The following is a 143,676-nucleotide window of genomic DNA, read 5'->3' as shown; positions in this document are numbered from 1 at the left end:
TTTGTAAACTGTAGAGTAAGTTAATCCTGGCTGGTCCTGCTTGTAAAGTAGGGTAAAGAGGAAGGTGGTTTTCCTGGGTCAGTCAGTGCCTGTCAGCTGCAGCCCCAGTGTCCTCAGACTTCAGAATTTTCCAAGGACAGGAGGTTAGACTGCGGTCATAGAACCAGTGCGAGTGACACGGATGATGATAACCCCACAGAACAGATTAGATAGTTCGGTAGGTTTAGTGAGTTAAAGTTGTCTGTAGTGTCTTACAGTTGGTATTCACTTTGAAGTGACCAAGTCCTACCTTTTATAGCTCTTCTCTTTTCCTCTCCCTCCCCCATAGAAAAGGAAACATCACCCTTAAAACTAATAAATGATACCAGTTTACTCAAGGGACCCAGTAAAGCCATGTTTCGCCAAAGTATGAGACATCTTCTCAGAGGGGACAGGACTTTAGGGGGCCTGAGAACCATATAGTGAGAAGGTTTTTTCCATTTTGTTCCTCTTTCTTTCTAAAAAGAGAAAGCGTTTGCCAAAGGGAGTATCTCTGAGTGCTGTTTGCAGCCCCACCGGCTGGCTAGTCCTTGCTCATGTCCCTTCTCAGCAGAGGGAAAGCAGGCTTTGTGCTAGCTTCCCAGCAGGCACTAGGACCTACCTGCTTGGTTTTGTTCTTTTTATGTTTATCAGCTGTTTTTAGGCAACGATAATGACTTAAGGGTCGTGATATAAAATTTTTGTCATAAATTTATTAACTCTAAAAAGTGAGGCAACTTAAGTAAAAATAGAAAAGAATAACCCAAGCAGTACTTAAAAACAGCAAAATCATGAAGTTGGCATGTGACTTAATGAGGTCTGGGAAACACTACCGTGATGTTAGTTAATGTCAACACCGGCAGCACTGGCACAGCCTCAGTTGGCTTCTGTTGTGTCAGGGCGTGTGCATGGAGATTTTTGTCATCCCCGTAAGCTGGCCCAGGAACGTGAAGCCCAGCCTAAAAACAATGCTCTTGCTCAGAAGGGCTGACATCACCAGGTGTTTTGTCAGCCACTCTTCAAGGCACATAAGTCCCGTGGGCTTCTACCGTGTCTTTATGCCGTTAGAACTCTGATTTGGAGAATGCCTCGAGAGTCCTTTTAAGAGGCGCCTGGGTGACTCAGTCGGTTAAGCATCTGCATTCGGCTCAGGTCATGATCCCAGAGTCCTGGGATAGAGCCCTGGGTCCAGCTCCCTGCTCAGTGGGGAGTCTTCTTCTCCCTCTCCCTCTGCCTGCCGCTCCCCCTGCCTGTGCTTGCTCGCTCGCTTGCTCTCTCTCTCTGTCAAATAAATAAAAAAAGCTTAAAGAAAAAAAAAGAGTCCTTTTAAATCGTTCACTCTCAATGACCCTCACCCCTTTTATGTCAGACCTTACCTCTCCCCTCTCACTTCCTTGAACCCAGTGCTCCAGCAAAAGTGGACAGTGAATAGACATGCAGTTTTAATCTGCCTCAAAACGAAAAAAAATTCTGACACAGGCTACAACATGGAATAACCTTATAAACATTATGCTAAGTGAAATAAGCCTGTCACAGAAAGACAAGTACTGTCTGATTCTCCTGATACAAGGTGTCACGTTTATGGAGACAGAAAGTAGGGGCGCCTGGGTGGCACAGCTGTTAAGCATCTGCCTTCGGCTCAGGGCGTGATCCCGGCGTTATGGGATCGAGCCCCACATCAGGCTCCTCCGCTATGAGCCTGCTTCTTCCTCTCCCACTCCCCCTTTGTGTTCCCTCTCTCACTGGCTGTCTCTATCTCTGTCGAATAAATAAATAAAATCTTTAAAAAAAAAAAAAAGAAAGAAAGTAGGGTGGTGGCTGCCAGGGGCTGGGAGAGGTGGAAATGGGGAGTTAGCAGGGAATAGGTACAGAGTTTCATTTCAGGAAGATGAAAAGGTTCTGGAGATGGGTTGTGATGATGGCTGCACAACAGTGTGAACGTACTTAATACCACTGAACTGTATAATTAAAAATGGTTAAAATGACAAAATGGTGTTATGTATATTATTACCACAATGAAAGAGAAAGGCAGTGAGCCCGCCCATCTGCTTCAGCCACACCGCCTTGGCTCACCTCGGTCCTACCACAGGGAACGCCAACCCTCCTCTGTTCACTTGTCACAGTTCACGTGTCATCTCTCTCCCCCTGCCTCGTCCCTTACAGGCCCTGCAGTGAGCCCCTTTGCCCCGGGAATTATGATGATTTAGGTGCCTGTTATACCTCTTCTGGAAGTAGTAGGCTTCCTGAGAGCAGCCTCTCCAGTGAACCCTCCCTTCCATATGTCCCATGCAGGCCCTTCACACAGAGGGTGTTTAGGATCAAAGCAGGTAAAGTGTCCCTGTTTGACTCAGAAGCACCTGATTCTAGCATCCTGGCATCCATCTTTGAGCCACGACTGGCCTCTCAGAAATGAGCAGCAGCTGACCTGGATGCCTGCTGTCTGGGGCCTGGTCTAGACAGGCAGTCCCCCCTCAGCCCACAGATGGCCAGGCCTTGGCATTCTCTCCAGAGGATGAAGAGTTCCCCCCCTTATTCAGCAGTGAAACAGGACATGTGCTCTCAAGTCCCTCGGATGTGCTCAGTGTGTTAGAAGATAGGCAGAAACATAGGGAAGGGGGTGCTCATGGGGCTTTATAGGGGAGAAAATGGTGCCCCTGAGGAGGCTCTTGACTTTTTAGCTGAAGGAAAACATGAGGATCGTTTGGCCTAATTCATTTTTCAGGTAGAGAATGAAAGTCCAGAGGATGGGGAACAGTCGGAGTGGGGAAGACCCTATTTGTCTGTAAAGCAAGGGGGTGAGGGCTCTTTCTGTTCCAAGCTGATGTCAGAACACACCTGGAAGATCACGTGCACATCTGGGCCCTGCCCTCGCAGACTACAGTGGACGAGCAGATGGCACGGTGAGCCTTCTGGTTCTCTCATTAGGTCCAAGAGCCTGAGATCTTTGTGAGGAAGCCTTGCCCTGGGAGAGCAGAGACGCTGCCTTCAAGGGGTGGGGAAGGACAGTTCAAGCTCAGAAACAGGGTTCTGTTCCTGTGCAGTTCTCCCCACTTTGGCCGGTAACTGAACTCCTGTGGGTGTCCCCTGGCAGATCCCCGGTGAGGAAGTACACGCTACGCATCTGTCATATCTCTGCTTCCTTCCTTTTCGCCTGCAGAATTTCAGAGGCAAGAAAGTGTCCGGTCGCAGCACAAAGGCATCCAATTGTACGACACCCCTTATGAACCTGAGGGCCAAAGCATCGACTCAGACTCCGAGAGCACGGTCAGCCCCCGACTGCGGGAGAGCAAGCTGCCCCAGGACGATGACAGGCCCGCCGACGAGTACGATCAGCCGTGGGAGTGGAACCGGGTCACCATCCCAGCGTTGGCAGGTAAGGAGCCAGTGGCCCCACTCAGAGGGGGCTGCTGACCCACCCTCAATACTGTCCTTCAGTAAAGGGCATAAGTGCACTGGTGCCCCCTGCTCAGGTAAACCACACAGCTTCATCTGATAATCCAGTTGGGCTGGACTGTCCTCTCTTCTAGTCCAGCTGGGCCCCTCAAAGATGATGAGGGTCCTGGAGGTAAGGGAAGCCAGGTCAGGCCAAGGGGAAATTCAGGGTCTGGCCCCTAGGGCCTCAGTTCCAGTCTCCATAGTCTTCACAGACAGCCTAGATGATCTCATTGTCTGACTCTGTCTTGATCCTGTTGGTAATGCTCTAATTAACTGAAGCCAAGATTTCAGAAGGAGTTTTCTGAAACTCCTGCTGGGCCTGAAGGAGCCCAGTGCTTCCATCTAGCTGTACGGCTGCAATAGGTATGCACGCACCCAGGGCCACCGTGTCTTCTGTCCCAGCTGGGGCATGAAGCTATTCGCGTGGCACAAGCATGGGCGCATTCTGACCTCAAGCTGGCTCTCGCCGTGGCCAGGGATGACTGAGGTGCCCCCCTCCGCCTCACTCTGAGACTGGTTCTGCAGAATCTGGATATCTGTCCCAGCGCTTCAGCTCCTCTCGCACAGCCTTTTGGAAACCTGCCTGCCACATGTGTCGCAGGTCTTAAGCTAATGTGCACACCCTTTGATTCTAAGCCCAGCCTTTAGGATCCATGCCAAGGTTGTGATTGAAAGCTCAGAAAAGGCATTGTTCATGATTATGAAAGGTGGGGAACAACCAGAATATCCAGCAGACAGGGATTGTTTAAATGGAATACCGTACAGCCACTAACAGGTGATGTTGACAGAGTTTATAACAACTGAGGAAAATGCTTCTGTTTAATGTGAGGAGGTGAAAAGCCAGATGCAAAAGATTTCTTATGCATCTAAGAGTTCAGGCATTTGAAAAAAGACATTGAATGACTCATTTAATTCTTGCCACATTGAAGGTCCAAAAGGGAGAGTTTTTCTTTTCTTTTTTTAAGATTTTATTTACTTACTGAGAGAGAGCGTGCACACATGCAGGGGGAGCAGCAAAGGGAGAGGGAGAGAGAGAATCCCAAGCTGAGCACACAGAGCCTGGCTCGGGGCTCGATCCCATGACCTGAGCCGAAATTGAGAGTCAGGTGCTTAACCAATGAGCCACCCAGGTCCGTAGGGAAGTTTTTATTTTTAATTTAAGATTCATTTTTGCCTGAAATCTCCCCTTTTCCTGCACAACTAGACCCTTCCTTTCTAGCCCCCAGCAGTGAGGCCTCTGCCCGACTCCATCCTGACCCCCTCACTTGGTGTTCTAGCTGTTCCAGCCACATACTACTCACAGTTCCCTGGACGTAGTGTGCAGTGTGCAAACCCCATTCCTTCTGCCTAAATGTCCTTCCCTGCCATGTGCCTTCTTCCAGACCCAGCTCAAATATTGCCATCTCTGTGAGCCCTCCCTGAGACACAGCCATGCATCCCGAGGGCTTTTTTACTGCCTCTCTGGGCCTCTTGAGCTTCTTGCACTCAAGTGTGGTAGAACGTTTCTTTCATCATATGGTTAGTTCTGTTAGGTGCTGGTCTCTGCCTGCCAAGCTGTGAGTGCCTGGCCAAGAGCCAGAGACGAGCATAGTTGTGTGGTTGAAGGTTAGGTTGCCCCTGTGCATTTCACAGCCTCCTGTCCTCCCCTGGCACAAAGGAATCCAAGGACTGCCCTGTCCCCTGGCATGGCTGATAAGGGGCTTTCCTCCTCCTGGGCATGAGAGGAACTGGAATGGGGCCAGTGCCATCCAAGAGCTTACTCTGTGCAAACACCAGTTTGATTAAAGGGCTCATGCGGTAGCTCTCCCAGACATCTAGGGCCCTTGGCATGAGGTAGCACTGCAGACAGGTGTGGGGCCTCACACTGGACTGACCACCTGCAGGTCACTCGAGGGTGGTGTTACTTTTGATGTTCTAGTCTGGTCTGGTGCCATGCTGCTCAGAACATGGTCCCTGGACCCGCAGCATTGCATCACCTCCAAGCTGGTGAGAAATGCAGGGTCTTCAGCCTCACACCAGACCTACGGAGTCAAAATCTGTTTGAACAAGGCCCCCAAGTGATTCACATGCATGTTAAAGTGAAAAGCACTTAACCTAAAGGACCTCAACTGTTCAAAAGGCTCTCGGACCAGAACCTGCCCTCTTCTGCCCAAAGAGGATTTTGGAACTCCTGTACATTCTTTACAAAGGATCACAAGGTCTCAGCTAGACCTGTATCCTTGTAAGTTGCTGGGCCACAAATACCATTCTGGACTTGGCTTTATGTCACTGCATTCCTGTCACAAGTGTCATTATAGGTCTATTTCTTAGGCTGCCGATAGAAGACAGACTCAGAATCAGGTCCCTGTCTATGTCTCATCAAGTCACTTGTCTCTGCGTGGCCTGCTCCAAAGCATATACCAGCTGTCCTCTTCCCAAGAAGCTTTTGGTTTGATTCTGATTTCTGGGGCATAGAAGGAAGCTTTTTCACTCAGGCTGGAGGGATGCTGTAGGCACCAGTCTTTAGTCATGACCAGGTGCCTCCCCATGGCTGTGGACAGAGCCTATTGGTGTCGTGTTAGTAGGTGAGGGGTACCCTTCAGTGTCCTAGCCTAGAGTGAAGACGGAGTGAGAGGTGGATGGGCCACCTTCCGGGTAAGGAGAATGAGCTGAAACAGCCCAATTGGATAGCCCGAGTGCTGCCATGATCCCATTTGTAAACCCAGAAGTGTGGCTGCCCAGAATTCAGGACAGCGTTCCCATGCTAGTCAGTAGTGTTTGTGCACACGCGTGGGTATGTCTATACACACATGCTTTAGCAAGTCATCAGTGTTGTCGCGGAGCAAGGCAATGCTTATCTAGGCCCTGTCCTCCTTGCAATACCCGTTTGAAATGTCCCACATGGTTTTCTAGACTTTCAGGAGCTCTCTACTGGGCCCTGGGAGCCCAGGGTGCAGGATCTGTAGCTGGGGGGACTCTGTATGGGATAAAGTTGGCTGGGCAAAATCGTTACTGTCTCTTTCCACCCTTGTGTTCTCTGGTTCTGCATTTTTAGCCTGGATGAGGGAACCTGGGCAGCATTTTCAAATTTCCAAAGGGTGGACTGTGAGGGGGTCCCAAAGGGCAGAGCTGAGCCCACCATGAAGGAGCCACAGGGACTTAGGGTCCAGGTGAGTTGTAAGAAGTTCGTTTATACCTGGAAGTATATAATGAGCTTCCCCTCGCTGGGAATTGTAAGCAGAAGCTCAGTTGAGGCAGGATTGCTGGTAGAGGCTTTCCCCAGCAGTGGAGGGGGGGGGGGGTTGGCCTTCACCTCCAGGATTGCTTCCATGTTTCAGCACCCCACCATGCTGATCAGAGACTGGGAGAAGGGGAGGCCTCTGAATTATCTCTGTGATTCAATCTGTGAAGCAAAAGTGCTTGCTGCCTTTCAAGATGCTGTCCTGTATTGCATTGGTGGAAAGAGCCATTTCTCAACGGCGTGCTTTGGCTTCTCCATAGAGGTAATCTGTCCCAGCCAGTGGCTCCAGACCAGCCTTTATGGAAGTCAGACCCTTCCCAGCTCAGCCATACTCTAAGGCTCTGAGGCTCTGGGGGCTGCTACTTCGGGAAGGCTCGATTATCATTCCTTGGTCATCGTGAGAACAGCTATTGCAGGGTGTGAGGTGGTCCTGGCTTCTTGGGAATGAAAGTCTTCCCACCTCCTAGAATCTGTGGCCAGGTGAGTGAGAAATACCACAAGGTCTCCAAAAAGCCTTGGGCCTTCATTACCTGCTGTTCCTCCAGAAAGCTGATGGTGGCCTTAGCCAGAACCTGTAGCCACTCAGCACTGGATTCCCATCCCACACACGTGGCCTTTGTAGATCCCAGCCCCCAGGATGGATGCCTGGTCAGGTTTCTTACACCGCCGACTCCCTGGAACAAGCAGGCTGCAGCCCCACCATGCACGGAGAGGTGGTGTGGCTTCCATCACGCTGTCAGCCCCCTCCCCCCCTGGCAGAGACACCTGCCTTCAGAACTGGTGGTTTTACTTCCTGGCTTGCTTTCACTCACCCCCTGGGAGTCTTTACAGCAACAAATTGCAAGGTGGCAGGTGGGTCTAAAAATGGCCTTCCTGCCTGGCCCTAAGCCCCCAGATGCAGCTCTGGACCTACACAATGGCTCTGTGGAACTCTGCGCAGTGTGGGGCAGGAAGAGCAGCCTAGGGTGATTCCACACGGTCTTTGGGGGGGCATGGGTTGGTCTGGAGGGTCTAATCAGCCCTGGGCATTGTGGCAGGGTCTGTGACGTGGACAAAGGGAGCCTGCACAGGAGGTGGCCACACAGGGAAGGGCAGAGGGGCTGGGAGCATTACCTAGAGAAGCAGACATGGGCTCAGGGTAGCATGGATGAGGTGTCTTCACATCTCTGAGGGGCCACTGGGAGGACAGGGATTGAACCTGTCATAGGAACCTCGGTTTTCTTACCTCAGAAATGTGCCCACTGCAGAGGGTCCCAGTGAGGCTTAAGGGAACCACATCACGAAAGTCCTGGCCACTTATTGAGCACTTTCTGCCTGCGTTTTCTCATCAAATCCTCACAGCCACCCTCTGGGAAATGAGTTTCCTCATTTTACTGATAAAAAAGACTGAAGTCCAAAGAGAAGGGGTCCATAGCTAGTCAGCCACAAAGCCAGGATTTGAACCTGCGAAGTCCACTTCCAGATCCAAGCCCTAACCCAGTGGATGTCCAGGTTCCCTGCTGCTGTCAGAGATGCTGCACAAGATATGGTTGGAGCCCACAGGAAATGTCACATGCCTTTCATTGCCTTTGTACGGATTTCTCCCTCTGGTGGGATACTTTACTAGGATGTGTGTTCCCACCTGGAATGGTTCCAGCGAAGGATCCAGTAGGAGCCCAAGTTCTGGAAGTTCATACCTGGGTGGGGGGTAACCATAGCCATCCCACGGGTTAGTCATGCTCTGCCATCATTCAGCACTGGGAGGGGATCCCACAGCATCGCATCCCACTCCCCCTTGTCCAGCTGAGGAAACTGAGGCCCAGAGAGGCTGGGAGAATTGGCAGAGACCTCATAGCAGAGCCACTCAGGCTATACACAGAGGATAGATCAACGTTTCCTTTTAATCCAATGAGTAGAGTTAACAGCCACATCCTTAATGATTTATAATTGCCTCTGCGAAGCAGATGATCAGAGTGCTTGCTCAAGGAGCCAGGTGGCAGGGAGTGTATGAAGGGCATCCTTAAAATCTTTTAAAGGAACAAAGTCATTTCGTTTTTTCATTTTCCACTCACTGACGATTCGTCTCTGTTGAAGCTACTTTTCAGGCAGTGCCCGGGGTTCAGCCGGCGGCAGGTCTGCCTCCCAGCAAAGATAGAAGACAGACCTATGACTCAGTGCTAAACATAATTATTTGGGGGGACTTGTCCATCTTCCCCATTAGCTCTCAAAAGGGCTCTGCCCTCAAAAGCGCTCTGCCCTCAAAAGCCCGGGACAGTGTTTAGTGTGCCAGGAGTCCGTGGCACAGTAGACGGAGTCAGACAATCCTAAGTCCACATGCCAGCTTCACCACTCACAGCCGTGGGGCCTCACACAGGCTGTTCAGTCTCCCTGAGTCTTAGTTTTCCCATCTATAAAAGGGGATACTCAACTTTTGTCACACTGTATCTCTGTAATCAAGGGAAAAGATCTGGATAAAAAGACTGTAAGCCCTAAAGGGTCACACATGAGAGAATGGTTATTGATGTTCAGGGAAGGCTTACTTATTGAATAAACTTTAATTTAGTATGAAAACATGAGGAGGTCCCTGGAAGGCACAGAGGCCCCACTTACAGAGCTCATTCCTCATTGCGCCTGGCACTGATGCTATGGCATGGATGCTATGGAAGGCAGTACTTATGTAGGAAATCCTAGTCTCCATTCCTGTAGTTCTAACAGTGAGCCACCCAGTTCTCCCATTCTTTGTTCAGCCCTTCCCAAGGATTGGGCCACTCGTCCCTGTGTGTGAGAGGGTCCCCACTGCCTTTCTCCCCTGTCACCCTCCCCATTCTAGCCATGACACACTCGTGGATTGGTTGGCTTACCCAGAGTGAGTAGGGGAATCACCCAAAGGAAGCATTAAACACATTGTTGGGTCCCACTCCTCAGAATTCCTGATGCAGTAGGTTCTGGAGATGAGGCATGAGAATTTGCATTTTTAACAGCGTCCCAAGAATTGCTGATGCTGCTGACCTGAGGACTTCACTTTGAGCACCTATAGTGTACCTTGTATATGTTATGTGTTAGGTACTGGGGTCAGGGTGTAGAGAGAGAGGATGTCACAGCTCAGCTCAGTGGTATCAACACCACCTCCTCCAGGAAGCCCTTTCTGGAAACGTGCAGCCTCTTCCCCACCCTCATCCCAGGTTGGGCTGGGACCCCTCTCTGTGCTCCTAGCACACCCTGTACAGGGGTGCATTGGTTTATAGGGGAACATCCAGATACACACTTGCAGGGGAGATGCTAATGCAGTGTCTGTCACCCCTTAGCCAGGCACCCTCTTGAGTTTTGACACCTTTCCAGCCTCATCAAGTAAAGCCGAAAGGGCAGAGAGAGGGCAAATAAGGCCCTGGGTATGTCTATCTCCTAAACGATTGTGAGTCATGTCCAAAGCAGCTCAATTGGCTAGTTTGAAATAATCCTGTTAAGGTAAGGGGAAAAATGGGGGAAGGACAGGAAATTAACATTTAGTGAGCAGTACTTACAAAGCCCTGCAAGGTGGGTGTGGTTTCATCGTCATCACACAGATGACAGTACTCAGGCTTTGAGAGGATCAGCCCCTTGTCCACAGTCACACAGCTAATGAACCCAGGTCACGCTGACTGCAAAATCTTTGCTCTTTCCACTGCTGCCTTGACATCTCAAGTGTGGAAAGAGCAGGTTGGAACATCGCCTTTACCTTTCGGTTGTGCCATGTGCCTTTGGCCACTGTGGAGGCAGAAGCAGTGGCCCCCACTCCATGCTGACCTCATGACTTGTCACTGTCAAACGCAAATGCTCTGGAGCTGGGAGCACTGCTGTTCTGTGTGTCTGACACTTTCTCTGGGCTTGCTGTTTCCACCGAGCCCCGTGACTCATCCTCCTGCCCTCAGAACAGGCTCAGCCTCTGCAGAAGGTTCCTCAGGGAGTCTTAGACCTCCATCACCTGGCGCACCCAGACCCACTCCCCCTCCTCCTCACCATTGGCCCCAGTGGGGCTCCCGTGATGCTTCCTGTCCCTTGCACAGCTTCCCAGAATGCCTTGGGCCTGCGAGGAAATTAACAATTTTGTTTGTATGGGGAGCTTTTTGCTATGTAATGAGTAACAGTTGTAATTAATGTTTAACACATACGAACAGCAGGTCTGCAGAGAAAAGGGGGGTTTAAATAACTACGAAGAGAACCGGGATCGCTCTCTTCCTTTGCCTAATATATGACTGAGGGACAGGTTTTTCTGGTTGGTTTTTCTACTTGACGTATGAATGAATTCACTTTGTAGCCAAAAAAAAAAAAAAAAAAAAAAGGGAAGAGAAGAGAAAGGAAAACACTAGTGTTTAATAGCTTTGGTTTGTCTACTAATTATATTGATAGATAGAAATGTTCCTTCTAGTGCCTTTGTCTCCTATGTGGAAAAAAAACACAAAGATTTGATAGAATCTTTGCTGTTCTGTTTGGCAGGGCAGAAATCTTCAGGTGGATAGAGATTGTTTAAGCTCTGTGAGGTCAGAGACTCTGCCTGCCTCGTTCACACCCAGGCCCCTACCTAGATCCGTGCCCGGCACGTAATGAACCTGCAGATATGTGTTAAATTATTGAGTAAATCCTGTCTCAGGAAAACCAACCCCATGATTTCTTCAGGACACTAGAATACCTAGGTAATGATGCAGCCTGCTCACACAGAGATAGTTTATTTTCATATCATTCTTTCATGCCATACACCTGTCTTCTCTCCAAACGAGCCTGAGGGACCTGCAGCTGGAGTGGCATTTCTGCACGGCCATTAACTGCCACAGTTGCCACCTCTGGTCTGAATTCCTAGGAAGAAGCTGGGAGTGCATCCCCGCCTGAGGATTGGCCCAGGCGTCCAAGTGCCAGGTTGTGGGTGGAGAGAGTGGTGTGCAAATGGGTGGCACGCAGCTCCCTGAGAGCCATCCACCTGGCTTGTCTCCTCCTGTCGCTCTTCCTTCCTCTCACTGCCATCTGCAGAGGGACGACAACAGAAACCTATACACAGCTTGGCTGGGGCCTTGGGGCTCCTGGATAGGGAGATGCATTTCCACAGATGCCCACCGTGCAGGTCCTCTGAGGCTTGTGGATGGAGGAAAAGTCTAGCTGTAGGATTCTAGCTGTAGGATTCTAAGTGATTGTCTGTGGGTGTCTATCAGGAAGCACGTTGCATCAGACATGAGCAGGCATTCTCCATCTGACAGGTGAGCTCGGCCCAGAACTTGCAGAGTGCCCATGAACTCAGATGCCAGAGCCCCCGGGGTCCAGATTTAAAGCTCTGTCTGCCATTTGCTAACAGAGTGACCTGGGGCAAATTGCCTATGTTTCCTTATCTTAAAATGAGGTGGCAATTGGTGCCAAGAGTAGGGACACAGTGAGTGCTCAGTGGACACTGGCTTTTGGTACCACCGTCATTGTGAACTACTGTTTTTTGAGAACGTATTACGCTATAGACAGGATTCGTGCTGAATTTATTAAAGCCGTCTGGGGTGCAGAAGACTTGGGTTGAAGTTCAAGTTCGTTGAAGTTCAAGTTCAGATCTAGCTGTCGACTTGGGGCAAATCAGTCCCATTTCCAGCCCTCTGATTCTCATCTGTAAAATGAGTTATGACAGTAAAGACGGCTTGCTTCAGCAGCTGTAAAGGTCTCTGCATTTGGATCATTTCACCATTTTCATCAGGATTTATCCTTCTGTTTCCCATAGCCAAGCAGCAGCCCTTGGGATGGCGTCTTTGCACCAGACAGTAATGCCTGTTTCCTATGACAGGTGCAGAATAAAGGGACGAGACACACAAAACCTCCCCACACCCTTGTTCCAGGGCCTCCTTCCCCAGCCCAGGCTTGGGTGTGCATGCACGGACGGTGTTCCTGGAATCCGGATGGTGTTCCTGGAACCCAAGCAGCATCTCGGCGCCTGCCTCACAGCCTGTCCAAAGCCCTGCTTCTCAGGGAGTCACCAGTGCCTCCTTTCACAATGAAGATCTCTGTTCTCAGGCGCTGCCCACAAGATGTGGCAGCGTGGTGCCCTGGGGCTGGCATGTGTCTGGGAAGTGAACACAGAGGCCTCTTGTTGGCGGTCCTGGAACACAGACCAAACATTTGCTGAGCCACCTGTTGTCTTACATTACCTGGAGGTGCAGCTCGCACGCACAGGATTGGGGGGTGGGGGTTGCCGAGAGTGAGACCTGCTCTTGAGCTGGAAGGGAGAGGGGCCTCACCCCTCTGGGCTTGTTTCTCCATCTGTAAAATGGGAATTCTAATACTAATCTTGCTGTGAGGAGCAGATGAGGTAACTCAGAATGTATGTTTAGAAAGTTGACGCAGCAAAGCCGTTGTCATGGGAACGGTTTCAGTTGCAGGTGTTTGCACATTGTGGTGAAAGTCTGTGGTGTTTTCAGAGACTCCGGGGATCACATGGTCCACCCCAGCTTCCCAGACCGCTGTGCTGTCTCCCTCCTTGCCCCCTCTTGAGGGCTCACAACTTCCAGGACAGCAGTCCCTTGTGTTCCCCTCCACCCCTGCCCTCCCCACTCCCTTCCCCTCACGCACACACAGACCCACAGAGCCGAGGCCTGGCTGTCGGCAGAATGGAGGGATCAGTGCCAAGGACTGTGTGGAAGGGGTGCCTTGGGCACCTTCATTCCATTCTCTGTTCCCTTGTGTTCTCAGAGTATAGGGCAGGCCCCTCCTGTGAGCCCCATGTGATTTGCAAAGGCACCCCATACTCATTTCTACCGCACCCATAGAAGGCACAGAAGGTCTAAAGAAGCCTCTTCAGTGGGCTGAGAGCTCCTTGCAAGCGTCCTGTTTTCAGTTGTCTAATCCTTGTTGCCTCTGCTTAAAGGACCCTGTCCCATGTGGATAACTGGTGGGTCAGAGACTCCAGACCAGCCAGAAAGCCGCAGCCACTGAGCTTGGAACACATCACAGGTCTCACCTGGGGCCCAAGGCCCCTGGGCCCCCTTTGCTCCCTTCCAGCTGGCTTTGAATGGTCCCTGTCCTCTGGGGCCACCGTCCATACACATGGCCAGCTGGGAGGACTGGAGGATGTTTGCCAGGCCACTGGCTTCTCTCCCTGCCCCTCCCCAGGGAAAGGTACTCCTAGGGTACCTGCTATCCCCAGGTGAGACGAGGACTTCCAGGGCTTAAATCCCAAAGCAGAAGGGGAGCGAGTAGGGGCTGAGGCTGGCTGCCTGATGTGGAGCCTGCTCCTATCCCCTTGGGCAGGTTACTTGCCTGCACCAGGCCTTGTCTGTAAAAACCTGGACAAACTGCCCTGATGTCTCCTAGGCTCGCTGTGGGGGGTCAGAGGAGAACGTCCCATCAGGTCTTATGTAGGCCTCATTGTGCACAGGAAGCACTCAGTAAAGGTTAAGCATCTTCAGGATGTTTTAAAATAATTTGAGGAGATAGTCCAGCTCCCAAGTTTCCTTTCTTGATTGATGCATAGAGATTTTATGGTCCTGCGGACCCAGGGGGAGATTTACTCAGTAGCTTCTGGACATCTATACATCAGGCACTGTTCTCGGCACTGGGGAGTCAGCTCTGAACGAAGAGTTATGTCATGGCTCTTGGACCTTCCAGCTCAGTCAGGAATTCCAGCAGAGGCTAGGGAAAAAGAAGGTGGTTTCTAATGCAAGGCACTTTATCCTCCTTGGTACATGAGAGAGGAGTGTTCAGAGCCTGGGTGTGACCATGGGGAGGGAGTCACACTTACAGGGGCCTGCCTGGACTTTGGTATGTCGTCTATTACTAACTACCTCCATAATCCTATATGGTGTAAATATAGACAACCCTGTTTTACAGAAGAGATAGCTAAAGTTCAAAGAGGTTTAGAAACTTGCCCAAAGTCTCACAGTAATGGCAGAGGCAGGACTCAAATATGGGTCTTTCTAAGTACAGAGTCCACACCCTTTCCATGAGGCCGTGCTGCCGTGGTTCCTCCATTTCCTGGCCTTATTGTAGCCCAGGGGCCGTTTGTTAAAGTCGGCTGCGTGTTGGCCATGTGGAGAGGTTCCGTGGAGGCTTGAGGTCCGAGGCCCCGTCTCCATCCAGTTCTGAAAAGTACCTACCTACCACACTACTAGAGACTGGGGTGGGATCAGACAATGGGATAGACCAGGGGATGCAGGGCACAGAAGAGAAGGGAATTCTACCTGGGGGTCTAAGGCAAAAACTCCCCTATGGGGTAGCATTGGAACTGAACTTTAAAGAATAGCAAAGATTTGTGCACCCAGAGATAGTGAAGGATTCCAGAGGGCAGGCAAAGGGCAGGCACCCAGAGATAGTGAAGGGGATTCCAGAGGGCAAGCAAAACAAGCAGAGCCCTAGGGGCAAATGGTGGATTTGGGGACTGGCCATTCTTTGTGACTGGAGCCTAGGTCTGGGTGTAGACCCCAGAGGGGTTTTGTAGGGGAAGATGCATTCAGAAGGTTGGGTTGGTGGCAAGTTACTGAGGATCTTGGAACACTAGAGTGAGGAGTTTGCCCTGCGTCCAGGGGCACTGGGAGTCAGCGAACGTTTGTGAGCCCAGCAAAGCTGTGCTTTAGAGGCCCATTGGCCTTTTGGAACTTGTTTTTGCTGGCCAGCCCTGAATGATAAACAAGAAGGAGCTGGACCCCGAAGGAACACGTTTATTTCATCTAAGCAAACATTTACTAAACACCCGTCTCCATAACAAGCACTGCCTTAGGTTTAGGGGCAAACTAGAGATGGGAGAGGGGCCGAGAAAGAAAATCAATCCCAGGCGCTGCCCCCACACAACACCCAGGCTGACTGGGGAAGAGTGGGAGGCAGTGCCCATGGAGCTGCAAGCGAAGTGCCAGGTGCTTCCGAGGAGGCAGGGGCTCTCAGCAGGCAGTATAAGGGAAGCTTTGTGGAGAGGTGGCTTTTTGTCAGGTCTTAGAAGCTTCTAGATGTCATATGGATGGAGCAGAAGGGTGGTCATTCCAGGCCTAGAGGTGGAAAGCACACCAAAGACTGAATGAGGGAGGCACAGCCCCTACCTGACCACAGGGAAGAAGGACCTGAAGGGGCAAAGGGGGAGCTGCCCCTCGTGACCCACCGGCCTGGGCTAGAGCCTTGTCCTCCCCCGCCTCCATCCCACCCCTTAGCTTTGAGACCCTTTGAGGCCAGTTCTTTCTCACTGCTGAGTCCCCATCCCTCACCCATCACCCACAGGGTGCCGGGGCTATTGTGAGAGTCAGAGCCAACGTGGGTACCTGGGATGCTGTCATCCATTATTGGCAGTGACTAAACCTCAGAACCGATTGGTATAAAATCTATCATACAGATAGGAAGGGGACCACCAGAGTTGGAGGCTAATGTGGATGGAGAAAAGGCCTCCTGAAAGGGCAGTAGTGGGGGCACCTGAGCTGGGTCTTTAAAGGTTGAGGCCTGTTGTTAGACCGGAATTTTTGAAATGACATTGGGGCATCGAGAAGGGGCCTCCTCACCTGCCGTGGAGACAGAGGCTGGTGGTACATCAGTGGACAGTGTCTCTCACTGCCTCCCAGGGCCTGGTCCTGCCCCCCCTGAGCCTCCCCTCCCTCCTGCACAACTCCGATTGCATTTGGAATTGCCTATAGGTGCAATTAATTAGGTTCTATCGTTCTAATGCCTCACAGGGGTGGCATATTTTTTCTCTAAATGCAGATATTCTTTTGAGGGTTTGTCTTTATCTTTTGAAGAAAATCACTTTATTAAAAGAATTGCCATTTTAAATTGCAGATTAAAGAGAAACTTAATTAGAAGGAATGAAAGCAATTGTGTTTGGAGCTTTTGTTCTTTTTTTTTTTTCCTTTTGCTGCTGAATCACAGCACTTGGAGTTTGTGTGTTTTATTTTAGGTGAAATGATTTGCCTAATTAAGCCTGTCATTCAGCACCACCTGTTCCCTCTAAAATATATGGCTATATTATTAAGCTTGCAGGCGAATGTATAAATTAATTCAGTGGGGAATTACAGTGTTGACTGGGATGTTATTAGGTTTTATCGAGTTTATCTGGTATGAAAACCGATATTTTTTTCCAATAAAGTGAAACAACAGCTCATTAGTTTTCTTCACTCAGTCATCCATTGGGTACCTGATAGGTTATAGGCATGTGCTAGGCTTGGGGCACAAAGGCACATGTGGTACAGCCCCTGCTCTTGAGGGGCTCACGGGGCACCAGACCAGGAAACTGGCCATTAGGATGCCATAGACTGAAAGCAAGGTGAGTCTGGGGAGGGGGTGAAGTCAGGGAAGGCTTCCTGGAAGAGGTGGCCCCTGAAGGGCAAGTGGAGTCAGGTGAAGAGACTGGTAGAAGGAGTGGGTTGTGGTAATTCAGGCAGAAGACATGGCCTCGAAGTGGCTGTAGTGAGACCTAAGGCTAGACAAGCAGCCAGGTCATGGGCTGTGCTAAAGAACTTGGGTTCCTTCTGTAGTTGGTGTTCCATGCTCCATGCCTGTCCTCCCCTTCTGTGCCAGGAGGTATGTGGCAGGGTTTTATAATGGCAGAAACCTCCAAATTCTAATTTTAGTCAAAGGTGAACATGTCTTACAATTCATTTGGTCTCTCCCTCTCCTTAGCCTGTGGCAAAACCAAACCTAGAACCTCATCTCTCCCCGGCCCCTTCCCACATCATGCCATTTCACTGCTCACCTCAGGACTCGTAGCCCCCAGGGGCCAGGGGTCTGCTCAGTGGCCTCCCCTCCGTTCCTGACAGAAAGTTAGCAGAGAGAGGGACCGGGGAAAAGTACACGCTGGTCCCATGGTCCCTGGCCCCCGTCTCCTGCCTCATCCTGTATCTCCTCTCGATGGAGCATCTCACAGGGGTCTCCCCTGGCTCAGGCTGTGAGTAGTGAAGTCCTGTTGGAATTACCTCCTACGTCCCTCCCATCTCGAAGGGATTCAGCCCGTTATCTTCCCTAACTGGTCTCCTTGCCTCCCTGGTTGCCCTCCACATCCCATCTCCATCAGTAGTCAGAGACCTCTCTAAAACCCCATCTGAGAATGGCATTCCCTGATTGACCCATCCCTCGGATCAAGACCCAGCTCTCTAGAGAAGGGCTGTGTGACCAGGCCCTTACCTGTCTCCCTGATCCCAGTGCTCAACCCTGCCCAAGGTCACCCATCTAGGACTCTGCAAGGCAGATGGCTCACCTCTTCCTAACCCTACTACCCAAGATCATATATGCCATTTGACTAGTTGCCGTGAGGGCTGGTGTGGTTCAGCAGGAGGAGCCCTGGTGGGAGAGCTGGGATGCTGGGAAGCCAGGCCAGGGGCACACGGTGACGTGTGACATGTGTGCCAGGGCCCCAGCTCTGAGCTTCACCCTTTCACCACCACTGTGCAAGCCCAGGTTATTGACCAGATGGAAGAGGGCTCTCTCAGACACCCAATCGCAGGCCCTGTACCTTAGAAGGGCCTTGTCATTGCTGTCTGTCCCTGTGATTGGGACACAGGAAAGAACTATAGCCCGAGAGGAAGGCAGAGCCCCCAGCGAGTCCTTGCTGTCCCTGCTCCACACTGCCAGTCCTGGCCTCATAGGCTGGGGATGTCTCTAGGTTGGAGTTTGGCCTCTATCCTGCTTCCTCACAAATTTTAATTACAGTTTTCTGTGAATCTTTGCCTCCTGGAGAATGCCAGCCCCGTGCCTCCAGTGCTCCATAGGCCTGTAGCCTCTCGGTCGTCTTTCCCCCATACTGCACTGTGAAAGCACCGACAAGGCCTGCCAGCCCACCGTGCACTTCCATCCTCACTGCTCTCCTTGTGCCTCTCTCTCTCTCTCTTTGAATGAATAAACTTTTTAAAGTGCATTTGTAGGTTTACGGCGAGGTTGAGCAGAAAGTGCCAGAATTCCCATCTACCCCCATCCTCCCATCTCTTTTCAGCGCAGCAGTCCTGTTCAGAAAGCACCGGCTCAAAACCCTCCCCATCAAAACATCAGCATGGCTTCCCATTTCTCTCAGAATAAAATCAAAGTCCTTTGCAAGATACAGCGCCCAATGATCTGGCACTGTTTCCTCCTATGACCCTCCATTCCCCCTGGGCTGTGTTGTTTCTATCACCCGAGGCATGTTCCCACCTCAGGGCCCTTGAACTTGCTCTTCCCTCTGCCTGGAATGGCCTTCCCGCAGGTGTTGTGCACAGTTACGGCAGCTGGTATGCAGCCGGACTGCCATGTCATTCACTGTGTTAGTCCCCACTCGGGCTCTGAGCTTCACAGCAGGGATTTGTTTTGCTCAGTGTTGTTTCTGCAGCCCTGAGCTTGCCTGGCACATGTGAGGGAGTGTTGAGCAGTGGGGCAGGTGTGTGGACAGGCTGCCGGTTTCTGCTACCGTCCTGAGAGTGAGCACACATGCATGGGTCCAGCATGTCTAGAGCCTTCCATTGGCAGGAACTTCCCTTCCCATTGCTTTCCGTAGTGGTTAATGGGAAAGAGTGTCTTGGAGGGATGGAAATGCTTTGCGGTCCTGATGGATGATCTTGCTCAGTGGCTGAGACATAGAACAAGTCCACCCACATTCCAGAGTCCCTGGGGACAGCGCACCACCACAGTCGGGACTGGAGTTTTCCGCCACCTTCCGTGAATGTGAGGTTGATGACCATGTGTCTGGCCAGGGTAGAGGACAGCTTGCCACATCTGTGCTTGCTCTTTGGAGAGGAGATTCCTGCCACTGTGTGTCTGTGGGCCTGCAGCTGGACCTGGCTTTGGGAGCCTCGTTCCGTAGGGCCTGGCCCATTGACTCCACACTCTGTGTGCCGGCCCTTAGGATGTGTTCTCTCATCTGATCTTCGCGGTTACAGGGTGAGGTAGGCAGTGGAGCCTCAGAGGGGTGGAGTAGCTTAGCCAAGGCACACAGTGAGGTACTGGCAAGCTTGGGTCAAGGGCCATGCTGCACGGGTTGGTTCGGAAGCCTATGTGAAGTACCTAGTACCATGTCCACCTTGAGCAGAGGCAGTAAAAGTAAATATTTATAATAACATCAGTTGAGCAATGACTACATCCCAGGCACTGTGCCAAGATCTTGGTGACATCCCCTGACTGAATCCTCGCAACAACCCCATGAAGTGGATACAGTCATCACCCCTCATAGAGGAGGAAACCGAAGCCCCGAGAGATAACGTGCAGTATGTACCACCTGGTCTCTAAGAATGCTCCTGGCAATTCCAGGTTTAGCTCAGTATCTTCTGCTCTTTGTGGGATATCTTTGTGGGATATCTCGCCCTCGAGAGGTATCCTCCCCAAGCCCGTGAAGGTGAACGATGCTCTCACGGGCACAGGGGCAGCACTGCTCCAGCCTCACCTGGTGCTGGTCCGGGACAGGGCTCGCCGCGTGGGAGGCCCAGGCAGGGGGTGAGCAGATGGGGGGGGCGCGTGCAGCGTGGCCCTTGATTGGAACTCCGTAGGGTCATCCCAGGAGAAAGGAGGCAGGTATGTCCGGTAGGCCCTGTGGGAGGAGAGGAGCCACTTGGAGGCAGAAAATGGGGAACAGCTGCCTCCCTGAGAACTGTCCAGGGGCCTGAGCCCCTGTGGGAGTGCCGTGCCCCTCCTTGCTAGAGATTGCAGGAGGCATCCTTTGGGGATAAGGCTGAGCTCAGCGGCCTACGGAGGGAGACTCAACCAGCACTTGAATGCACCACCTGGCTCTGACAGCACCTGCTGTAGGAAACTCAAGCCTTTGTAGCCATGTTCATTAATTGCCTGGAGCTCTTCCCCCTGTGAATCATAAAGCCCCAAGGGGAACAATCGACTGTTAACCCCACTCTGCACCACCCAGTAATCCCTCGGACTGAGCTCTGGTGACCATGCACTTTCTCTCTCCCCCACAGCCCAGTTTAACGGCAACGAGAAACGGCAATCATCCCCCTCGCCTTCCCGGGACCGGCGGCGCCAGCTTCGAGCTCCTGGAGGGGGCTTCAAGCCCATCAAGCATGGGAGCCCTGAGTTCTGTGGGATCTTGGGAGAAAGAGTGGATCCTGCTGTCCCACTGGAAAAGCAAATGTAAGTTCTAACAGAGCAAGGCCCAGCCTCAGCTCCAATCTATACAGTCACTGTTAAGGCTGGGAGAAGGCCAAGGCCACCATCAAGTCAGTCAGTGGTTGACAGAATTAGAATAGTCTCCTGATTCCTAACCCTGGGCTTTCTCCTTCCATGCTGTATTGCCACCCTTACTTTTGACTGTTATAAATTAGATTAATTTGTTAGCCACAGGGATAGTTTTGCCTGACATCTGCTTGGTATTTGTTGAGCAAGGCTTTGAAGCTCTTTTTTTTTTTTTTTTTTTTTAAGATTTATTTATTTGAGAGAAAGGGAGGGACAGAGGGAAAGGGAGAGAGAGTCTGAAGCAGACTCTACACTAAGCATGGAGACCAACACGAGGATCTGTCTCATGACCCTGAAATCATGCCCTGAGCCAAAACCAAGAGTCGGTCACTTAATCAACCATGCCACCCAGGCACCCCAAGGCTTTGACATTCTTTTTTTTTTTTTTTTTAAGGATTTTGTTTATTTATTTGAGAGAGAGGGAGAGAGAGCATGAACAGGGGGCGAGGCAGAAGGAGAAGCAGACCCCCTCACTGAGCAGGGAGCCCGACATGGGGCTCGATCCCAGGACCTTGAGATCATGACCTGAGCTGAAGGCAGCCACTTAACCGACTGAGCCACGTAGACACCCCCTGGCTTTGATGCTCTTGGTTTGAGTTTTCTCAGTCCCTTTCCCCTGAGATTTTCCACCTCCAGTCAGTGGCCCAGTCCCATCCCTGCTGCCCCCTTCCCTCCCTGCCCCTCCCCAGCACTGTCAGTCAGGTGCTTTACCACCCCTTCCCTTGACCATGGTGATCACCTCCCTTCTCACTGTGTTCAGATCCCTGCTCAGCTCTGAAACCTTCAGTGGCTCCCCATCACCTCCAGGATAAAGTCTCATCGGCCTAGCCTGCCACTCACTCAGTGAATTGCCCCCAGACTGCTTTTTCAGTTTCTCACCATTCCATATACCTGGACCCACGGCCAGCATCTCCAGATACTGGAGGAAGCAGGTCCTGAATCTTGTGCTGATACCTTCTGGTGTATCATCCTCTTAACAAGCAGATATGCAATAAATGGGGTTATCATCCCCATCACACAGATAAGAAGTCGGGACTCCAAGAGACACAGAGCCTTGGCTAGAATGTCACAGCTCATGGTGCAGGGGTGGGATTGGAACTCCAGCCCTGTGACTCGACCCCACACTCTCCGCTTCCTCCCCCACCTCATACACACTCTTCTCCCCCACCCTTCACACGGGCCTGCGCAGAGTAGGCACACCATAAAGACAGGAGATAGGCTGACAGCAAGCCGATCCCTCGTGAGGCTGTCCTATGTGTGTCATGCACTGTATTAATCTCCAGTGGGGGGGGCTCTGGCCTCAGCGTAGACAGCAGTGTATCCCTTAGAGGAAATGCTCACTCAGCGAGTAGGATGCAGGGTTTTCCGAGTGACGTCATGTGCCGTGTGCCCCCTTTTCAGCATGTGGTATCATCTGGCGAGAAGGGCGCAGCCTCCTCTGTGACGCCCTGCTCAACACATGGGGGAGCACTCCCAGCAGGCATCTTTGCTAACTGTCTGTCACAGCTACCCAGATCGGTGGTAGGTTTTGCTTAGTTCTGATCACTGTGTCCTTCTTAATCAACAAACAAAATGTGATCCAGAGTTGGCTGGAGTCAGCGTGCATCCTGACCATTTCCACACAATGTCCCCTTCTAGCCCCTGCCCCCGTTGGAACATAACGTCTGTGAGGACAGAAACTTTCTGGGTCACCACTGCATCCTCGGTGCTTTAGAATGGTACATAGTAGGTGCTCAGAAATCGCCTCTCCAGGAAATGGATGAAGTGCCCAAAGAGCTGTCAACACTATCTGTCTCCCTTCTGCCACCAATTCCCATTCTCTCTCACTGAGCACAGTAGACAGCTCCCTCCTTTGGAGACACTCTGCTCCTGGTTTTTCTCCTGCCTCCCTGGTCACCTCTTCTGTCTCCCCTCCTGGCTCCTCACCTCAGCTTTACCTGAAGGTTGGACTGGGGCTCGGGTTCCAGCTACATGCTCTCCCAGGGTAGTCTCCTCAGGGTCCTGGTGGTGAGTCACCAGTGCTCATCCCCTGCCCACACCGCTCCTAGAACTCCCAACTCCTACGTCCAGCTGCTGTCTTGTCATCTGTACTTGGCGTCTCACATTTAGTGTGTTTAAAACTGGGCTCCTGATCTCCGGACACTGGCTCCTCCCCCACCTTCCCCACCTCCATAAATGGCATCACACGTACCTACTTGCTCAAGCCACCAATCTGGAGTCCTCTTGATTCCTTTTTTTGCCTTACACTAGCATCTAATGGATCTAAACTAGCAACTTCTGCTAGTTTCCCACCCAGAATATAGGCTGAATCCATCTGTTCCTCTTGTCTCACAGCCACCTCCCGTCTGGACCACCTCAGAAGTCCCCTACCTCATCTCCCACTTCACTTCCCCTCTGGCCCCTTTTCAGGAGAACCTGGTTGGCCTTTTGTAAAACCATCCGGAACAAGTAACATCTCTTTTAAAAAGTCATTGCCCTCTGCTATGCTTAGAATGAAGTCGGACCTCTTCCCTTGCTCACAGGCCTCGGGGAATTGGGCTGTGCCTTCCATTCCACCCACATCCCGTAGTACTCCCCGTGCTCACAGAGCTGGACCATTCTTGCTGCCTTTCTGCTCTGTGAACACCCCCAGCACATTCTACTTCAGGACCTTTCCACGCGCTGGTTCCTCTGCAGAGAACGTGTTTTCTTTGGCTCTTTACTTAATTGGCTCCTTCTCATGATGCAGATTCTCAGGTCAAATGTCATCTGCTTGGGGGCCTCCCTGGTCTGTTCATTCTAACGTAGGCACTTTCTCTGGTCCGGTCACTGCCTATCACAAACTCAGGATTCCTACGTAGCCCTTGCTACTTTCTGAAATTGTGTCCTGAATCTATTTATTGACTCTCCCTCTTCCCTGCATCAGCCCCATGAGATCAAGGATGTAGTAAGTGGTGAGTAAATATTGGATGAGCTAATGGGTACTGCATAGGCTGGATGCAGTGTAATCCCCACGATTCTGGCCTGACGGGCCAGCTCTGCAAACTCCAGCACATCCCCAGACAGCTTCCTGCTTAGACTCTGTTTTCAGTCTAGGCAGAGCCTGCTCGGGCACAGCAGTTGGCCCTCAGTCCCCCACAGGACCACCCAGGCCCACCCTGTCTCCTGGTGGCTAACCTCATACCATTGGCCCCAGCCCCCCAATCATGTCCTCTGGCCCTTTTCTCCCAAACTAGTCTGGGTCTCCTTTGAATCTCAACCCAGGTCCCTGACTTTTCTCTCTGTGTGCAATAGCTGGGAGAGTAGGGAAAGAACCAGAAGCTTATCCTGTTTACCCACCAGACATTATCTTCAACCAGGATCCCGAGTCTCTGGAGGCCCATCTGCCACCAGCTCAGCTCCTATGGGAGGGGCAGAGGGGCGGAGGGCGGGCCGTACTTCCCTGGAGACCTCTTCTAGGCCTTTCCCTGAGGACGGCTCTGCTTCAAATGGCTGGAACTTGTTTTCCTAATAAAACAACATGTTTGTCAGCTCACTGGGGGTGTGTTATACAGGTGAAATTTCCTGGAAAACAACCTTGCCAGATCTGTTAACTGTTAGTTCTAAAGTCCATTCCATCCTTGTCTAGCTATTTCTCCAAACTCCAGTTGTGGATACCTTCTAACATGTGACTTCAGCCCTCACGTCTCTGGAAGTGCTGTCACTATGGGAGCCCATGCAATCCCCAACTCCATATTCCTCTTCATTTCTGTGTGTGTTTAGAAAGGAAAGCAGGTCTACACTACCCTTTTCCCTTGGTGAGTCTCCCCTCCAAATGTCCATCCCCAGGGCTGACCTGCTGTGAGCGATCACTTCCTGGGCGGTCAGTGACTCACTCACACGCTCAGTGGGCAGGAACACTCATATCTACTCTCCAGTCCTTGCTTTCCTGAGGCAGGTTGGGGTCTGAGGTTATAATTATGTCATCGCCACTGCTGTTGACTATTCAGAACGCTGCCTTGTACATGGCAGAAAGCGTGCAGTGTAAGGCAATGGCCTATTTCTCCCCACGCAGAATGTCTGTAACGGAACTCTCAGGAGTTCCTGTCTGCAGGACACTGCTGGGCTGGGACCAGGAGGCAGCAGCATCCCTACGTACACCTGGGAATTTGGAATGCAGCCTACGGGTGGGCACCAGCCTGAATAATGATAGTTGGGGGAGTTACCCACGGCCATCTGCAAATTCACTCTCTTTCCGTTGGTGCTCGGAGCTGCCATTTGTTGAAACCCACCCATCCCAGGCTCTGCATAAGCCCTGCTATGCATCATCCCATTTAATCCTCACACCATAAATAAAATATTTTTAAAAAATTAAAAATAAAAGGAAAGGGGTGCCTGGGTGGCTCACGATTAAGCGACTGCCTTCGGCTCAGGTCATGATCTTAGCATCCTGGGATCAAGCCCCGCATCGGGCTCCCTGCTCAGCAGGGAGCCTGCTTCTCCGTCTTCTGCTCCCCCTGATTGTGCTTTCTCTCTCTGTGTGTCAGGTAAATAAATAAAATCTTTTTTTTTAATTTAAAAAATAAAAAATAATCCTCCCACCCTAAAATGGGGGTGGAGTGCCCCTAACTTGATAGAGAACCGAGGTGCAGCCAGGTTCTGCTGCTTGCCCCTGACTGTGCTGTTGGCAAGTGGCAGGGCGGTCTGTGCCTCCGTGGCCATCCAGCTCCTATGGTTCTCTTCCTGGCCCCGTCTCGCCACCATCCCACTCCCCTGCCCCTTAGACACTGTAATGTAAACAGAAATGCTTTCGGACCAGTGTCTTGTGATCTTTTCTCTTCCTCTGAAATTCTACCTTCAACTCTCCCAGTCTCGAAAATCAGTGTTCCTCTTTTGTCCTGCAGCCAGGGGCCTTAGTCAGGTCATCTGCCACTGCACCCCCTCCCTTCTGATTCTGCTGCTCACCGCGTGGTATCTGGGAACAGTGATGCTGGGCTTTGCACATGCCCAGTTGATGCCAGATTTGCTTGACAGGAGCACTGGTGTGGCCACCCCCCCCCCAACTGCCTGCTTTCCTGAGTGATGAGCACCACCCACTTGTCCTGCAGATGCCAGAGAGGCAGCACGTGTCCCTCCTGTCAGCACCCTCTGATGGCCTCCGTGTCACTCAGATGGAGAAAGCCAGGATCCTCTTCTTGCGCACGAGGCGCCCTGACCGGGCCCTGCCCGGTGGCCTCATGGGTCACACTGCCCACCCCTCTCCTTGGGCTCACTGCAGCCATGCTGGCCTCCTTACTGTTTCCCAAACACATCAGGCACTCACTCCTGCCTCGGGCCTTTGCTGCCCCTCTCTCTGCCAGAAACGCTCTTTCCCAGCTCCTGTCCTTTGTGGCTTCCTCCCTCACCTCCTTCAGGTCCACACTGAAATGTCACTCTCTGCAGAAGGCTTCCCTGGCTACTGCTTAAAATAGCAGTCCCCACCACGAGCTCCAAACCGCACCCCCCTGCTTCGTCTCCTCCATAGAACCTACACCGGGATGTAAGCCCTGTGAGGGAGGAGGCTGCGGGTTGGTTCACCGTTCTCTCCCCAGGATCGCGCATGCAGCAGACACGTAATTCTGTATGGAATAACTGAATACAAGCACACCTGCACACACGTGCTCCTGCCTCGTGCTGACGGTGCTGGGACGTGCCAGCTGCCCTCTGAGGAGGCTGAGCCTCCCCGAGGAGGAGTTTGCCAGGGTACCGGCTGTGGGGGTCAGGTCTGTGCTGGGTTCTGACCCTCTCCCTTCTCCCCAGCTGGTATCACGGAGCCATCAGCAGAGGAGACGCCGAGAACCTTCTCCGGCTCTGCAAGGAGTGCAGCTACCTTGTCCGGAACAGCCAGACCAGCAAGCACGACTATTCCCTCTCTCTGAAGTGAGTACAGCCTCATTCACCCTCTCAGCCTTCCTCACAGCCTCAAGTGAAGTGCTGCCCAGCCCTTGAGTCTGTGGCAGCAAGACTCGCCAGTGTCCCCCCTCCAGGAAATGTGCCAGCGTGAGTTATTTCAAGCCTCGGTTTTTCAATTGGATCTTATTCTCCTGGGAGACAGAGGAGTTTTTAATGTTTTCTGCCCCAGAAGAAGAGGGGCATTTTTCCGGATTTAGTATTAAATACCCAAGGATAGCTTTCGTATCTGCGGTAAGGCAGGAAGCGAATGAAGCTGTGAGCATACCTCATCCCTCTCTCAAACCTCACAACAGTCCTTTGATGAGAAACATATTGTCCCCATTTTGCAGGTGAGGAAACTGAGGCTCATGGGGGGGATGGTGATTGACAGGGCCAGGAGTCAGGACCAGCTGTTTGACTCTCCATGGCACCTCGCTGCCCCTGTGGGAACAACCCTTTCCCTGTGTTGCAGGAGGCTGTTCAGACAGGTCTGTTTTTTATGTGTGTCACAGAGGTTGGGAGGAGCGCTGGGAAGAGCCAGGAAGAATCCTGCTGGTGTTGTCATCTGTGGCTGCTTTGTAAACTGTTGGGTCTTTCTAACCCGTGAAGCATCACTGTTGATGGGCAGCCCTGAAATAAGAAAAGGGTTTTTTGCTTGAGCGCTTCATCATTCAGTGCTGTTACTAAATGGGACCCAACAGTTTGTCTAGAACCCATTTTACAGATAGGAAAACTGAGGCCTAGAGAGAGGAGAGGTTTCCCAAGAACACAGAATTGGGATTTAAGAAACCCAGGCCCTTTCGCCAGCACAGACTACCAGGAGCAGTGAAGGCCTCTGCCTGGCTTCCTCTCTGCTCTATCACCGTTCTCAGAGGCCATGTGAGAGAGGAGGGGCCTGCTGGGATGCGGCTGCTGGCCATGCAGACGGTAGCAGCAGTGCAGCCACGGAGGAGAGACTGGCCTGCACTCTCTGCTCAGGCCTGGCCCCACCCTGTCTGCTGGGCTCTGCCCTGAGAGGGACCGTGACAAGCTGCAGTGCATGGGCAGCAAACAGAGGCACTAGAAGTCTGCCTGGAGAACAGAGGATGTGTGGAGACTTGGTGGAACCACAAATCGCTCCAGGATGTCAGGGCAGAAAGAGCAGATGTGGTTGGGGTCCCCAGATGGGAGTCATGGGCGGGCAGATTCCAGCTCAGTGAGAGCAAAAGTTTTCTAACAGTCAGAACTGATCAAGAATTAGATCCATCCAAAGCTGCCTCAAGAGGTAGTGAGTGTCTCATCGCTGGGGGTGTCCAACTGGGGCTGTGTGACCCTCGTCAGGGAGAACATGGAGGGGATTTCTAATCAGCTGGGAGGGAGCTCAGGACAAGCAGCACCTGTACTTGGCTGTTCATTGTCAGACCTGTTGGCTTGAAGAGTCAGTTCAGTTTTCTCAGCTGAGAAAAATTCAATACTGACGTGCAGCTGGGTGGGGAGGCTCGGCAGGAAGTTGGCAAAGACGCGCCTCACGGATGGAGGAGAGGGTGGCAGTGGGGGACAGGTGCACACCATTGGCCATGCTGACAGAGACCAGCGGTCCCCAGCTGCTCTCAGCTCACTGCTCTAGGCAGCCCCTCTCCCTCCCTCACCGTCCGAGGTAACCTGGCAACCCAGGTGCTCTTGAGCGATTCTTCCGGAGCTTTGCCTTCCCACCTCACGGTGCAGTGTGCTGTCCAGGGCTGGGAGAAGTAAAGGAAGCAGGTGACATCAGAGATGGGATTCCTGCATCACTGCCCTTCCATGCTGAACGAGGCAGCCTGCCCACCCCCTGGGCTTCCTCGGTGTGACCCTCATCGTGCTGGCACTCTACGAGTGCCTCTGTGACTCTCTTTCCTCCTGGAATCCTGTTGTCTGGGGCCTGGCCAGAGGAGTGTTCGCAAAATGACTAATGAGGTGCACCAGGGAAGGGGGGATGGAGCACCCCATACCAGGCCGGGGAATCCTCCATGAGGGCCCGGGCTTCATCAAGCTTCCTGTTTATTTGCTGGGCAGGCCCAAATGGACACTGGGGCCCCATGGTGACCCCGACACAGCTCTGCCTGCCAGGAGGCAGTGGCCTCCCGAGTACCCAGGATGCGTCACAATTGAAGCAGTAACATGGGGCCATATAAGGAATTCTCAAGCCAGTTGCAGAAGTGGCCATCCCATAATACCTGCAGGATCCATTTCCCAGTTTCCTGTGAAATGTGCCCTCTGTGATGCAAACAGGCCTGAGATCTACCTCTCAGAGGGGTCTCTAGAAGAGCATTTATTCCATCGCAGCCCCAAGAGTGCAATTCCTTTTCACTTGGGTGTGCACCATTCCCTGGGTAGTAGGACTGCTCTTGAAGGACGGAGAGCACCTTGGTTCTGTTTTCACAGTAACGGGCTTGGAGTCTGGGGTCGGGGATGCGTGCAGTGGAGCAAGTAAGGGACAGGCCTCCCCACTCCATGGCCTTATGGCCTTGGCAGTCACAGCACTTTTTGGAGGCATTTCTGTGCACAGGGGGTGACAATGCTCTTCTTCCAGAGGGAAAGCACCTCTAGCCCAACCAGTGCAGTGTAAACGTGATCTTATACTAGTCCCGTCCTGCTTTCCCAGGTTGCCCCCATGGTTTTGTTAAAGGCTGTTTTTAAGGGCAGCAGAGAAGATCTGTTGTCCAGAGTTCTGGACAGGAGTCCTGACCTATTCATCCTTGCTCACTGTGTGACCTTGGGCAAGTTCCTTCCTTTTGGGACTCAGCATCCACGTCTGTTCAGTGGGACTTTGCTGGCTGCTAAGGATGCCTCCACCTCGGACATCAAGGTGTCTCTGACTTCCTGGGTTTCCTATGTCCTTGGACTCGGCTTCCCTTTGTCTGTGGAGCACTCTGGTCAGATCCCCGGCACCTCCCAAGCCAGGGAGGAGGTGGAGGAGACTGAGGGCTAGGGCCAGCAGCCTGTGCCAGAACCCCAGACAAGAACATCTGCCATCAGACTTGAGTGTGGATGACTGGTCTCTGCCCACAGGTGCCGGAGGTTTGGTTTTGCATGTTTGTCTTGAGCCATGAGATCCCAAAGGCCAGATGAGTGGTCTCACATGGTCAGATTTCCCTTGAAGAAGCCCGGAATTGAGGAGGTGGGCTAGGCCTTCCGGTGGCTGGGCAGCGCAGCCTGTTAGGGGGAGGCAGAATCCCCAAGGCCTGCGTGGTGGGGGCAGGGTAGGACTGGCATTCTCCGTGCATGGTGTTGTCAGGAGCATGGTGCAAATTGACATTGGAATTTCAGCTATGTTTTCATGTGAACCTTGGGTCCTGCTATTCTAGGGTGTTCTAGGGTGGAGAAAGGATTTGGGGGAATCTGGCCTCAGAGGACGGGCCCTCCACCCCTTCGGTCCTTCTCTCAGCAGATATTTATCAGAGCCTCCCGTACCAGGCACTGGGCAGGGCAGCATAGAGCTGAAACGAGAACAGCTCAGCTCAGGCCACAGGAGCTCACAGCCTGGCCCGTTCAGCCTGGCCTTGTTACACGTAGGTCTGCATGGAGGGCCTCGGGGACCCAGAGTTGGCACAGGGGTGGGCAGTCCCTGACATGGAGGGTTAGGAGAAGCTGCATTTGAGCCTTACAGAGAGGGTAAGTGTTCTCAGGCGGGGAGAGCTGGAGGATCTCAGGTGGAGGGGACAGCTCAGGCAAAGCCCTGGAGGTAAAGAAAAGCCATTAGCAGGTCCTGTGCCTCACAAAGGGGTTGAGACTCAGTTTTTAGAACCCCACTAAAGTGCACTCTGAGAGACCTGCCTTTCTGCTTAAGCCCCGCTCCCTGACCCTGTCTCCCTGCATATCTGCAGCACCTTACATTTTAGAAGGCGGATGTGTTTGCACCAGGAGAGCCCCACCAGGTGGCTAGGACGGAGAGCATCATCGTCTTCTTCATCTCAGGGTAAAGGCAGCTGAATGAACTTCCAAGACTGGAGTAGAGGCCACGGACTCCCAGCCTGGTCTCTTCCCACCCCGCCCAAGCACTCCTTATACCAGGTCAGAGGTCATCTGGAAGCAACCTTATAGGCCCATCTAGTCCAGCCTTTGCTTCATGGGTGGGGAGACTAAGACCCAGAGGGGATTTGTGATTGACCTTAGGCCACCTGTTTGGCAGTTGACCACACTGACAAGCGATGGCGACTGCTTCCCACTGTGGGTGTAAAGGCCAAGCTGCTAGACATCTGCCACCGACGGCTCTCTACACTCATGGCGATCCAAGGTGGCACCTGTGCTCCCCACCCCCTGCCTCTAGATCCCCTCCCTGACAGACACCCCCACCTGTGGAGCAGTCTTACAGAGATCCTGCTTAGCTGCTTTGGAACACTGCCCTTATCCCCTCCTCCCTACAGAGCTCTCCCTCTTCCCCTAGTCTCCTGACTAGGCTCCCTCTCATGCTAACAGACACGTTGGCCTTCAGAACACTCACTCCAGCCTCCAGGAAGCAAGGGGTTGAGCCTTTAGATATTGGCAAGAAAACACCACACTCTAACAGCTTCCTGTCTACAAAGGCAGGCAGTGGGGGAAAGGGATGAAAAGTCTTGAAAAATCTCATTAAAAGGGTTCTTCAGGCACTTTGGACTACGAATGACTTTTTGCAAGTTCCAGTTTCAGGAGTTTTTGCAAAGGAATCTGGACAAGCTGAGGGACTAGGACTTCAAAGACGAGGGTTTGCAGCTGGTGGGGGCAGGGAGGCAGGGTGAGTGCCAGGGCTGCCCTCCCCAGATGCAGGGCAGGCTCTGCTTGCATTGGGCCCATCCCCAGGAGTGGGCAGACAGAGTGGCACTTAAAGGCCTTGCAGGGGGGTGCCTGGGTGGTTCAATCAGTTAAGCATCCAGCTCTTTGATTTTGGCTCAGGTCATGATTTCAGGATCGTGAGATGGAGCCCCACATCGGACTCCATGGTGGGCGTGGAGCCTGCTTGGGAGTCTCTCCCTCTGCTCCTCTCCCCCACTCACTCTCTCTCTCAAAAAAAAAAAAAAAAAAAAAAAAAAAAGAAATGTCCTCGCAGGTACTCCTTTAGCAAGAGCTCAGCCCCAGCTTTCTTTAGGCAGTGAGTTCCAACCCCAGTGGGAGACATAGCCACAAGGAGCCTCCACAAAGGGGACTTCAGCTTTCAAATCCCCAGAGGCAACCTGCACAGCACCCTTGCAGATGTGGCCCAGATTCTGACCTCAGGAGATGTTTCTGGGGTCTGGCCTGTTTCCCTCAGGTTACAACTCAGTCTTGATCATTCAGGAGCCTTCCGCACCACCCCCCGCCCCATAAGCTCTGCCCCATTCAGTACCCTTTCTGTACTGGATTCCAGCCCTCTTAGGAGTTCATAGCCCGTGGGGAGAGGCTGTGTATACCCGGAACTCATATATTTGCAGGACTGCTGTAGGGTTACCCAAGGCAGAAAGGTCTCAGGGTTGTGAAAGAAGGAAAGCACCCAAAGAGGGGGTATTTGGAGGGTGAGCAGGTCATCCTATAGACAGCCCAAGCAGAGGACTGCCCGGAGGCAGGGAAGTGCAGACTTGCATGAGGGTAACAACACTTGCATGGGAGCTGAGGAGAGGTGTGGCCCTAGTCTCCAGGCTGAGGACCTGGGGCCCTATCCTCTAAGGGAGCAGGCGTCCCTGAAGGTTTTGAGCCAGGTGCAGTCATGTCCTCAGAGCTGTATTCTAGAACCGTTAGTGAACCAGGGTGCACCATGAGTGTTACCAAGGAAAGACCACTGCATCTGCCTCCTTCTGCCCTCCCGGGCCCCCGTTTCCCTCCACATCCCCACAAACATGCCACTCAAGCTAGCACAGTCCAAGAGCCTGGGAAGCAGGCAGCCTGTGGGCGGGCATCCCACGGGGGGGTCCAGGGCAGTGCTGTTCGACATGTAAAGGGAAGAACCTGGGCTCTGCAGTCAGAGATGACCCAAGTTTGAATCCTGGCTCCATCTTTTACCTGCTGTATGTTGCTAGGCAAGTGTCTTGACTTCCCTGATCATTGCCTGGAAAACTATGTAGGCCACTCTCATAAAGCTGTTGTAAGAAGTAACGTGGCTCTGCAGGTTGACCCGATGCATGGCCCCCAGCAGGGACTCAGTATTAATGCTGGTCTCTGCTCCTCCCAGTTTTCCCAGAGCTTTTAGATATTGGAGGCAGCAGACTGGACAGAGGGCTGGGCCAGGTCAGAAGCGCTGGGGGTGTGTTCTGGCTGTATCTGCTCCTGGGTGCTTGGGCGGATGTCTGCCTCCTGCATCCACAGAACGAAGGTCTGGGGTTCGATTAGTAAATTTGCTTCCAGGTTAAGGGCTTCACACAGTTAGGGTGAGGTTCCCCTAGGTTCCAAGGATGGTGGGAAGATGAGGGCCCATCTCCTCCTCCAGGTAGGGGAGGAGGGGGCGGAACCATTTATCCAGAACATGCCTCCTGCTCTGATTACTTAAGGACACCCGTCTGGCTCCTGCTCCGAGGTGCAGGTTCGTGCTGCCTGCTGGGCAGTCAGTCTCCATCAACGAATGCTTCCTGGGGCTCCAGCAGCGGGTGGTGGGTGTAGCCCGGCCAGGAGGAACAGAGGGGTTGCATTCCAGACGTGCTGGGGGCGCATTGCTGTTAGAGTTGTTTTTCTTCCTTCTCTCCCTTCATTGATTTATATAGTAAAGGAGAGAGTTTTCAAACAGTAGGCATGTCTGGGTCTGGGCAGGCAGGCGAGTGAGTAATCTTAGTTTGTTGCTGCTGACAGCCAGGAGCAAGAAATAATAAAGGTTTGCAGGGTAAGAAGGGGTGAGGGGTGAGGAAAGGCTGCTCACTCCTTGGCCTTCAGCAAGGAGCACAGACTTCACTTCCCTCTACCATGGAAGCACCCCTTGTTGGGTCAACATCTGAGGCTCCAAATACTTCAGGGTAGCTGCCTGCTCCCCACGGTGAGCCCCAGAACAATCCCTCCGACCACACCAGGGCCTCCCGAGTGGTTGTTGAGCTCTCTGCCCTGCATGACCTCCAGCCCCAGAATGCCTGGACTTCCTTCATCCGTGGCCCTTTTCCCAGCCCTGCCCCTGAGGGCAAGGCCTAAAAGAAGGCAGGGTTGTGCACCCAGAGGACAGCCTGGCTCTAATGAGAGGGACCCTCTGACTCCGCACCTCTCTGAGCTGGAGGAGGAGGGGCCTACAGAAGAAAGAGAGGTGGTCAGGCAGACGGTGACAGCAGGAGGTGCTGGGGGGGGTGGTGGGAGGGAAGAGGGACTTTGACCTGGTCCAAGGAGGATTCAGGCTGTTGTGAGTGGGCAGGGTAAGGTGCTATCCATGCTGGGGAAACAGCAGCACAGGAGAAAAAGCTTCCTACTTTTCAATCCACAGTTACTAATATATCCCATCACCAGCATTCTCTCCCACCCCCAAGAGAGGCAGCAGCTATGTGCAGCAGAAGACACAGGCTTTTGAACCCCAGCTCTGCTGCTGCTGCTGCTGCTTTTTTTTTTTTAAGTAGGCTCCACACCCAGTGCAGAGCCCAACACAGGGTTGAACTCATGACCCTGAAATCAAGACATGAGCTGAGATCACGGGTTAGCCGCTTAACCAACTGAGGCACCCATGCGCCCCACCAACTCTGGCTCTTAATAGCAAGGTGGTCTTGGGCATAAGGGTCTTAACATATCTGAGCCTCAGTTTCCTCATCTGTGAAATGTGTTTTATACATATAGTAATGAAAAGGCAGTACGTGCTCAGTGAGTGAGTGAGTGGTAACTCAGAGTCTTTGTTAGAGACTTTGGGGAGCTATAGGTTGTTAGGAAAGAGCTTAGTGTGGTTCAGAGCCTTGTGGATTATACAGGTCTGGCCTAGAAGTCTCTGTCCATGCCCACATCCACTCCGCTTTATTAGGGTGGGATTTTAGAGTTTATGCAGGCTGCAACTCGAAACCCTGCATTGCTGTGACTGAGACTTCAAATGACATAGAGCTAGAGTCAGATCCTGGCTGTGCAACCTTGGGTAAGTCACTTAACCTTTCTGCTCTCCCAGCTGAAGATGATGAACACCTCAAAAGTCATTTCCTCATTTTCTCATGGGGAAGCATTTTTGTGGCAAGGCAGGGCAGCAGCTCTGGGACACTGAGTACACTAAGCAGAAATCTTGGGGTTTAGGGAACAGAAGAAAAATATTTTGTAACTTTGATTGATTGATTGATTGATTTTAGAGTGGGTGGGGGGCAAATCCCAAGCCGACCCCCCTCCCCCGCCGCCGAGCATGAAGGCCCACAGGGGCCCGATCTCACAGTCTCACAACCTCAAGACCATGAGCCGAAATCAAGAATTGGACACCCAACCAACTGAGCCACCCAGTGCCCCCAGAAGGACATCTTCTAGATCACCTGGCCCAACGCCCTGTACAGGTGGAGAAACTGGGGCTCAGAGAGGGGAAGGAGCTTTGCCCACCTCCTGACTTCCCAGCCAGGCCCTGTTTTCGCAGCACTTGAGTCAGGCTGAGACAGAGGGCAGCGGGAACGGGGCTGGAGTTGGGGGAGGTCTGTGTCTTTGCTCTCACTACGTGGAGGATTTCACTTCCTTTCCCAGCTGATGGAGGAAAAATGAACTTTCTGCTCAATTAGCACGCAGTGTGCTTTCTCCTTCTAGAAGGTTTAAGGAGTTGCTGCTGTAGACCAAACAGAGCCTCCTCAAACGCTCCTCGCAGGGCACGAACCGACAAGAATGAGCCTCAGAGTGCAGGCGCCTCACAGGATAGAAGGACGTACCATCAAGAGGCACTGGGAGGCATAATAGAGCTTTCCCTGTATTCAGCATTACTGGGAAAATATGCCCTGCCAGTAGTAACACATTTCCAAGGATGCTGCCCTTACCCTTAAAACAGGAGCCTCTCCTGCATTCCACACATGGTGCTTTGGTGATTCTGGCTCGGGCCTGGGAGACCTGGGTTCTAATTCTGCCCCGACTCCATCTAGCTATGGGGCCCCAGACTAGTCATAAGCCCCTTCCTTTCTTGAGGGGTGGCCACGAGTGGGGGGATACCCTGTTGCTGTTGACGTTTTCAGAGCTGTGGGGCCTGGGTTGGGGTTGCTTCAATGCTGTAGTGAGGTGGCATATGCCAGGGCGCCTGACATGGTTGCTGATACTCTAAATACCAAACCGTCCCACCCTGGCAGTTAGTGTGTGGTGAGAAGGACAGGAAGGATTACCTTCGTCCTACACATGCAGAAACTGACACACTCTGTCACCACAAGTGAGTGAAGAGCTGCATCCCGGTGCCCTCTTTCTGCCCTCTGGGACCCTCTGAGCAGAAATCCCCCAACCCTTCTCCTCCAGCTGGGCCCAAGAAGCCCAGCCAGGTGTCTGTAGCCCCAGGACCACAGCTAGAGTTTCTGAGCAGGACCTGGGCCACAAACCCATTGCCGGGCATTGCCTCGGGGGGATGCAGTAAAGGACTAGGGGCAGCTCGGGCAGCAGGAGGAGAAGGGAGCACATGTTGTGGGGGAACTGATGAGGGTAAGAAAAAGGGAGGAGTCAGGACCTCATCCAGATTTCTGAATGTCTGGTGAGCGGTGGTATCGCCAGCTGCAATATGGATCTGGAATGGTCAGTTTTGAAAAGACCCAGGAAAATATGCTCTCCCCTAACTCAGCTGCCCTCTTTCCACTGTTGTCCAGGACCCAGAGGCGAGAGGCACCTACATTCACACCGCCCGCCCATTCTCCAGCGCACCCGCTGGCCCGTCAGTGCCGTGTGTGCCCACCGACAGGCTGGGTGTCCCCTCGCAGCCAAGCATGCAGTTTTGCTCCCCTGAGAGCTCCCTGGTCCCCTTGAGCATCTGAGCCACCCTGATTACATTTCCAGCTGGTTTTTAATTATCTCCTATCAGCCCGCATAAATCTGCCTGTGTGGCTCGCCCGCCAGGGGAGGCATTCCAACTGCCCGTCCGTCGCCAGGAAACCTCTCGTGCCCCGGGACAGCTTCCCCTCTGAGGCACTGGGTGGTCTCTCCAAATGAGAAAAACATTTCTTTCCAATCACATTTCTAACATCTTGTTAATATGATTTGTTTAATAATATTTTTTGCAAAAGCCATCTGGGAATGGCTTGGTTGGGGACTTGGGGAGGGCATATGGGTGCTGTGGGGACTGGCCATGGTGACAGATACAGACCTCATATCTGCCATCAGCGAAGGGGCAGCGGCATGGAGAAGAATGCAGCCGGGGACCAGAGGACAGGGCCTGAACCCCATTGCTTCCCCCTGCGTGAGGGTCACCCAGCAGGTGGCTCCACGGCCCAGAGGCTCAGGAGCAGGTGGGAGGAAGGAAAGCTCTCTGTAAACTCAGAGGCTGACTCATGCAGGTGGGATTATTTGCAGAGCCTCTCTGCTTGCCCCAGGAAAGGACTGTACTCTTACTTTGCTTCTAGTTAGGTAAGTAACTCAAAGGCCCCCTGAGGAAATATGATTACCCCCATCTAGGGGCATTTGGCAAGGCTTGAAGCAAATAGCTTCATACAGTAAAATCCCAAGATGCAGGGTGGCTGTTCCCTAGACCTTCAGGCCCTTAAAATCAGAAGGGTCTTGAATCCTACGGGTCAGGACCCTGGCTTTGGGATGGGAGAAACAGGCCCAGGGAGGGAAAAAGACCTCCCCAGAGTCCTGTGGCAAGTCGCTGGCAGAGCCCAGGTGCTGTCACCCTCTGAGCCCCACAGCGCTGTATTTTCTTCTCCCATTTTCTGCATAAGCGCTGGTATTCGAGACAGATTTATAAAACCAGGTGTCAGATTTTATAGCTCTCGTCTTTGCTCTCACAATTCAATTGCTAAAACTATAAAAATGATGTTTTGCTATGTATGAGTGTGCGTGTGAGCGTGCGTGCGTGGTGTTACACACACATGCACACCCTTCCACTTTGCTGGGTTGGAGGCCTCCCTGCTTCTGGTTCTTAGTGTCTCAAACCTTTTTCCTGGGCAGCTTCCCTAGTGAGCAGCCACTGTCTTTTTTCCAGCCAGGGGTGATTTCTGCCACTTTTAATACCTTTTTTTTCTTCTTTTTAAGATTACTTCACCCAGGAGGAATATCAAAAACAATTGGTTTGGCAAAGGCAGCTTATTAGGAATGCTTTAATTAGAACTTTTTTTTTTTTTTTTCTATTTTCCTTTTGAACATCCACATGCTGCTCATGGTCCCAGCCAGTGTGGGAGTCAGCTTGCCACATTCTCAGCAGACTTTCAGGGCAGGGTCAACAAACAAGTCAGCTAGGGCTATCACTGCTGTGATCCCACTGTGCGCCGGACCTTTAACTGGGCAAGGGAATAAGCAGGTAGGTGAGTGCTGTGATATAGGGAGATGTGGCAGAGAAAAAGTGAAGGAGGAAGAAAGTTAAGTTTGACCAGGGGTATCTTGGAAGACTTCCTGGAGGAGTTGGCATTGAATCAGTGCTGTGGAAGATGATAATTTATTGAGAAGTGACAGCAAGGTAGGAGGATGGTTAATTAGGTTTGGGATTGGAGGAGAGGTCACTGCAGTAGCCCTTCTTCCTCTGGTCCCAACTAGAATTTTCAGTTATCCCTACCCTGTGAGCCCCCGGGCCCCCCCAACCCTGGCCCAGGTGAACAACACTGTTGTCACTGAACAACAACACTATAAGAGACATGCCTTATAAACTCTGAAGTCCCCGTCAGCTCTCTCCAGCTCGTCACAGCATCCCCATTTCGCCCTCAAGGAAAAGGGCTCAGCAAGACATGGGACTTACCTGTGGCCATATTCCCAGTTCCTCGTTCCTTCGATCTCCTGCTTGGCCAAAGGGCAGGCCGTGTGCCAGTCATCACCACTTGACACTGAGGGTGTATACCCCGCCCAAGCTGGACATAGCATCCCAGGGAGAAATGCGTTTACACAGTGCCCAGCAGGCTCTTTGCAGTCCCAGGCTCCTCAGAGAAACCAATTGGAGCAGGTCTCTGCAGAGTGTCCTCTGAGGCAGGCAGAATTCTACGAATAACATTGATTAAAAATGTGGAGTGGGGTAAGAGTTCTGACAGGAGCAAGGATAAGACCTTCGAGGAGGCAGATGGATAAGACGCAGTGATCTGGGCACACCTGGATTTCAAACCCCCAGTCTTCAGATGTTAGCATACACCCTCTTGGACTTCATATTTCAGGCCAGAAAAATACCTTTTCTGCCTTGAATTGTTCTGATCTTAACCAAAAAAGTATTCTATGAAGAAAATAGGGTTGACTGTTTTACTTTTGTGGGAGTTGTGCTTTTAAAAAGCAATCAGTTCCGTGTAGTAAGTAACTCTTTGGAACCCAATTACTTGCAGCCATGCTGAAAAAAACTATAATTAATGTGGTCAAATCCTAACCAAATAATAAAATGAAAGCTTTGTTGTGTATCAAGGCAGAAATCAATTTCATTAGGGAGCAAAGAGCTGGAGATTTAATTTTGAGAAAATTCTCCACCCTGTGGACAGAGGTTATCAAGAAGCTGCCAGAATGAACGCCCAACACCAGAGGACTCACCCTCTAGAGCCCAGATTACTGAGGGCTGACTGACCTTTCACAATTGTATCTGCAAACCTTCTGAGTGTAGCCAAAGCCATTGGGCTTTTTGCTTCTTAATGTTCTTGTACCTGGTGCTCCCTTCAGTTTTGGTCAGGAAGTGAATGTTATCTTCACCTGGTAACACTTGCATGTCCGTAAGGTCCTGTCCCTTGGAACTTGGGACAAGGTGGCCTCAGGAGGTCAGCAGACACCAGAAAAGACCTGGGGTGTCCACATTGATGGTGGGGTCATATCCTGATAGCAGGGCTCAGGGCAAAGCTGGACAGACCTACCAGGGACAGTGCCCGGTTGCAGGACCCCAGTGCATAAGAGATAGTGAACAGCAGGTGTGACCAGGATGGGAAAGGACAGGAGATTCTGCCCTGTGAGGACAACTGGAGAGAGAGCAGCCCCAGGTCTGCTCCTGCTTCTTCTTTCTTCTGGTCTCTGAGGGGCCTTCCTGGCGCGGAGGGAATGGCCATGGCCTGCAGGAACCAGAGCTCGGAGCTGAGGCTACTGTCAGGGGCTGCACTAAGCCCAAGGAGGACTTTCCCATGGTCAGAGCCGTCAAAGTTTGGAAGCTCCCCGGTGCTGGGGGTAAGGGACAAAAGCTGGACACTAAATGTTGTAAATACTACAGTGGTGTTTCCGTCATGGAATAGAACTAGAATGGGGGTGCTCAAACCTGAATGTGCATCCGAATCTCTTGGAGAGCATGTTAAAAGTGGATCTCGTTCTACCGGCACCTGGATGGCTCAGTGGGTCAAGCATCTGACTTTTAGATCAGGTCATGATCTCATGGGTCATGGGATCGAGCACTACCTACATCTGGCGCCATGCTCAATGGGGAGTCCTTGAAAGATTCCCTCCCTCCCTCTCCCTCTGCCCCACCCATCTCAAAATAAATCAATCAATCTTAAAAAGCTAGGGGGCAGATCTGGTTCCAAAGAGGCCCAGGGAGCCCCCTGGTTTAAGAAGTCTCGAGGAACTATGATGTGGGCATTCTGAGGCTCATTTGAAGAAACTGTTTTTGAGAAACATGCACTCCTCTTCCAGCCCTAGAACTCTGGGGCTTCTATAAGGAAGGTGAGTCCTTTTGTTTAATAGACAAGTAGTTGTTCCTTCTTCATTATGTGGTGTGAGCTTCTCCTATGCGCCAAGGTTCAAAGGTTTACAGGTTTGTGGGACCTCGGGGGTCCTCCAGTCCTGTCCCTTCATTGTAGAGATGGTGAAACTGAGGCCTGCAAGGGCAGGAGCCGGAGTTGGGACCAGGGTCCTGATGTCTAGTGCAGAGCTCTTTTCACTTGCTTTCAGTGGACTTCAGGGAACATTGAAAATTTACTCCCCATTTCACAGATGAAGAAACTGAGGCCCAGATTCCAAGGACTGTTGGGAGTTTTTCCACTGAGAAGCACTGTCATTTATATGATTTGCAAAGGCCCTTGGCCAGGGTGTTTGGGTGGCTTGCAGTCAACTGTGTGCCTTTGAGATTCCAGAGAGGGGAAAACTACCCTCAGGTTAGGCACAGGGTCACTGAGCACATGGCTCTGTTTTAACTGGTTGTCTTTAAAGACCCCTCTGGATTTTCTTTCTTAATTTTTTTTTTTAAGATTTTATTTATTTATTCGACAGAGTTAGAGACAGCCAGAGAGAGAGGGAACACAAGCAGGGGGAGTGGGAGAGGAAGAAGCAGGCTCATAGCTGAAGAGCCTGATGTGGGGCTCGATCCCATAACGCCGGGATCACGCCCTGAGCCGAAGGCAGACGCTTAACCGCTGTGCCACCCAGGCGCCCCTACTTCTTTTTTCTTTTTGAAGCAAAACTGTAAGTTAAAGCAGGTGCTTTGTGGGCAAGTCCCTTCCTTGCTGTGCTAATGGATGCCCCCTGTCAGTTAGCAAAGGAAGCCCTCACCAAGACAGGAGTTGGACTGGGAGGTTGTAGGGGCAAGCCCCACGATGTAAGGAGAAGGATGAGGTTCGGGGTGTGGAAGACTGCTGCTTCCTTCCTCTTCTCTGCACCCCTCCCCCACCCTCACCCTCCACTTTGTCAGACCCCATCCCTGCTGACTAGAGCCTGTAAAGGCTACTGGTGGTGGCCAAGCATCCCCTACACCTGATGGCACGGGGGCGGGTATGGGGCAATTCCAGCCCCTGATTCACTGGGGACTTAGAGCAAACCTCCAGCCCTCTCTGGGCCTCTAAGTCATCTGTAAAATGAGGGCAGGGAACCAAATAGTCTCAAAAGCCTCTGCTTGGTATCTCGTCTGCCTCAGCAATGGTGAATACAGAGCAATGCACCTCACAGGGACTTAATAAATACCACAGATCATGTATGACCAGTTTTTTTTTTTTTTTAAGATTTTATTTATTTGAGAGAGAGAGCACAAGCGGTGGGGGGGGGAGCAGAGAGAGAGGGAAAAGCAGACCCCCTGCTGAGCTGGGAAGCCCTACAGACACGCCCGTTCAATTCCAGGACCCTGAGACCATGCCCCGAAGGCAGATGCTTAACAGGCTGAGCCACCCAGGCATCCCTGACCAGTATTTTTTAAGCACAGAAACTTCTTTCCTCATCTTTCCTATTCTGTTTTCATGTGGACCTCTGTGTGTAACAATGTGCTTTTGAGAGTGCCATGAAATACCGCTTGATGTTTGGGGAAATTTTTATCAGGGAAATGTATACCCTTCCCAGTGTCACCCAGTGACAGAGCAGGCCGGAACCTAGGCCTCCTACCCCAGCCAGGTGGGCTCCCCAGCTGGAGGAGGTGGTCCGGCAGCCAGGAGTCTGCCTGGCCATCCGTGGTTTCTAGGCTGCCAACATGGCCTGAATGATAAACCAGACAGACGGGAAGACACGTTCACTGCTCAGCCCAGACCGCGTGGAACCAGCAAGACAAACCAGATGGGCAGTAACTTGCACGCAGGCTCCTGCAGAGTGGTTGGAAACAAAGCCATGTCAGAACCCCAAGCCTCAGCACCTGCCAGACTTGCTCATGCACTGCCCAGCTCAGACCTCAGACAGCCCTTGCTGGGGGGTGGGTTGGACAAGTGAAAGCTCCATTCCACAGATGAGGAAGCTGAGGCCGAGGGAGCCACAGCTCAAAGTGGCAGGACAGGGACTCAGACCCAGGTCTGGGGGACACTGAGTCCACAGGCGGTGGTTCCTTTAGGAGCTGTCCTGCTTTCCTTGGCCAGGCCTATCCCCCCTTGTCTCAGCCTCGTCTGGGCCACCCCAAGTATCCAGCTCCCCTGTACCTATCAAAGCCATTGTGCCCCCTCAGAGTCCTCTCCTCAGCCGCTGGTGCTCACCCCCACAGCTGCCCTTGCCCGCCACCTGCCTGGTCCCTGTTCTGGAGCATCCTTCAGGCTGGCATGTCCCCCAATGTGCTGGCTTTGGGGAGGGGGAGGTTGGGCCTTGGAAATAGCCTGGAGTCCTTTGCAGCCAAGCTGTTTGGCCAACTCTGTGTTGTGTCTCAAGCCCTCAAATGTGGAGCCAGGCGACCTAACCTTTATCAAGCCTTCACGCTTCATTCACAAGGACAGTCTCACTTACCCTCATAGCTACTGTGAGGGGGACTCTCCTTGTTCCCATTTCATAGATGCAGATGTTTAGGCACTGGAAAGTAGTGAGTGTTGGCTTTAACCTCAGTGCCGTTGGAATTTGGGGCTGGATTAGTCTTTGTTGTAGTGCCTGTCCTATGCACTGTAAGTTTTTTTTGCAGGACCCCGGCCTTCCGCCTAGATGCCAGCAGCACCTGAGTTTCCAGGCATTGCCAAATCCACACACACACACACACACACCCCGCCCCCAGAAGGGATAAGCTCACTTCAGGGGAGAAGCACTGCTCCGAGGAGAGTGTGGGCTGGGAAGGGCTTGTCCCAGCAGATGGAGACCACTCTGGGCCGAATGCATTCTGTCCATCTGTGGGCACAGGCGTTAGGACTGCTTGTGTCATCGTGCCATCCCTAAGCCTGGGGATCCACTGTGCCCAGGGCTCTACTGGTCTTTCTTCCTGCATTGAGGGTAGCCATCCTGCCCTCCTTAGTCCTCCTGGTTGCTGCTCGGGTGGCCCCCACCCACCTGGAGATGTCCCTCACTGGCTTGAGAACTTTAGTGCCAGAGAGACCTCCTCCACCTTTTCCAAATGGGGACACAGACCCAGGGAGAAGGGACTTGCCCAGCCAATGACATCACTGGGATCAGAGTTTGAACTCAGGCCGATCTGATTTCAGTCCGGCCACCACCACCAACCCCACTTGTCCTAAACACAAAAAGGTGTTCACGTTCCTAGAAAAGTCCTCAATTAGAAGTAAAAGAGGAAACCAAACAAAACACACTAGACCATTCTGCCGCTTCCCAAAGCTCTGACACTTCACATGTCACTCCCACCCCTGCCCCCACCCCTCCTCTTGTAGTTTTCATGTATGCTTGGCTGAGCCTGAGAACCTATGGGAGTACCGAACAGGGGGACTGCAAAAGTCACCCAGCCTGACTCCCAGGCATCACTACCCTCCTGCTTTCACACCTCCAGTAACAGGAGGCTCACTCTCTTGTCAACCTTGAGCCTAAAACTCCTCCTGTCTAAAACTTTGTTAGTCTTCTCCTGAGAAAATTGCCCCAAATGGATTCATTTTGGCCTACCCACGGCTTTGTGGCTCAAAGCAAACCTTGTGCCTCTCCATGTGTGCGGGGGGGCGGGGGGGTGGCGGGGGCATCCGCCACCTCTGCTCCCGCCTGGAGATGGCTGTTTGTCATGATTTACTGAAGGCCCTCACCCTGAGCCGCCCACTTAGAGCTTGAGAAATGCCCAGGCGGCCCAGGAAGGCTAATCGCCGCTGATGCGTTTATTCAAAGTCTAATTATTTGGTTGTAAATCAAGTCGTTGGGCTCAGCAGCATTTACATTCAGACGTTTATTCACCATAACTTGGCACGCGTGTCTTAGGCTTATCACTGTGAAGGCTATTTCGGAAGGCAGTGGGTGGCATACAGGTATTTCCCAGGTGTCCTTTTAAGCCCCTTCCCCCAGCTCCCTTGATTACTAGTCCGCGTCAGCTGGAGGGAGCCTCCAGTCCCCTGGCTGCATACACTGCAGTTGGGGATCCCCAGCACACAGCTAGAACAGCTCACGTCCTGGCCCCCTGGCTCAGAACGCCCTGATGTCCTCTCACTGTGACCCCGGGCAGGTTGCTTCTCCCTCCAGCCCTTGGTCCTCTCATCTGTGCCACAGGTGTCTTGCAGGTAATGCCAGCCCTCACAGCGCCTATCTGAAGCCACAGGTGGGTCCAGCTGTGGACCGAGGGTGACTGCTAACACTGTCGTACGTCTTTGTGTGTCCAACTCCGGGCCCTTTGCTAGAAGGTCACAGCATCTGTGGATGCTAGCCTGCACACAGTAGGCCCTCGGGAGATGACACCCAGGTTCCCGTCCCCTGCGGGCCTCTCACACTTGAGTTCTGGGTGTTTCTCTCCCACCTGGCCCGGGGCTCTCACAGCATGTTTTTCTGGAGTGGCTACACACTGCTCACAGTTATGGTGACGAAGATTTCTGTGTAGACACTTGCCCAGCAAAAGATCCCATCTTGCTGGAGGTCAAAGAGAAGGTCAGAGGGGAGCAGACATCTGAATCACGGAGCCATCTGCTTGCAGGGGCAGCATTGCCAACTGCGGGGCGGAGTTAAGGCAGGAACAATCTTTTTGCTGCCCCTAGGTGGCCATGATGGAAGGAGGTATCTTGCGGTGGTCACCCTCCAGGCCGGCTCCCTCACCCCTCCCTCACCCAGGGTCAGGACAGATCAGCGTTAAGGGCTGGATTTAGAGCCACACCTACCCCCGCATTGATTCAGCACAAACATCTGTGTCCATCTCCACCCCAGCAGAGGCCTGGGTGGCTGAGGGCCCTGAGGGTGAGCACTAGTTGGCATTGTCGTGCTCACAGAGGGCAGGGGCACTGCGACCCTTCATCCCCTTAGAATCATCCTGTAACCAACTGTTGAGGGTATTTCAAATGCCCAGGAAGACCATGGCTTTATGAGGGGACTTGTCTCCTATGTGTGCGTGATTTCTTTAAGCCTGGGCAGGGGTCACTGGCTGCCTCAGTTGCCCCAGGAAGGATTGCTTATAGAAACCGGAGGAAAGAGGGGCTTGACCCATTCTTCCTTGTGACCTCCCTCAGGGGAGACTTCTCTTCCTGACTTGAGAGGTGCCCGACTTTATACCCCCTAAAGGGCTAAACCTGTGGGTGCTCCTCATGGCTCTGCCCCTCACTAAGCTTGTGCTGCTGGTCCTCACTGCCTGTCCTAGGACCAGTGCTATCCAGACAGCAGCTACTGTATCTGGCCTTGGGGAGGTAGCTTCTACCCTAGCTGGGCCACGCTGAGAGACAGTGTGGAACAACCACCGGCCTGCCCTTGGGAGGGGAAGAAATGTGGGGCCTCGTTGCTGACTCAGGACAGACCCTCACTAGATAGTGGATGGATGGATGGATGGATGGATGGATGGATGGATGGATGGATAATGGACGGATGGACCAAGTACCCAGCTGTAGGCCAGGCAGGTGCTGAGGGCCCAGAGGGAAGTAAGGCTTGGCCTGCTGAGAAATGTCACAATGAACAGACAGGATTCTTAGCCTCAGGAGCTCACAGAGCTGCAGGGAACCCACATCTCAAGGCAGAAGGAGTCCGAAGGCCCACCTGGACACCTGAACCCATCTGGTTTGGTGGCTGAGCAGGGGGAAATGAGGCTGCAGTGGTGGCTTCAGATCCCTGAACGCCTACCTCAGGCTAAGAGGACATAGGCTTTAGGGTTGGACAGCCATAGTGAAATCCCAGCCCCACCACGTCCTGTGGAACCTGGCCCACAACCTTCCCCAGCATCAGGTTTCCCATCTGTAAACACTGGAAGTTACACCAACTTAGCGGCGTTGCTGTGGGCTTACATGAGCTAACACATAGCAATAGCTCTTCTCCATGCCTGGTGCACGCTGGGGGTGCGGGCAGCACGGGTGGTGTTCCTTGTGCGGTGGCCCTGGGGAGCCATGGTCGGCTGTGAGCTGAGGGCAGCATTCTGGGGCATCTCTGTCTAGGGAGCAGTTCCCCAGCCATCTTACAGTAGAGGGGAACCAGAGATCCTCACTGTGTGGATTCCTGTAACCAGGGCCTACATGCTAGCCCCAAAAGGCAGTCTCCTTGCCTTCTCCTGCATAAATATTATATGCAAGTATTTTTAAGTCATTTCATCATGAAAAGAAGCGATTTAACATAACTATTACTCAGAATTCTTCATGAAATATGCATCAGGCAATTAGGTCTAAAAGCGAGAGGTGAGGCCTTGTACCCTGCTTGGGCCGGCAGCTGCGGGCTGAGTGATGTTTTATTAAAGCCCGTGATTATGAGACGAGGTGGGGCCTGTTATTAGACCCCGGCACACCATCCTAGTGATGAGGAGGTGCTTTTTGTGATGTAAATGAGCGATCTAAACGCGGTGACAGCCCCAGCACCCCCAGCCTCTGCCAGGCGCACATGACTCATTAGACAGGTCAGCCACCAGAGACACCCCTAATTGTGACTTTGCTCTCGGAAGATGTCCTATCAAAGGAGGCAGGACTAACACAGGAGCCTGGCGGGTGGCAGCAGCCTGTCCAAGCTCCCCAGGGACCGATGCCCTCCCAGAAGGGATGGTGGGGAGGTGGCATGGCCTGGGACTTGGCCCATAAGGTCCTGGATGCAAGGGCTCTAGGTTCTGGCTGCAGCTACAGCCCGCCTTGCTGTGTGCCGTGGGCCGGAGTGTTGCTCTCTCCAACTCAGTTTCCTCCCAGATTCCCCAACAGGGTAAGAGGAAATGGTCCACAGGCGGCTTCTAGCTCCAGAAGCCCTGTCCAGAGCAGCCGCAGACCCCCCACACATGCTAGTTATCTGATGTACTCTATGTTTTCCCTAGGCAGTCTGATTTTGTTCTCTCCTCATGCTAGACATCTTCTGTGTTGAGTTGGGAATCATTAAAGCCACCCCTTCACGGCTGTTTTAAATCTTTAGCTGTTGTTAGGTAACATCTCACTCATGGGGACCTTGTGGCCAACCGATGAGGATGTGTCATTACAACACATCTCTTGGGTGTGTGTTGACAAGGTTTGGCCTGACCTTTTCGTGAGTCAGAGTTTGACAAATTGTCTCAAAAAGCAAGCCTGCTCACCTCAGGGCCTGCCAACCCCATGTGATGGGTCACCACCACCCTGTCTCCATAGCTGGGAGCCGCATCAGTCAGGACAGGCCATCCCCAATGCTTGGGATGACCTTTCCGTGCCAGCCCTGTGCTGTCTGTGGCCCATCGTCAGCCCTGTGGGGAAGCACCTGGGGACTGAGGCCAGAGTCGAGGAGTCACTTGTGCAGGGTCTAATGTCTCTCCCCTACTACCTTGCCTGGCCTCATGTGGAGTGTTGAGGGCTAAGTAGGATTCTGTCTTAGAGCCGGATGGTACTGAGGTCAGGAGCATGGACGCTGGGAAAGGCCCAGCAAAGAGAGAAGCAGCACCGCTGCTGATCGCTGTGTGACACTGGGTTGGCCGCCTTCTGGCTGAGCCTCAGGGCTCAGCATACAGCCTGGATCACAGGAAGTGCTCAGGAAACATTGACCGTGATGACCATTAAGGCCACGGCCCGTGAGAATAAGATGGGGCCATGGGCAGCAGTGCAATGGGGCATGAGGCTGCCTCCAGGCCCCTTCCTGCAGGACGCCTTCACAGAGTGGGCAACAGCTTACGCTTACACACATGAAATCTAGGACCTTAGGCCCAGAAGCACCCTCAGAGGTCATCCAGTCAGCCTCCCCCACAGATCCAGTGGACGCAGGGGCAGGGCCACTCCTGCAGGGGGCTCCTCACGTGAGAGCCAGGTTGCGGGCCCTTATCCCTCTGCCAGGCAATGGTCACGCCATGGACTGGGGAGTCATAGGGCCTGAGTCCCCTGCCATGGTCCCTGAACTTTGTTAGCTCAGAGTCCTAAACCTGTGTGTAATGAAATCCGAGTGCTGGAGGCACATATCAGTGGGCAGTTTCTCATCAGCTGGTGGCCATTCCCAGCCCGTGGCCTGGGAACAGAGCAGCTTCGTGCCTCTGTCAGCTGTTCTCACCATCCCTGCCCACTTCCCTTGCTGATGGTTTAAGAACAACCGCTGTAAAAACGTCCCATCCAACCATATGAGTTACTTTCCTTAACCTCCTTAAAAATTAAATCCGCCCCGCCTACAACGTCACACATGTGTTGCGGGCACAGCTCTGACATTCCAATTCGGCTAGCTGCTGCGGTCCCATCTTGCACATCCTATGCTGTGCACCTCAGCTGTAGATCTGTGGCAGGCGTTACAGCCCAGTTGTCTGGCATCCAAAACATCGCCCCACTCAACCCACTCACACAGAGAGGCATGACCGTCCCAGGCCACACACCCGCTCCGTCACTCACCTGCTGCTCCAGCCCTCACTCCGCCCCATTACACCCCTTCTCCCGGTGAAGGAGCTGCGCGTGCGGCCTCCTCCGAGGGCACAGAGCTTTGTGTAGTCCCAGTTTCCTTCGTCACACAGTTTCAGCACCTCGTTGAAGCAATTCCCATCCTTTCCAGGCTGCCACAGATCTGTGATCTCGCCAGTGTGGTGGGTAGCTAGGCTTCCCCTAAGCAGGGTTGTACATTTTTCACGTAATGCACACAGGTTCCTTTCTAGCAGCTGAAGCAAGTGCGCCTCCTGCTTCTCAGATGCGTGGAGGCAATTCTCCAATGAAATGACCCTTCACTGAGGAGCAGAACTTGCCACAGGCTCTGTAATTAGAACGTTGTCAGCCTTAAAAAATCTTGATTTGAATTTTAGTTCTTTACAGGAATTATACTCTCTTGAAACATAATTGCTCTCCGAACGATTTCCTTTAAGCTCAGGGTGACATTTCTAAATACATTATTATGAGCAGATGTATTGCTCAGTGCCCGCACTTCATTAAGCATTTGCTCTGCCATTTGAAAATGGTCCTGGAGTCCAAATTGACGCATTAATAGAGCAGGCGCGGGTGAGCATGGGGAGCCCTCCACTGCCCCCATGGGAGCTGCCGGAGCAAGAGAGCTGGAGCTGAGAAGCCTGCAAACTTGTGTGCACATGGAGCTTGGCCTGGCCAGCGGCTGGCCTTGGTGCCCCGGAAGCCAGGCCCCCTGGGCTGGCTACAAGTTCTCAGTGCCAAGGGACGGGGTCTAGAGAAGGCAGCAGGAGGTCAGAGTCCCAGCTTTCTCACGAAGTGACAAACAGAAGGTAAATTGGACTGTGCTTTGGAAACCAAGCATCTACAGGTGTGGCAGCAACATCATAAAAGGCCAGGCTTGGAGCTGAGTGGGCAGGGAAAAGGCAGCTCGACGAAGGCAGATTGACAGAGGAGTGAGTGATCCTATGTGGCCAGAGACCTGCGGGGAGGGGTCTGCTAGGGCCAGGTGGAAGCAGTGTGGCCACTGCCATCCGAGAGCTGTGCCACCCCCGCATGCTGATGTAGCTGGCAGGCTGCATGGGGCACAGGGCACGGGGCTCTGCTCTGATCTCCGAGGGACCCACACACTGTCCTTTTCAGCAGATGCCATGCATGGTGGGCACAGGGACTGGGCCCTGCTCTGTGGAACTCTTGGGAATTGGGAAGATAAATAAGTAATTGCAATTCAACAAAGCAAGTGCTGATGGAGGCATGAATATGCTCAATGCAGTCAGAGGAAGGAAGGAGCCTTACTCATAGGCAGAGTGCACTGAACAGAGGGAGGAAGGCCAGAGAAGAGAGTGCTTGCATAGGGGCAGAGCTGGGGGCAGAACACAGGTTCTCACCATATTCCATTGGCTAAAACTAGTCACATGTTTATAGTGGCTGCAAGGGGGGCTGGGAAACGTAGTCCCTGGCTGGGCCACCCCTTCCTAGTGACAGTAGAGTACTGTGGAAAAGGGAGCATCAGTTTTTGGGAAACAGCTCACCTGTCATCCCTGCCACGCTGCTTCCTCATCTGTAAACTGGGGGTGATGACCTGTCCTGCACACTTGTCAGGGAACTGGGGACTTACACACTTCATGCGTGCCCTGCAAGGCTTAAATACTTGTGTGCCTCAGCAGTAGGAAGAGGTTTGTTTTCCTGAGGAAGCCTCCACGGCTTCGAGGTCCAGGAGGCTCTCCTGCAGCAGTGTTCGTGGCTGATTCCCAGTCCGCGCCGGGCTTGCGGGGGCTGAGGGGCAGCTGCGTGTCATTCGGTCCTGAGCAGCATGGCTGATTCAGCCTTTGTCACTGCAGATCCTAATAACCTCCGTGTTTTGTTTGCAGGAGCAACCAGGGCTTTATGCACATGAAACTGGCCAAAACCAAAGAGAAGTACGTTCTGGGTCAGAACAGCCCCCCGTTCGACAGCGTCCCGGAGGTCATCCACTACTATACCACCAGAAAGCTGCCCATCAAAGGGGCCGAGCACTTGTCCCTCCTCTACCCGGTGGCTGTGCGGACCCTCTGAGCAGGCCAGGCCCACGCTGCTCTGTGACAGGGCCCAGACTTGGAGGAGCCGGCCGTGTCCAATTCGTCGTGTGTATGGTACTAGCACACCACTGCATGTCTCTAGAATGCTGTTGCCACTCACGGGGGCTGGAGAAAGACAGAAGGACAGCCAGCGCGCCACCCCAGCCCCCACCCCACCCCCTCCTTGAGTTTCTGTGAATTAAAATATTTGCAAATCCAAAGAGATGCCTTCCAGGATGAACAAAGGAGGGCAGCTCCCGAGGGGCGAGAGAGGCGGGGCGGGAGCTCCCTGGGTTGCGGCTCTTTGTTCTCCAGCTGTCACGCATTCACACCTGTGGGAGGGGGCACAGCTTCCCGCCAGGGCCCCGCTGGTGCTGGGAGACAAATGCGGGTGCTCTGAGAACCCAGAAGACCCCAGGAGTCCCACCTCCCCTCTGGTGTGTATGTATGTGTGAGTGTGAGCACATACATGAGAGAACGTGGTCACACAGATGTGAGTAAGCCCACTAATCCACTTTTAGTCACTTCAGTGTAATCGTTAGAAGATCTTTAAGGAATCATTGTGACGTCACAAAGAGGATTCAATTATTTATGAATAGGGTGTGTAAATAAAATAGTCATTTAATATATATTCTTATCCTTTTTTTTTTTTTTAAATACACCACAGAGGGTCTCTGAGGAGGGCAGTGCTGGTTTCATTCCCAGAGCAAGCTATGTCTCTGGGCACGTGTGGCATGGTATGACAGGCCCTGGGGAGGGAGGGAGGCAGAGCCCTCAGCTCAGGGCTGAGACAGTCAGTGGAGCAGAGGGGTTTTCTTTGCCCCCTGAGAGCCAACCTGCTGGAAGGTGCAGCGAGGCCCTGCATTCAGGCTCCAGCAGTGGTAGCCTCGGGGGCCGACGCAAAAACCAAGTGCTCCCTTCTGCCTACAGCAGCCCAGTGAGGGCAAGTCTGCACAGCACCCAGCAGTCCACAAAGGGCTCCCCCATTATCTGGTCCGTGCCGCCCTGTGAGGCATTTAACGCGGGGAAAGGGTGGCTCTTAGCCCAGATTGGCAGACTCCCATGGCCAGCGCTTTGGCTCTCCGTGGCCTCCCTGTTACCCTCTCCTGGGGAATCCATACCTTTCAGGGGACCTGGAGTTCTCTTGGCCATCCACACTGCTTCCCCACAAATACGAACACACGCATTGCCACGCCCCACCTCTGTCTTACCTCTGTCTTTGACTGGAAACGGATTCTTCCCNCCCCCCCCCACCCCGTCCCCATCCCCTCCCACTCACGCCATCACTCTGGTTAAATGCTGGTGGAAGAAATAGAAGAAACCAGGCCGCCTGAGTGGCTCAGTCAGTTAAGCGGCTGACTCTGGTGTTTCAGCTCAGCTCACGATCTCAGGGTGGTGAGATCGAGCCCTGCGTGAGGCTGCACACTCAGCATGGAGTCGGCCTGTCCTTCCTCTGCTCCTCCCCCCGCTTGTGCGCATGCTCTCTCAAATAAATAAATAAAATCTTTAAAAAAGAGAGAAAAAAAAGAGAAGTCTCCCACCCAGCAGCATGACAGACGCAGCTTCCATCTACCAACTGAGGTACAAGGGATCAAAATACGGCACGAGCACAGAGTGTCATCAAGCACACCTCTTCCGACCTGCCCTGCTGATCTGGGTGGAATGGAAGCTTGGCGACCATCGCCCCCAGCTGAGTTCGAGCATCACCAGCAGTTCTAGACATTCAGTAGGGCCCAGGCTTCAAGAGATGCTTTGGGCACACTGGTCACATGCAGCCCCAGAGGCCCAGCCAAGAGAAAGCCTGTTAAACCAGGCAGAGCAGGACTGAGAGCCGTGCCCCTTTAGGGGGCTTCCGGGGATTTCCAAGGTTTGTGGCCAAAGCTGTTTCCTTGGCAACCGGTCTTTCTGCCCCGTCCACCCCTTGGGTCATCCTCCCCAGTGCTATCAGTCCAGGCAGCCCCTCCCGCCTGCAGATCCCACAGGCCGAGCTGCCTCATGATGACCACTTAGGCCACAGCCTGCGTCTGGTCTCCGAAGACCCCATCCTGACCTTTTGTCTGTTTTGCCTTTTCCCAAACGTCCTTTGAGGCAAGAGAGTACCTGGAGTGATTCACATTTCTCCCTCCCACCCTCTCTCTCTTTCTCTCTTTTTTAGTGGATGATAAAACGAGTGAGGAATTGGCACTTGTCCAAACAGAAGTGCCAAAGGAGACTGGATCCCAAGGATCCACTTAGAGGTTGGGGACATAGGAGCAGCCCCTCAAGCTGAGGTGGGTGAGCCTGTATTAGCTTTCTCCCCCACCAGCAGGCCCAGATGCCCCCGGGGCACTTCCCAGGCTGCAGTCTGGGGCGGTGCAGGACCTGTGTGAACCTTCTCAGTAGACAATCTTCCACAACAAATTCCTCGTCAGGGCTCTGTGCCTGTCGTCTGAGGAGGAGCTAGGTTGCTTTGCTTTTGACTTTGCTCTTTTAAGGGATTCCTGGGCCCTCCCCTCCCCGCCACATCTTCCTGAAGTTTCCCTGGGAGGCCCAATTTCCAGCTGCCCTTAGGGACATAGGCTGGCAGAGGAGCCAGCTCACAGGATGGGAGCTGCTAAAAGGAATTTTTGCTTTAATTTTACGAACCTCTCCCTCTTCTTCCTCTCATTGTGGCCATTTCCTCTGTCGGCATGTATTCATGTTTTCTTGGATATCTAACAATTGAAACGGCTTTTCCCTTTCAGAAACACTCACATTCAGGTTACTGGCATTGGTTTGGTTTTGGTTTTGGCTTTTTTTTTTTTTTCATCTGCTGCCAATTAATGGAAAAAATGAGCTGGATTTCTTTGAGGGAAAAAAAAAGGCTCCCTGCCACACAATATCTCGCCCTCAGCATTTTGTCTCAGAACACAACCTCCAGCCACTGACAGGCCGCGTTGCTCAGAGCCACAGGACTGGGGTTTTTTTGTTTTTTGTTTTTCCCTTTCTTTCCCTTTTTTGCTGGCCTCATTATTGACCATAATGCCCCAACCACTTCAGCAGCTCTATCCTTGAGCACTGAGGAGTCAAGGGCCTTTTTGGCAACTCCCCCACCACAAGATGGTGGCCACAGAAAGAAAGGAGGCTTTGTGGGGAGAGAGGGCCCACCTGCCTGTCAGGAGAGAGCTTCATGGAGCAGCATTTCTAAGGAAAATGGTGAAAAGGGTCTGGGGTTTCAGGAAGGCGGGGCCAATTGGAGCTGAGCTATGCGTCCCCTCCCAGGGCGGCTCAGGACTGGTGCCCTCTGTGGCCAGTGAGTGAGCAAAGGGGAATCCTTATCTAGTTTCCAGCAAAGGCGTCATGTCAACAGGTAGAGCTCTTGGCAGGCACTCTGCTTCCACTGCGGTCACGGGACTTGGAGATTCCCTTTTTAAGATTTTAACCCCAAGCTCTGGCCAGTTCTCCAGGACACTCTCTCAAAAGCGGCTGATGTCCCTTGTCCAAGGGCCTAGCAGGGACAGACAGCCAGGCTTGCCATTTGCTCTCACAGACCCTAGGGACAGGACGTGCAGAAACCCGGCAGACGGGGCAGGCTGGCATTTGGAGTTGGCCCGCAGGTGCCATGAAGCATCCCAGCTGGGCCGGGCGGCCGTCCAGCAAGCTGCCACGTCTGTCTCTTCACCCTTCCAGATTCACTTACCAGCACAGACCAAATGGACCAAGTGGTCCAGAAGGAGCCAGCACAGCCCAGAGCCTTAGCTGTCGGAGCACCTTCCAGAACCCTACAGAGACCCACTCAGGTGCCCCCGGGGCACGGGTGGCAGCCCTCAGCCAATCCTTCCCCTTCCTTCAGGGCCGTGTGTCACGGCCAAGAGCCCGTGCCAGCCACCTACTGCTGAAAAAGTGTCCTGTAAAGCCCTAATTCTGTGTGATAAGCTGTACAATAATGTATATTTAATGGGAAGCTTTTAACATACAGTTGTCTTGTTTAGATGGACCTCACTGAGCACACATGTGTTATTTCTTTGTCGTGCAACCGTGTGCCCCAGAAATCTAGTTTGATTGCCTTCTGCTTGCAGAGGCCGAGGTTCGGCCATCATCCCCCAAACGGGAATTGTTACAGGAAAAACAGAACCTCCTGCTTCCTAATTAAGAGGAAGCTAGAGCCCTAATGAGCTTGTTAAATGAAAACAAGTCAACTTGTTCAGCAAACAGTTGTTGAGTGCCTCCTGGTACTCGGACCTGGTGGATACACAGGAGAATGAGACCCAGACCCAGCCCTCAGGAAGTTTCCTTTGTGGGGGGAAAACAGGTAGCTACACGTGGTGTAATAGGGTGGGGCAACGAGCTGAGGGGGCCCAGATGGGGCAATTGAATCTGCCTGCAGGGGTCAGGAAAAAGGCCTTGAAGGATGAGTGCTGGGTGCTCCAGGCAGAGCAACAGGTGCTGGGAACATCAGGGAGAGTGGAACGGGCCTGGCGTGGCGCAGCCTGCTGCAGCCAGAAATGACAAGGCCGCTGGGTCTCCAAGGGCTTCATCCTGTGGAGGCCAAAGAACAGAGCAGGGCAAGGGGAGAGGCGTTCGTCTTCTCCAGTCAGGAAGCAATTCCCTGAAGACTTGGGAGGTGCTGGCCTCCTGTTTTCTGGAGGGGGTGATTACCAAAGGAGAGGCACAGGGTCCCCCATCATTTGCCCTCACACTAGCATCATGATGACGTCATCATACAGGCAAGGGAGGGTTTGCCGCCCAAGCCCACCCAACACAGATCAGCACCTGTGGAGTGGCCCCTGACCCCCACCTCACTGTGTAGGAATTTGTGCCTCTCCTGCCCCTCTCTCCCGAGGACACAGCCTTCTGCCCCCCAGCAGGCCCCTTCCTCCCCCACAGCCCCCAGGACTCAAGCATTTGTTCTCCCCTCCCATTTTCCAATGACCCCGAATCCACTCCTCCAAGTCCCAGTCCCCAGCCCTCAGAGCACACCCCACACCACACAACCACACCACACACACACACACACACACACACACACCCAGGGCTATGCCTGTGCTCTGCAACCAGGAATTTCCTGACAGGCAAGGAGAAAAGGTCTCTGCTGGTCACCTCTAAAGTCCTGTTTTCTGTTCTAGGGAGGGTTTTATTTAACAAACACTGAGCATGCAGCAGGGCCTGTGACAAACTGGTGACCTGGAGCAGGAAGCTGGGCGCAGGAAACATCTTCAACTGTAGTCGACAGGAAGCGGTCAGTGAGCAGCCAGATGCCTGCCCCACGGCATCTCTGCACAGAAACCCAACAGTGCAGGCTGGAAACTGAGGCCCAGAGAGGGACAGGGGCTTGTTCAAAGCCACACAGCAATCCCATCTCAACATGCCGCAGGTGCTTGAGGAAAGCCAGTTCGGAGGGTCACCTTGGCCAGTGTAGCCCTGGGAAGACTGGGGTAGGGGTGGGGATTCTTCTCAGACAGAGTTAATAATCCAGTTCTTTCTCCCTGGCTCCCTCCTGAATGGAAGCATCCCAGGCCTGCAGTGATTGGTCCTTGCTCACTCTGGGGGACAATTTTGAAGGGACATTGGTCCGACTGGGCAGTAATCTGTCACCAGTGTGGTTCTGGCGCCCTCATGTGTTTCTCTTTGGCATTGCAGCCAGGCCCAGGGGGAGAGGAAGGCAGCTCCAAGTCACTCCGCCTGTTAAAGAGAGAAACAGACCCAGAAAAGGTATAGGCAGGCATGTAAATAGATAAACAGCAGGCCAGTGGAGTGGTGGGTGATGGGAGCTGTAGCAGAGGTACGGCCAGCAGAGGAAGTGAGAACTGAACCAGGCATTACATGCAGGAAGTAGGGACATCCCCAGGAGAGGAACTGGGAGTGAGCAAGACGTGGACAGGAGGCTTGCTCTGACTCCCAATCCAGTGCTCTCTCAACCACCTTCTGCTCTAAAGCCCCACTAATTCATGCCACCTGAGAAAGAGGGCCAGGCAGAATTAGAACAGCTCAGCACAGAACACTTTCATGCAGTATTTTTTTTTAATTACTGACTTTCTGATGATAAAATTAATATTTACTCACGGAACTAAACTTGTGTTTCAGGAAAATGTAAGGAAGAAAATGAAAATTACTCTAAACTCAAAGAAAAGCACTGTTGACATTCTGAAGTATCTTCTCAGTCTTTTATTTCTGTACATACATATAATTTTTTTCCAGCTTTATTGATGTACAATTGATATATAACATTGTGTAAATTTAAAGTATACAAATGTGATGATTTAATACATGTATATATTGGAAGTGATTACCCAAATAAGATTAGTTAACACATCCATGACCTCATATAATGATAAATTCTTTGTGTGTCCTAAGAACATTAAAGATCGCTGAATAGGGGCGCCTGGGTGGCACAGCGGTTAAGCTTCTGCCTTCGGCTCAGGGCGTGATCCCGGTGCTCTGGGATCGAGCCCCACATCGGGCTCCTCTGCTATGAGCCTGCTTCTTCCTCTCCCACTCCCCCTGCTTGTGTTCCTCTCTCGCTGGCTGTCTCTCTCTCTGTCAAATAAATAAATAAATAAAATCTTTAAAAAAAAAAAGATCTTTGAATAAAATATAGTATTGTTAACTATAGTCACTATGCTGAATAGTATATCCCCAGGACTTACTCATTTTATAACTGGAAGCTTATAACTGGAAGCTTATACCCTTTGACCAATACCTCCACATTTTGCCTCATCCCCCAGTCCCTGGCAACCACCATCTACTCTGTTTCTGAGTTGGCTTTTTTTTAGCTTCCAAATATAAGTGAGGCTGTACAGTATTTGTCTTTCTCTTTTACTTAGCATAATGTCTTCAAGGTCCATCCATGTTGTGGAAATGGCAGAATTTTTTCTTTTTATGGCCAAATAATATTCCATTGTATTTTTATACCACATTTTCTTTATTCATCCATCAAAGTATAAATCTACACTTAGGTTGTAACATTGTTTTATTTTTTAAGTTTTTTTTTTTTGTCAAGTACTCTTTACACCCAACATGAGGCTCGAACTCACGACCCTGAGATCAAAAGTTGCATGCTCTTCTGACTGAGCCAGCCAGGCATCCCATAAATAAAATTGGGCTCGTGCTGCGTTTATATAGTTTTATATTTCATTTTCTACTTAACATAGTGTCTTCATGTTGTTAAATCTGTGATATGATTTTTTTTCTTAGCTGCATGATATCCGACTTTAACTCATTCAAGTTTTTGTATAATCAGCTCTGCAGGGAATATCTTTATTTGGAAATCACTGTCAAAAAAAAGGGGGGGGAGAAAAAAAAGAAATTGCTGTCCATATTTCTGTTTTTTTTCTTAGGAGAAACTCAGAGAACTAGCATTCCTGGTCAGAGGCTGGGTACGTCTTTAAGGCTTCTCATCTTCCAGAAAGACAAGTTTATATTCCACTGCTATGTCTGGGATTCCTCCTCAAAGCAGAGCCCTTTGACTCCATTAGAGAACTTTCAGCAACTTAGACTTTGCTTAAAACATGAGGCGTGAGCTAAGCAGTTTCCTTTCATCATAGACAGCCTGAGTTTGGGCATGGGGGCCTTGGGGGCAGGACAGGAGGCTGCCTGGGGTCTGCTTAGAGGTGACCCATCATCCACGTCTGCCCAGGACTGTGGAGCTCTCCAGGAGGCAGGACTCTCCGTCTTCAACCTGGGATGGTCCCAGGCAGACCAAAACAATTGGTCACCCTCACTACCAGCTCCTGGCGTAACCCTCAGCAAGCCCCTAACCCTGTGCCCCTGGGAAGGTGATGTCCTGGGCTGGGGACGGGAGATAGGGGCCAAGAGGTTGAAAAGGAGCCCTGCCCTCCTAGAGTTTGGAAGGCGGATGACAAGAGGAAAAGCTGTCATCCTAGGGGAACACTGGAGGGGGGGGCAGGCTCACATCCTAACTCCATCCTTTCCAGCTGTGCAACCTTGGCAAGGTGCAAAAAGCTTCCATTTCCTCCACTGTACGATGGCAGGGGAAGCGACCTCCCGCGGTTATTGCGAAGATGACAGTGTTGGATGAGTGCCCTCAGCAGGCCTTAGTTTCATCAGCCTTCGGATAACGTCAGCTAGATCAGATGAGTTTTACATAGGAAAGGCAGGAACCATTACAGCCACAGAAATTCAAAGGAAAGAGGATCTGGAGTTCCTGGAGGAGCTCCTTTCCGAGGTGAGGAGGGAGTCCATTTTACAAATTAAAAACTCAATAGCTCTACTAAACACTGCAAAGTAAAGGGGCAGAGTTTACGATCCTTTTCCTCTCCAGCTTGAAGTCAGGGTGGTTCTCGCCATTTCCCTACCTGGGCATCTTCTAACACCCCACCTTTGTGATGTCCATTAATGCTAACACACTATAGTTAGAATTTAAATAACAAGCGTCTGTTGTGTTTACTATTTAAATAACTACCACCTTTGTTGTTTGCTTCAACATTAAATCTTTGTATTGTCTTTGTTATTTAAATATCAAATCTATGCAGTGTCTTTACTGTTCAAATATTAAACTTGTATCATGTTCATGATCTGTCTTCTGCTCCCACCAGACTGTAACTAGAATGTAGACTCCACACAAGCAGGGGTCTTTGGAGAGTTCCTGGCACATAGTAGGTGCTTAATAAGTACATGTTAAGTGATATAATGGTGATAGAAGTCCCCACTGATGGGAAGCTTATTCTGTGTGCCTTTGCATTGTACACACGTCGGTTTCCCCCGATGAAAACCCCCTTGTGCAGATGAGAAGCAGAGGCTCAGAAGGTGAAGAGACTACGAGGACAAGCAGAAATTCGACTTAGCCGTGGCTGCCCAGAGCTCGTGCCGTGGATCTCACACCCCAGAGGAGGGTCACGACCCACAGTGAGCCGGAGGTAGAGGGAACTACATAGTGTCTTCTCAGGAGCAAGAGAGAAGGGTGACATTTAGAGCTTTGGGTGCCCCAGTCCTTGAGCTCCACACCCACTCCACGAAGGAGAATGAGCCTCCGTCCTGCTGGATCCACCAGCCTGGGGAGTCCCTTCTCAGCGACTCAGAAGGTGGACACCAGCCAGGACCTTCATTTTGAAGATGGGGATATCGAGGCTCAGGGAGGGGGAGACCTTTGCCTCAGGGACACACCAGGAAGTGGTGGGTCTAGGATTCAAACCTGAGTATGCTGACCTTGCAACATGCTGCATCTCTTGTAAAACACAATTCCTAAGTCCTTCCTCTTGGAAGTCTTGATTTAGTAGGTCTTAGGTGGGCGCCGGAAACCTATATTTGTAACAAGTTCCTCAAGGAAGTCATATGTTCAGAGTGTCATGGGTAGAGGGCCAGTCTGTCCACCAGTCACCATCCACAGATCTTTTTCCCAAGTGCTAAGCACCAACTGCTCAACTGTGCTTCTGCTCTCAAAAATGGTGGACGTGGTAAGGTCCCAGCCTCGTCTTTCACTAGGTACTAAACTCAAGCAGGTCATGGTGCTTCTGTGAGCACACAAATTATGTGAAAATCAGAGGAAGTAACTATCACGTAACTGCTTGGAAAGCCCACAGAGTATTGTGCAAATGTTTGATGTTATTTTATTGACTCAGCCCTTGCTAGATAAAAATGTGTTTGTATTGCACAAGTATGTGTCACTTAAATACGAAAGAAGGTGTTCCATGATCCCACCTAGAGGTCAGCAACCGTTCTGAGCCCTAAGAGCTATGGAGGTGTGCCTGGGACAAAGGCAAAGTTGGGGGAGAGGAACAAGGTCAGGGAAAATGAGAAGCCTGGTGTCTCTTTCCTTATACTCTCCTTCCCATCCTGTGTTTATTCTGGAGGCTACTTTATTTAAATTCTAGTCACCTCTCTCAGGTAGCTTTCCCTGATCGCAGCTAGTGCATTTTCGTTCTCCTATGGACACTCATAGAACTTGGTATGTGCCAGTCTCAAGTGCTGAGTGTTTCTCCTTAGGGCCAGACCCCAGTTTCCTCTCCAGGCTGCATGGTCTTTCACTCACAACTTCTTGAGCCCTGCGGGCGCCCGCTGTTTCAAACTTTAGGTCACTGTTATGGGTCTGGATATCAACGAAGAGCTGTTGTTCTCCGAAATTAAGAAGAATCGCCTGGGACTGTGTTAAATGTACACGGGCCAATTGGCCTCTCCCTTCGAGATTCTGATTTCAAAGTAGGTCCGACTTGGGACTGGGGATGTATTTACCAACCTTCCAGGCCCTAGAATCTAGCTTTTCAATCAGTCAAGTGCATACAAATCACTTGATCTCAGTAATACAGATCCTCATCTCCTAGGTCTGGGGCAGGCCAGGAAGAACAATTTCGAACCAGCCCGTGGGGTGATGCCGCAGCTCCCGGTTCAGGATCACAGGCACTTAGTCAGGTTCAGGTAATTCTTATCTCGAGGCCTGCTGGAGAAGCCAGGGGCTGGTGCTATTCTCAACCTCAATAAACCCAGGGAGCTTTTAAAACATACTAAGATCAAAAAAACAAGACAAACCAAAAAAACCCCACAAACTATGCTAAGGTCCAGGTCCCACTACAGACCAATTTAAATCAGATCAGGTTTTTTGGTTTGGTTTTCGAAGTTTCAAATGCTCAGGTGTTGAGACTCATGGATTTCGTGGATCCCCACCAGCACAGAACTAAATGAATAAATGTAATAGAATAGACCATCCCATGGGCTTGTGGGCTAGGAACTGACTCGATTATGTGCACCGTCTATGATGAGTTGCTACATGAATGTGGGTCTGAAAATGAATGGGGAAGTGAGCACGTCCTGGAGTCATAACCAGCCATGGGGACAGAGGGACTAAAGGAATTCAGGGACACCCTGGCTCCCCACCCCCCACCCCACCACCCTGGGACTGCCAGCACAGTGGGGGAGCTCTGCAGCATCAGGCAGTGAGGTCACAGGAAAGAGGCAAGAAGCCTCTGCGTGAGCTGAGCAGTGAAGAGTGAATAGGACTTTGTCACGAAGCGGGCAGGGCCTTCGAAGCACAGAGGACAAAAAGTACGCAGTTTGGAGGTGTGTGAAGGAACACAGCAGGTTCAGGGAAGGGAACTAGCAGCGGTTGGCCCTGTGTCTGGAGCCTGGGGGTGTGAGGGGGAGTGGCAGAGATAGGCCCCGATTGCAGGGGCCTGGGGAATGTGAGCTGAAGAGAAAGGAAGGTCACTGACCCCTTGCTAGGGAATGACCGCTGGTGACTTTATCTTGGCTCACAGTAGCTGAGACGCCACTGATAGACTGTGTAAAGCTTTTTTGTGAACGTAAGGGCCCATGGAGCCTGAGGGCACTAGACAACTTTCTAGAAAGCATTTGGCAGGAGTGGGGTGGAGGGGGGAGTAGAGGGTGCTTAAGCAAAGATCCATCAGCAACATTCCTATGTCCCTTTTCCCAAGACCCCAGACCCTCTTGAGCAAACACCCTTTTTGCCAAGCACTGAGTTGGAGGGCTGGAAACAAGGCAGACAGCTCTACCCTAGTGAGCTGGCAGTGGGAAAGGGATTCACCCTCACGAATGACTGTAACATAAGGCAGGGGCTTGGAACTGCCCCAAACTTTGTGGTATGGGAAGGCAAAGGCAAGAGTCATCAGTTTTGCCTGGGTTGGTCAGAGAAGGCTCTTCCGAGAAGGGTTAACACGTTTAATTGGTGAAGAGTTGAGGCACCTGGGTGGCTCAGTCGGTTAAGCATCCAATCTTGATTTCGGCTCAGGTCATGCTCTCAGGGTGGTGAAATGGAGCCCTGTGTGGAGCTCTGCGCTGGGTGCAGAGCCTGCTTAAGATTCTCCCTCTCTGTCTCCTCTCTCAAATAAATAAATCAATCTTTATTTTCTTATTTTATTTTTTAAAAAAAATTAAAGATTTTATTTATTTATTTATTTATTTATTTATCAGAGAGAGAGCGAGCAAGCTTGCACAAGTAGGGAGAGCAGCAGACAGGGAGAAGCAGGCTCCCTGCTGAGCTAGGAGCCCAACCTGGGACTCGATTCCAGGACCCTGGGATCATGACCTGAGCTGAAGGCAGACACTTAACTGACTGAGCGTCCCAATAAATAAATCTTTTCAAAAAATTGGTGAACAGTCAATGGTGAAAGGGGGGAAGAGGCTTAAGGAACCAAAAATTTGCAAAACACTGAGAGACTACACATGGCTGAAGCACAGAATGTCATCGGTCATGAGGTGGACAAACAGGCAGAGGGGCCAGGACACAGATCAGCCCTTGTACCAGGTTAAGAAGTTTAGATTGACTGGGGAGGCCAGAGGAAACCATTGGATGTTTTTAACCTGAGGAGTGAGATGATCAAAGGTAGGTTCTAATATCCTCTAGGATCTTATCTGACAGCTGATATGGAGGCTGGAGGTATGGAGAACAGTTTAAAAGGCTGAAGAATAAAAGAATTGGTAGATGAGGACAGAAAAATTAAAGGCTAACTTTATGATGAATCCTGAATCAGAAAAGAGAAAGTTTTGGGGCGCCTGGGTGGCACAGCGGTTAAGCGTCTGCCTTCGGCTCAGGGCGTGATCCCAGCGTTCTGGGATCGAGCCCCACATCAGGCTCCTCTGCTATGAGCCTGCTTCTTCCTCTCTCACTCCCCCTGCTTGTGTTCCCTCTCTCGCTGGCTGTCTCTATCTCTATCAAATAAATTTAAAAAAAAAAGAAAAAAGAAAAGAGAAAGTTTTGAGTTCCAACCTTCAGAGTCCAAGAACAGCCAGTTAAGGGCCTGGGGGTTTCTGACCAGGAACTAAGAGCTGGAGGGGCTGAGGCCTCCACTGTGCCCTGCCGCATGAGAGAAACAGACTGACGCAGCTCCAAATACCCCTGTTCCTGTTGGCCTGAGAGTTCCTCACTCCTCTGAGTCTGTTGTGCCTCAACTGTATATTTAATTTCAATATTTTCTTCCTCTTCAGGTTTTACCATGGGAGACTAAGTCCATTCTAATCTGGGATGAATTATTTATGCATCTGAACACTCTGGATGCCTGCTTGATTTATTTTTCAAATAATCTGAATCTGAAGAGGAATTCACACAAGACAGGACAAACATAATTTTGAGGTGAATGCCCTTCCCCAACTGTCGCCCAATTTATCATTCCAAACCACCGTGTGGCCTTGTCATCAACCTGTGGAGCCCCGAATCTATCCTTGCACACTAATTAGATGCCAAGTGCTTCTGACAGTCGAGATTTGCACTATCAGACCCCACCACCACCTGACCTTTGCAGTCTTATCTCCTGCTACTATGACTTTCTCCCCCGGTCCAAATTCCAGTCATTCAACCAAGGCCCTGTTCAAACTCCTCTTACCCTATGAAGCCATCCCTGGTTCCCTGTCAAGCGGCAAGGCCCCTCATGCTTCTGAATTTCCAGAATCTTCTGTTTTTATATCCTTCATTAGACTCTAAGATCCCCCAGGGGAGCTTGGGCATGAACAACAGCACACAACAGGTACCTCAGGAGAATTAGCTGAAATTAGGTGGCATGGTCTCCCAAATCCCAAGCAGCAATTAAACAGGCCAGCTCAAGCAGACCAAATTTTGGAGTCCATATCTATAATATGCTGTCAGGGCAAGTGGACAGGGAAAGCCACCCACCTAGAGCTAATCCCTGACTCCTGTCTCTTGGACTAACCCCAAGTGAGGTGCATATCCTTCACACGTGTTTCACCAGCCTCCTGAAGAGCTTCTCCTCTACAGACAGACCCTTCTGTTTCCTTCAACCCCTCACACCTGCTGTTGTGTGCCTTTCACTTTATGAGTTAGAGTCAGGTCATTATTCCTAGTGATGCTTACAAGGGCCAAAGGATGCATGCAAGGCAGGCAGTATTTTTCAGACAGGGATTTGGGGCTTAGGAACCAGTGACTTGTCCAAGGTCACTCGCAGAAGCGTCCGAGCTATTACTCCAACCTAAGCCTTCCATTTCCCAGTGCAACAGAGTCCAAGACCTGCCAGTTGTCTGAGGTTGGAAGGAAAGAGACTTTAAAAGTGATTTTAGGTCCTAAAGCGTACACAGGTGTTTCTCTGTGGCCTGCGATACCGGGAGCTGACAAAACGCCTCACTGAGGGTTTGATGAGATCTAACCCAGGCTACAAAGGGGAGCCAGGCGGGGCACTTTCAGGTTTTCGGCGTTCGCCATCTACAATTGTTAATTTCCACTGGCACTCCCTCAGGCTGCACGCTGGAGAACGCGTTGACTACTTGTGGCACGGCAAGGCCACCGTATGGCTCCAATGGAACGGTGTTCTGGTTAGTGGAGCCCCAGTGTCTCACAACAGGTGTGGTGGGTGACCCTACACCTGCCCCGCCGGGGCCAAAAACTCTTGATCGGGGTCACCTGACTCTGCGGGTTTAAGGAGAAGCGACGCGGCGGCGTCTGCCTCACGTGATCGGGCTCGGGCGGCGTCGAGCGCGTTACGCTACGCCCCGCGCACCGGGTCGGTCAAGGTCTGCGCCTGCGCGGCCGCTGCTCGCCGGCTCGGCGACCTGCGGGCTGGCGGCTACCGGGCGCGGACCGGGGCGGCCGCTGCAATGGGTGAGTGCGGCGGGCTGGCGGCACGGGCTTTCCTCGCGGCCTGTACGTTGAAGGAGTGGAAGCACGAAGGAGAGCTGAGGAGGCCGCCCTGCCCCGGCCCTCTGGCGCAGCCGCTGGGGCCCATCCCTCTCCGCGCGCTCGATTGCTTCCGCGCGCGCCCTCCGGGTGGGGCCTGCAGCTGCGGGAGCCGCGGGGGACGACGCGCCCGCGGCTTCTGGTTCTCCCGCTAGCCGCGGGGCTTCGCTGCGTGCCGTCTGGCTGCCGGGGCGAGCCTTTCCGGCGAAGAAGGCGCGTTCATTTGGACGCGCCCCTGCTGGGGAGGTGCCTCCCGCGCCCACGAACTGGAGAACGGGGAAGGCCGGGCTTTGGCTGAGCCCGGGGGCGGGTGGTGCTGGGGCGGCGGAAGGGCCCCCCACCGCTTTCCCTGGGATTCCGGGCCCCTTGAGACTGTTCACTGTCGGAAACAGAATGGGCCTTGGTGATCCTACCCAACCCCCGCCCGTCTTATCCCAGGTTGGGGAAATGGACGCCCGGAGGGCGGTAAGTCCAGCCACAGCCCGGCAGTGCTTATTCTGCGACACCATGTTGCATCGGGTTGTGGGAAACTCAATTGTATAAGGCTTTTGGGGGGCGGGCAGGCGGGCGGTGTTCATTGTAAATCTCTGTACTGATAATTTAGCACTGAGGGTGGCTAGATCATGTCGATGCCTCAGCTATATTTACCCTTTGGGCATAACCTTTATTTTGCCCCGTCAGCTATCCTCAGCTGGACTTAATTCCCACCCTCTGTTTCTCTTCCTGTAAGCAATGAAATAGAAGCCCTGAAAGTAATGGGTAATAACCTTGACAGTTCGAACCTTCTCCACCCCTGCCTGCTTGGAAAGGATTCAATAAAATCAAAAGGTGCTAGACCTGGTCAGGTGGGTCCCCTAGCGGTTCCACGGCACAGGTTAGGCACTTTGGATCTGGAGTCACCCTTAATGCATCTAAACAAAAAATCATAAGCTATTACCTTTGAGTGGTGGTATCTGGTTTCTCCTTTGATAGATTAAAGTAAACCTAGAGAATTGGATTTTCAAATTAGGGACATTGCTTTGACTGTAGTAGCAAGATCGTGTCATAACTAGGACTGGAACCCGGACTGACCTTGTTCTGATTGCTGACTCAGACCTGCTGCCTTGTGGGATTTCACATCCTTGGAGAATTATATTTGCCTTACCCCCAGTTTTTGCACAAAGACCTTTGTGCTGGGATCACATCTAGGTCTTGCTTATCCATGTGGGCAGTAAATTACAGTGAGGAGTTAGACTTTACACTGTTCAATTATGCCACAAAGGTTTGATACTTGTAGTTGCTTGAAAGTCAGCCTTATAACTGTGCTGCTTATTGTTCAGATAGCTTGAGTGTTTTAGGTAGCAAGCAGTTTAAAATAATGGTAAATAAGTTTTGCAATAGCAAAGAATTATTCCTGTTAAGGAATTTAAATATAGAGATGAGTTTAGTAAAGAAATTTAACTGTGTTCAAACATAAACATGTAAAATTCAAAACTCCATTGCCACAGAATACTGTGCACACTGTCCTTGCTTCTGTTGCCAAAATAAGACACTATTCATACCATCCTGGTGTGTAGGATGAAACGAGAGTGAAAGCTTTATTTTTTTTCTTTTCACATGTACATCGGTGGTTTCTTTGAAAGACGTTACAAGTCTCAGGAGGTTAAAATTTATTTATTTATTTATTTATTTATTTTTTTAAAGATTTTATTTATTTATTCGACAGAGATAGAGACAGCCAGCGAGAGAGGGAACACAAGCAGGGGGAGTGGGAGAGGAAGAAGCAGGCTCCTAGTGGAGGAGCCTGACGTGGGGCTCGATCCCATAACGCCAGGATCACGCCCTGAGCCGAAGGCAGACGCTTAACCGCTGTGCCACCCAGGCGCCCCAGGAGGTTAAAATTTAGAGGGTAGGTTTTAAATCTGTGAAGTCTAGGAGGGTTTCATTACCTTCCTTTTTCTATGCCCAGGCCTATTTTTTAAAATTTGAGACTCTAAATGTACAGTGATATTTTTTTTTTTTTTTTTTTTAATTATTTGACAATGAGAGTGCATGGGGGGGCAGTGCAGAGGGAGAGGGAGAAGGTAGTCTCCCTGACTACCAGCCACCCAGTGCCTGGCTCCATCCCAAGACCCAAAGGGAGCTGCCCAACCCGCTGAGCCACCCAGGCAGCCATACAGTGATGTTCTTAAAATATCTTAAAATAATTAAATACAGGGGTCAATAAACGGCTAACTTCTGTTAGCCATAGTTTTCTGTTTAATAACAGCCTCCATTATTACAAACAGCCATGACAAACTAGTTGAAGTAACTTTAATTTGTAAAATTTGGGGAAGTAAATCATTCCAGTAAAAATTAAAAGTGAACATGGACAAAATTTGGTCTGTCGGGTGTACAGATAACTTAGTTTGTATTATCAAGAAACAATAGATTGTTAAAACAGTTTGCAGGTGGTAACTTTAGATTTTAAAATGTATTATGTATTCAGTATGTAAATGAAATTTCAAAGTCATAAATGGTCACATGATATCATATAATCATATAAATATTAACCAGTATTCTTGTTGATTTTATCATTTTTTAGTCCTGAGACTCTGAAGAAGAGCAAAGCATTACATAGATATAAAGCATTTGTATGCTAAGCTGTTTTTAAAATGTTGGTTAATCTTAGATTGGCAAGTGTAGTTCTAATAAGAGTTCTTAAATTCATGTCCATCAGCTGAAATAGCAAGAAGTAAAGGGTGTAGAAGACTGATTAATAATTACCAAACTCTGCCCTGGCAAACTTCTTTTCAAGCATCTTCAAGCTGCTTTTTTTTTTTTTAAGTAAAAATGCCATTGGCAAAAAAATAAAAATGCCATTGGTTTCTTTAACTGGTTAAGAGCACAAAATGTAACAGGCAGAAGGTGTGTTTTAAATTAAAAAGCTGTGGGTGGTTCTCCCCCCATTCTCCCCAAGTCAGATAAATACATCCCCACAAAAATGATGGGCAAAAGAAAGCTGTCATACACAAAAAGTGTATCCTGAATTAAGGGAAACTGCTGTTGAAACAGGAATTAACATAATAAAGTCAGCAACAGGTTAACAGTTTTATTTTTTTAAAGATTTTATTTATTTATTCGGCAGAGATAGAGACAGCCAGCGAGAGAGGGAACACAAGCAGGGGGAGTGGGAGAGGAAGAAGCAGGCTCCCAGCGGAGGAGCCCGATGTGGGGCTCGATCCCGTAACGCCGGGATCACGCCCTGAGCCGAAGGCAGACGCTTAACCGCTGTGCCACCCAGGCGCCCCAGGTTAACAGTTTCTTCAGGGTGCCTGGCTCACTCAGTGGAGTGTGCAACCCTTGATCTTGGGGTTGTGGGTTCGAGCTTCATGTTGGGTGTAGAGATCACTTAAATCTTAAAAATAATTGAGTCTTCAAATGCTGCATGGCACGATGCTATACTATATAAACTACTGAAATACTGCTACGTAGGAAGGAGGAAGTTTGTACAGCTTTTAGCAGAAATGCTTTTCCAGAAAAGCAAAGCGAAACAATTCAATCAGCAGATCAGGGAGGCTATAGCTAGATAGCAGAACTATGGCTTCTCATATCTTCTCATTTATCCAGAGTGGACTAAAATTTCAGGACAAAACAGGGACTGTTAAAAAAACATTTCCTTATACATTTAAAGTTTTCTGCTTCTTTCCCCTTCCCCTGCATTTTAGCATGATCTAGCAGAAAGATGGCTGCCATTGGCTATTTTATTTTTCTTTCTGTGGCAAGACTGTCATGGTGCCTGGATATTTCAGGTTTGTACGCTCTCTTACCATTGTCCTATTGTGGTCAAAAAACTTAGTAATGGACTTAGGGTACTTGGCTTGCCGCTGCTGCTCTATTCTCCCGCTAATGAAGGTCAGCTTCGGGCTGTATTTATCATCAGATCTTTTGAGACTGGAGGACGGTTGCCAAATCTTAGGATCCCTCCTTCTATGATCTTCCTGTGGGCCATGAGAAGGATGCTCTTCTCCTGAGCATAAATAAAGGATATGATAAGACACACAAAGCCAAAACAGGTTTGGATTCTGGAGGTGGGCACATATAATCCCAAACCAAAACCACTGTGTCAGAGAAATAGGAGAAGATGCAGAGCATGAAGCAACCATCAATTAGACCAGAATTCTCCAGAGTATCTTAAAAAGTAGTACTAAAAAGTTTTGCTGAAAGGAAGATACATCACCTTAAACACTCAAAATTATGAAACAGAGAATAAAAATAAGCATCTAACTCAAGAAATTAGAATACAGTAAACCTAGACAAAACAGGAGAAACGAGATAAAGAGGAAAAACAAATTTAAAAATTGAAAATAGTGAAATTGGTAACTTCGAGAGCTGGGGGCCCCCCCCCCCCCCGCTGCCCCGGGACGGGAGAAATGTAAATTTGACGAATTGACTATGTTGCTCAAGAAAAAAGGAAACATAAGCACACAAAACTAAAAGTATTTTTTTTTAAAACAGCAAGTACTATGTAAATAAACCAGAACTTTTTTTTTTTTTAAAGGAAATCCAGTATCAAAATTGACTGCAGAAGAAAGAACCTAACAGACCAATAACGATGGAAGAAATTGAGAAAGTTATCAAAAAGCTACCATCCCCCAAAACACCAGGTCCAGATGGTGTTACAGGTGAATTCCTTTAACTTTGAAGGAAAAGGTAATTTTGATAAGGTTCAAGTTGTTTACCAGCATCAGGAAGAAAAAGTGACAGATTGTTTTTTACAAAGCCAGTGGAACATTGACACCTGAACTTGGCATGAAGATAGTACTAAAATTGAAAATCAGGTATGTTCTAGTGATGTGAAATTTTAAAATAAAATATTAGCAAATGGTATCTAGGGATACATTAAAAAAAATATTTTGTCATGGCCAAGTAGGATTCATACCCATATTATAAGAACAAGTAATTAACAAGAAATAATGCTAATGTATACACCAAATAAATACTAGAGAGTAATAATAATAATAGGTCATCTTGAGCACCTCTGGTGCTCTAGATACTCCCGGATGCTTTACAAGTAGTAACTCAAATAACTGAGCCAACCTATGAGGTAGGTAACATCCTTATTTTATAAATGAGGAAATTAAGCCATAGAGACATTGAGGAACTTGATGAAGGTCGCACAGTGGATACCTGGTGGAGCCAGGATTTGAATTGAGGCTGTAAGCTCCAGCTTGTAAATATTACACTGGTTCTGTCTCAGTATTCATGTGGTCATCTCAGTAGCTCTGTAAAAGCATTTGACCAAAGTTCCTGATTTAGTGGTGGTGGGAGAGGTTGAAGGTGGTTGAATTTCAGTAAAACGGGAATAAATTTGTTTTTCCTTCCCATGTTTGAAAACTCTCTAAGCCCTTATCAGTTGATCATTAGTATAGAAAAATGGAATGCAGTTTTAATGGGAACCATTAAACATAATTTCCTAGTAAATAGCTGGGGAAAGGGGCTTACGTTATAATTGAAGATATACTAATTCTTAGATTGAATGCAGAGTGAAGTTTTGGGTTTTTAATGTAACTTATTCGGTAAAGTTATGTGATAGCGGTGGAAAGACAGGCTTTGCTTTGCATTTGCAGCATAGTCTTAAAGGTGGGTAGGAATAGATGGTGAACAGGGAAGGTTGCTTGAGTGGGTACAGATTTTGTAGGGGCCAGTTCAGGAATCATTTTTGTGTCATGATGATCTATTTCCGTATGTAAACTTGAAACTGCTAGGACTTGGAGTATAAATACTTTGATGACAGCTTCCTGTTATATCAAAAGCCAGTGTCATGCTTAATAGTAATTCCTAGCAAAGTTCCCATAAATGTCAAAAATAAAAGGCTATTCACTATTACTAAATTTAATTTTGTTCAGTAAATATTTGCTAATCTAATAAGATAGAAGAAAGGTACATGCTATAGTGGAGAAGTCAGTTATTTGTGGTATTTTATATAGTAGAAGCTAAAGCAAACCAGCCAAAAAACTGAGACATTGCAAGAGGATTTGGTAAGTTGGCTGTTCTAACCCTAATACACAAGAATTGGTAACTTTTTCGTATGCAGACAAAAAGCAGTTCAAAAATGAGTTGGAAGGAAACAGTCCATTCATTATAGCAACCAAAAAGATAAAATACCCAGACACATGAAATATTCAAGCTCTGGGGGCACCTGGATGGCTCAGTCAGTTAAGCCTGTGTCTCTTGATTGCTGCTCAGCTCATGATCTCAGAGTCCTGGGATCCTGCTCTGTCTAGGGCTCTCGGCTCAGTGGGGAGTCTCCTTCCTCCTCCTCCCTCTGCCGCCTCCCCTTGTCGGTGCTGCACACTCTGACTCCCTCCCTCTCTCTCGAATCTTAAAAAAGAAGTATTTAAGATCTGTATGCACATTTTGTTAAATGCTACTAAGGTTTATAAAAAGATACAAGTAAATAGGAAGATACCATATTCCTGTAAAGTATGGTTTAATTTTGGAGAAGTGACAGGTCTTTACATTTATCTATGAAGTCACTTTTTCTGTAAGATACCAACAAGGTTTTTGGGAGGAATATGACAGAGATACGCTAAAGTTTACCAGGAGAAGCGTGAGAGCCAGGAAAACCACTAATTCTGAGAAGAGTATGGGGAAGCCCTAGTACATGGTGACAGGCATCCTACCGCCATAGCAGGTCAGAGCAGGTTGGTGCTGAAGGGCTGGGCCGCTGGCGAAGCAGAGCGCGTGCAGACATACATGCACACGCCCACAGACATTTGGATGCTGCTCACCGGTCACTTCCGTAGGCAAGCTTTTCTCTTTGCCTCACTGCGTACGCTGAAATTCCAGAGAGATTACAGTATGGCCGGTAAAGGAAACCATGAAGGTTGTAGAGGGAAGCATGGATTACTTGTTCATACTTTTAGAGTAATGAAGGCCTTCTGAGGACATAGTAAAGCCTAGAAGTCAAGATTATAGATATCCAGATTAAGAACTTCAGTAACACAAAAATGGTAAAGTAGGGAAAGTATTTGCCTCAATTTGGTTAGTAGAACCAGGAATAATTTTCTTCATATATGAAGAAATTTTACAAACCAGGAAAGTTTTTTCTGCCTATTAGAAATAATGGGTAATGTGAAAATTTATAGTAAGAGAAATTCAAGTGGTCAAAAGTGAAAAAATGCTGGGATGCCTGGGTGGCTTAGTTGGGCTTCGGCTCAGGTCATGATCCCAAGTCCTGAGATCGAGCCCCGCATCAGGCTCCTTGTTCAGTAGGGAGCCTGCTTCCCCCTCTGCCTGCCGCTCCCCTTTGTGCACGTTCTCGCTCTCTTAAATAAAATCTTAAAAAAAAAAAAAATGCTGTAGTTTTTGTTTTTCTGTTTTTGTTTTGTTTTAAGATTTTATTTATTTGACAGACAGCAAGAGAGAGAGAGAGAAAGGGAACACAAGCAGGGGGAGTGGGAGAGGAAGAAGCAGGCTCCCAGCAGAGCAGGGAGCCCGATGTGGGGCTCGATCCCAGGACCCTGGGATCAGGCCCTGAGCCGAAGGCAGATGTTCAATGGCTGAGCCACCCAGGCGCCCCTGTTTTTTGTTTTTTGTTTTTTTAAGCAGGCCCCTCCACTGAGCAGGGAGCCTGACATGGGGCTTGATCCCAGGATCCTGGGATCATGGCCTGAGCTGAAACCAGACGCTTGAAACTGACTGAGCCACCCAAGTCCCCCAAAATGCTGTAGTTTAATCAAAATTTTTCAATGACAAAATGACTTTTTTTTCCCCCCATCAGATGGTGCTGGAAGTGGTGGGGGACCTGGTACTGGCATACATGTAATGGAAGTATAAATCCTCGTAAGTTTTCGGGGGGCAGTTTGGAGTAGCTATCAAATTAAAATGTATTACTCTTGAGCCGGCAATGCCATTCTAAAGATTTATCCTTGCGAGATTTAAACTTGCAAGAGTTCACCCAAGCAAGGTGTAGGTACAAGGTTGCCCAATGCAGCATTCTTTAAAAGAAGAAAAGGAAAAAACCAAACCTAAACAAAAAACAGAGACCAAAATAGGAGATAGAATAAATTACATATATGTCCAATTGTTAGAATACAGTCATTCAAAATTCTGGGGTATCTCCACTCTGTTATTGGAAGATTCCAGAACGCAGTGTGAGTGTCACTAGTGGCAGGCTGACTGGTAAAGAGGCTTTCCCACAGACGGGCTAGACACAGAGAGCCCTGAGCCAGGGCAGTGAGCCTGGAATGGGGAGATGTCTGTGTATTAATTTACAACTTTGTTTTCTTTAAAACACAATCTTTTTAAAATGTTTATTTTGAATGTGTCAGTTTTTTTCCTAAAGTAATGCGTTTCTTTTGTGAATTTTCATTGAAATGACTCATTTCTTGTTTTATTGAATCTGTAAGCAGCCCAACTCCAAGGAAGCTGGTATCTCTGGTTCGAGCATCCAGGTGACTTCATAATCTAGCTGTTCTAATACCTGCCAGGATTAGAAATAATTCCTGTCTCTGAGCCAGGTCTTCCTTGGATTATTTACGTTGCAGAGGGGCGCGCTTTCCGAACACCAGGTATGATTTTTCCTGCCCTTTTAGACTGATTCATGGTAGTGCCGAGCAGCACTGAGCAGTGAGTCCCGCTGCTCCCTGCGCTCTGCCAAAGGGGAGAGTGTGTTCTTCGTGAACAGAGTGGGGCCTGGAGGTGGTGTGGCTCCCCTGCTTGTGGGGGCAGACAGTGCAAGATGGCACCCCGGCACTGTCCAGTTCTGGCCGTGTAACCGGGTGACTTAGTGGCGAGGAAAATTGCCTGGCCCCTTTCAGGACCTCCCTTCCGGCAGAGTTTGGGCCTGCAGTGGTTTCCAGTTAAAGTTTTTCTCAGCTGAAGGCAAGTTTATCTTTTCTCATAGAAACATGGAGCAAGCCAGCTGGAACTCCAACAAAACAAAGAGACTTTGGGCGGAAGTGTTCAATGTTACATTTTCTTCTTAGTGTACTCTATCTTGTGGGAAGAGGACACACAGACCTTGGTGTGACATACTTAAGGAAAATAGCTTATTTCCATTTGCTTCACCTGAGAAAGGCAAAAAAAACAGTATATAGTAGTGTCAGAGGGTCTTGGGATCTTCCTGAGGGTCTCATAACGCCAGTCCAAGCCTGCTTCCCCATCCTCCCTCTGCCATCCTCCCGTCTTTTACCCACATTCTGCTGTAGCAGAACATACTAGAATAATTCCTTGAGATCGCGATCCTGCTGCTGCTGTGACACGGACCTACACCTTAGCCTTTAGCTGGATGTGCTTCACCCTATTTGCCCACATGTCATATCCTGCCCTGTCATTGTTTGCAGACAGCTAGTTAATGACCCTTCTCTGCGGGGGCCTTTATACACCTTGTGCATATTTCCGTGCTTGCATTTATCGCTCTGTAGTCTAATTGTTTGCATGTCTTATCTCCCCCAAGGCCAGGGTTCTCGCATATCTCTAATCTCTGATATGTAGGGCAGTGCCTTTGAATAAGTTGGTTGAATTTAATTTTTTTAGTGTGCTAAGAGGCCAGTTAAAAGCAGGCAAAGAGGAGGAAATCCCCAACAAAAGTAAATGAAGGTTGTCTTGACAGTGTTATCCTATAAGTCTGAATGGAACAGAAAAAACATTTTTTTCAAGATTATATTTATTAATTTGGGAGAGAGAGTACATGAGCAGGGGGGAGGAGCCGAGGGAGAGGGAGAAGCAGACTCCCCACTGAGCAGGAAGCTTGACATGGGGCTCCATCCCAGGACCCTGGGATCATAACCTGAGCCGAAGGAAGACACTTAACCAACAGAGCCACTCAGGCGTCCCAGAAAAAAACATTAAAAACTTAAGAGGGAAACCACTGGGGGAAGGCTGATGTTTGTTGAGCAGACCCTGACTGCCTTGCTCCCAGCGTTGGTGTTAAGACTCTTCAGCTGACTTTCACTTCGGTTGTGCACAGTGGATGGCATTGGCCTTGGTTCTAAGTGTGGAAACTGAGCCTGAGAGGAACAGCAATTGGCCTTTGCTTACTTTGAAACTGTCTCATTGATCTGTCACTGTCAGCCTTTTGTCACCTCATTAGACCTTCATTATTGTCAGCATTTCCAACTTTGGAGAACAAGAGTTGACTAGATTGACACATTTAATAAAAAATAGGATTGTGCCATGTCAGTAAAAAGTATTCTTTTTGGGTCACCTGGGTGGCCCAGTCGGTTAAGCATCTGCCTTTGGCTTAGATCACGATCTCAGGGTCCTGGACTCAGGCCCTGTGACAGGCTCTCTGCTCAGCGGGGCGCCTGCTTCTCCCTCACCCTCTGCCCTCCCTCCCCACCCTGGGCTTGTGCTCTCTCTCTCATGCACTGTCTTTCAAATAAGTAAAAATTTTAAAAGCTTTCTTTTTATACCATTTACTGATCAAAAAAAAAGACTCAGCTGCTGCCTAAAATTTCATTAACATCTTTAAAAATTCAAACTGTACTGAACCTAAAATACTCTTTTGTTTTTATTTTTTTAAAGATTTTATTTGACAGCATAAGTAGGGGGAGCAGCAGGGAGAGGAGGGAGAAGCAGCGGGGAGCCTGATGTGGGGCTTGATCCTAGGACCTCGGGATCATGACCTGAGCCGAAGGCAAACACTTAATGACTGAGCCACTCAGGCGCCCCAGTACTCTTTTATTTTTAATATCTATATGCCATTCTATCAGGCGGATACATCTTCATTTATTCGGTGGGCCTCTTACTGTTGAGCATTTAATTTTTATTCATTACCGCTCAAGAGCATTGTCGTGACTGTCTTGTAGTTGAATATTTGTGTACATCTTGTATGAATAACTATTTCCCTAGGCTGTACTTCTAGAAGGAAAATTATTGTTGCAGATGTATGTTCCATATTTGATAATACATATCTGATAATACATATCTGATGGTACGTATCTGTGGCTCCTGTAGATACAAGCTCCCAGGAACTGATTCTGTTTCTTTTCTGTGCTCAGCTGTGCACTGCTCTTTGTAGTGATTACATTTTAACATCTTGTCCTGAATGCTCAGCAGTTTATAGCAGCGTGAAACTATACCCATTAAGTAATAACTCCCTGTTCCCCGTTCCCCAAGCCTCTGGCAACTGCCATTCTGCTTTCTGTCTCTATGAATTTGACTACTTTATATAAGTGAAATCATACAGTACTTGTCCTTTTATGACTGGCTTATTTTACTTAGTGTCCTCAGGTTCACCCATGTCCTCGCATGTGACAGGATTTCCTTGTAAGGCCGCATCACATTCCGTTGTATGTGTGCATACCACGTCTTGTTGAACCATTCGTCCGTCAGTGGGCGTTTGTGTTGCTTCCTCCTCTTGGCTACCGTGGATGTGGATGTGCACGTGCCTCTTGAGACCCTGCTCTCAGTTCTTAACAGATACATACCTAGAAGTGGGACCGCTGAATCGTATGTTAATTCTGTTGTAAGTTTTTGTAGAACTGCCATTTCTGTTTTAGTGGCTGCACCATTTTACATTCTTACTCTGAACTTCTCCACATCTCCACCAACAGTTATTTTCTGTTTTTTGTTGTTTGGGTTTGTTTTTTTTTAATAGTAACTATCCTAATGGGTGAGATGATCTCATTGTGGTTTCGATTTGCATTTCTCTGTTGATTGATGTCGAGCATCTTTTCATATGCTTGTTGGCATCTGAGTGTGTTTTGCAATTTTTTGGAGGTTTTTCTTTTAGATTTCAGTTATTTGAGAGAGATAGGGAGAGAAAGCACAAACGGTGGGGGAGGAAGAAGCAGCCTCCCCACTGAGCAGGGAGCCCATTATGATGTGGGATCCCAGGACCCCAGTATCGTGACCTTTGTGACCTGAGCTGAAGGCAGCCAGACCTCCCTGTTTTACAGTTTTGTAGGTTTCTTTCATGGCTGGCATAAAAGATGGGTGGAGTCCCATATCTTGTATATCTCCTTTGGAGAAATGGCTGTTAGGTCCTTTGTTCATTTTTTAATTGGGTTACTTAATTTTTTTTGAGTGGTATCATAAATGTGATGTTGTACATTGAGGAATTAAAATCAGCTTAAAAATATTTAGCCTGTTGGGGCACCTAACTAGCTCAGTTGGTGGAATGTTTGACTCTTGATTTTGGGGTTGTGAGTTTGAGTACCATGTTGGGTGTAGAGATCCCTTTAAAAAAATCTTTAGCCTGTTATATTTAAGACATAACAAAATTGCCATGTAGTCCCCCAGTAAAGGTTATTTCTGGACCGTAGGATTGTTCTGGATGATCCAGCTATTTGGATCCTTTGCCAGACTTAGATGCCCAACAAGGGGTATCCTTGCCATTTTAAGGAGGCAGGTGTGTTCCGGGGCGGGGGCGGGGGGGGGCTTCAAATCTTCAATAGTCTGATGCAGCCACTTTGTCCAGGGCAGCCTCCCACATCCCTGCCATCCTTCGGTATGATCGCCGGAACTTGCACCCTGCAGTCAGACAGACTACGATGCCAGCTCCACCAGTTACTTTCTGTACCTCAGACAAAGGAGAGTATTGGTTTTCTCATTGGTGAAACTGGGAAAATAATATTTATTTGATGGAGTTGTTTTGAGAATTAAATATGTGAAAATGTAGTGTATAGTACATACCTGCAGGCCTCTCTTGACCCTGTTCTTCCAGTCTACCTCCCAAAGTGCGTGCTCAGTGTCCTTTATCCATAGCGTATCTTTATCATACAAGGTATTTACACTGCGGTGTATTTGTTTACCTTGGCAGTCTCCTGTTAAAATTGTGAGTTCCTTGCCTCTTTTTTTTTTTTTTTTTNTTTTTTTTTTTTTTAAGATTTTATTTATTTGAGGGGCGCCTAGGTGGCTCAGATGGTTGAGCATCTGCCTTTAGCTTGGGTCGTGATCTCCAGGTCCTGGGATTAAGCCCCACATCAGGTTTGGGCTCAGCAGGGAGTCTGCTTCTCCCTCTGCCTCTCCCTGCTGCTTGTGCTGTCTCTCTCAAATGAATAAATAAATTCTTACAAAAAAAAAAAATTTGAGAGAGAGAGTGCGCAAGTGGGGGTGAGGGGCAGAGGGAAAGGGAGAAGCAGACTCCCCACTGAGCAGGGAGCCCAGTGTGGGGCTCGATCCTGGGATGCCAGGATCATGACCTGAGCTGAAGGCAGATGCTTAACCTACTGAGCCACCCAGGCGCCCTGTGAGTACCTTGCTTTTGAATCTCTAGCACTTAGCAGAGGGCCTAGTCTAGAGACTAAGTAAGTGTTAGTGAACAGAATGAATGAATGCAGGTTTTGCTATTTTATTTCTCAAGGGAGGACTTTGAATCTTTTTCGGAAGGATATTGGTATATACCGTTAGGTACCGTGGTATGTATGAACTAGTCCAGTAGTTCTCAAATTTTTTGGTCTCAGGACCCCTTTATACTTAAAAATTATTGTGGACCCTAAAGAGCCTTTATTTATATGGATTAGTATTTATGGTCTTAGAAATCAAAATGTTAATATATTCACTTTATTTGTATATTTATTTTAAAGATAAATTGCATTGGTGGAGGGAGAGGGACAAGCAGATTCCACCCTGAACGCAGAGCGGGATGCAGAGCCTGACTCCACAACCCTGAGATCGTGACATGAACCAAAATCAGTAGTCAGACGCTTAACCCGCTCCACTGACTGAGCCACCAGGTGCCCCTAATTTGCTTTAAAATAACATGTTAACATAGACAACACATTTTCAGGAAAAATAACTGTTTTCCAAAAAATGAATGAGAAGAGCATGTTTTCCAGTTTTGCCGGTCTGTGTAATGTGTGGCATAAAAGATAGGTGGAGTTGCCTATCTGCATTGTGTCTGTGGTGAGAAGTTCTGGTTAAAGTAGATGCAGAAAATGCAGCTTCACACAGGTACGCGGCTGGAAGAGGAAGGACCTCCTGGACCCCTGCAAGGGTCTCAGGGACCTCGAGGGGTCCTCTGAAAATACTGTAACAACTACTGATGTAGTGAAGGGAAAATGTAATAGTGTCCAGAAATTAAAGGGTTAAGGAAATTGGGAAAAATTCTACATGTTTATCCCTATATATAGTGGCTTACCTACTGTCATTTTGTTATTTGTAGGTTAAAAATATCCTTCATGAAGAAGAAAGACCTTAAGCAACATGGTGGATTCAGAAGCTCATGAAAAGAGGCCGCCCATCCTAACATCTTCAAAACAAGATCTGTCACCTCATATCGCAAATGTTGGTGAAATGAAGCATTACTTGTGTGGCTGCTGTGCAGCTTTCAACAACGTAGCGATCACGTTTCCCATCCAGAAGGTGCTCTTCCGGCAGCAGCTGTATGGAATCAAGACCCGGGATGCGGTGCTTCAGCTGCAGAGGGACGGCTTTCGAAACTTGTACCGCGGAATCCTTCCCCCACTGCTGCAGAAGACCACCACTCTGGCGCTTATGTTTGGGCTGTACGAGGACTTATCGTGCCTTCTCCGAAAGCACATCAGTACCCCCGAGTTTGCGACCCGCAGTGTGGCCGCAGTACTTGCGGGGACAACAGAAGCAATTTTCACTCCATTGGAAAGAGTTCAGACATTGCTTCAAGACCACAAGCATCATGACAAATTTACAAACACTTACCACGCTTTTAAGGCACTTAAATGCCATGGAATTAGAGAGTATTATCGAGGCTTGGTACCTGTTCTTTTCCGTAATGGATTCAGCAATGTCCTTTTCTTTGGCCTTCGAGGTCCCATTAAGGAGCATCTGCCGACCGCAACGACTCACAGCGCTCATTTGGTCAATGATTTTATCTGTGGAGGTCTGTTGGGTGCCGTGTTGGGAATCTTGTTTTTCCCAGTTAATGTTGTGAAAACTCGCATGCAGTCTCAGATTGGTGGGGAGTTTCAGTCTTTTCCCAAGGTTTTCCAGAAAATCTGGCTAGAGCGGGACAGGAAGCTGACGAATCTTTTCAGAGGTGCTCACCTGAATTACCATCGGTCTCTCATCTCTTGGGGCATAATCAATGCAACTTACGAGTTCTTGTTAAAGATTATATGAAAGAAACCATAAGTTAAGTGCCAAACTGAATAGACCTAAAAAGAATACAGTTTGGCCTTGTTCCTAATTGGCCAAATACGAGTTTGTGTCATAAGTTCAGGGCACAGTGAATTATGGGCAAAGCTGTTTTCTTGAAGTACCAACAAATTCAGAATAAGAGGTTCTTGTAGGAAAATTTGGGGGTTTTTTGTTTTGTTTTTTTCATCATTATCTGAGAACTTTAGGCTGCCTGGTTAAGAGCTGTCTATCTGACTGCTTTTGACAAGGAAAACTAATAGCCAAGGTATGATTCTTTTCCCCACAAGTCTTTAAATCTTCTGTATTGAAATGTCAGTGGCCATGACCAGCCAGAGAAAAGGCTCTTAGAGTCCTGTGAATTCTCAGGCTTCCTTCTCTTACTCCATTTCTTGCTTCTCTGCTTTTAGGAGTTTCAAAGGGTAGTCTTCGTTAAACATATGCATGTACGTGTAGGACAGAGAACAGGGGAGGACAGCTTATTAGGTGTAGGCTTTTTATGATAAATTGTATTAGTTTTGAAACTAAGTACTTGTTGGAATAGTCATTATCAAGGCTATTCAGACGTATGGCAGAACCAAGCATCTAGTCAAAGCTCCCATTTTGCTGTCTAGGTTGGAAGGTTTTGTATTTAGTTCTGAATGTGACCTTAAACCCTTCCCAAATGTCCTTATGTTAATGTATAACTTGTTTCATTACCAAAACATGGGGGGGACTTATATTTCCATATAGGTGTTTCCTCCTGTGAAGAAATTGCGTGTTAATTGCAAACTCTGGTTAATTCAGTTTCTTTGATTAATTGTTGCCAACTTTGCGAAGAGCTTTGGGAGTTTGGGGAGTGTTTTTTCTTTGACTCGTAGTTTGTCATATTGAAGTATCCTGTTTTCTTAAAACCCTCCTTTAAAAAAAAAAAACACTTCCATAATATTGTGTTTGGGAAGTCTGTTAACGGGATTACAGATTTCTCTCCCCTGGTTTCTAAGCATTACAGAAAGGGAAAAAACAAATCTCAGGATAGCTTTCATCCCAGTGTTAGCTTTTTTATTTGACTCTTGGAAATAGAGGCTTCTATTAGGATTTTTACATTCTGGGAACCCAGTTTTATCATTTTATCATTAAAACAGTAAGACCCTTTGAGATAAGATCTAAATAAAGATACTTGAAGGGTTAATTTTAAATGCTCCTAGTTTGTAATAGCTGGATAACATATTCAGTTACGTGACAGAGAAAAACTTACTTGTCGAAGGAATGAGATTTTTTTTTTTATTTTTTATTTTTTTATATTTTATTATGTTAGTCACCATACAGTACATCCCCGGATTCCAATGCAAAGTTCGATGCTTCATTAGTTGCGCATAACACCCAGTGCACCATGCAATACGTGCCCTCCTTACTACCCATCACCGGTCTATCCCATCCCCCACCCCCCTCCCCTCTGAAGTCTTCAGTTTGCTTCTCATAAAGGAATGAGATTTTAAAATATGTTTTCCAGATCAATGAAGCAAAATGCCTCTCTTTACCAACTGAATAATTAATAAAACTTGAAACATCCTAGAAAAGTAGTTTATCAATCTATTAAAAATCCACATCTGTAAATATGTAGTGAAGATCGCTTGCCAGCATCTGACATGGCAGAGTCGTTAGGTTTCTTATTACCAGTTTGTCATCATTCTGAATAATTGCATATGAGTATGTGCGCACACTGACCAAAATAAAATCAGGGTCTCAGATGGTAGTTTACTCAGTTTCTGGGCAGATAGTCCAAAAGATATGTTTACCTCTGAATGCGATATGGCTGGTCAAATAAGCATCCTTCCAACCAGAACGGATTGGGAAGCTTTATCGAGCACTTGCCAGGCGGAAATGAGGCTCAGTAGCTTTACAACAGCCCTGTTTGAAAATGTTGTGTTGGGAACGGCAGTTTACTTTGGAAACCAAGGTGCAGAGGTGAGGATTTCAGAAAAACAAGGATTTGACACCAAATAAACATGAGTAACATCCTTTGGCTTACTGAATAGAGAGTATGGCTCTGAAGCCGGTTGAGTTTCGGGGAAATGAATGATAAAGGCGCTGGGGCCAGTGGTGGTGGCTCCGGCCCACAGCCACCACACCTTGTGGCAGGTGACTTAGCCTGGGGTCCTGCCCTGAGGAGGGGCTTCCTTTTGTCTATTATACACTCCTGTGAGGTGACAGATACCTAAGTTCTAAAGCACTTTGTGGAATACAAGTGAGAATTTGAAAGGGGATGCTTTGGTTTCTGCAATCTCAAACTTGTGGCATTTTAAAACAAATATTTTTAATGTTTTTAACTCCTATTTGGATTCCTTTGTCACTTTTTACAGCTTTTGGAGACCAAACTGTAAATACATGACCAGGGATGGTTTTGTGTTGTCCTATAGACTTCTTAAATTTGACAAAAAATTCAACAACTTGCTTATGGTAGCCAACAGCTTCGAACCTTGAAAGAAGTCAAAATGTGTTATTAATGAGATTCTAATCACTTGTTTTTACCTTCAGTGTGAACTAGAAATAATTTTGAAAAGGCAAACATGAGTGAATAACTGTATCTGAAGAGCTTTAAAAGTGGCCTTTCTGTTACATACTCGGGACAGCTGGTTTATGAGCACAGGGCGCGCCGGCCCTGCCTCCCATGCTTCGTCTCTGATGCCACCAGAGATGTGTTCTGGAGTCTATAGTGAACACGCTTGGGGTGGTGTGAGCCCTCAGGACTGCATCACAGTTAAACACAGCCTCTCTAATGGGGCAGATTTGTGTCTTCGTTTCATTTGTGCTTGGAGACAGTTGATGTTTTTTGTCTCAATAGTCAATATTCATCTTACCTTATGGTTGGTTATGTAATCACCTGCTATATATTGTAAACTGTGCAATAAAACAGAATTGTGTATCTAGAATCATCTTTGGAGACCTGAAATTTCCTAGCTCGATTACAGTGTTCTGTACAGCGTTCTCATGCTGTGCAAACATAGAATCATGGGCGGCAGACAGGATGTGCGGAATGGGACCTGGAGGGCTTGGGGGGCAGCCGATCGTGCCGTGCGGGAAACGGCAGGTCAGTGCGGAGGAAGTTGTGGAGCGAGACGTGTGCGGTCCAAGTGAAGGCGAGACAGGAGATCACATGTGAAGGAAGGGTGAGCACTTGGACTTGATCTCCTTTCAATTAAAATACTCTTTGTTTTCCTGTGTGTATAAATGCAGATCAAAGACTTAACAGTTCTCCTTAAATTTGAGGATTTTTCATTTTTAATGCTGTCTTTTTGCTTAATAGTAAGTATTTGCTTGCCTAAATGGCTCCCAGATTGGGGGGGAGTCTCTACATGGTGGGGTTTTTTTTTTTTTTTAAGTTTCATTATTAAAAGTGGTTAAGCACACAAAGCTGTTTTTGTTTAATATTTTTTGAGTTTTGTGACTGAGTTTAAATGAAACCTGTTAAATATGTCTGTTAACATTCTTTTGGTTATTCTGTTTGGAATAAAGTTATTTGTTTTTTTTAAGTCCTGTTTGGTCTTCTCTTGCGGTTGGCTAGGGTTACTAGCGCTTTTTTGTGGTTTCAGTCTGTCTGCTGAGGAAACGCTTAGTGTATTACTTTGACTCTTCAGCACCTTCACCTGGTAACTTTGTGGGTAGAACAGTCCTTCATGTACCCATCTTATTTAGTCAGGAGTTCCAGATAAGTTAATTTTCCAGATAGCTTAACTGCAAAGCATTTTGTCTTTTAATGGTTTTTCTCAAATGAAGTAAACTTTTCCCTACTGAGTATAAACTTAGTATTTTCTGTTTATCAGTATCTGTGGTATAGAGTACCTTCAGGTCATGTTTACCCCCAAGCTAAATGATCTGGATGTTTGTGCAGTTTTTTAATACCTGCTTTTAACTTCACAGCTACTTCTTTCTGTTAGGAGACTGAAATTTCTATGAGCTACACACTGTTGTTTACACGTTCCATTGAGGGTGCTCCCTGTCTCACGGGCCGCCGAGCTGTTTAATGCGGACCAGTAGGTAAGGGAGCGATCGCCCTCATGCTTCTAACACTCCAGTGTCGGGTTGGAATTCATCATGCAAGTGATTACCCTGAACTTGAGAATTGACGAGAGGGTGTCGTACGTGTCGTCTGCTGCCTGCTGCCTGTCGTGGAGCGCCGGGTGTGACGGGGCGCGGGCCCAGGGGAGCTCTACGCTGCTGCGGGGTGCTCCGGATCTCCCAGAGGCGGGCGCCCAACTTCATTTAGCTTCTGAAGTTTCCAAGGGGGGGCTTTTTTCCAGTGAGCATAGCTGATTTTGAAATAGAAATTGAGGATAAAATAGGATTTCTCTAAATTCTCTGCGCTCCATGCTGCGTATCGCTGTAAGAGTAATTCTGTAGACACCCGATCCCCCCCCCTGCTCAGTCACCGCCCTCAGCCGCGGGGACCTCGGGGCTCTGCCGTCTGCGCCTCCCGCCCTCGCCCGGCCTAGTCCCCCTGCCCTGGGCGCGGCACTCTCCCACTCCCCCCTTCCCTTCGTCGCCCTGCGGAGGCCCTCAGTGTCCCTTTCCCTGGGAACCCTGCTCGCACTTTTCAGGGCTAAGTCAGGTTCCCCTCTCGTATGTTCTTACGCCTCCACATTCCCGTTCTTCGTAGCACTTCCCCGTTTGAATTGGACTGTGGTGATTCGCTGTTTCCTGCCCCGTTTGAACGCCAGCTCCATGAGGCAGAGGCTGTGCTGGAGCACCCCCTCCAAGTGCCTGCCCCAGGCCTGACACCAGGGGGGCCCTAGGAGTCAGTCAGGAGTGAGGGACATGTGGAGGTTCAGGAACCGAGCATTCGGGAATATGTGGCAGCTCCATCCGCGATGGCTCGTGGAGGTAGTGTAAGGAAAACACACTGCTTGGGCTGCCGTGGTGAAATATCCGAGACTAAGTGGCTTCACCGACAGACGTGTATTTCTCACACGCTTCTGGAAGCTAGGAAGGCCAAGATCCGGGTGCTGGCAGATTTGGTTCCTGGTGAGAGGCCTCTCCTTGGTGTGCAGACTTCCCGAGTCCCTACATGGCACAAAGGACCTCATGACCTCATCTAACCCTCCTCCCGTCCCAAAGGCCCCACCTGCACATGCCCTCCCATGGGGGGTTAGGCCTTCCACATAGACATTTCAGATGGGATGCAAACGTTCAGTCCATAGCATGGCTGAGCCTAGTGACTGATGAGCCTAACGGTATTTCCTTAAGATAATCAGTGTCGTCGACCGCTGCTGTGTTAACTAGAAGTGTGACGAAGGCAGCGACTAGGTTCGTTGTTGAAGCCAACTGCTCCTCTAGTCGCTCCCCCCTCCACCGCCAGCGGCTCAGGCACTCCTCTCTTTGGGGAACCGGCCATGATCAGTCAGCAGGTCCTTGTGGGTCAGGCAGCGCACCAAAAAATGGGGACTGCGCTGAGTTCCGTGGAGAGGTTTCCTGTCCCCGTGGCACTAGGAAAATGAAACCAACTTCTCTTTCGAGGGCCGTCCTCTCTGCAGTGCTGGGGGCTCCTGGTGTACAGCCTCCTGCCTTCCCATGGGCAAGAGCCGCTTTGGAACTTCTCTTACTCCTCTCACACTTTTCTAGGAAAAAGGAATTGAACAAGAAATTTCCAGGTTTTCTTGGGCTTCTCATTCCCTCCTAAAAAATAGCCATAGAGTTTTGAGGACAGAGAGTAGGAAAAAGTATGGGAACCAAGTACTTTTCATGTGTGATTTGTGTGTAAACGGTGAAGGTGAAGAGTGCAGCGCCGGCAGGGGTCCCAGGTGTGATAGGCCCTGAGAAAGCGCAGGTGAAGCCCAAGGTCAGAGGTTGGCTGTTGACGTTTGGAGTGCTTCAAAGCCCCTGCTACTTGTGGGCCAGGAACAGAAGAGCATGTTGGCTTTGTGTTTGAGGGCAGTACTACATGTATCTGAGTTGGTGTTAAACTACAGAAAAACAGAATCGATACTAATTTCAGTTTGTGCCTTTTACAGTTTTTTCCTAGTTTATTTTGTTCAGCAAATTTGCCATAGATCCATTTGCTCAGTACTGGAAAGCTGCCCTTTTAAGGACAGTAATTTTAAATTAGAAGATTCTAGGCTTGTGGAAAATACAGAGCATTGGCTGCCTGAGACAAATGCCAAAGTAAAAATGTCAACTTCCTTTGATTCCCCGCTGGCTCCCAGGCTGGATGCGGTCGGTCAGCTTCTGTGGCGTATGGTGGCTGCTTCAGCCCTCACGCGGTCTCCGTGATGTTTATGCTGCAGCCTTCAGGACAGTGTGAACTCACTGAAGGCAGGGACTCTGATCTTATCCTTAGATTAGAGGTTCTCCTAATACCTGTTCAGTGAATGAGTCATAATCTGATCCCAGATGTTGTCTTTCTCACTGTTTCTTTCCCTGTTTCAGAGACAGTTTGAATTTCTTAGGAATGTCTTTTTAGAACCTTCATGGTGAATAATACATACTGTATGATTTCATTTATGTGAATTTCCAGAAAAGGCAAATAAACCTGTGCTGGGGAAAAAAACTGGTTGCCTCTGGGAGGGAGGGGAAGGAGCCTGGAAGGGGTATGAGGGAACTTTCTGGGGTGATGGTAGTAATTTATGTCTTGATGGGGGTTTGGGTAACTTGGGTGTGTACGTTTGTCTAAACTTAGCAAACATACCATTTATACTTGTGGGCTTCATGTGGAAAATTGAAAACAAGATAGTGAACTTTAACGATCTGTATTGCTGAGGATTTTTAGGAGGATGGCTATAGCTGTCTGCAATTTATTAAAAATATATCAAAAATTAAGATGGATTGATGGATGGAGTAGTAGATACATGATAAAACAGGAAGACAGTAATGGTAGAATCCTAGTCAACAGATGTTCACTGTAAAATTCTTTAAACTTTGCTGTATGTTGAACATTTTCATAATAAAATGCTGAGAGAAATCATTAGGGAGTTTATCACAGTATCTGGCATCCACATTGTTTTGACTCAGTTTTTTTTTTTAATTTATTTTTTAAAGATTTTATTTATTTGACAGCACAAGCAGAGGGAGCTGCAGGCAGAGGCAGAGGGAGAAGCAGACTTCCTGCTGAGCAGGGAGCCTGACTCGGGGCTCGATCCCAGGACCCCAGGATCATGACCTGAAGCAAAAGCGGACGCTTAACCGACTGAGCCACCCATGTGCTCCCAGTTTGATTCTTTCAGGGTGTTAGTTCTTCTTAGGCTTCGTGAAGTCATGGGATGCTACAGAAATCCTTGCTAGAAGGGAACACAAGCCTGCGGCGTTTCCCACTGATGAGAAAGTATGGCCACCTCCACCACCCACAGATTGTGACAGGGCTAATCAGCTTCTATAAGACTGCCCCAGAAACCGGGGGTCTGTCGACCTGCCCCTTGAAGGGACAAGGGGAAGGATCATGATTTTCCTGCCAGTGAACTGCAAATTCCAATACATGACAGGAAATCCTTTAATTACACACATTAAGTGCTTGCATGCATGTGCACACACACACAAAAGACTAGGTAATAACTGCTTAAGAATAAATAGAGCATTTTCAGAACAGATCCGATACTTTGTATTTAACTTTTAAAAAGTAATCCTTTCACAATGAAAGTTGGATCCTTCATTTTACCCGAAACCTAATCTTTTATAATCGTGATGGGCTTTTGTGAATTAATGTCAACACAGCAGTCCAGCACACCCATAATTTAGATGGCTTTCAGTGGAAACCACTGTGTCCCCAGAAAAGGTTTTAAAAAATGTTTTGTGTATGCCCTGGTTGAAGTTTCAGGTGTTCCTTTTCTGGATTTATTGTGAGCAACGGTTGCACCTATCTACAGCTCACACCAGAGAGTGTGTTTCTCTGGTGGCGGCACTCCTCTTTCTGAGTTAGAAGCCACACAGCACCAGGTCTGTGCCTGGAGAAGGTAAGATGGTCTTACTCAACTTACTGCCCACTAACTCACATATCGTGTTGAACTGGGGGAGTCTCAGTGTACTGAGAACGGCGTGCTGACGGACCAACTGTTGTCCATCTGTAGTAACCTCCAGAGTTAAGATGTTCTCTTAAAAAAAAATATGTTCTCTAAATTGGCTTCCTTTATCTACATAGAGATCCCTAGGACCTGTCATCTGTGAAAAATTAAACCCTAACTGCATTTTCTTTTTTTTGCTTTTTTTTAAGTGAGAGAGTGTGTACACACACGCAGGGGTGGGGAAGAGGCAGAGGGAGAGAGAGAATCCCAAGCAGGCTCCACATTCAGTGTGGGAGCCCAAGGCCGGGCTCAGTCCCACCACCGTGAGATCATGACCTGAACTGAAACCAAGAGTCAGCTGCTCAACTGACTGAGGCATCCAGGTGCCCCTAACTGCATTTTCTATATTCGTAGGTCTCAGATCGTGGTGTACAGACATACACCATCAGCTGGAACCGACTGTGCAAAATGGGGCTCCAACCCTAGACCTATGAAATCAGAAACTCTGGGTGTAGAACCAGCAATCTGTTTTAAGAAGCCCTCCAGGTGATCCCAGCACATGTTGGAGTTAGAGCACCACTCTTCACGTACTGGGCCAGAAAGGAAGGGCCTGGAGGAAAACTCAGTGGACATGAATTTGTGTTTTATTTTTTAAGTAAGCTCTCTGTCCAACATGGGGTTGAAACTCATGACCCAGATCAAGAGCTGCCTGCTGTACAAACTGAGCCAGACAGGCACCCCAAAATTGTGTTGTTTTAACCACTAAATTTCTGGTAGGTAATCTGTTACATCATTTACAGGAAACTAATACAAATCATTAATTTATTAGCATTTAAGCATGCCAAATCATTGTTTCCTTAAAAAAAAAAAAAAACTTTAGCCCAAAACATACCTGTCAGAGGAATAACTGAAATAGTGGTAATTAGTGCTATGGTTAGCTAAATCAGTTTATCCAAATAATTTCACAAAATAATCTGAATTGAAAGGGATTCACTCTGTTTTTCTCTTCAGTGACTTATTTTACAAAAGTATCCCAAATATGATTGTCGTTTTTATAGTGAATTAAAACAGTATTGTAAAATGAACCATCACACTGTTAAATAATAAGCAAATGTCATTCAAGGGAGCACTGTGAAAAATAGCACGTTCTAAGTGTATCTACGAAAAGAAACCAGTGTGCAGCTTGACAAAAATTTATCCACTGTGCTTTCTATTGATATGAATACAATTTTCACTGAATAAAGAACTAATTTATAAAACTCTATAAAACACGATTCATATTTAGTAAACTTGTAAATGTCCAGAACATTAGTGAACAGATGTGAATGAATCAAATCTTAGTAAATGTGTTTTTCAGTGTAAAATGCCAATTCTATGTTTTAGAATGGTGGACTTCACAAAATGAAATGTGCATATACCTGTGGGAGTGTAAGGTGATCCCTGGAAATGCAGGAGGTAATGTAGAATTTTGATTTTTAATTCTTTTCCTTTTAAAATTTCCTTTCTCTCTGTACATATTTTATAATTTACACAGTAGAGCAGTACAATATTTTATATATATATATAAAATATATATAAAACATCAACATTTGGAGCATATGCTCTGATTTATTTCGGGTAGGGGTTATAGGATTTAAAAGTTTAGAGGGGCACCTGGGTGGCACAGTGGTTAAGCGTCTGTCTTCGGATCAGGGCGTGATCCTGGCGTTCTGGGATCGAGCCCCACATCAGTCTTCTGAACTAGGAGCCTGCTTCTTCCTCTCCCACTGCCCCTGCTTGTGTTCCCTCTCTCTATCTTTCTCTCTCTGTCAAATAAATAAATAGAATCTTTAAAAAAAAAAAAAAGGATTTAAAAGTTTAGAATACCACTACAAGAATCACCAAGCTACTGCCGCTGTCATAGCGTTATGCTTGATTCTGGTCTAAAAATAAACATTAAGCAATTGAAACAAAAATTTCAAAATACTGCTAAATGCAAGCTTGCCATCAACCTTTCAAACAGGTTAACCACAGAAAAAGCTTGTTAAATGTTTCAAAGTAGCATTTATTTTTTTAAAAGCACATTATGAGGTAGACTTACACCAAAACATCCAGTGCATATATTAATAAAAGTTTTACTGAAATCTTAAAATTGCATGTAGGTATGTAGGTATGTAGATAAAATCACCTACAACTCTACATCCATATAAAAACCTCAAGAGAATTCAGTTGAAACAGTAAAAGCCAATTACAGTTTTAGAAAGCTTTCTTAATTCTGAAATGAAGATCTGTGAAAAAAAGTGTGGGAGGAAGTTTTAATTTTAGAAGTTATTTTACTAAATCATTCACTTTATGGCTAGTTTTTAATGAGTGTGAATATCTTTATTGGACAGTAGATAAAAGATACTGTAATTCTTATTGTTCCCACCGTGTCAACATGGTAATATTGAAGCAGGACCAGCTATATATTTGGAAGCCCAGTGCAAAATAGAAATATGGGCCCCTTGTTCAAAAAATGAAGAATTTTAAGATGGCTTCAGCAGAACCTTACAGCAAGCCTGGACCTTTTCTCACTGCAGGGCCCTGTATGGCTGCACTGGTCACACGTGCAGGAAGCCAGGGCTACCGCCTTAGTTATCTTTGTCCCTTGAGTCCCTGGTACTGCACAAGGCATATAGTAGGGATTCAAATGTTTGGTGGATGAAAATTGAGTTTTGCAGTTTTCCAAATCAATGAGAAATGCTTAGTTTTCCTGACCTGTGGTCAGAAAAAATCTTACTCTGATGAAGATTTCTCTATTTCCACATCACATTCTGACTTCATGGAAATCTGAGGCCACATATGGCTAAGATTCATTTGATTCCTACAAAAAATAATGTATTGAACAACTACTCTGTCAGATCCTGTACTGGGCACAGGGGATACAAGAAAAGTAAGACAGTCCCTGCCCACAAGGAGCTTACAGTCTAGCATAAGAACTTAACAGTACCTCAGAACCTAGTGAAAAAACTTTCTGGTGTCTAGGATATTATGTGGAACATTCCCAACTTTCCTAAAAATATGAATCTAAAATTTACCAGAAACCACACTTTAGAAATGGAGGATGCAGTGAAATTAAAAAAAAATCAAATATCCAAACTTTAATGTAGAAAACATGAAACTGAAATAAGCAGCTTAGGAAAGCTGAAAAAATTCCATTTTAAATACTATGAACAAGACTGAAATTTTAAAATTATTTTATTGTCTCTGGATGACATTTCATTTATAGTAACATTAATATACATATACGAGGTGTGCATATGTGAGATGTGTTCCTTGGAGCTTTTGATAAAACCCATATTTCCATTACTAATTCATTTACATCTAAAGCAGCAGCATACAGGTAAATTTGAGACTTTCCTTTTGATAATTTCTGTTGTCATTTGAACGGGAGAAATTCTTGGGAATCATCTTTAGGGTATAAATTTCAGTATAATCTTATTCTGCAATGAGACTAAAACCATAACAATATGTGATAATTTAAACGTGTATTTTAATGGCTATTGACCAAGTTTAATGGCATCAAAAATGCTCAAGTCTATCTGGAGTTTATTTTCATTGTTTTCCCCCCCAGATTCTTCTTTTAAGGGGGAAAAAAAAAACATGAAGGATCCCTGTGCAAATACAGAGCCTTTGTTGATACTTGGCTATACTTTGGTACATTGCTGTTTATTCCTTAATCTAGCAGCATCCTTAGTCTATAGTCTTTTACTTAGTGGCAGCTGAAAAAATCACTAGCCTAGGCTTTACCTGGGTACTTCTGTTATCCAAATGGTTACCTGTGAACCTTTCAAAACCTAGTGGTCTCAGAGACTGTGCAGCAGGGCTTGTGTGGCTCTTTAGACACTGAGCTGGCTGGGTTCTCCATGCCCTAGCTCCTAACAGATGAACACAGCACACACGATAAGGAGCCTGTTAAAGGCAGGCATGTGGATACTGTGGTAAGAGACAGAACAAACTACTTAGCAGATAGAAAAATTTTTAAATAAAAAAATCCCCAAATCCAAGCAACCTGAGGCAAAGGATTATATATACCTCAAGGCTGAGGGAATCACTTTATAATAATTGATATTAACTTGTATTTGTTATAGCCCTTTACATTTTATGAAGTATTTTACATACATCAGAGCTCATTGGGTATTTGTAGTAACACATGAACATAACTTTTACTTTTCATTGTGAAAAAGTGAATTATACCGAGCATGCTGTTTAAGAAGGCAGGGAGGTATACTAACATATCTGAAAGACTTGCATCAAAAATAATTTACAAGTTTTAAATTTTGGCACTTAAGAGATATGCATTAGTTATCCAAAAATCCATATATATGCTTTCTTTCATGGCCAACACTAGGTATTACTGAGTGAATTTTCATAGCTCTCCGTGGCTGCCGGTCATTTTAAATGGGGATGATTGTCATCAGTTTCTCCTGCTAAACACAAGCTTGAACAGATACTTACGGATGCCAGTACCATATATTCTGACTAATACGGGAAACACTAGACTTCTAAAAGATTCTCAGGGTGTTTTTCCTATATTGCACTCTGTAGAAAACAAAACTTTAACCACAATATAATGTGATGTGGTTCTAGACAGGAGTTGGGAACCTCTTCCTTGCTTGTTTTCCTAAAATTTTTGGTATAGCCTCATCTTGGATGAAACAAGGAGAAATAACAATATACATGTTCTTTGGGCTTCTGAGAAGAAAGACCACATACATTTTCAAAAGATTAAGAGAGGGGTCTTGTCTGCTTTAGCCACTTCATTTTCACAATTAAAGATAAGGAAGTACTAAATATTTGATGTTCCTAAACTTATTTAACATAGCATTTCTGTAGAAAGTTTTTTCAAGATTTTTTTTTTAAGTACAATCTACCCCTCAAGGTGGGGCTTAAACTCATGACCCCAAGATCAAGAGCTGCATGCTCTGACTGAGCCAGCCAGGTGCCCCTGTAGGAAGTTTTTAAAACAATTTACACTATGTTTACCAACAACTATACCACATTACCATTTATAATACATTCACCAATTATCATGAATAAAAATGACTAAAGTTTAGAGTAAAAAAACACCAAATTAGATTTTATGCTCTTAGGTGAAATGAGACCTTGAAATTATAAGATGCAGTTTTCTCCAAGAGTCTAGCATTCCTGATGCCCTGTAATTCCTGGATTAATATCCCCCTCTTGATTTTTTGATCCTGACCGTACCTCAAAAAGAGAATAAATGTGGTTTTGTTGAGTTTGTTGATTTTTCTCATCTGTGTGGCTCTATTTTTATAGAGCTGTTCATCCCACATTTTTCTTTACAGCTACTTAATCCTGCTTGAAGTCTTTCTGTTAGGAACGGACTGTATGTACGCCCTGCAGTTTATGGTACTAATTCTACTGGACATTTTCAAGCTTATGAATGTTCTCTTGCATGGTACAGAAGGTAAGCCAGCTCTGTAATACCGAATTTACAGAGGATGCTAAACTAATTAACAGGCCAGTTTCCTGTCCTTTATAAAAAAGAGCAAAGTGGTAGAGTAGTAAGCACACAGGCTTTGGGCTAAAGCAGCTAGGCTTGAATCCCAGTGTTGCCCACCCCCAGCTCTGTGACTTAGGCAAATCACTTAACCTGTCAGACCCTCCATTTCCTCCAAAGTAAACTGGTGCTCACGTTACCTACCTTGCAAGGTATTTTGTGAGTGAGGGTTAGTAGTAAAGTGTGTAGATTATTTGACAGCGTAGGAACTCTATAATGGTTGAAGAATCACGAACTGGAATTCAGAGTCGGGCGACACGTGGGCCCAGCATCTGACATGCAACTCTCTCCAAAGGGGATGCAATGTATGGAACCTTTTTTAAATCAATATAATTATTGTACTTAGTAGCTTATTTTGAATGTTAAGATTGGGTGCTTTTGCCTCCAAAACTTTATGTTCCTTTAAATATCTGGGGTTTTTAAAAAAATTTATGGCAAACCTGTGTTTTCATTATACTTTGCAGTAATTTTGATGGCTAAAAAATTTCCAATCTTTTTTTGACATCCGTGGTAAAATAATCTAATTTTTAAAATTTGTCCTAGAGCCAAGATTGTTCCAAGTGAGATGTAACTTCTGCACATATGTGTGAATGGCTGTCTGGTAGGTTCTATAAAGAAATGTTATTTTTATTCATGTATTTGGGTTGCTTAAACATTTCTATAAGATTTAAGCTTCTTTTCGTCTTACGGCTGGAATTTTCAGCATCTACTCCCATGCCTTTTTCAACTTATCGGCCAGTTTAAGAGCAGTCACAATAATACAACTTAAAGACAAGATAAAGTGTTCAGAAATCATTGTTTTAACAGCCAGCATAATACAGTAGAAATTGCCCTGAGCAAGGAATTAGGAGACTTGAATTCAAGTTCTGGCTCTGCCACTAATTTTGTAAGATGACTTTAGGCAAGTCACTTAACTTTTCTCATTCATCAGATAATGAGATTGATCACATTTTCTACCTCTAAAATGGGTTTCATTTACTATTTTTTTTTTAAATAATTAAAACACCTTCTGGGAGTTAAGCACCTGATAGGTACAGAAGTACTTACGGATGTTTAAGGTGTAGTGTTTTTCAAACTCTGATCCAGGGACCACCTGAATAAAGATTACTTGAGGTTCCTATTAAAAACAGATTCCTTTCCTCTCCCTGGCTGAATGAGAACCTCCTAAGGTGAGGGCCACGTTTCTGTGTTTTCCACAAGCTCCTCAATGATTGTAATGCACCCTAATATTTGAGAACCATTGGCTTAAGAGAATATGATCTGAGAGGGAACGAGCTAGCGTGTGGCTTAAATTACTCCAGCCTCTGGTGGATCCCTTGTAAATATAATACCATTCCAGGTGGAGACTAGAAAAAAGCTGTTTACTTCAGCAGGCCAGTCAGCCCTGTGACTGACCCCTGCTTGATGTTTTTTTACTTGCTGTGTTCCATAACAAAATATTAAGAGGTCTTCACATCAGCTCTTTGTCTTGACATCCAAGTCGCTGACTACTGTAGTTAGGTCACAGCTAGAAGAGGACTGCAGTTCTCCCTTCCCTAATGCTAAGGCTCGAGCTTGTGCCACCTGGCTCAAGGAGTAAAGATGAGGAAAACACACACAGCCTCATTACTCTCAATCCCCCCTCCACCCTTATACCATAACACGTCACCCTGTGTGAGTCAAATAGTCTAGCAGAGAAAACAGAAACTCGAAACCACATCGTTTTCATCCCTCTGACCAGATAGTGTACTAACTTAATGAATCCTCTTCTATATAACAGAAATGACCAAAGCCCATTCCTTCTCTTTTCCTTTCTAAATGCTGCTGACAAGAACAAAATACCAAGTACGGACACATGCTAGAGATTTTTAAATTCATACAAGTAAATTACGAAGAGATGTGGTAATTATTTTTTCTAGAGTTTTACAACAAAATTCCCCTCATGGTGAAAAAATATGTATAATTTTAACAGGAAACTTAAAAGACATTTTTGTTGTAAGACTAACAGTTATGAGAATAATGCCATTATCTGTGCTCATTATAGAGAAACGTAACAGCAACTTTAAAAGGCCCAGTATACTGATAAGTGAAGGTGAAATTTCTTTTTCAATGACCAGTATGCTGACATCGAACTTCTGGGTTTTATTCAATACTAGTGTCATGGGTTTCTCCTAACTCAACCAAAACTCCTGCCAGACGTCCACAAAATTCACACCAAAATCAAGAAACAAGAAAAGAAAGAAACTTGACAAGAGCTACCATGCAAAATAACCAGAAGAACCGAAGTTCAGGTGGCACAGATGAGCAGGAGCAGAGGAATGCGGCAAGAGCTGCTGCTGCGTAGAGTCTAACTTGGTGAGGCCCCTACGATGCCCGACGGCCAAGTCCTCAGGTCACAGGTGTGTTCGTGGACCCATGAGAACTGGGATCTTGACCCAAACTTTTAAGATCTTCTAAAAAGGAAATACTTCACCTAAATTGAAGTAATTTGTAAGTCAAACACCAGAAGAGTTCCTTATTTGATGTAAGTTGTGCCTAAAACTTCGGCTGATACAAAGAAACCCGTCCACTAAGGCACCCTGAGGCAATCTGACAATGTGTTGGAGAGAACTTTGTTGTCAGTACCACATCATTATGAGAGTATAGAGAACGGATGACCCGCAGGGGACTGGCTTCTTTGGGCAAACAGTCTATAAGTTCACTGCACTGTTTGTCAAATCCCAATAAGCGAATCCCGTAGCCATGTGGGGAAGAGATCATTCGCCCATCAGGGCTGAAGCAAAGTTCTTTGATATAACCCCTGCCTACATTGGCTTCTTCAATGTAATGAGTTAGTCGTAGAGAACAGCGAGGTGAGACAGGTCGCACGGGAGCTCCTTCTTGGAATTCATAGACACAAGTCCACTAAGGGGAGAGAAGAGACAGAAAGTTACAAAGCCCCAAATAATGCTAGATACGTCTTTTTGTAAAAAGCTCAACAGACTGCCAAAGCCACAGAATTGTTGCAAGAAATCAGATGACTGCTACCCCTCTCCCATCTACTAAAATGCAGGCCCCATACCTTCTTATCTTCATAAGCCAAGGTTATTCTGTGTACTATGACCTACTACAACTAAAGCCTTTTATTCCCTCAGGCTGCTGTGACTTCTGTGGTAATAATTCCCTTTTGTGAAAGTAACAACAATCTTGATACTTAAAATATTCTGAAGTTTAGATATCTAAGCCCTAAAATACCTCTCGTCCTACACACTTCAAAGGCTCTTCTCTCTTTTCAGTTGTGACTTCTAGAGCTAGTGACATCCTCAAAAGACTCCTGCTTTCCAGAGTGATGAGAGATGCGAGGTCATATAAGGTCCTTTCCCCTAGTCATCAGTTTAGTCTTTCCCTGGCTTCCCCTGGTTTTATTTATTTACCTAAAAGATTTTATTTATTTGAGAGAGCACGAGCAGCAGGGAGGGGCAGAGAGAGAGGGAGAAGCAGACTCCCTGCCGAGCAGGGAGCACAACACGGGGCTCGATCCCTGGACCCTGGGATCATTACCTGAGCTGAAGGCAGACGCTTACCCGACTGAACGACCCAGGCGCCCCTCCCCTGGTTTTTAAAAAGAGCAAATTCTAATATTCAATTGGCTTAGCAAAACCTTACATTGAGCCAGCTTGGCTGAAGCATCACCATCTAAAGTTTACCATATAAAGGGCAGGTGGAGAGATGAAGGAGGCAAGAATTAAGAAGCCGGGCACAATCTGAGCTGATACTGGTTTAAAGTATTTCCCAGTTTGTGACACTGGAGGAGGCTGGAGAGGAAGGAGGGTTTCGAGGGATAAAGATGCCATGAGCACACCGGGCAATGGCTGTATGTTCAGTCAGCCCCGCTGAAGGTGGAGGGCTGCCGCTCCTACCTCCTGATCATCAGTGTTGCTTGAGCACCGGAGGAGAGTGGCCCAGCCTTTTGGGTGCAGCTGTAAGGATGTGATGCAGTTTCCACGATCTCTCTCACCAGGAACTTCAGGGGTTAAGACTTCAAGACTATTTCGTGGTGAAACTCCTGGTAAGAAAATTAGGATGTGAGGTTTGTATTATCAAAGGACTAAGGCAGCTCATCAAAGCTTTGATTTCTGGCAGTCACCCCCACCCCCAGCCTTCATTCCTTCGTCAGCCCCTTGTGCTACCACATGTAAAAAGAAAAACTGGGCACGCCTAGGGGCACCATCGGTTAAGCAGCCAACTTTTGGTTTCGGCTCAGGTCATGATCTCAGGGTTGTACCATCAAGCCCTGCATTGGGCTCCACACTCAGCATGGAGTCCTCTCAGATTCTCTCTCTCTCCCTCTGCACCTCCCACTCATGCTTGCTCTCTAAAGTAAATCTTAGAAAAAGAAAGAAAAAATCCACATACACAAAAAAACCTATGGTGCCTTTTGATGTTTGGTGTGTCTGTCTTTGGGGTGGGGGTATGGGGAAAGGTTATGATAGAACTAAAGAATCCAAGTTCCTGCAGCAGGAATCCCAGTAACCTAAGACTAAGGCATTAAAGTAGACTAGGGAACTTTTTGATTAGGATTTACATCTCAGAAAACTCTAAGAATCAAAGTTATATGAAATGAAAGGAATCTGGAAAAGTAAAAGATAAATCTCATCTCAGGGGACCTGGTGCTCTCTAGTCCAGAGAAGGAAATACTTGGAAGCCAGGCAGACTGCCTTTATTATCAATAAAAGGCTATTATGTGTGCAAGGAGCAGGACTTATGGCCCCCCAGGACAATACTATAAATGATAAACAGATCTATAATTTCGGAGGCAAGGGAGGATATTTCACATACAGTGTTATGTCAAAACGAGGGGTTGGGAGACACTGCCTATCATACATATGCCTGGTACTCTGTTAGGGCCCATCCCATCCTCCTTCCTAGCCCCCCATGAAAGTGACTGCTACAGCAAGCCGTTACTACTAGGAGTTACGTCCTATCACCTCAGATATGTGGAGAACCACTTTCACAGACATTATAAAGAAGCAGTTTAGAAATGTAATATCAAGAGAAATATTTCAACACTTCTCTACCTGTGGAAGGAGCTGCTTTGAAGATTATGAGCTCCCTCTGTCAGACCCTTTGTGAATTGTTTCTCAAACAGATGTGTTATCTTCTTTAAAAGATTCCCTTTAGATTACTACAGCATTGATGCAAACCTGTGAAGCTCTAAATTCCATTGTTACAACCAAACTATACCTAAATAATGATTTCACATGTGACTGAACTTTAAAAACAATTTTAGAGAAAAACAGCTATTTCAAGAATTCTGAAAATCGAACAAAAGCAGAAAAGAAACCCATCTAAATAAGTAAGTAGTGGTTTTTGAGCTGTGCTCCTTGGAGCTTCCTCCAGAGCTGGCTAAAGGAGGGAACCACATGGGGCTGGGGTAGGGAAGACCGGTCAAGGAACTCCCTAATTTCACTTAAACCAGAGTTTTTGTATTTTATCTGTGCTACAATCCACAGCAGACTTCATGTCAAAAAAAGAGTGCCAGGGGCATCTGGCTGGCTCAGTCCGTGGAGCATCTGACTCTTGATCTCAGGGTCTGGAGTTTGAGCCCCATGTGGGGTGTAGATATCACTTAAAAAAAAAGTTCTAATCCTGAAATGAGTTTGATAAGCCTCAGCTCTATCTACTGTATCTGTCAAAGTATGGTGCTAACATTCTGACACCCCAAAGACCCAGGATTGCCAATATTCAGAACAACCCTATGTATGTATGAGCCCCACCTTCTTCTCTATACCCTGCCTAGGCTCTCCATACATCTTCTCTTCTCCCATTCCCAACTCTACTGCTGTGTAGTGTGGTTTTGGGGTTTACCACTGGCATAAGCAGTTAACTATTCTTAACGGTTTCTCCCCCCCTCCTGGATGGTTTAGTTCAATAAAGATTTTTCTCAATGATAACTAAGAGCTTTGTCTTATTTTCTGTAGCCAACGTAGAACAGGCAGAATCTATAAAAAGTTTCTGCTATAAATCAAAGGAAAAATGTTGCATATCTGGGCATAAATCTCTAAATTTAATAGGAGTAATTTTTAACCTTAAATGTCATAGTCTTGAATATCCAGAGGAAAATAGATAGGCTGTAGGTTTAGGAAGGGCTCTCAAACCACTCTACAAACGTAAGTAGTCATGCAAAATAATCAAGTATGCAATTATCAAGCACTTACCAGGTGATGCCACCCAGGAAAAACATAAATTAGAAGTCTAATGGATAGTCCCTCCCCTAAAGATCCAGGTAGAAGCCATGCTCATTTCCAAAAGGTGACCCAAAATTACAAAAGGACCCACATCTGGCCATCAGTCCACAAAGATGAGGACAAACAAAAAGTGCTTAGATGTGCAGTGGTATGGAGAAGTAGGTGAAATCTGCATAGGTAAAAAGCATCTCATTTAGGGGGTGGAAAGAATAGGCTAAACAGCTAGATCTGCCAGAGCAGTGGGGGAAAACGGGCAAAAGCAGAATAGGGCCATCGTAGCCTACTTTACCCTACAACCCCTCTAAGGCTGTCAGGCATTGCTCAGATAAAAAAAATGGCAGAGCAAAATGCCTACCAGGCTGGAACCAGGTGACTCTCATGGCATCTGACAAACATCACCTTATACAGCACCATCACATACATATCTCATTTCATTTCCATAACCACCTTTATTGGAATCTGTGTCCTAACTACTTTTTCTCCAATCTAGACCAAACTCAGTTCAGTAAATAAAACCAAAGCTCAAATTCCAACAAAGATGTAAACCCAAGATATCCAGCCCTAGAGACTGGTTAGCTTTTGAAAATGACTGAGGGTCAAAGAATTGCCTTTTCTGTATTGACTTTTATTTGTATGGATTAAAACTAAACCAAAGAAAGCTACTCAGTAGACTCCGTTGTTGCAAGATTATAAAAGTCCACTTTTAACCTACCTTCTCTTTGTGAGGCTCGTGACACGTGTTTCTCAGAAGATGAATTAGAATCACTATGATGACAAGGTGAACCAGAAACTCGAGGACCAGATGAACTTGATGAAGTAGTCAGATCTTGAAAATGCAAAAAGTTCTGACAATAAACTTGGCAAAACTCTAGTAGTGTCTCTTTTTAATCATCTAGTTGAAGCATACTGTTAAAACACACCTGAAACGTGGCAAGTACATGCCCACTTAAAACCGGCCTACAACTAAGACCGAGATAGGTAGGGCAGCTCTTTGAAGTGCTCTAAGGCCTGGGCCCTTTTCTAAAATCTCTTCTACCAAAGAGTTGCTTAAGTGAAATAAAAATGACAAACCAAATAAACATAGGAGCATCTTTGGGTTCCCCATCACTTCTGTAGTAAAATGGAAGAAGAAAATTCAGTGAACATGAACACTGCACTGTTCATCAGCCAATTTAATCTTAGGATAGGGTCCAAATACCAGGTGGTCCATTACTGAGAACATTAAATGAACCTTCTTAAGCATGCCAAACAATTCTGTTACCACTCATGAAATTATGTGAATACCATCTCTGAAATGCAATACAAACTTTATACAGAAATCTGTAGAAAAACAAAAATTGAGTATCAGATAGTCGGGTTTGGTGTATTACTCCAAACAGCCATCTCTATTTCATCTCACTCTTCTAGTGGCCCCACACTTTTATGAGGATTTCTTAATCTAATTCCCTTTGATATTATTACCAGAATTACCCTTAGAAGACAAAATGTTCTTGGTTTTTGAATTTAAAAATACCAACTACCTTTTTTTTAAATTTTATTTTAATGTTTATTATGTTAGTCACCATACAGTACATCCCCGGTTTCCGATGTAAAGCTCGATGCTTCATTAGTTGCGTATAACACCCAGTGCACCATGCAATATGTGCCCTCCTTACTACCCATCACTGGTCTATCCCATTCCCCCACCCCCTTCCCCTCTGAAGCCCTCAGTTTGTTTCTCAGAGTCCATAGTCTCTCATGCTTCATTCCCCCTTCTGATTACCCCCCCTTTCTTTATCCCTTTCTTCTCCTACTGATCTTCCTAGTTCTTATGTTCCATAGATGAGAGAAATCATGATACTTGTCTTTCTCTGCTTGACTTATTTCGCTTAGCATTATCTCCTCCAGTGCCCTCCATGTTGCAGCAAATGTTGAGAACTCATTCTTTCTTATAGCTGAGTAATATTCCATTGTATATATGGACCACAGCTTCTTAATCCAGTCATCTGTTGAAGGGCATCTCGGTTCCTTCCATGATTTAGCTATTGTGGACAATGCTGCTATGAACATTGGGGTGCATATGGCCCTTCTCTTCACTACGTCTGTATCTTTGGGGTAAATACCCAGTAGTGCAATGGCTGGATCATAGGGTAGCTCAATTTTTAACTTTTTAAGGGACCTCCACACTGTTTTCCAGAGTGGCTGTACCAACTTGCATTCCCACCAACAATGTAGGAGGGATCCCCTTTCTCCACATCCTCTCCAGCAATTGTTGTTTCTTGCCTTGTCAATTTTTGCCATTCTAACTGGCGTAAGGTGGTATCTTAGTGTGGTTTTGATTTGAATTTCCCTGATGGCTAATGATTTACCAACTACCTTCTAAGTCACTACCTCTTACTAAGCTTAAGTTGATTATTAATGTTTAACTTAAAAATAAATTTCTGAATGTAAAAGGATTATACTCACATATTTATGAAATACGTTGGTAATTGATAATAAGTTGCAAATAAGTTGGTAAAACTTAAATTTCTACTTTTAGCAGTGAAATTGGGCAAATGCAATTACAATGGGGCCTGTACTTTCCCAAAGGGAGTCTTCAGAAGTGGCCCTATGCATACAGGAGAAGGAGTCCAACCATCTGAAGATGATTTTTTTCTTTTTTTTAAGATTTTTAAAAAATTTGAGAGAGATAGTGCATGAGCAGGGAGGAGGCGGCAGAGGGTGAGGGAGAAGCGGACTCCCTGCAGGGAGTCCAATGTGGGACTTGATCCCAGGACTCTGGGATCATGAAAGCTGAAGGCAGGACGCCTAACTGAATGAGCCACCGAGGCACCCTGAAGCTGATTTTAAAAAGCAATTTATAAACATTATGTGGTCCAAATGCTTAAGTGTTTTTCTTTCTGGGTTCTTGTTCATAAGTGCAAAATTATAAATAGGTAGGAACATACCTTTTTCCCAAAGGTGATGAAATATAGTCTCTATCACATAATGTAGATAAATTATAGTGCATAAGTTTTTTTGAGCCCCAATTTCATTGAAGTCTAATGGAATCAGCAGCAGGAAAAAGAATACAGTTTTAGGGGCACCTAGGTGGCTTAGTCAGTTAAGCGGCTGATTCTTGGTTTCAGCTTGGGTCATAATCTCGGGGTCCTGGGATTGAGCCCCCCCCACTGTGTTCCCCGATCAGCGGGAAGTCTGCTTCAGCAGTCTCTCTCCCACTGGCCCTCCCCCGCTCTCTCTCTCAAATAAATACATAAATCTTAAAAAAAAAAAAAAAAGAATACAGCTTTAGCAAGAGGATGTTTAGGGGTTGTGAAATAAGATGGCACCAGCTACCTGGGTACAGACATCTGGAAGTCTAGGATGTAATACAGACTTAAAAGTAAAGCTCTGTATTGAATACATCTTAAAAGCTCTACTAGATAGGGTGCCTGGGTGGCTCAGTGAGTTCAGCATCTGACTCCTGATCTCAGCACAGGTTTTGATCTCAGGGTTGTAAAATAAAACTAAAGTAAAAACTAAACTAAACTAAAAATAAAAATAAAGCTCTGCTGGGTTTCAGAAGCACTTAAAAAGATGGATACTACCTTGGGCCACTACTAATTTTTGACATAGTGATGATTTAGAAATACGGATAAAAGATTTTCTGGATAGCAGAAAGCGCTAAAAGAAAATATTTTTATAGTTAACAGTTCTTCCTAGATCATTGGTGATACAGAAGCACAAATTAATGCTTTGTCAGAGATTCATATAGGTCATACTAACTTGGGAAAAAAGCTCTCAACGAGCTTTCCAAAAATGTCTTCTAATTTCCTTCCCTTCTTCCTGCTATCATTCTCAGAATGGAAACATATACATCCCTTTGTGTGAGACTCTTTGGAAAACTTTAATCAAAAAAGAAAAGCTTACCTGAACTTGATGTAGTTCTTCTTGCTCTCAAAATGGGATAGCTGCCTACTTCTAAAGACTTGGTTAAGTCAAGGTCATGCAAAATCAAGAGATATCCAGAGGACGTTGAAATCAACATTTTGGAACAATCTGGTGTTAACCGCATTCGCATGAGAAAACGTGTGTGAAAGAATTTCTTATGTGGACACCCATCTTCTGTACACCTACAGAAGAAATCAAAACAAAACCTAGAATTATCATAAATATAAGGATTCGGTAATAGTCATATTTTTGACCTTCAAACGAATTTGTAGACAATGTATGCTTAGCCTTATATACATGGTAAACTTTTTTTTTTTTGCTCACCATTCCTTCTTTCATCTCCAACTTTCCATTTTATGCTTTCTGAAATATACATGCTTAAGTAGGATTTTGTTGAAGTAAACTGTCACTTTATGTTGTTCTGAAAAATCTTTATTTCACTCTTTGATTAAAGATTTAGCTGAGCATGTTAACTTCAGGTTAACAGGTATCTTTCTGAATATTGGGGATAATATTCCACTGAGTCCAGGCTTCCATTGTTGCTATTTTTAAATCTGTTATCAGTGCAATTGTTACTTTGGACAATTTATCTTTTTTTTTTTTTTTTTCCCTTTGATCTCCTCTTTGCCTTTGGAGTACTGCAATTTCACTCTGTTTAAATTTGGATTTCTTTCTACTTTATTGGGATTAATTTGACTTTCTAAAACTTAAAATTCATATTATTCAGATATTCTGGGAAATTCTCCATCATTATTCCAATATTGCCTCTCACCTATTTTCTCTTTCCTTTTGGAGCTCCAAATAGATCTTTGAAACATTCACATTTGATTCTCCTTGTCTCATAGCTGCTCTTTCTTATATTCTATCTCCTCATTTCTGTTACATTCTGGATAATTTTTAATATTTAGCTTCCAATCTATTTTTTAAAGTTGTGTCTAATCTGCTACTTGATCCATCCTGGGTTTTAAAAAAAAAAATTTTTTTTAAAGATTTTATTTATTTATTTAACAGAGAGAGAGAGACAGCCAGCGAGAGAGGGAACACAAGTAGGGGGAGTGGGAGAGGAAGAAGCAGGCTGCCAGCGGAGGAGCCTGATGTGGGGCTCGATCCCAGGAATCTGGGATCACGCCCTGAGCCGAAGGCAGACGCTTAATGACTGAGCCACCCAGGCGCCCCTAAAAATTTCTTAATTACTAAAAATTATATACTTTAAAAATTTTTAAATTGTTTCTTGTGATACTTAGGAACACTACTGATTTTCACATTTTGATCTTATGTCTAGCAATCTTGGTCAACTCTTATTAATTCTGATAATTTATCAGCAGAATTTCTAAGATTTTCTATATAGACCAGTCACAAAACTGGTCTATAGACCAAGTCTGGACTATTGCCTGTTTTTATATAGAAAGTTGGTTGGAACACAGCAATATCCATTTATGTACTGTCAATGGCTGCTCAGAGACTATACAGCACACAAAGCCTAAAATATTTATTACACAGTCCTTTATAGAAAATTTGCCAACCCTTCATATAGACAATCATATCATCTGTGAATGCTATTTTTTCATTTTTTTTCCTTTCCAATTCTTATATATTTATTTTCCTGCACCAGCTGGGACCCTGTCTTCTGCCACCCCAAAACAGTGGTAAACAGTAGTAGTAAAAGCAGACATGTTCTCCCTTCCTGATTTTATAAACTTTTTTTTTTTTTTAAGTAAGCTCTATACTCAACATGGGGCTTGAACTCACAACCTTGAGATCAAGAGTCACATGCTCTACTGACTGAGCCAGCCAGGTACCCCTATAGAGAAAACATCTGGAAATTTCAACATTTAAAAATGTCCTGTAGATTTTAGTGTACACTTTTGATGAGTTTCCTTCTAAGTTTAACAGCTTTATTGAGATATAATTTATATATCATAAAATTCACTCATTTTAAGTAACAAGTGATTTTTAGTAAATTTAGAGTTGTGCAATCATCAACCCAATTTTAGAACATTTTCATCATCCTAAAAAATCCCTGCTTCCCACTAGCAGTCTTTCCCTGTTCCTACTCCCAGTCACAGGCTGCCACTAATCTACTAGAGTCTCTATATATCCGCTTATTGTGGACATTTAATATGAATAGAATTACACAAGTGGTCTTTTGGTTTGGCTCTTTTCACTTAGCATACTGTTTTTTGAGGTTCATCCATGTTGTAACACATATTAATACCCTGTTCCTTTTCAATACCAAATAGTATTCTACTGTGTAGCTATACCACATTTTGTTTATTCATTTACCAATTGATATTATGTACTGGTTCCATTTTGGGGATATTATGAATACTGTTATAAGCATTCATGTACAAATCTTTGTGTGGTGTTCATTTCTCTTGGGTAGATACCTAGGAGCGGAATGGCTGGTCAGATGATGACTCTATGCTTAACATTTTAAGAAACGACCAAACTTTTCTAAAGTGGCTGCACCATTTTACATCCCTACCAGCAATGTATGAGGATCCAGTTTCTCCACATTCTCGCCAATACTTGTAGTGTCTTTTTAAATTAAAGCCATCTTAGTGGATATGAAATGCTTTCTCATGTTGGTTTTGACTTGCATTTTCCTTGTGACTAATGATGTTGAACATCTTTTCACTTGCCTATTAATCATTTGTATTATCTTCCTTGGTGAAATGTCTATGCAGATATTTTGCCCATTTTTAATAAGGGTTATTTGTGTATATATAAAGTGAGTTGTGAGAGTTCTTTATATATTCTGGGCACAAATCCTTTATCAGATATAATTTACAAACATTTTCTCCCATCCTGTAGTTTTTCTTTTCACTTTCTTAATGGTATCACCCGATACACAAAAGTTTTTAATTTTAATGAAGTCCATTTTATCAATTTTTTTAAATCACTTGTGCTTTGGTTTGCATGAAAATTTACTCCCATGTTTTCTTCTATGAATTACATAATTTTATCTCTTACCCTCAGGTTTAAATCCATTTTGAGTTCTTTTTTTCCAATGTAAGATAAGGGTCTAAATTCATCTTTCTGCCTGTGGCTATCCAGTTGCTCAAGTATCATTTATTGAAAAGACTATCCTTTTCTGAACCACTGAATTACCTTGGCACCTAGGCTTGAACTCATAACCCCAAGATCAAGAGTCACATGCTCACATGCTCTCCTGAGCCATCCAGGCACCCCAAAAATTACCATCTTAATGATGCTGAGTCTTCCAATTGATGAAGATGGAATGTCTCTCCATTCATTTACATCTTCTTACATTTCTTTCAGCAATGTTTTTATAGCTTTCAGTGTACAAATCTTTTGTTAAACACATTCCTAAGTATCTTATTTCTTTAGATGCTACTATGAATGGAATTGTCTTCATTTTTGGATTGTTCATTGCTTATAAGTAGAAATACAACTGATTTGTGTATAGTTATCTTGTATATCTTGTGACTTTGCTGAACTTATTAGTTCTAGTATTTTTGTGGAATCCTTAAGATTTTCTATGTATAAGATCATATCTGCATATGAAGATTACTTCTTCCTTTCCAATCTGGATGCCTATTATTTCTTTTTCTTGCCTGACTGCACTTCCAGTGCAATTGTACCTCTAATACAATACTGAATAAGAGTGTCCATGGGAGCAGACTTCCCTGCCTTGTTCCCAATCTTAAGGTGAATGTATTCAGTCTTTCAACATTAAGATGATTTTAGCCAGGGGTACCTGGATGGCTCTGTTGGTTAAGCATCTGCCTTTAGCTCAGGTCATGATCTCAGGGTCCTGGGATCGAGCTCCGTGTTGTCGGGCTCCCTGCTCAGCAGGGAGTCTGCTTGTCCCTCTCCCTCTGCCCCTACACCCCGCCACTAGTGTGCTCTAATAAAAAAAATCTTTACAAAATGATTTTAGCTATAAATTTCTCATAGATGTCCTTTATCAGATGTCTAGGGAATAAAAGTTCCCTATTGTTCCCAGTTTTATTACAAATGGGTATAAGATTTTGTCAAGTGCTTTTCTGCCTTTCTTGAGATGATCCTGTTTATGGGTTTTGACCTTTATTAATATGATGTATTACATCAGTTGATTTTTGGATATTAAACCAACCCTCTATTCCTGGGGTATACTGTTCCTTTTCTACTAATGTGACATATAATCTTTTTACAGGATGCTAGGTTTGATTTGCTAATGTTTTGTTGAGGATTTTTGTATCTATTTTGTATCTGTTTTTCTTCTTCTTCACTTTGTTTTTGAGGAATATTGGTCTGTAGTTTTCCATTCTTGGGATGTTTGTCTGGTTTGCTTTCAGAGTTATAATACCAGCCTCATAAAATGAGTTTGGAAGTGTTCTCTCCTCCTCTATTTTCTGGAAGAGTTTGTGAAAGATTGTTATTTATTCTATAAATGTTTGGTAAAATTCACGAGTGAAGACTTTTGGGACTGGGCTTTTCATTGTGGAAAGAATTTTAAATTACCAGCTTAATTTTTTACTTGCTTTAGGTCTGTAGGTCTATAGATTTTCTATTTGTTCTTGAATCAGTTTAAGTAATTTATGACTCTTCAGGTATTTATCTAAATTGTCCGATTTGTTGTCATAAAGTTGTTCATTGTATCTCTTTATAATCCTTTTAATCTCTGGTGATAATGTCCCCTCTTTTGTTTTTAATTATGATTGAATGTTGAATTTTATTCCTGGATTAAAGCAATCATATGGACTTTGTTTAATCTGTTAATGTGATAAGTTATATTAACAGAATTTCTACTGACAGGGGTGCCTGGGTGGCTCAGTCGGTTAAGCATCTGCCTTCGGCTCAGGTCATGATCCCAGAGTCCTGATATCGAACCCTGACTCGGGCTCCCTACTGAGCAAGGAGCCTGCTTCTCCCACTCCCTCTGCCTGCTGCTCCCCCAGCTTGTGCACACTCTCTCTTTCTGTCAAATAAAATAAATTAAAAAAAAATTCTATTGCTATAATTTTTTTTAAGATTTTAAGTGACCTCTACACCAAACATGGGGCTCAAACTCACAACCCCAAGATCAAGAGTTGCATGCTCTTCTAACTGAGCCAGCCAGGTGCTCCAGATATATCATCTTATCATTCCTTGAAAAAACCCAACTTGGTCATGATATTTTGATTAATATCTTAAAGTTTCAGTTTCCTTCTATTTAGAATATTTATATCTAACATTCACATTATACAGACTGACCTTTCAATTTTTCTCTTCTAATATTATCTTTGTTGAGTTTATATATTAAGGTTATACTAGCTTCATACATGAGGTAAGGAGAATTCCCCTTTTTTCTGGAATGTGAACAACTTAATAAAATTGGAATGTTCTGTTTCTTGTACTATCTTACCAAAGTTACCTGTAAAACTGACAGGCTGCTGTTTTATTAGTAGACAAATTTTAATTGATATTTTCCATTTCTTTAATGGCTACACACAGGCCATGTTTAGACTATTTAAATAACCAGCAATGCATGAAAACGAGCCAGTCAGAATTGATGCAGTTGGCAGTGCTGGAACTGGGTCTTGGAATTACTCTACTGTAAGATCCTAAAACTCCCATCAGCAAAGGGTGCCTCTCAGGAGTCTATAAACCAGGGGTTTGACTCTTGGCTCATATTTTACTGTCTTATTGGCAGTCATGTGGGCAAGCTGCCCAACCTCTCTGACCTTGGTTTCCTTAGCTCTAAAATGGGATAATAATAGTTATCTAACTCATGAGGCTGTTCTCAGAATTAAATGAGATGCTGAACAACCCCCCCCCAAAAAAAAGGGAGGGCGTAGTTTAAGGGGGGACTTTAGCTACTAGATCATAGCGAGATCTTGAGGGATTGAGGGACGTATCCCTAAAAGAAGGGCCTGGGTAACCAGAGGGTGCCAGGATATGACCACCCGGGGACGATTCAGGATAGTGGCTATTTATCATTCAACTACAGTTACGACATTTAACTTCTGTATTAATTACAGGAGTAGTTTAATATTTTAACAACTACTTCAGCTAAATCACTGCATATTGGCTAAATATCAGTCCAGGTAATAGGTGTATTTTAGGTTTTCTATTTCTCTCTTGATCAGTTTTGCTAAGGTGTATTTTTTGAATAAACTATTTCATCAAAGCTTTCAAGTATACTGGCATAAAAGTGATCTTATTACCATACTATATATTTTTTGTTGTCTTTTTTTTTTTTTAAAGATTTTTTTATTATTTATTCAACAGAGATAGAGACAGCCAGCGAGAGAGGGAACACAAGCAGGGGGAGAGAGAGAAAAGTTGGAGAAAACGATATGGAGAGGAGACCAAGTAGTATAGTTAATGATGAAAACTGGTTTATGAGTTTCCTGAATTTAAGGAATTTAAGGAATTTAAGTAATATACTGGTTGCAGTATATGACTAAGAGCAAGTAACAAAAAATGGCATCATTTTTTATTATTTTTCACAAAGTCAGGTTTTTTCTCCTAGAGATATGAAAGCTAAGACAGAACACTGAATTTGTTTATCATCTTAAACAATTATGTTGGGGAGGCACCTGGGTGGCTCAGTCAATTAAGCATCCAACTCTTGATTTCTCAGGTCATGATCTCAGGGTTATGAGACTGAGCCCCACACCAGGCTCTGTGCTCAGCAGGGAGTCTGCTTGAGATTCTCTCTCCCTCTCCCTCTGCCACCCACCCCTCACATGCTCGCTCTCTTTCCCTTTCTCTCTCAAATAAAGAAATCTTTAAGAATAAATTTTTGTTGTTCACAATCCTAACATGGTCTCCTATTCACAAACCTGTTGGTGTCCCAAATAATGACATTTCCATCAAATCCTGATGTTACTAAGAGTCTTGTATTAGTATCATATTCGATGTTCTTCACCCAGCTAGTGTGACCATGTAAAGTGCATACTTTGGTGTTCAGTTTTCTCAGATCCCATAGTGCTATTGTAGTGTCATCAGAGCAGGTAGCAAACAGCCGGTTATCAAGAAATCTACAAAGCAGAAAAGAAAAACTGGTTTGTTTAATCTTTTGTTAAAGAAAACTCGAGAAACAGTCTCTATATTACCTAATCAAGAAAACAAACAAAAAAGGACTACAAACTGACTGTATGAACCCAGTGATACGGATATCAAATAAATAGTAAGCATATTTCACATAATCACAGGGAAGGACACTATGATTTAATGAGGACCACAATGTAATTTTATCCATTTGCTTTATATTATTGATTTTTATTTAGAACTGGATATAGGGGTGGATGTTTGGAGAACAGTGCTAGAGAGAAAGAAGAACTTTAGAATCTGTATAGGAAACACAAATGGTGAGAGACAATTTAATAGAAGACAGAGAAGATTTTGAAGACTTGATTGCAGAGGGAGATATGTTAAGCATAAAGGGTTCATAATTATGAGAAATATTTATTCTGCTACAACTAATGTCTTTCTATTTAGAACACATTTACATATAAAAATCGCTAATAAAATGCCATATTTTTAATCTATTACTTCAAAGGCATTCTCCCAAATAACCATACTTAGCAATATTTTATTAGGACCAGTTACAATTACAAAATACACCAATAAAATATTCTATAATTCAGACTTTTAATTATTTTACACTAATTTCTCAATACTTCATGAGAATATATTTTATACAAATACTTAAAAAATAACAAACCTACCCATCACACTTGAATTTCTTTTATTTCTTTTTCCACACTTGGATTTCTACCTAATTCAACATTAGGATGCTTCCTCTAACATATGCTGTTATATATCACTTCCTAATCTCTTACAGAGAGAAGAAATGAATTCTGGAACTTCTTCCGAGATAAATTGTACTGAATTATTTTTTATCAGAAATCAACCTCAGTATCCATAAATACCATAACAACCTTCCTAAAACTTAACAGTTTTAAAATTCTAGGCTGTTGTACAAGCTGTTTCTACTACTTGAAACCGGCTTCCCCTACCCTTTGACCTAACACTTCCTTTCTTTTTATTATTCAGCTTTCATCCCCTCCAAGAAGACTTCCTTCTCTATCCAGCCTGGGGTAGATTTACCAATCTTCTAATCTCCCAAAGTACTCTACACTTCTATCATAACAATATACAGTGTAAGGAATAACTTCATAAGGCTATAAACTCCTTAAAGACAGGAGGAACTGTCTGCATAGTTCATTTTTAGATCTGTAGTACCCAACACACACAGTGCCAGGCACATAATAAGCATCCACAAATATTTATTATGCATGAATGAGATAGGAGTTCACTGCCTAGTGGAGAAGAAATTATAAATACATAATTGTACAAAATAATTGCGTGGAATAAGCAAAGAAAAGGGTGGTCAGGAAGGACTTCATGGTGGTGTCCTTTGAACCGATTTTAAAAGATGAGGCAGGCACTCCCTAAGTGACCAAGGGATAAGCAAAGGTACAGAGGAATGTAAGGGGATGGTATACTCTGAGAGGCAACAGTAGTCAGGAGTACTGTGTGTTGAAAAGTAGAGACAAGAGGAGACTATACCATGGATTTATTCTATAGTGATTCCCAGTAAATTTTTTTTTTTAAAGATCTTTGCATTTTTTAAAAAAGATTTTATTTATTTGAGAAAGACAGTGATCAAGAGAGAGCACAAGTTGGGGGAGGGTCAGAGGGAGAGAGTGAAGCAGACTCCCTACTGAGCAAAGAGCCAGACGTGAGACTCAATCCCAAGACCCTGGGATCATGACCTGAGCCAAAGGCAGATGCTTAACTAAGTCACCCAGGCATCTCTGAAAATATTTTTTAAATGGAAAAAAGTCCACTATAAAAATAACCACTATTGATAGTTAGCCTAATTCTTATATTTCAATAATAAATGTCATGTCATAAATATTTTACCATGTTATTAAATATTTATTGACAAGTCACTCTTAATGGCTGAACAGATTCACTGTATGAATGAACTGTATCTTTTTTCTTTTTTAAACAAGCAATTGGATGTTTATACTGCTTCCAATTTTTTACTATGGTTTACACTAAAACCATAAAATGGTTTTATTTAGTGTAAAAATTTATGTAGTGTTAAAAAGTTTACACTAAAAAACACTATGAAGAACAACCTAACAGCTAAATATTAATCACATTCCTAGTTATTTTTCTAAGTACATTCCCAGAAAAATGTATTGCTAAGTAAAAAGGGATTTTAAAAAATGTAAGGCTTTTGATACATACGGCCAAACTCTTCTCAAAAGAACATACCAATATGTAGTTCTACCAGCAGTTAGGAGTGTCCACTTCTCCAAACCTTGTCACACAGATATTTTTTAATTCTGCTAAGTGCCAGGGGGGAAAAAATCTTAAGTTGAAACTTCTATTTTTAGTAAAGTTGAACATTTTTCATATTAATTGGAAGATTATTTTCTCTTGTGAATCACTATTCATGTTCCTTGCTGATCTTCCTACTGCTGTATTATTTTTATTAGTTATAAATTCTCTTTATAGTAAAGATAATATACCTCAGTTTTTCAAAGGCAGTATGTTGAAAAAAAAAAGTATGCTGAATATATTTTCCACATATACTTTTATCTTATTATGTCGAAATTTTAATTATTATATTGTCAAGTCCATTTTTTCCCCCTATGGTTTAATCTTTACTGATTAGACTTTTTAAAGTCAAAATATTTTAAAGACTTCCTGACAGGAATTAAACGACTGAAAAAAACACACAATGACAAAGGCTACTGGAAAGTCAAACTTTTAAAATAAACTGATCATCAAAATAGAGCATCTTCTTACATTTAAAAAATTTAGGGAAAAAATCAGAAATTTTAGTCTACAGAAAATACTTAATGCATATATGGATTCAAAACCCCAGTGGCATTATACCCCCTTAGGCCACAGTGGTCCACTCTGAAGGCTTTAGGCAAGAGAATGACATGATTAGTTAAGAGTTTCAAAAAGATTTCTGAGGTAGCTAGTTTCCAAAACTCTAGGATTTTCATAAAAAATAAAATGAAGTGGGGGATCAGTTTTAAAATTTTTGTCAATAAGACCACTGAAAAATTACCATTGTTGCATGGAAAATATTTTAATACCAATAATGTACAAAGAATATAATCTTAGAATAAAAGCTAGTAATTCAAATTGAATAAATTTACCTTAATGAAAAATTCAACACTTTGACTTTAGTTTTCTCATTTTGCCTAAAAGCTTTACCTGTTTAAAATCTTGGTATTGAAAAATCATTGGTGAAGATAGATAATTTATAGATAAATTATAGAAAACTAAGAATGCAGATTAGGAGACCAGTTAAAGTACCCACAATTCTTATCCTAAAGCAAGCAGATGCAGAGAATGTAAAGTGTTAGACAAATCCTTGGAGATCTGGCTCAATCTTCTCAAATTAAAACTCAAGTCTAGCTTAATAAGTTAATAATTGTAAAGTGTTTTTAACTCTATAGTCTCTAATAAACAGGAGATACTCCATACACACTGAAATCTATGAGTTTATGAATTATAAAACTGCTCCTTATGTTCCTATCAAACCCCAACATATGACTGTAATAGTCCTGGATAAACTGGACATCTGGATAAATTGAAGTCTTCATTATCAGAGGATAACTGGTGAAGGATAACAGCAATCAAACAGAATTTCCTTAAAACAGGTACCAACATTTCATTGTACAATGTAAAGTGTTGTCTTTGTCTAAAAACTAAAAGTCATAAAAATGTTTAACATTTATTTTACATTTATGTTAACTATATGCAAATTCTTAGAATAAGAATAAATTAAATGTTTGGGTTTTTCTGCATAAATCTTTCCAATGAAATTATGACAGCAAAATATAATACCCTTACTTCATATTTGAGTTTTGTACTATAATTTAAGAAGAAAGTCATTTCTACATAACCTTCAAGGGCCTTTCCTTAGTCCCATGAGATAGTCACATAATTCTCTGATCTATCATGTCCTCATTTCTGTCATTTACTTTTCTTTAATTGATAACTAGTCTAACTCCATCAGATCCTTATTTGCCAATGATTTTATATGTAATTGACAAGTTTTCTAATATCATTCTCACGGTTTTGTAAAATTCTACATCCTTTGCAAGATAAGAAATTTCATGTTCCCAGTGGTGAGCACTGCATTTACATTATAGTGTTTGAAATATACCAATCAGGAAAAGACCAACAAAGACAGTGGGAGGGAAAAGTAGATCCTGGAATATTTAAATAGGCACTGATTTTTTAACTGCCATACCACTAAATGAATATTCTTATGATAATCTCAACTGCTCTTGTAAACTCATACCTGGGGGGACCTTGATTATTAAATGGACTCTTAAATCCATATACAGAACCCTCATAACTTGAGAAGTAAATGTGTATAATGGGCTTAAGAATTTAAATTATGTATTTTCCCTTACTTTCCCTAAGTATGAAGCAACAGAAAATACTCCTCACAACTATCAATATTTTTATTTTACAAGATAAGCAAAACCTTAAAAACTAAGAAATGAACTAGAAGACGTTTCTAAGTATGTGTAAAATCACTACCTAGGAAATGCATGCCCACATCTCTGAACAGTGAGGTGGTCTAATTGAACTGAGCATGAATGCCAGCTCTATCACTTGCTACATATTAAAGATATTGGGCAAATCTCTTTATCTGAGCTGCAATTTCTTCATTCCTTAAAATGGGTACAATATCTGTTTCACATCAGGATACTCTGAGAATTAACATTGTATGAAAAGTGCTTCACAGAAGGTTTGGCACATGGTAGGCACTCAAAAAAATGGAAGTTAATATTATTAATAAGTAACGCACACTTAAGCTCATGCCAGAGGACCCCTCAGATCCTCATGCAAAACTCGTAAGTGATACGTACTTCTAAAAAACCTTCAAAACCTGGTTTTCTAACCAACAGATAAGCAAATTCAAATTTGTAGGTGTGGAGTACTAAAGCAGACACACTGAGAGCAGCAAATGAGAGCTGACATTGATAAAGAACAAATTCTAACAGCAGATTAGAGATCATTCTGAGTAGGGGCGAACAACTCAACACATCTTTTCTTTTTGAGGTAAGAAAATTTTAAATTGTAAAATATTAAAAACATAGAGAAAACTACGAAGAATATAACAAAAATCTGTGATATCCACCACAGCTTTATCAAATTTTTACATTTTGTTATCTTTCAGATTCTTCTGAACATTACAAACACAACTGAAGCACCCTGAATATCCCTCCCCAATCCCATTCCCCTCCCTCCCTCTCCAGAGGGAACCACTATCCAAAATTTGTCACTCCCCATGCAAGTTTTTAATACCATGAGATCCTAAGTATGTATCCATAAACAATGTATAGATTTGTTTTGCATTCAATTTATTCCAAAAATATTTAATTAGCACCCGGTATGTGCTAGGCACAGTTCTAGGTGCTGGGAAAAGAGCAGAGAACAAATAGACAAATACATGCCCTCATCAAACTTATGTTTGTATATTTTCAGACTTTATATAAATGGTATCACACTGTATAGCTCATTCTATGATTTGCTTTTCTGGCTCAACCTTGAATTTCTGAGATGTATCTCAGATGCCTCTAGTTCATTTACTTTAACTGATGTATAGTATTCCATTGTACAAGTATACTGGAATTTACCTTCCTGTTGATGGAGATTTGTTTCCAATTTGTATTACTAATGATGCTATAATGAACCTTCTTTACACATCTCCTTATTTACACGTGCTTTAATTTCTTGAAAAATCTGTTTGATCTTCAATTTTACCAGATATTGCTGAATTGCTCTTCAAAATAATTTCACCAATTATACTCCAACAATGTCCTAGAGTTTCTACTTCTCAACATCTTTGCCAATACTTAGTATTTCTTCACTGTTTATTTTTATTTGCATTTTCATGATAACTAGGAAGCTTGAAAATTTTTCCATATTTATTGCTCATTTTAGCTTCTCTTACATGATTCTCTGCCTATTTTGCTCCAGGGTAATTGTCTCATATATTCTGCATACTAATCCTTCTTTGGCTATATGCATTGAAAATATCTTCTCCCACCCACCTATAGCTTATCTTTTCACACTGTTATGTCTTTGGTTAGAATGAAGTTTTCAATTTTAATGCAGTTTAACTTAGCAATCCTTTAATGATCTGTGCTTTCTGTATCTTAAAAAATCCTTTCTCATACTTAGAACATAAATATAGTCTATATCTCTTCTAAAGCTTTAAAGGTTTGCTTTTGTAATTGGGTCTTTAACTTGCAGTTTCTTCATATATATAACCAATACTCTCTTTTCCATTTTCCACGCCACTGATTTGTAATGCCCCTGCAGTCATATATCAAATTTCCATATATGCATGGGTCTGTTTCTGGAAGGTCTACTCCATTTCATTAGGCACTTGATCTATCCCTGCCCTAAGACTGCGTTTGATATCTAAAAGACTACCATCTTAGTCTCCTTCAAAATTGTCTGATATTCTTGGCACTTTGCTGTTTAATATGAATTTTTAAGTCAAGTTAAAAAAAAACCCTGTTGGTATTTTGATTAAAACTGCACTAAATTTATAGAGTAATTTGGAAAGAATTGACTTCTTTATGATACTGAGTTTTCTTCCCCAGAGAAGATTTGCGTTTGTTTTTGCAGGTACCTGGCAGTACTATCAACCTGGATCCAATTTAAAATTGCTGGCTAGATGGTTTTGGAACATATGGTAGTGTGAATTTGGGCCCTACACATGCATGAAGACTGACTTGTGGTTAAACATTCACTGAGGACATTTTCTGACACCCCTCTACTCATAGTCTACACGAACAGGTGGTATGTTTCTGTAAGTACACCTCTTTGGAGTCCCAGCCTTATGCAGAGTTTTCTACTAGACTCCTCATCTTCAACTGGCCATAGAATTAACTCTCCTGTCCACTGTGACTCCTTATGCGTATTAAAGAGAAGCTCAAGGTCACCTGCATTTGGCAGATGCCTCCAGGGTAAAAGCCAGCTGAATACCTGTATACCTGTTTATTTCTTTGCATTCTAGCATCTACTTCATTTTTGGCCCTAGGATTCCTTTCTTTCTTATCAGCTCAGCTATACATTTAAAAAATATATTTTAAAAATCTTATCCTGCATTTCTATTTTTAGTAGAAAGGTTGTCCAAGATATTTTAAAATCTTCTATAGCTTAATTTTTATCTATTTGATTTACTAGTTTGGGATGGAAGTGTACTAAAATCTCTCACTATGATTATAGACTTGTAATTCCTTATCTGCTTTGTTTTTGTTGTTTTTTTAAATACACAAATTTCAAATTATATATAAAAGTTCATCATTATTATATGTTCTTAGTTGATTTTTCCTTTTATTAATATGTACTGTTGCACTTTATCCTTATTAAAACCTTTAGTCTTCTATCTGTCCAATAATGATAATCTACATTAGTTTTCTTTTCCTATTTTTGGGCAGTTTTAGTTTTGTATCTCAATAATGAATATATAGATGATTTTGATTTTTATTCAAATTGCTGCCTCCGTGTGTTTTAATAAAGAAGATCAATTCATTTATACTTACTGTGAACTACTCATATACTGGGTCTATTTCCATTTCCTGTTTTCTACTATCATCCTTTTCCTTTGTTTATTTTGTTACTTTTTTAAGCTTTCCCGTCTTCCACCAAACTAATCATATTTTCAATATTCCCTCTCCCAATACTTCTGCTGCTTTGGAAGCAAGCTATACACTGTATGTCTACTATTTTAGTTACCTTTAATTTAGCATTTTTTTCATTGTACATATTTAATTATATATTGTTCTGAAAGAGTCTGAAATTATTTAATATTTCTATCTTCTTCCTGAACGTGACACAAGCCTTATCATATTACACACAACCTATCTGTTGTTACTGTCTAAAGCAACACTGTCTGGTTTGGTAGCCATTAGCTACATGTGGCTTTTCAATCCTTGATATGTGGCCAGTTTGAACTGCGTGTGCTCTAAGAGTAAAATACTGTATTTTGAAAATTTAACATTAAAAAATGAAAATAAAATATCTCAATAAATTTTTTAATGATTACATGCTGAAATGATAATATTTTAGTCCTGCTGGGATAAATAAAACATTACTAAAAATTAATTTCATGTTTTCTCCCTTTTAATGTTACTACCAGAAAATAAATCTAGACTTTAGTTTTAACTTTGTTTTAAATGTACTCCCCCCCAAAAATCTAAATTATTATCTTTGTGCTATTAATAATAACATTTATCATTTCACCTAATTAAATTCTTCATTATGGAATAACAGTTTACCTGGGTAAGATATGGCACTGGGCATTATTTTCCCTTAGTAGTTAAGATATTACTTCATAATCTCCTAGCATCAACTGTTGCTGATGAGAAACCTTCTGTTATAATGTTGAATCATACCTCTGTAGGTAATCTGGCTTCTAACTTTGGTGGCTTTTAAGATTTTCTCTTTACCTCTGATATTCTAGAGTTTTACTACAACCTGTCTAAATGCAGATTTACCTTTATTTAACCTACCCAACATTCTAGAGTTTACTTTTGATTCAAGGATTCAGGATCTTCTTGAATGCTAAAAATTCTCCACCTTTGTCTTCAAAAATTAATTCTCCATCAATTTCTGCATCTTCTTTTTCTGTAATTCTTATTACATATACACTGGAGTCTCTTAATTAATCCTCTCTATCTTTTAAGTACTCTTAGTATTTTTGAACCCATTAATTCTCTCATCAGTGGTGTAAAAGGATAAAATTTATCCCATCTTCAAAGTTTTTTATATACTAAGTACATTTTTAATTTCTGAGTTGTAGTTGGTTCTTTTCCACATTAACCTGCTCTTGTTTCATCTCTTTTGCTTCATAATTTTGATTTCTCTTTAAATGGAAAGTATCAGTTAACTTATTTCTTTGAGCATCCTAAAAATGCTTAAAGTTTCTTCCAATCAATGGAATACTATGCAGCCGTTAAAAAGAATAAGATCATCCCACGGGTACCAATATGGAATAATCTCTAAATATGTCATTAAATGGAAAAGCCAAGGTATTTAATTGTGTGTGTAGAATGCTACCATTTATATAAAAGTCTATGTGTGTGTGTGTGTATGCTTGTACATGCATAGACTATCTCGAAAAGGATAGCAAGAAATTGGTAATAGTGGTTGCCTCTGGGGAGGGGAACTGGGTGGCTAGGGGACAGAGGTGGGAGATAGACTTACTTTTCACTGTTTACCCTTTTGTACCTTTGAATTTTGTACCACGTGCATGTATTACCTAGTCAAAAAAAAATAAATAATTTATTTTTAAAAATAAAGTCTTTGTTGGACTACTCCATAAAATTAATTTCATCCAGAAAATATGCTTGTTTTAGTTGCTGAATTTGTTATGATATTAATATTAGAAGTCTTCATGAGTTTTAGAATTTTGGTTATAGGCTTATTTTAAGTAAGAAAGATTTTTAAATATTTTTTCCTCTCTTTCCTATTTAATGGTTTTATAATTGCCCCCACTTGGATTTCTGAACCCCTACTCCACATAATATTAGGCCTTATAATGACATTAAGGCCTTCAGTTTCATGATGATATTGGAGCTATCACACATAAACATTCAATCACTGACTCAGTAATGGCTTCATTCAATTCCTGGCCATGAGGTTGTGTCTTAATCAGCCAAAACCCATGGCCTCAGGTAGTGAATAGCTTTTTCCTTTTTTCAGCCTTTCACGAATGGGACAGGCATTCTAGCCAATGCACTGTGTAGTAATTCTGGCTCTGGTTCCTGCCTCATATGAAGCACTTTAGTACTTTTGATTCTTGACAGGAACTAAAACTACTACATGTCAGTACCAGACTCAAAACCCAGTGGGCTTGTGGTTTCAGCCCTATAACAGCTTGTGTCTGTGTTCCATTTCTGGCCCACAAAAATGTTTATGTTGTTTTAAAGCCTGGCTATATCTTTTGTGCTATTTAATCTATTGTTCTATGTGTTTGGAGCATAGAGGTTATATCAAAACTCAGTATTCACTGTGACTAGAAGTAATTTCCCCATTTCTTTTTTTTGAACATTAAAAGTATTCAGTATGAAAGGAATATAATCTTATTACATAATGTTAAGAGAACAGAAAATTACTCATTATCCATTCATTCTAGCACATCCCATGTTAGCACTGAAAAATATTTCCTTATCTTCTGCATCATGTTATATTTGTAACAATTTTTATCATGATTTTAACATATATTGTCCCAAGCATTTGTCCATGTTGATATGTAGTCCCTGTGACCATCATTTTAATGACTGCATATTAATCCACCAAGCTGTTCAACTGTTATTTACTTCCCACATTATTGAGAATTTAAGGTGCTTCCAACATGCTTTTAGAAAGAGGTTCTCTGTTCATATGTATTCTTTCCCCTCAACAGTTTGGATTTGGGGGATGGGGGTGAGAGAGGCTTAGCAATGGGACTGCCATAATTCTACACAGATCATTAGCCCAAAGACATTGTAGGACTATCATAATACATGGCTGAGGTTCATAATGATGACCCTGATATATGAAGAGAAAAGATAAAATCATATGGAAGTAAAAAATGCATTTTCAGAAAGATTCTAATCCAAAACGGTTAATAGCAAGTTTTGTAATTAAAGAGATAAGTTTCATAAGGGATAAAATTCACAAATCACAAATGCATATCTAGCACTGCTGGGCAAGACATTACAAATTTTCATTAACTTCCAAATTAGAATATTTTGTGTCACACTAATAAACTTCACTATTTCATTAAAATACTAACCTGATATTATTTACACAGTCTTCATGAGCTTCAGAAAGTGTTTTTATGTGCTTTGAAGATATAGGGTCAAAAAGGAGAACTTCAGTCTGTTCACAAGCAACAGTCAGCACTGACCTGAAAGCAAAGGACACATTTCCCTTAGTTTTCTAGCATTCTCTTATTATTGATATTCACTTATTTATAATTATACAAACTATAATGAATAACTTCTTTTGCCCATGTTAGAAGCAAATATTTACAAGATTGAGACTATCTGTTCTTGGCAACAGCAGGAAATGTACTCAAACATTATGGTGGAGCATAAACTAGTACAGCTTAGGTGTGGAGAGTACCCACATCTATCAAACTTTTAAATGTGTGTACCTTTTGACTCAGCAATTTTTTCTGGGAATTTAATCTAAAGAAATAATCATTTATAAATACAAAGAAGCATATATAAAGATATACCTCACCATAATGAGAAATTGAAAGTAACCTAAATGTACATGAAAGGAATGACTGATTATATAAGCCATGGTATGTAATACCTTGCAATATGGTACAACATTTAAAAATATAGGGATGGTTTCATATGGATATGAAAGAACTCCAAAACTTTTTTTTTTTTTTTTTTGAGAGAGAGAACATGTGTGAAGAGCAGCGGGTGGAGTTGGGAAGGAGCAGAGGAAGAGGGAGAGAGAGAGTCCCAAGCAGGCTCCATGCTCAGTGAGGAGCCCAATGCAGGGCTCAATCTCATGACCCTGGGCAGAAAGCAAGAGTCAGATGCCTAACCAACTGAGCTGCTCTGGCACCCCCCAAAACATATTTTTAAATGAGAAAAGCTCGTTGTAAAAAAAAAAAAAAAATAGATGAGGCAACTTAGGAAAAAAAGTCATAATGACAAAATTATGTATTTCTTTATCAATATCTATTAAAATATACTGAAAAAGGTTTGGCATATATCCTACCAAACCACTTAGATATACTCAATCTTTTCCTTTATGGTTTTTAGTATTGTCTCTTGTTCAGCCCTTTCCTATTACAAAGTTATACTATTATAAACCTTTATAAGCCCCATTTTGATTTCTGAAAATCAACTTTTATTTACTTTTTTTTTTTTTTTTTTTACTTTTATTTACTAGTTCTTTGTGGGCACTGCTCTTTCAGACTCAGATCTAGCAAATGAAATCCTGAGTCTTGGAAACTGCAGGCCTTCCCAATTTATAGTTCCAATAACAAATGGAATTTGTACATTATGATGAAAATGAGACAAATTTAAAAAAAATTTTTTTTAAGTAATCTCTATACCCAAAGTGTGGCTCGAACTCACAACCCCAAGATCAAGCAAGAGTCACATGCTCTACCAACTGAGCCAGCCAGGTGCCCCAAGACAGAATTTTAAAGATTTTTTTTTTTTTAATTCAACAGAGATAGAGACAGCCAGCGAGAGAGGGAACACAGCAGGGGGAGTGGGAGAGGAAGAAGCAGGCTCACAGTGGAGGAGCCTGATGAGGGGCTCGATCCCACAATGCCAGGATCACACCCTGAGCCAAAGGCAGACGCTTAACCGCTGTGCCACCCAGGCGCCCCCCCAAGACAGAATTTTAAATAGCCAAAAGTTTCTGTTCAGAACAAACTTCTTAAAGTAGGAGAGAGGAAAAATCTAAATTGAAGTATTTTCCATATTTAGTAGTCATGAAATTGTCCTTTAAAGGGTGTCTGCTCTGCATAAACCCTTTTTTGAAATATCTGGACTTCAAAAATTAAATATCTGAAGGATTTTTGTGCTAGTTGATCAGCATGAGTAAAAATATTCAAATATCTGTAATTTTAGAAGATAAACATACAGCCATTTCTTTGTTTCTCACAAGAGTCATGGGATGAACTTTACTCCTTTTTATGCATAAAAGTAAATGAATCAGGGGTGCCGGTGGCTCAGTCAGTTAAGTGTCCAGCTCTTGTTTTTGACTCAGGGTTGTGAAATTAAGTCCCACAGCAGGAGGAGCAGGCTCCTCTGTGCTGGGCCTGGAGCCTGCTTTAGATTCTCTCTCTCCCTCTGCCCCTCCCTCACCACCCTCCACTCTCTCCCTCTCTAAAACAATCACACAAAAAAAGTAAATGAATCGGCGATTCTGGGAGAGTCTTAATCTTAAACATTGTAAATAAGAGATTTATAAAACTGATAGTCACTGCTTTAATAAAATCTATTTTGGTACATGGACTGATTTGTAAATTTTTAAAATGAGTATCATTTGTCCCAATATCAAAGCCTATATTTTTCTCATTGGTTTGAAATGTAATCTTTACCATGTATGTTTTTGGATTCTACCCTATTCTATGCAACACCACCATACTATTTTAATTTCTAAAAGGTTTTATATGTGCAAAGCAAGATGAACACTGCTTTATGAACTTTTTTGGGGGGAGGGCTAATATTATGCTTTCTCAATGTTTTCTGAACTGTTGGGCAGAGGGCAGCTAATATTATGCCTTGACTTCCAAGTGAAATTTAGATATGGCATGTCAGATCCTACTGAAAAATCTTGTTAGTATTTTTACTGGGATGCACTGACTTTGCAAATTAATTCAGTAGAATTTATATCATTCAATATTGAATCATCCCATCAGTAGCATGTCTACCTACTCACATATTCGACATTTTCTTAGCAAGAGTACCTTAGCAATTCTTGGACCTTTGAACATCCTTATACATTTCCAAACAACTTATCAAGTTATGTACACACACTCACATACAAATCCAGCTACTGATTTTGAGACTATAATAAATCTATAGAAGAGTTTGCATAGAGAGCCTCTGGGTGGCTTAGTGGGTTAAGTGTCTGACCCTGGCTCAGGTCCTGATCCGAGGACACTGAGATTAAGCCCAACTGAGGTTCCCTGCTCAGTGGGGAGTCTGTTTTTTCCTGTCCCTCTCCTTCTTCCCTCTGCCCATCCCCCTGCTTGTGCTCTCTTGGTCTGTCTCTCAAATAAATAAATAAAATCTTAAAAAAAAGTTTGCATAGAATTGAGATCATTACAATACAAAATCTTTCAATCTATGTACATGGTGTATTTCCATTTACCATGTAGATTTTCTCCAGCTGGGTCATGCCTATCTTCGTAGATTTATTCCTGGGTATCTGACACTTTTTCAATGCTTTTGTAAATGTTCTTTTTAAAATTTTGCTTTGTTTGTTGTTGGGTGTACAAAAGTGCAATTGATTTTAACATTATCTAGCCATCAATCTTGCTATCGTAATAATTTATCTGTAGGTTATTTTAGGTTTTGTCAATAATCTTATCATCTACAAACAAATGCTTTTTTAATACTTTTTTTGTTACTACACTGGCTAGGACTTTCAGTATAATGTTAAATAGAAATGTTAATATTAGCAGGCACTCCTCTCATTCCTGATTTTCAAGAATACATTCACCATTTCATCATTAAGTACAATGTTTGCTATGGAGTTTGTTTTGTTTTTCTTTTTTGGGAGGTAGTTTCCTATTATTGGATTAAGGAAGTTCTACTTCAAATTTGCTGGGTTTTTTCATTAACATATTTTCATTTGCATAAAACAGTTTTCCAACATTTATTGAAATTACCCTATATTTTTCCAATATGTTAATGTAGTGATTTGCATTATTTTATTTTCTACACTTTTCATTTCTACCACATTGCTTAATTCAGTCAGCTAAAATGGTGGGCTCACATTTCTGGCTTCTCTCCTTTTGTAGATCTTGGCCCTGCAATTTACTCACTGCCTTAATTCTCCAATCTCGTCAAATGTAAGCTTTTTATACCTTACATTAAATATTTTATATTTTTCCTAGCTTTTCTAATCATTCTGTTGAAGGGTTGGTCCAAACCACCTACTTAACTACTTTGGGAAAGCTACAATCTCTACCTCTTGCATCTGAAGTTATGTCTCCTTTTCATTCTGAATATTGTTTACTTGGGGATTCTTCTTTTTTTTCCCTAAGATTTTACGGATTGAGAGAGAGTGCATGCGCAAGTGGGGAGCAGTGCAGAGGGGGAGACAAGCAGATTCAGCACCAAGGGAGCCTGAGGTGGGACTTGATTCCCCACAACCCCGAGATCATGACCTGAGCCAAAATCAAGAGTTGGACACTCAACTGACTGAGTCACCCAGGTACCCTGGGGATTCTCTTGATCAATATGAGTGTTTTTCATTTTTGTCCTTTCAAAGACAAAATTTTCTCTGTTGAGTATTTTTATTGAAATTCTACTCTTTGTTACTATATTTCCTTCCTTCTGCTTTCTTCAGACTTACTTTGCTATTATTTACAGACAACTTCACTATTCTTCTATTTCTTGAGATGGATATTTAGCTCGTTAATTTTCCTCATCTTCCTTTCCAGTTTATTAATGACTATAATTTTCCTAGTAAGTACTGTTTTACTTATATCCTACAAGTTTTGAGACATATGGTACTTTCATTATCATTTAGTGTTAAATATTTCTAACTTCCATTATCATTTCTTATTTGACCCATATGTTATTTATAAATGTTTCTCAACTTCAAAACACATGAAGTTTTTCTAGCTATCTTTTTGTTAATTCATTTCGAATGATCACATTGTACTGAGAAACTGTACTTCCATGATAACCTTTTGAAATGTGGCCATTTCAGTGAAAATTCTGTATATCTTCCATTTTGTTTGAAAAAAAAGGCAAGCAGGAGATAGCTACTACATATAGTCAAGTGTGATATTTAAAAATGTTTAACATTCAATAGTAATATAAATTAACACATGGATAAAAATTTTAAAACACTTTCAAAATAAACTAACCTACAGATTATGTATGCCAAGTGATAGTTCTAATTAAGTTGCTCATCAACTTAGTTTCCATTGTTTATTAATTTTGGAAATAGTAGTCATAATCTTTTCTTTGATTCAGATGACCTTGTCTGCACCATGAATAGACATAGGTAATTGCATAAAGCGCCTCCAAGAATGTCCACATTAACTGGTAGTCAGTAAGTAACTTGGAGTCTTCGTAAGTAAAAAAATTATTCAACATCAATAATATTGTTCATGGAGCTAAATCCTCTTTTTAGCTTTTGCTGAAGTAAGTATAATCAAAATTTTTTAGCACTTATAATGCTTGCTGTTAATTTTGCATATTAAACATGTATTCAATTATATTAATAACTAAGCCACAAAAATAATCTGTTGATTCATCACGGTTAATTATATCAGACCTAATCCTTCAGCCCAGATGAGAAGTAATGTAATACAGCAGTTAAGAGCATAAGCCAGGGTACAAATCCTTTGCGTTTAATGACCTTTCTGCTCTGTTTCCTCAACTAAATGTTCCTGGTACTGAGCTTTATGTTGGTGGTAATTTTCATTAATAAAATGAGTGTTGGGACACCTGGGTGGCTCAGTCCCTTAAGCATCTGCCTTGGGTTCAGGTCATAATCCCAGGGTCCTGGGATCGAGTCCTCCGTCAGGCTCCTTGCTCAGTGGGGAGCCTGCTTCTCCCTGTGCCTGTTGCTCCCCCTGCTTGTGCTCTGACAAATAAATAAATAAAAATCTTAAAAAATAAAATGAGTGTTATTGATACCCATGATGGGCAGGTATTTAGTAGGTTTTAGCAAACTTATCCCACTAAATAATGGTGAAATTCAATAGGAATGATAAAATTAGGGATCTCCATCCCAGGAGTGATGACATCCATAAATCATCCCTCTAGGCCCCATAGAATCTGCTGTGGATTCTATTGTCATGGGAGTGCACATTATGCCAAGAGAGTTAACATGTTTGGCTGGTGCCGGCAGTAGTGTTATTACTTTCATCTGACTGCCCTGTTCATCTCTCTGGATCTCCCCAGAGGCTGCAGTTCTCACAAATGACTATGTGAGAATGACCAGGAGAGTGCCTGTGAAAGGCAGGCAGCCCCACACTAAGGGAAGCCAAATGGTCACTGGACACTTGCCTAAATTTTTGTGATGGGGAGGGTGTCTAGCATGGATCGGGAACAATTAGCACTGATGCTGTAGCTCTCAAGTAAGATGTTCGTTAGCAGCTTGCAGTGCCAGCTCTTAACTCTGTAGTTGTTATACAATGGGTTACTCTGGGAGGTTCCATGGAAGACACTAAACGTGCTTGGAGCAGTAACCACTATGGACATTTATCAGTATTTTAACAACTGGTACAGCTGAACCAATGTGTACTAGCTGAGTATCAGGCCTGAATGCAGTATACTGCCCTTCAGAGCAAGACTTTAAGTGATGTTGTTTTTATCTTGTTTTGTGTCTGCCTGATTGAGGCATACTGTAATAATGTACGTTAAAATCTTCCTCTATGATAAATTCGTCTGTTTTCTCCTTGAACTTATAAGTTTTTGATACATATATTTAAATCTAAAAAACTCATTCAAGTTCAAAACTGTTTTATCTTCCACGTGAATTAAACTTTTATCAGCATGAAGTAACCTCCTATCTCTAAATATTTTTGCCTTAAAGCCTAGTTTGTACATTAATATAGCTCACCAGCTCTTGTTTAGAATGTGTTTGATATATTATTGTCTATCCTATTGAACATTTATTACTATTTTATTATAATTAGTAATATTTGAACTTATTTTCAGCCATTCTTTGTGCTTTTTATTTATTATACCTTTTCTACTTTTTTTCTTTCCCTTTCTTCTCTTGGAATATTTTTTTCTTGTTTCATTATTTTTTCCTCTAGTAGGCTGGAGATAATATATTCTTTCTCATCTTTTAGTCTTTTAGTCTTGCAAATTTTAATATGCAAACATTAAAACCTACAGTTAATATGTCAAATTCTACCTGAAGAAAACAAGAAATTTAGAACATCCCTTCATAATTTATTATTTTCTTCAATTTTAGTTCCATCTTTGTTAACTGCAAAAGACAAAACTGAAATTAGATCTAGTTTCACATACATATTTCCCACTTTCTTTATTCTTTATTCTTTCTACCATCTCAGACCTTCCAGTTGAAAACTCTTCTCTCCGAATGTAGAATTCCATTATTGAAGGTCTGGCGGCAAACTCACTGGGCTTTGCTTGTGTGTGTATTTATTTCATCTTCAATCTTGACAAAAACGGAGAACCCATCTTTGATGCGTATAAACATCTAGACTGGCAGTTTTCTTCCCAGCATACTGAAAATAATTACTTTCCTCTGATTTGCACTATTATTGATGACTAATTGGCTATCACTCTCATAATTACTCCTTTGAAGATCTTTTTTTCTCTAGCTTTTAAGATTTTAATATTTGTTGTTCTGGAGTCACTGTATGTCTAGAAAGGATTCTTGCTTGCGGTCTGCTGGGCATCTTAAATCATGGTCTAATGACTGTCTTCAGTTCTTCAAGTTCTCAGCTACTATCTCTTCAAAAAAAATTTTTTTTGTGCCCCATTATCTACCTCATTTTCTTCAGGAGCTGACCAAATACATAGTATGCCTTTTCTCTCTATGCTCCATGTCACTAAACCTCCTTCATATTTTCAATCTCTGCATCTTTCTTGTCTCTAGATAATTTCTTCATTTCTATTTTCTAATACACTACTTCTCTTTACAGCAGTGCCTAATGTGTTTTCATAAAGGATAGCTTGATAAAGTTCCACATATTCTTATCTATTAACATCAAATTTCATTTTTCAAAATGTCATCAGGAGGTAATACACTTATTTTGATAAAACTGTTACTGTAATATATTTTTGGAATTCTTTAGCAATTACCTCTACTCCATGTATCCTTTTATTTCTTTTTTAGTGCCAAATTTTTTCTAGTCTGGTCTCTATTAAATTCATAATTTTTTTTTAAAGATTTTATTTATTTATTCGACAGAGAGAGAGAGAGACAGCCAGTGAGAGAGGGAACATAAGCAGGGGGAGTGGGAGAGGAAGAAACAGGCTCCCTGCTCTGCTGGGAGCCTGATGCGGGGCTTGATCCCAGAACTCTGGGATCATGCCCTGAGCCGAAGGCAGACACTTAACGACTGAGCCACCCAGGTGCCCCCAAATTCGTAATTTCAATTCTTACCTTCTGTGTCACTTCTCTTTCTCTGTACTGAGAAGTCCTTATAAATGACAGTGATAATGGTACCCAGTAAGCTGATTTAACCCATATAACTGAAGGATGTAAGAAATTATCTCATTTAACACAGACGTCTTTTTTCTATAAAATTAAGTCCTATAAAAATCTGGAGCATATTATATGTAGTAAGAATAATAAAAAATTGTAACACTTAACTATTTTCACCTATCACCTTGACATAGATGAAAAAGAACGGCAATGTGCAATGTTGGCAAAAGTATGGGGAGACAGGTACTTTCACATGTGTGTGATAGGAATGAGAATTAGTAAAATCCTCAAAGAGGGCAATAATAGGTATCCAAAATCTTCATAACCTTCCACTCATTCTAGAGAATTATCATGAGGACATAAATCTAAAAATTTTGTTTATAGAGGTTTTATTTAAACTAATGAAAAATGTTAAATAATGTAAAAATACATTAACATAGGTAATTCACAATATATTGTATGAAAAAAAGCAGGCAACAAAGTAATAAGATTCCATGTTTACATTAAAATAAACATAGGCAGGGGTGCCTGGCTGGGTCAGTTGGAAGAGCATGTAACTTGATCTCAGGATCATGAGTTCGAGCCCCACACTGGGTATAGAGATTACTTAAAAAATAAATAAATAAAAACCTTTAAAATATGAATAAATTAATAAAATAAACATACACACACAAAAAATTCCTTGGATAGCCAATCTCTGGGATTATAAGTGATATTTAGCTTCTTTTTGCTCGTTTTTTGCCAAGGTTTTCTAGAATCAGTATATATCAATTGCAAATTAAACATTATTATTATTACTATTATTTACATTATTGAACTATTTTAAGTACCAGAGTACCTAACTACTTTTTACAAAAATGTTTGTAGGGGACAATATTGTCCGGATTCAAACAGAACTATCAGTAATATATTCCTCATTCTAATACCACTGGCAATGGGAATTCCTTCTTCATAAATCATTCTACCCCTATCAATTGCAAATTAAACATTATTATTATTACTATTATTTACATTATTGAACTATTTTAAGTACCAGAGTACCTAACTACTTTTTACAAAAATGTTTGTAGGGGACAATATTGTCCGGATTCAAACAGAACTATCAGTAATATATTCCTCATTCTAATACCACTGGCAATGGGAATTCCTTCTTCATAAATCATTCTACCCCTATCAATTGCAAATTAAACATTATTATTATTACTATTATTTACATTATTGAACTATTTTAAGTACCAGAGTACCTAACTACTTTTTACAAAAATGTTTGTAGGGGACAATATTGTCCGGATTCAAACAGAACTATCAGTAATATATTCCTCATTCTAATACCACTGGCAATGGGAATTCCTTCTTCATAAATCATTCTACCCCTATCAATTGCAAATTAAACATTATTATTATTACTATTATTTACATTATTGAACTATTTTAAGTACCAGAGTACCTAACTACTTTTTACAAAAATGTTTGTAGGGGACAATATTGTCCGGATTCAAACAGAACTATCAGTAATATATTCCTCATTCTAATACCACTGGCAATGGGAATTCCTTCTTCATAAATCATTCTACCCCTCTCACCAAGTACCTAAAATCTCACTTCCGGGGACGCCTGGGTGGCTCAGTCGTTAAGCATCTGCCTTTGGCTCAGGGCGTGATAGCGGCGTTCTGGGATCGATCCCCACATCAGGCTCCTCTGCTGGGAGCCTGCTTCTTCCTCTCCCACTCCCCCTGCTTGTGTTCCCTCTCTCGCTGGCTGTCTCTCTCTCTGTTGAATGAATAAATAAAATCTTTAAAAAAACTAAAAATAAAAAAATAAAAAATAAAATAAAATCTCACTTCCGAAGAGTGGAAACAGCTATTTCTGAAAGCCTGACAGAATAAGTAGGAGGGTGGGAGGAGAGGAGTTGGGGTATGGAGAAGAAAGGAGCCGAATGTTTATGAGAAACAGATTCTTGGTATTTTGGGAGGAGCTTTAGGAACAGGGCTTTGTTGGAGAGGACTGGGGAGGGCAGGTTACATAAATAAACTTCAGTAGTTTCTCCTCTCTTACCTGCATTCAGGTGCACATTCATTGCTACAGGTTCCACGCAACTGCTATAAGTAGAAACCCCAAAGATCCTAGCACCAAGTATAATTAGGAAGACGCATATGAATATGATGTACCTCCTCACCATGATTCCAGATTCTGCTACTTTCCCCCTTTTTCAGCATATTTTAGGCTTTTCTTTAGCAAAATATTTTGCTTTGTTAAGTCATCATTTTTCAGCTTCTCTAACATGACATAGTGGCCCTTCAACCACAGGTCCTTTGATACACCATTTCCTCCATCTGAAATACTTCTATCCCCTCCCCCACCCTATCTCAGTTAATTCATCTTCTCATTTTTTCTGTTCTTGGTTAAATGTCATCTCTTCAGGGAAACCTCAAACACCCTAGTGTACAACCGGTTCCTTCAAGCCTTTATCTCAATTTATAAATATACATTATGAAATATTTAATATGGTTATTGATACCTAGTTGAACCAATTAAGTCCCAAGCTTAATAAGAGTGGTGCCTTTAGCTGGTTTTGCACACCACTGCAACCTCCGCATCTGTAACAGAGGAAGTGCTCAACAAATACCTGCTGAATGAGGGAATGAATAAACAAACAAGTAAGCAAATGACCAGAATCCAAAGGCCTTGATCAGGTAAGAGTTATATAACTATGTCTTCTCAGGGTAGAACTGTGTGTACATTTTTTCCTTTGTTGTTGAACTTGTTCGTGTACTCACCAAAGCTTTAAAAATACATATTTTGAAAATTCCCCATAAAGCAAAATAAACCGACACCAAAGATGAAATATTTAATCTGTCGGGAAAAAGGCTGGACACCCCTGACAGAAGCATGTAGTCTAGCCTGGGGAGTTCACAAATGCCCCACATCATAAGACACCTCTGTGCCGTGTCTTAGTATCCTTCAGGAGCAAAGGAACGCACACCTGTCGACCTTCAAGGCAAGTCAGGCACAGAATACATGGAACCTTCACGCTCCCTACCCTTGCCAGAAGCTTCGGTGAGAAAACCCAAGCCTGCGATGACAAGGAAAGAATGAGTATTTGCTCAAAATGTATTTGCTGGGCACGTACAGCGTACCAGAGAACCCCAGCTCTGGCCTGGCTCCGGCAGACGTGCCGGGCGGCGGGCCCTAGGCATTTCTGTTTCACAGAGCTCCGCGTCCCGGGTGCACAAATGAGCCCCGGGCCTGCCTACCTCCAAGGGCCGGGCCGGGAGTTCCAAGAGCCACAGAGCGCTTCAGAAAGTGCCGGGGTGCCTGCAGGCCGGCGGCCCCCACCCCGGGCCGCCGCCCACGGGCAGCAGAGGCAGGCGGAAGCGGGCACCCGCCCTCCGAGGGGCCGCGCTTACCCGTCGGGCGAGTACTCGAGGTTGAAGACCGCGCCGTGGGTGCGGGTGCTGAGGTACACCGAGTCCGCGGGATGGATGGAACCATAGAGGTTAGTCATGGTGCGGAAATTGTCCCGCGCCGGGTCCACGAACAGCCCGCGGCCCAGGCTGCGCTCTCTCAGCCACCCGAACAGCCGGGCGCCGGGGCCGCCCGGGCCGGCGNGAAGGGGCCGGGGCGGCGAGGGCTCCGGGAGGGCGACGGGGGAGGGGCTGCGTCAGCCCCGGGCTGCGGCGGCGCGGGCGGGGAGGGGAGCGGCCCGGCGGCTGTCGCCTGCCCCGCACGGGGTGCCGGCTCTTCAGCCCCAGTTCCGGCCGTCCCATCCCCTTCGGGACTACCGGGCCCGAAGGTAAACATGACCAGCGCTCCCGCCCCCCGCTCCCGGCCGCAGCCCCGCCAGCCGACACCTCAGCGCTCCCGCTCCAGCCGCCACTTCCGGCGTGCGACCGCCTAACCCCGCCGGCTGGGAAACACGCGCCGCCCTTGGCCACCATCCGCTGGGGACCGCGAAAGCGGGGACACCGCCCACGGCGCGTGCTTTATCCCGGAGGGACCGTGGTCCGCAGCGTTGTCAATTGTGTTTGAGCGCGAGTGAGAATACCCAAGGCCCGGGCAGCATGGGGCAGTGGTAGCATCAGGGCACCCCTGCGACAGTCGGTAGTTGTTAGTCCTCGTGACTGTGTGCCTGGGGCTGAGTGGGCCTGAATAAAGGGGTGGACTATGATTATGTACTGTTATTCGCAATTTAGGCTAAGGTCACAAGGGGAAGAAATTACCCTATTATACGCAGGTCCCACGTAGTAAGTGGCACGGTGTTCTGCCTACTCCAGACTGGGAGTCTAAGGACTCAGGTTCACTATTATGCTAAAAGCCAAGGCCTGGGGCACCTGGGTGGTTCAATCAGTTAGGTGTGGGACTCTTGATTTCAGCTGAGGTCAATCTCAGGGTGGTGAGGTAGAGCCCCTCCCTGGGCCCTGGGCTCAGCAGGGAGTCGGTTTTAGATTTTCTCTCTGCCCCCACTCGCCTTCCCCCCCGCCCCGCCCCGGGCTCGCGAGCCCGCGCTCTCTCTCAAATAAGTAAAAAATCTTTAAAAAAATAAAATAAATAAATAAAGGGCAAAAATAAAGCCCAGGTCTATTGGTGCCCCCTGAATATCTGCCCAACAGGTCAAGATTTCATAAAGGCTAAAGTTGTCTTCTCCTCAGGAAGGAGCATATATCCAGCAGGAGTCAGCAAGTGGAGCTTGAGACCTAAATCAAATAGACCTTACAAGCAACAGAGCCCAAGGTCAAATCCTGCTTATATGTGCCAGGCAAGGCACGGAGGGCATGACAGATGTAAGGCCTTCACCATTGCTGTTAAAGATCAATATATAGAACTCGTTTGTAAAAAACACTTAACAGGAACTGGGGTGGTTCTTGGGAAGGGAAAGAGTCTTCAATAAAGGAAAGCTTGAGGTATAATGAAAGGTAATACAAGAACTGACAACTCTTCTAGGCCTTGATCAAGAGCTATGTTGTAGAAAGTTCACATTTGATAAATGAGGATAAACCTGGAGGATCTTTGCAGCAGGAGCTATCCTGTAAGGACATATCTGAAGGATCTCTATAGTAAGGGAATGAGATTCAGAGGACTGAACATTCAGTAGGTCCTCACACCAGGAAAGTTAGTAGTTCAGCTCGCTTGTCCACGAGCTGATTGAAAATAGGGCAAGAAGCAAGCATCCTGAATTCAGAGATCAGGCAGCCATTCCTCTGGAGATATTCTCCATGCTGCTCCCACAAAGCAGAAGGGGTACAGGTCTAATTTGTAATTAAACAATGTCCCTTAAAGACCCCCAACTTCTGGCTGCAACAAATACTTAATAGAGGCCCTCTGCTTGACCCCTAAGTTATAGCCAATGGCTAAAATTTTATGGTCTATAAAACACTGACCATTCATCAATATTATTAATTTTTAATAGGTAAAATAAAACCATTTTAAAAGGTTACATATTCCAAGGTATTTAAGATGTATAATTTCAAAAGATAAACACAGGCTCTGCAATGAAAGTTTGTGCTGCCTCAAGATAATCAGACTTCACAGTTCAGGCAATTCAAAATTAACACAGTATAGTCCCCAAACTGATTAAGAAATGTTCACTAACAATTTAAAGAATCTAGAGAAGCCAAATGGGAAGAAAAATATTTTGTAGGTTTGCATGTACCTCTCTGTTAGATAATGAGAATGATTCTTGAGAAAATAACCAAAAAAGGCAGTAGCAGCTGTAACACAGAAAAAGACATTCAGTAATGCCAAGGGTTTTTTGCTTTCTTATGGTTCTATTTAAAATGTAAGTCCTCACTTATCAAATATTTTTTTGCTAAACGCTAAAATAATAAATTGCATAAGGACTAAAATTCTATTGAGATGATCATGATTTTACAACCCATCAGTAAAATAAATAAATAAATAAATAAAATAATCTACTGGAAGTTCACTGAGAAGGCACTAAAGATAGATTAACTGTGACTGCTCCTATTTACCCACTGCCTTTGAGTCTTTAAATAAAACCATGTCACGTTAACAAGGAACTGACTGCAAATCACAGTCTATATAGACGAATTTCTATGTAACACTATTTTTATGTGCTAAAAAATTTTCAATTTCAACAGCTCAACTTCACAGATATCAGTTCATCAGAAAAGCATCCTCTGAACTTCTTTGCCCTGATGCTCCTTTTAGATCACAACACAAGGAAACAATTGGCAAACGCTTCCCCTAGGCCCAGGTATCACATGTCCCTGGGTCCCCCCACACTTTAGGATCTATCTCATTGAGGAGACAGGGAGCAACTAGATGTTCTTAAAAAATTACTTCCCAAGTAAAGCAGTGTGCCTGAAATATAAACACTGGTCTTTCTGTTTAGGCTTTAATACTTCAGGAGCAGCAGCAGATTCACTCCTGATGTCTCTGACGTCATTGGTTTTGCCCATTAAACACAAATCTTTGTTGGGAACAAGATTGACAAAATGAGCAAGGCAGTTGGACGTGGCAAAGAAAAGCTGAAATGACAGCGATATTCCAAGCATCTTCTTGATTGAAGCCATGCATCTCTAGCTTTTTGAAATAGTCATCTGTTACGTCATCAGCTCAGGAAATAGCAAGTGCAAACTCCAGCATTGCCTTTTCCCGAGCAGGAAGATCAGACTTTCTCCAGTTCACACAGACCTGCAAGAAAACAGTCAAAAGCAGTATCTCTGTTCATCACAATATAGCTGATAAAACAAAAGGTTTAACAAAATGAAAAAAACCAAGGTTAGAATAAAGGGGCAAAGTCAGGACAAAATAAACTTTCCAATGGAATATAAACTTGAAACTCTGGCTGAGCCCCACCTCTGCCAAGGAGTCTTCTTTGCTCACTCAACTACAAGCACGTCTTGCTCTTCTAAGTACTTATGGCACCAAAAATCTCAGAACCAAGAACTAAGGGACTCTAAGTACATAAGGACCCCAAATCCAAACTTCTTCTTCTGAGTAAAGAGAAGCTCAGATAATTATCCCTTTGTCCCCAATTAATCCCAAATGAGACACAATATTTGCAAAATTAATAGCTGACACTTAGCAATTACTATGGGCTAAGAATGTGCTCAATGCTTCATATTATCTTATTTCTTAAAAAAATCATAGGAAGTAGTATTTTTATTATTGCCCCATTTTGCTGGCAAAGAAACCAAAGCTCAGAGAGGTCAAACGACTTCCCCAAGGTCATACATTTGGAAAGTGGCAGAGCTGGGATGTGAATCCAAGTGTATCCGATTCCAAAGACTATACTTATAATCATTACCCTTGCTCAAGCAAAATACTGAAAACTACTAAACACCTAAAAATAGAAGAACAGTTCAGGAAACCATGGTGTGACAGCATACACTATGGCCACCAGGGAAGCAATGCCTAGAGAATGATCTTGGATGAACAAAGATCTGGCAACTAGCAGGAGGCTCTCAGCACAGCAAAGGTGAGAGGAGGTACCTGTCCTGAAGGGTGGCAAAAGGGGTCCTTCAGGAACAGTTTGCATGGTCTCCACTCAGGTGGCGTCAGGAGAGTAAGTTGGGGGGTAGGAAGACCGATGACCCTCAACCTCAGGAATAAATGCAGAGAACGGATGTTTCTGTTCCCCAGCCCAGATCAGGAACTTCACTGTAGGGATCAGCAGGACTTTGTAAGGTTGGTGACAAACCCGTGTTTGCTGTGTCTTTACCCTTAATCCATTTCTCTGGGAAGAATTACCATGACCTCTGACACCCAAAGGGCCTGACTTTGGATGAAGGAGATAGCAGGCTGATGGCTGGGGGACTGAGACCCATTTCACAACCAGTCTTGGTGGGAAAGAGAAGACGGAGGCAGTTCTAGAAATGAGAAGCAGACAGGTGTAGGCTTGGGGCCAGAAGGAAGAAATAAAAGAAATAAAATAAAATGAAAAGAAAAGAAAAGAAAAGAAAAGAGAAAAGAAAAGAAAACCTAAGAAACTGGTTTGGGCCGATTATGAATAATTAGTAGCTAAATTCACACTGGCAAATGCAAGTAATATAATGTAGCAGAAAAGAGTGCAAGCTTTGAAAACGGGACTGAACCTCAAGGATAAAATCGTTATTAATAAGGCTCAACTTAGAGGGAAAGCTGTATGCATTTATGCATTTGAAAGAATATATGCCATGTACCCAGGATCATGTGTGGCACAAAGCTGCTGTTCAGCTAAGCCCTAGTCCCCACCATCATGTACACACAGAAGCATGTGGGCATAGTGATGGGAATGGAAGGGAACTGAAGCAATGGGAAGAGTTGCAGAGGGAGAGGGAGGAGTTCCCTGCACCATGTAGCGGCATGGACCTTTCCCTTTCCTCAGGTATGAAGAAAACCTGAAATTGGCACAGGGGAGGTAGGCACCAACCTGGTCAGAAAGCACTAGGTTCTTCGAGGAGACCCTGTACTGGGCACTGTGGACAACCATGCTGTATGGTTGGCCAGGCTGGTCACCACAATGATGAGTTCCTTGTCAGCTCTCCTGAGCTGGCCTATGGAGGAAGAGGAGAGGAGACCTGTCCATAAGCCTTGGATAGCAGCTCAGAAGAACCTAGACAAGTTCAGCCATACGTTAGCAACAGAGGTTCTCACCTATCCCTTCATTATGCATTCATTCCCAGTCTCTTGCTACCAACTACCCTATTTTATTTTCTTCATAATACTTAACACTTCTGAAGTTAACCTATTCTTTTATTGTTTAGTTGTTCGTTCTTTTCTCCTCTCTAGAATGTCTGAAAGTCTAGAAAATTTTCTGACATGTTCAGCATCATATCCCCAGAGGAGTGCCTGACATACAGTGGTTGCTCAGAAAATAGGTATTGAATATATCACTAAAGTTAAAGTTCCAGGAACATTTTCAGAGGCCCATCAGGTACTAGACTAACACTTTCAAAAGAGGAGGGAAAAGAGACTTCCTAACCTCAGAGGACATACTACACGGGGTTGGCAGAGGCAGGAGAGGAAGGATTTCATTTTGGAACCTGGTACCATTCTGAGAACTTTACATATGTAATCTTATTTCAACCTTGTACCAGCACTGCAGAGTGGATGTTAATACCATTTTATGGGGCTTCTGGGTAGCTCAGTTGGTTAAGCTCTGCCTTCAGCTCAGGTCATGATCCCAGGGTTCTAGGACTGAGTCCCATATCAGGCTCCCTGCTCAGTCGGGGAGCCTGCTTCTCCCTCTCCCTCTCCCCCCCCCTCCCCCTGCTCCTTCTCTCTCTTATAAATAAATAAATAAATAAATAAATAAATAAATAAAATCTTTTTAAAAAAATACCATTTTATTAGTAAGGAAACCAAGGCTTTGAGACACCTAAGTACTTTGTTCACATGCATCACCTATGGCACAACTCAGATGTGAACATGAGATCTGTCTCTTCCCACAGGGACAGAGAAGCTGTGGAAGCTGTGGAAAGGTAAGGCAGACAGCACTCTGTATGCCACTGGAAAAGGATAAAGGATACGTGGGAGGTCATGGGAGGAAAAGTCCGTTTTAAGTAAAGGCAGGTGAGATGGACTTTGAAGGAAAAATCAGATTCACAAAGCATGGACAGGAGAAAAGGCATCTCAGGGGCATAGCAGAGGGTGAACAACAAAGGTAAAGAGTGGGTAAATCATGAGACCTGAATGCTTCGGAGTAAAATTTGATTCACTTTAATTCCAACACACACACAGGGGCTGAGGGAAATGAGGCTGGGAAGACAGGCTGGTCTCAGGCCACAAGAGAGTCGCTGTGACACACTGTCTCCCAGTACCTACTATCTTCTTTTCAGTACCAGAATCCCTTCATTTTAGCCGGGCACATGGCCACACAGCTTCCCTTACGGCTAAGTGTGATGAAATTCTGGCCAGTGGGATGTAGACAGAAGTGATGTGTGTGACTTTCATGTCATGACCCTAAGGGAAAGTAATGTGTACCCACAAATGCCCCTTCCTTCTCTTTCTGCTGGGAGCAGGGGTGAGTTGGCATGAGCATGTAGGCAAGGGTAATCCCAGACAGTAAGCAACACTAAACTGGCCCTTAGCAGCTCACATGGGGACTATTAGGTGAGAAAGAGAAAAAAATATATCTTGTTTAAACCAGTTGTATCTTTGGGTCTGGAAAACAGCAACCTAACATGAATCCTAAGTAAGAAACCTATGATTGCCAGGCTGAAGTCCCTGAACTTTATTCAGGGGGTTATATGGAGCCAGAGGGCTGTTAAGCCCAAAGTAAGAAAGATGAGCGACAGTCATTACCTAATTTATTCGGTTCTGTATCTATAATTATATAATTAAATTCAGAATCTAGAGGATGTCTCAGCAAACTACTCTTTCTTAACGTCTCCCTAGTTCCACAGTCTCGAACTATGTGGGAAGGAACTCTAGCAAGCAGGCATCTGGAGCCCATCCAAGAATGATTTAGCATTGTTTTTCTATTTACGTTTCCTTGTGTAGATGGCATTGTAATAAGCAAAGAAGGCTCTGAATTCCAATGGCCGGTAAGACAACACTTTAAATACATTTGGTAAAAATCCTGTCTGCAGAGCGGAAGAAACACCAGGGAAATGTAAAATGAAAATTAAAAGCAGAATAGGTAATCATTAGCTGGTAGTCACTATACTGTCAGCTGAATGCCAGATACAATCATAGGAGGGCCACAGCCTTGGTGTCGAAGTACAACCCACACATACCTTCTTCACCTTTTAGGGTATTCACAACTAACTTACAGTGTTACTTCTAAAGGTATGTGTAATTTTTTGGAGAAGTCATTTTATGAAATTCAGACAGTGAATGTTATAACTAAATCAAAAGACACTTCTTGGAATTAAGTTTTTACTGATTTCCTACCTTTACACAGAGGGCCTGGTGGTACTCATTTCTTTCTTCTTTTTTTAAAGTAGGCTCCACACCCAGCATGAAGCCCAACGTGGGGCTTGAACTCATGACCCTAAGATCAAGACCTGAGTTAAGATTAAGAATTGGACACCTGATGCTCATTTATTTCTAAGAATTAAATTAACAAGAAGCCTTGATATTAGATTAAGAATTGGACACCTGATGCTCATTTATTTCTAAGAATTAAATTAACAAGAAGCCTTGATATTAGTAAAGTACTTTGTAAAGCTCTTTCATACATCCTTCTCCACAACTCTGTAAGGTAGGTAAGGCAGATATCACTATACCCAGTTTAAAAATAACAAAAGGAAGGCCCAGAGAGGCTGAATGATTAGAACAAGACCATACCAAAAGTAAGAGGACTTTGGGTTTTCAGTGTATTTCCTAATGGGATGTTATGACAGACAACTACTGGCTGCTATCCAGCAGCCATTTCTCCCCTCCTCCCATGACAAAAGCACCTAGGTATTGTTCAGATCAGATTGCCATCTGCTTCAGGGAAGGTTAAGTCCTTCTCCAACCCTAGTGGGTGAATCCTCATTGGTCTAAACCAATTATGGTTATTCTATTCCAATTCTTAGTGATTGGTCTAGGAATGGTCATGTGACACCATCCTGCCCAATAAGAAAGGAGGAAAATCAGCTAGGGGCTTTCTTCTCCAGAAAGAATATGAGGAAGAGGTGCACTCTCCTAACCCCTTCCACGAGTTGTGGAAGGATGTGATGTTTACTGCTGCTATAGCCATCTAGTGACCAGGAGGGGACAAGTGTGAGCCCAGAGTCATCACACCAAGAAAGACAGAACCAAAAAATGCTAAGAACCTCATCCTGTTGTATCACTTAGCCACTGGATTAAACAACCCAGGAATCACCCTGTCTCTGATCTGTTATATGGGACACTGAACTGTCCTTACAGTTACATGAACTGGATTGGGTTTTCTGTTATCTATAGTTGAAAGCACTCTGATAACAGATGCTAACAATTTATTACTGGGCCAGAAGACATAGTATAAAGAACCATGTCTATCAGCCAAGAGCAGGTATTGGGGAAGTGGTGGGGAAGTGGAGAGGTATGGACAGATGAAAATGGTACTGAGGGAGAGGCTGAGGGCTCCAAACCTTTCCCACCAGAGCAGCTGGATTTTTATCTTTTTTATATAATGGATTTCCATACAAGATTTTGTTTGGAAAAAAATCGTCTTAAGTTTACCACCAAGTTTGAAAAACAAAAGCTTATAGCAAATGTCTATGCTCAAAGAAGGGTCTTATAATTTGGCAGCCTAGAGCACCAGCTTTAGAAAGTACCCAAGGAACTAATTTAGGGATGTTCAAAAAGATAAATGTACAGATATCTGTTACAAGTTCTAAATGTCCGAGATTGAGAGAGTGTTGAAATGAATTAAAATATCTCTATTATACAATACTATATTATGCAGTCACTAATTATACTGATGCTTTGACCTGGAAAATGCCCATGATAACACAATTTCATTTAAAAAAAAGTTACATGTATAGGGGTGCCTGGCTGACTCAGTTGTAAGAGTATGTGATTCTTGATCTGGGGGTTGTGAGTTCAAGCCCCACACTGGATGTAGAGATTACTTAAGTAAATAAACTTAAAAAAATGTTACATGTATATGTATACAAGAAAATAAGGAAGAAAACACATCAAAATGCTAATAGTGCCTGACCTAGGTGGAATCAGATAATTATTATTTTTGAATTTTCTGCTCACTTAATTTTCCTTATTTTTCAACATGTAATTATAGGAAGAAGCAAGGTACCTCTCACACTTGTTTAAGCAGCTAGCATGTATCTCAGTGGTTCTATCTCCACACCATATTATAGTGCTAAAGGAAACTATAAACAAACTTCACAAGTGTGCAGAAGACTGAGTGACAAGGAAGGGTCCCAGAACATAAGAGCCTGTCCCTAAGAGGAAAAAAGCACGTCCTTCTGACTGGGATACAACGAGACCCCAAAGAAGGGTCTGTCCACAGGAAAACTTGGGCAGACTAGGGCAACCAGTTCCAGGGATTCCACTGAAGCCGACACAGCCTGCATGGACTGACTCCCTGCATGAGGGGAGGATCTCACCTTCTTTTCTACCTCCTCCGTGAGCTCTACAATGTCAAAAGGCAGGTCCTTCTCGTAGGGAATGGGGTAACGGCTGATGGGTTTGGACTTCTCTTCCTGCTGAGTCTCATAAAGGCCAAGTTCAGAATCACCACAGGCAACTTTTCCCAAAAGCTATTTGTCACAAGGTGAAGATGAGACTGAAAGGAAAGAGAGAGAGGTTTGGGGGGCTCCTGAAGGACTGGCTTGGGTGGCTAGTCTGTATACCTGGGCCTAAAGGAAAGAGATGGCAAATAGGTTTCACCTCCTGGCACAATTCCCGCTGATTATAAACCCCCTGGCTTGAGCAATCATGAAAAGGATTCTGGGCTTAATAAGAAACAATACTGTAATCAACTGGTAGTGTCTGACGTAGGTAGGCAACATGAGGGCATGGTGGCCCAGGTAACATTATTTGTAATAGGTCAGATAAATGTTTGAGCCTGGATTCAAATTCAGAACTGTCTGATTCCAAAGTCTGTGTTCTTCCTACTTTGTAGTCCTGTCTCTTGAAAAAAAAATCTAACTAAAAAATGTCAAAAACTAACAATATTCTAAATGAAGAATGGGAAACAAACACACAAATTTGAATGGGGAGCCCCTTCGTGCCTTTTACCACACAGAGTTCTAAGAGGGGTACTTTTCTGAAAGCTCAGTGTGGTCAGGTTACCTGTGAAAGATAGTGTAATCAGACAGCCTGGATCCAAACCCCAACTTAGCAAATATGTGAGAAGAGGCAGGTCCCTCAGCTTCATCTATAAAGTATGGATAATAATAATAATATCAAATTCACAGAGCTGTTATGAGGATTTAATGAGTTAGTACATATAAAGCTCTTAAAATAGAGCCTTGCTCTTAGTATATACTATATATTAAATGAGATGTTACAGGTTTAAAATAAGGGTGCGATTCAAGTATATTGGGGTACACTTGCAAATCTATCAATTAACATTTGCTTA

At 45.1% G+C, this 143,676-nt stretch overlaps 3 protein-coding genes and 1 long non-coding RNA gene across 22 annotated transcripts in view; 3 read left to right on the top strand and 1 right to left on the bottom strand.

Moving 5' to 3' along the window:
• Positions 1 to 51,310, top strand: part of SHB (SH2 domain containing adaptor protein B) — a 135,139-nt gene extending 83,829 nt beyond the window's left edge. The window contains exons 3-6 of one of the 2 annotated variants that reach the window (XM_034664154.1): positions 3,176 to 3,391; positions 20,491 to 20,662; positions 26,522 to 26,641; positions 50,496 to 51,310. In XM_034664154.1, coding sequence (XP_034520045.1) covers positions 3,176 to 3,391; positions 20,491 to 20,662; positions 26,522 to 26,641; positions 50,496 to 50,679 — 692 coding nt within the window. In that variant the 3' untranslated portion in view covers positions 50,680 to 51,310. Of the gene's footprint in view, positions 1 to 3,175; positions 3,392 to 20,490; positions 20,663 to 26,521; positions 26,642 to 30,495; positions 31,500 to 50,495 lie in introns of those variants that run through there. The other variant, XM_034664155.1, reaches the window with a different exon arrangement.
• A 13,576-nt stretch (positions 51,311 to 64,886) lies between these two features.
• SLC25A51 (solute carrier family 25 member 51) lies at positions 64,887 to 80,528 on the top strand. Of its 18 annotated transcripts, none has more exons than XM_034664139.1 (7): positions 64,903 to 65,154; positions 68,916 to 68,999; positions 69,749 to 70,028; positions 72,974 to 73,035; positions 73,605 to 73,763; positions 78,726 to 78,875; positions 79,304 to 80,528. In XM_034664139.1, exon 7 carries the CDS (start codon positions 79,345 to 79,347, stop codon positions 80,236 to 80,238), a length of 894 nt encoding a protein of 297 aa, XP_034520030.1. In that variant the 5' UTR covers positions 64,903 to 65,154; positions 68,916 to 68,999; positions 69,749 to 70,028; positions 72,974 to 73,035; positions 73,605 to 73,763; positions 78,726 to 78,875; positions 79,304 to 79,344; the 3' UTR covers positions 80,239 to 80,528. The 18 variants fall into 18 exon arrangements, 17 of the variants coding, with proteins under 17 accessions (XP_034520032.1, XP_034520044.1, XP_034520043.1 ...); XM_019794889.2 differs by lacking the exon at positions 64,903 to 65,154 and adding an exon at positions 65,167 to 65,694; XM_034664146.1 differs by lacking the exon at positions 68,916 to 68,999 and having other exon boundaries at positions 69,749 to 69,872.
• A 9,540-nt stretch (positions 80,529 to 90,068) lies between these two features.
• On the bottom strand, positions 90,069 to 133,599 carry DCAF10 (DDB1 and CUL4 associated factor 10). The gene is given in 8 exon segments (XM_011219363.3): positions 90,069 to 96,645; positions 97,641 to 97,786; positions 100,681 to 100,794; positions 103,857 to 104,059; positions 110,651 to 110,848; positions 121,657 to 121,770; positions 133,124 to 133,331; positions 133,334 to 133,599. Coding segments are annotated over 8 exon segments (1,536 nt in total). The 5' UTR covers positions 133,518 to 133,599; the 3' UTR covers positions 90,069 to 96,276.
• LOC105235702 lies at positions 133,093 to 142,739 on the top strand. Its single transcript, XR_004626515.1, has 4 exons — positions 133,093 to 133,212; positions 139,112 to 139,141; positions 140,163 to 140,206; positions 142,372 to 142,739. It is a non-coding gene; the product is annotated as an uncharacterized LOC105235702 (long non-coding RNA).
• The last annotated feature ends 937 nt before the right edge of the window (positions 142,740 to 143,676 follow it).

Source organism: Ailuropoda melanoleuca, chromosome 7 (genome assembly GCF_002007445.2).
Source record: "Ailuropoda melanoleuca isolate Jingjing chromosome 7, ASM200744v2, whole genome shotgun sequence".
NCBI lineage: Eukaryota > Metazoa > Chordata > Mammalia > Carnivora > Ursidae > Ailuropoda > Ailuropoda melanoleuca.
This window is presented reverse-complemented; position numbering and strand designations above follow the sequence as displayed.

Bases quoted from the DNA above. Each gene is read 5' to 3' on its own strand.
- SLC25A51 (XM_034664153.1), top strand. From the start codon at position 79,345: ATGGTGGATTCAGAAGCTCATGAAAAGAGGCCGCCCATCCTAACATCT.